Here is a 113,491-nt window from a genome sequence, read left to right as displayed (position 1 = left end):
TTCCTTTTTTTCTTTTTACTCTTAAGCACCTGTTTCTTTCTCTTTTCCTCCTTGCATTGCTTTCTAAACAGTAAGTGTTAACATGCATGTTACATTCAAGAAAGTCTGACAAAGTACTCTTAAGGAGATAAACAACCAAGGTCCTTGCTATTAATTTTCTTACCTGGTCTTCTGCAAGGCTCACTACTGTGGTTTAGATTAAGATCTACAAAACAATCTAAATCTTTACATTACCAGTGTGAGACAGCTGATCATTGTAGGCCCTTTGCAACTGAAATGTTCTATTCTATATCGCTATATGCCATGGAAGAGGTGGGGAAATTAGGTACACAAATTCGGAAACAAATGCTTTCCAAGAGCTGCAGGCACCTGGTTTGACCATCCCACTCTATATCACAGATTGATCCTCCTTTCTCACGTAGCAATTTAGCTGCTTGGTTGAATTGATTAATTGCATTCAATTAAAAACATGGATTAGGGCCATATGCACCTGCATTTCTCTGTAGACTACTTTGGAAACAGGTGAACAATTATATGCCTAGGGAGAAAAAAAGAAACTTATCAAAGTAGAAAATCTTTGAGGCTGAAATCATGTCTTCTTAACTGTAATGAGATATGTGGTTATTAATTAAAGGTAATATTAATTATAGTTAATCTGTATTATTAAGTAATTGAGCATTAGACCTGTCTAGGAGGATTATCTGTTTCCTACTGAAACATTACCTTCAAGAGATTTTTACATGCCTTTTTCTGTCTTCTGCGGCTCTTAATTTTTCTTACGCTCTACTGACAGGAATCTCTTCTGCTTCACTGTATTCAGCTGAATCACTATGAGCACTTTGCTATTGTTACATACAAATGCAAGTAACTATAATAATTAAACACAATAAAATCCTAGATCATGTTCTAAAGAACAATCCTCCTTTAATGATAGTGAGACTATGTTTGCATCTGTAGAAGTACAGTACAGGAAACTAGAACAATCAGTGCTGCATACCTGATTCTGAAGTAGTGGCAATGTGGGAAAAAAATATTTCTTATAGTCTTATATATGGCTTAAAGATTGTATTCATAGGCAGCTTCATTGGTTGTTTTGTAATTTAATAGTAAAACCAGGAGATTTTCAGCCCTGGGAGCTCTGATATTATCTTTCTTTTCTTTTGAGGTCTTTGCTTTAATTGTGATCGCTTGTTTTTACATATATTCTTACCTTAGAGTAAGTGATAGTTCATTCTGTAAAACAACGGTGCTTAAAAGCATATATGCATATAGAAGTGGGATTTTTTTTTTTTACTTTTGTTATTAACACTGATCTAATTATGACAATGTTATTGGTATGAGTTTGAATTTGGTTCTTTTCAGGTTATAACATTCTGATCCCTGTTTCCCTGAAGCTGCTGATTTTACTACACACAATTTTCATGCCATTATTTGGTTAGAAAATCTTTATATCCTTATGGTTGCTTATCAGTCATGGCCTAGAGAATCATCTGTTCAACTAATTTCTTACCATCTACTATAGTTGCAGTTATACCTAACATTAAAGAGGACATCTAACCAGCTTAACGTCTAAACATTTCTGAAAATATCCTACTTGATAAAGCTGAGAAAGTGGTTGAACAGATATTCAACAGATTTTGGGACCTGATTTCACACGCTCCTCCCTCGTAGCCCTATATTCCTCCAGTTGCTCCATCAGAAATTGTCCATGAGCTGCAACTCCAATCTGCAGTCAGTGGGATGGGGAGAAGCAGGAAAAGCTTGTGTGGGTTGCAGTGTTCACATACTTCTTGGTTCGAAAAAGGAAGATAAAAGAAAATGTTTTGGGGATGAGTGGCTGGAAAGCTGCCTGACAGAAAAGGACCTGGGGGTATTGATTGACAAGCAGCTGAATATGAGCCAGCAGTGTGCCCAGGTGGCCAGCAGGAGTAGGGAGGTGATTGTCCCCCTCTACTTGGCACCGGTGAGGCCGCATTTCGAGTATTGTGTTCAGTTTTGGGTACCTCACTACAAGAAAGACATGGAGGTGCTGGAGAGAGTGCAGAGAAGGGCAACAAAGCTGGTGAAAGGCCTAGAGAATAAGTCTTATGAAGAGCAGCTGAGGGAACTGGGGCTCTTTAGTCTCAAGAAAAGGAGGTTGAGGGGAGACCTTATTGCTCTCTACAACTGCCTGAGAGGACATTGTAGAGAGGTAGGTGCTGGTCTCTTCTCACAGATAATTAATGATAGAACAAGAGGGAACGGACTCAAGCTGCATCAGGGTAGGTTTAGGCTAGATATTAGGAACAAATTTTTCACTGAAAGGGTTGTCAGACATTGGAACAGGCTGCCCAGGGAGGTGGTTGAGTCACCATCCCTTAATGTCTTTAAAGGTCGTTTAGATGCGATGCTTGGAGATATGGTTTAGGGGTGTACTTGGTAGAGTAGGGTTGGTGGTTGGACTCGGTGGTCTCAAAGGTCTTTTCCAATCTGAATGATTCTATGATTCTATGTTAAGTTCTTCTTGAAATGCCTTCCTGGGGAACATGGCTGGCTGGACAGGAGGGCAGAAGCCTAAACTGGCTCGGACTAAGTCATAAGGGAACCTACCACTAGCAGGGTATGTACCAACCAGGAAGCTAGAACTAAAACTGCTTGGCAAAAAAAAGGTGTGTATATACTTACACATTTACACTTTCGGTTGAGGGGACAGTGGCAGGAGAAATCTCTTGTCCCTTGTATGGTGTGAGTACAGACACCTGTACACTAAGATGACCCTTGGTAGCAATCTCTTGCTTCTGCTTTGGGGAACTGTGATAACATGGATAATACTTTACAATACAGCAATCTTGTTTTAGGAGGCAGCAAGATGTTTGGAGTATGAACTGGATGAGGTGGCATCATGCAGTCCAGGAGACACAGATCAAAATAAGTTTTCCCTGTATTCTGGAAAGCTAGCAAGCACACAGCAGTATGAGATAAAAAATTGATGGCAAGGCTGACATGGTCTGGGTGGGGAGGGCTAACCTGGAACAGTATGAAAAGTAGTTACGAAAGGAGCATGTGAGGGGCACTTTTCACTTTCTCTGGGTGTGCCATGTCTGGGTGTGTCCTGGGAATTCTCAGCACATGGAAATCAAGAAAAAGCAACCTTTTCTTTCCAGACACAGGACACTAAACCCAAGAAATAAAAGCAGCAGCTGTGCACCATGATGCTGGAGGAGGAAGGAAACTTGCATTATAGTGAAGCAACTGTGGTCACGGGTAACGCAAATTTGTTACACATCAAGTTGCAGTGGCAGAGCAGTACTAACCAGCAGGCTGTTGTACATCACAGAGCTAGTGATCTGCTGCCGCTGGCCTGCCGTGCTGCCCACCATCGGGCCTTTGGGCCTGTGCCATGCCACAGGTATGGCTGTGCAGATAGCACTGTGCTGCAGATATCACTTGGCTGCAGACAGACTTGGCCGGCTCATCGTGACAGGGGAGCTTGTCCATGGCTCCAAGCACCACTGCCACTGCCTGTCCTTGTCCTTATCTTGAAGCAGAGCAGCACGTTTTCATATAAACATCATTTTTCTTGGCAGTGGAAGTGGTGAATAGAGTTTACTTCTAGGAAAATCCTACAAAAATGCAAAGCCCACAGCGCCAGGTAACTTCAGCACGGGCTCTTCACAGCGTGCCATGCCCAGAGCAGAGGTTTGCCTGATGCCAAGTTATCTACACTGTTCCCAGTCTCCTTCTCGTGTGACCTCTGGTAAATTGTACTTTAATCAGTACCTTATGGAGCCGAGGGCCTTCCTTACTGAAGTCTATAAAGAACACTTGCGCTGGCATGCTACATTTGAAGTAGCTGGCAGAGCCCTGGTGAGAAATGGCTTTTTTGAGAAAGGATAGTGAGACAAGGCCAGGGCAGGTGCCCAGCTGGCCCCGCACACAGGTGCGGGTGCACTTGGGCAGTCTTTGGGCTGAGTGACTGCCCTGGGAGTTGGCAGACAGGGAAGGAGCAATCTGGGTGTCCATCACCTGCTGAAATGTTAGCTTGTCTCCGACAGAAAAAGGGAATGAAAAGGAAAGGGTGCCAAAAAAACCCCATCAGAATTTACATTGTAGTTGGTTGTTCCTAACACGCTTTTCAAAGAGTGCTGGGCAGCTTTGACCAGGCAGGGAGTTACAAAAGGCTGAGATGCGGGAAGCGCTGATGTGGGTACCCCAGTGACAAGGACTGCAGGAAGAGCCAGGAGCTGCCATGCCAGCTGCGGGGGTGGGGGGCAGCTGCAGTTGTGGCAGCAGGTACAAGGCTGAGGCTGGGATCCTGCAACGTGGGACCTTGAGTTACGAACAAGCAACAGGGACCCTGGACAACCTTTCACACAGTCTCATTACACCCAGGGAGAATTGCAGGCCATGGTTGAAACTTACTGGCAAAAAAACAGGGGAGAAACTAGGGCAACAGCTCTAGAATAGAACTGTTGGTTTCAGTAATGTTTTTTCTTTTTTAAACAAACACATAAGCAATTGAATAAACCCAGAAACTGGAATAGAAGTAACCTTAAATGAAGAAGGCATAGAAAAGCGTTAGAAGGTACTCAGACCTGTCTGATAACCAACCTTATCAGACTGTAGTCTAGTGAATCTAAGTTAACCCTGTACGACACATATCTTAAGGTGCTAACAGCTTGCTTTTAAAGGAAAGGAAAAAGAAGATGGTGCCTATGCATAAACATACCAACTGCTGATTTAAGCTAAAATGTAAAGTTTGTCTGCTTACTATAGAGAACACATGGGGAGATGGGGAAATGGGGTGCGGGAGGGGGAAGGTGAGTCAGTATAGTGGGTGCTCCTGTGAAGGAAAACAGTCTAGCTCTGGGAACAAAAGATAACTGCTAATGAAAAGCTTTTTTTTTTTGAACAGGTAACAGAGGAACTGAGAATCCCCCAAACTTCTGGACTCTTACCAAGGCAATGCCATTTCATCCTCCAGGACTTTTGAAGAGCCCCATTGACCGCTTCAAGGTTATCAGAGGGGGCAGATGGTTCCTATACCTTGGCAGTGCGGCTGAGGGCCACCAGCATTTTCCATTAGCTTCGTCCTAATCATTTTTGTCCTCTCTTTCACCTTACTCTCCCTTTCACTTCACATGGATTCACTTCAGTTGATTTGTGTTTACATAGACCTCTCACATGACTCAGAGGTTACCTCTGCTCCTCTGAGTCATGTAAGAGGATTCAAGGACACTCGCTCCTTTGAAACAGCAGTAGCACTTACTTCTCTGAGCTTGGGGCAAAGTGGTGATCTCTACAACAGGTTCTTGGCATTGCCATGTTACAACACACAATCCATCACGACTTTCGGTGGTCAGCTGGGGAGCTTTCCACCACAAGTCCATTTCTCACTAGCACTCAGTGCAGTATTTTGAGCTTTCACATCACCATCTACGAAGAAAGTGTCAGGTCCCCTCACGGCTCAGATGTGAAGGCCAGCTCCCAGCATGCAATGAGTAAGTGCCCAAAGCCAACCTGGCCCTACCCTGCCAGTGGTGGTTAGTCCCATTCCCACAAGCTTTGATTGTGTGGTGTGTTGAATAATAAGCCTAAACTTCCTTCTTTCTCAGGCTGACAGCTCTGGAAACAGGTGCCAGGCTAACCTGGCATTTCAGTTATTTTTGAAGCAGCAGCAGCTGCCTGAGGAGATCCTCCAGACAGCATTAAAGCTCTCCTCTCTAGAAAATTCAGTAAACAGGTTTGGGAAGTATTGTCACACACAAAAAGAACGTACAAGAAACACAGTAACAGTTTTGCAATTCTTGAGTTTAATTACTTCAACATGTGGGTTTTTCTTGCTATTCAGCCTTCCCCTTTCCATTGCAATCTTTCTTAGGAAACTTGCACAAATAAACACTTTTCCTAGACCAGTACATAAACCAGACAGATACACAAGTTTTTATTTGCAGTTTTCTTAAGCCTTGGTTTCTTAAGAGAGAAAGTGTATTAAAAAACTAGTATGCAACCAGATCAACTCTCTGATGGTGAGATGCACTGAGATCAGAGGACTCCATGGTGGAAGAACATGACAATAATCCATAACAGGAACTACTATTCAGTCTAACCTGTTCAGGAAGTGAGAGTTACAGACGATCAGCCCCTCCAAAAAGTTCATTGTCTGCACAGTGCTGTCAAAACAGCACCGAAGAAAAGTCTGGGTTTTACTGTTTCACCCTTGGCAAACTTGAGGCCTTTGGGAAGCAATTAAAAAAAAACAGAACCCCAGACAGATATGCAATTCATTCATTTTCCCCCTCTCCCTTTAGCTCATGAAAACTTGAGACTACTCAGCCCTTTGTCTCAAGTAGTAAGCAAAAAACTAGAAAAGGCTAGACAAGACATACTTGACAAAAGGCAATTCAAAAGATACAAACACGAAGGGTCACGAGGTAAAGAACAGTTATGGAAGCATGGGAATAAAATGACACTGTGAAGGCATTACACGTATACACACACTCAGTAGCAGAATCCTCCTCTGCAACTCAAAAGATTTGACAATGAAGCACAAATCCAATTAAGAAAGGCCAGTGTAGACAACATGCATTATCTAAGACTTCAGAATATCAAATTACCTTGGATTCTTAAATATAAAAGAACTCCAAACTTAATTAGTTCAGAAACTTCAGAGCGAACAAAGCCTGAAGATAGCCTAAATTCCCAAATTGAAAAAAATGTCAAGTAATTGCAGTGGTAGGAAATATCACGTGATATTATACAATGAGTTTTCTACCTGCCTCCAGGCCTCTTCTAGCCCAAAGTTTCCTATCACACTACAGCAAATTTCAGCTTTATGTGGGCTAGTGGGAGACTGCTACAAACTTGGTATCGGTAAAGAACTTGCTATTCCACTGACACCAGGGGATGATGTCTACATTACAGCTGCTCAAAGTCAGGAAAACAGTGCAGAAAGGAATTTTGGGGAAAGATTTCTTGATTAAGCAGACACTCGTTTTCGTAATTTGCTGTCAAAGGACTCAAATGCACCTAGTTAATTTAGCTTTAAGATTCCACAAGCAGAAAATACAGCAAGAAGTCCAGTATTCATAAAGGGTCAGGTAAACAAGTAGTTACTGAAAGCAGAAGAGAATCATAGAATTATAGAGTATCAGGTTGGAGGAGACCTCAAGGATCATGTGGTCCAACCTTTCTTGGCAGAAGCATGGTCTAGACAAGATGGCCCAGCACCCTGTCCAGCTGAACCTTAAAAGTGTCCAGTGCTGGGGAATCCACCACTTCCCTGGGGAAATTATTCCAATAGCTGATTGTTCTCGTTGGGAAAAATTTTCCTCTTGTGTCATTTGTACCCATTACCCCTCATCTTTTCCATGTGACTCCTTGTAAACAGGGAGTCTCCACCTCCTTTGTAGCCACCCTTTAAATACTGGCACACGGTGATAAGGCCCCCACTAAGCCTTCTTTTCTCAAGGCTGAACAAACCCAGTTCTCTCAGTCTTCTTTGTGGATCATCTTCGTGGCTGTTCCCTGGACCCTCTCCAGCCTGTCCACACCTTTTTTGTGCAGCGGGGACCAAAACTGAGCAGTGTTCCAGGAGTGGCCTCACGAGTGCTGAGCAGAGTGGCATGACTTCTTCTTTGTGTCTCTGCTGGTGACGCCGTTGGCTTCCTTTGCTGCACTGTCCACTCATGTTGAGCTTGTTCTCCACTGGGAACTCCAGGTCCCTCTCCACAGAGGTGTTCCCCAGTCGGGCAGATCCCAGCCTGTGCTGCACTCCTGGATTATGTTTTCCCAGGGGCAAGACCTTACACTTGTTGAACTCCATGAGGCTGCTGTTAGCCCACCCTTCCAGCCCATCCAGGTCTTCCTGCAGTGTGACTCTCCATTCCAAAGTGCCCACTTCCCCACTCAGTGTGGTACCATCAGCAAACTTCATCAGGATACACTTGATCCCATCATCCAGATTATTTATGAAGACATTAACAGCATTGGGCCCAATATTGATCCTTGGGGGACCCCACCTGAATCTTAACGTAATGTCATGTATCAGTGCAAGTTACCTCATGACTCTTTCCCTCCCTGGCTCTCATTTTAAGGGCAGCTGCTGCATTTTGCTAGAGGTGAATCAGTTCTGCTCAAAAGTTCTGAGGACACGTGACCTGTGAGCTAGGTGCAAGTTACCCTAGAAGAACTGCCATGCAATGTGCATGAGAAATCAGCATTATGCAGGGTGGCAAGCACTTCCTACCACAACACCTACAATCCGTGGCAATGGATGCGTGTTAGCATGTTAAAAAGTAATATTCCACAGTTAAAAATGTAATTTTCCATAGGAAAAATGTTCCCTGTACCTAGGAGCAAATCCAGGAATACAAAAGTGATCTAAGCAGATGCAAACAATTGTAGCCACAAACTATCACAAAAAATCTCAAATTAAAACCAAAACTTAAAAAGTATCTTAATTCCAAACAGTAGACAAGCCACTTATTGAAACAGGCTCTCAGAAAGACTAAAACCCATGTTTAAAATATTACACACCACGGTACTATCCAGCTAATAAAAAAAAAAAACAAAAACCAAAACAAACCAAACCATAAACTAAAAACCCACGCAACAAAAAACCCAGCCAAACTTTACAAACAGGATACAAACAGATTTCCTCTTGCAATAAGGATACTGGATAAAAAGTTATGGAATACACTGTGGTATGTTTACAGGGAGGTTATTCTTCCCCTCCGCCCAGTGCCTGCACTCCCACCAGCTCCTGTTTCAAGCTTGTTTTCAGTTTTTCCAGATGTGCTTTTCGCTTGTAGAAAGATCACTTTCATTTGTCTATACAGAATATGACACCCAGGAAGCAGGTGAGAAGAGAGGTCAAAGTTCTTGCTGATCCATGTGTTTGTTGTCACATCACTAAGCCAGTTAATGGATGTTATGTGAGTTCAAGAAGTTTCTATCTCAGAGGCCTCTTCTATGAAGTTAGCAACAGGACTGAGGAGCAAGAGCGGAAAGAGTTTATACTCTCCATTCACATCTTCCGAGAGGAGAGGTGGATCACCCATTCCCAGAGCATCCAGAGGCTCAGCCTGGCTTGCTGAAGCTGCTAGTGGCAAGACAGTCCCGCTCCCTGATGGAGGATGAAGAGCAGGTTTCTCCTCCAGGGCAGGCAGCAGAAGGTCTTTCGGATCCTCCATCTTCCCTGCAGCTTCACTTGTAGGTAATTCTTCAAATAACGAAAGCAGAGGATTGGCCCTGTACTGTATCAGCTGCATATCTGAGGGAAAACAAACAGTTTAAACTCCAGGCTCCTGTGTCACATAGTGAAGATTCCAATTCAAGACAGGGAAAACTTGGGAGGCTGCTTCAAAACTTGGTTCACTAAAGAAAACCATCCAGCTGAGCTCTGACAGACTACACCCACAGCTGCAAGAGGGCAGCTAAGGCTCTGGTGTCTGTTCAGATCAACATCTGAAGCACACTTCAAGTCCCCAACACAGCATGCAATGGCAGCACTGAAGTAGTGAAATGTGTAGCACTGCATTTGTGGGGCTCATGGCCCATACAGCAGATATTTTCACAGGGACATTTGCAGTTCTGCTCCCTATTGTGACCCTCTGACACATATAGGAAAAAGGAAATGGTTAACACCAACATGGGGCACAGGATTGAGCCTCTTAAGATTGAGGCACAGCTTCATCAAGATCAGTGAAACATTTCAGACTTCACAAAAATTTTAAGCCCAGACCAAAGGAGGAGATAAACCATATTACAGGCTACAAAAATTCCATTTCAACACACAGTTTTGGAAGAATTTGGAACTGTCACAGCTCTCGGTGTTCCTTCCTGCCCACCTTTGCTTCCTGATGTTTCTCTCTCATTCACTCCCAGATCTTCAGTGTTCTCTGCCAAGTTTGCAGTCTGAAGCAAAATGAACAGAGTAAGACAGAATGCTTAACAACGACAACAAAATCCAAGTCTTCGCTGACTGATTAACAAAAGTAAAGGTGAAAGGAGGAGGGAAGAGAAATGAAACAGTTGACCAATGAGCCCATTGCTGCACCTGAGGGCCAGCAAACAGGAGCTCTCAGAAGGCACGGTGAAATACAGACAAACTTAACTTACTAAAGCCACACAAGCTTCTGACTAGCAAATATTTATTTTACCTTCCAAACCAGAAGCTTTATTACAGTGATCCTTTTTGGAATAACACTGTTAAGCAAGCATGATTTCATCAATACAGTTAAATTTTGCAAGCACTGCTTGAACACAGGCGCATTTTACCTCAGTTGTGGTCTAAGCTCTTCTGACTGGGAAGTCCTAGTTTAAATATTATTTCAGGACTACAAAATAAATGACACTTGCAAGGTTTTTGGGGTTTTTTAAACAATTTTAGGAACCAGACCAAAAGAAGTAAATTTGCACTGAACTTCTGTATGTCCTCTGAGGAAATTCCATACACATTCAGAATGAATACAGCATATTGCATTAGATTTTTCATTTAGTACTTTTCCTTCAGTCTTCAGACAGACTTAAGACACACAATCTCATCTGAACTATAACTCCAGACCTAGTTATTACTTGGCTAAAAGACATCATGGGAATCCCCGAGGCTAGGAGAAACAAGCCAAGAAACTGTTCTCATACACTTAAGACCAAAAAAAGACAAGATTTTTCTACCCTCATTCTAAACAGAAGGTACAGAACTAATAAGGGAAAAAAAAAATCAGCTGATGCATAGAATATCAGGTTGGAAGGAATCTCAAGGATCATCTGGTCCAACCTTTGCTGGAAAAAGCACCATCTAGGCAAGATGGCCCAGCACCCTGTCCAGCTAAACCTTAAAAATGTCCAATGCTGGGGAATCCACCACTTCCCTGGGGAGATTCAACAGACACCAGTTTGTTTTCCTCTTCCTTATGTTCTCAGGTGTATTTGGAAAGCAAAGAAAATGTTATTCAAAGCAAAGCGACAGTTCAAATCAGCCCACTGAGTCTACTACTGCAGCTAGGAACGTAAGACTTGAAATTATCTTGAGAACCCTCCTAAATTCATATATGCCAACAGTGATAACTGAAAGTATTATGTCAGCAGGACTAGATAAAATGGCAGTTTCATCCTGTGCTATCATCCAGTTCCTGCCTTCAAACTGCACCAGTCAAAATGTAGCTCTCAACATTGTATAAACCCTCCCCCATCACAGGAGCAACTCTTACTCTTACATTTTCCATACCGGGGGAGGTTTCCATCAAGTTCATATCCAGGGCTGGCAGCTCAGGATTAAATGTCTGAAAATAAAAACAGACTGTATGTCATATAATAAGGTTCTTAAAACTTCAGAGAGCTCCTGAAAGGGCAGCAGGATCCAGCACACCACTCCATCCACTGAAACACAGGGAAGGTGGCTCCTCCACAGGCCTACAGTAATGTACTTTCCACCTGTGGCAGTAAACTGAGGTCATGGGAGAAGAAAAGGGCACCATATTTGCCAGTGATTCCAGGTATATGGCTGAGTTTCATTCCATCCCATAATGCATAATCAAACACATAATCAGGATGTGAAGACATATGACAAAGGCTTGAGAAGGAGAAGCAAGTCCAATTTTTTTTTGTTTTCCCTTGAGTAACGTATAACGGAAATACTGTATGAACTGAAAAAGGCTCTCAATGTTACCTTGTACATTGTTAGACTCCTAGAATGACTACGTGTCATTCCACCCATAACTATCCACTTTTCAGGATTTTCCCCTCTCTTGCCATTACAACACGGAATAAATCAGTGAAATTTCATGGTGCAACCTAATCAGTATTTTTCAGAAATAGGAAAAAGTGAAAAGACACTCACATCGCTGAAAGCTTCAGAACCAAAGTTATACTGCTTCCCAGATAACATTGCTTGAAGCTCTTCAAGGCTGGCATCAATGCAATTCAGAAAATCCTGAATTTCTTCTCTAAATAAAGACAACATGATGTAGTACTGTAAGAAACAGTTGGCAATTCCAGAATAGCTTATTGCCAAATGAATGAAACTGCATTTCTTTACCACTTTTCACGGTTCAACTCTTTGAAGGACAGGTACAAGGAAGACTATCTGAACAGCAAGTATAACAAGCGCTATCATATAAAAAAAGCAGTTCCTCCTCCCATACCTACTTCCTCCTTCATTTTAATATCTTTTGTATGTTCTCAGATCCCAGCTTATATACCAGTATATGTTTAAACTAAAGTCTGATGGCTTTCACCTTTTCACCTTATTGCTAATCAATAAGTGATAAGCAAAGGGCTGGAAATAATCTGGATCTGAAGGAACGCTACCTATTTTGAAACATCAGATTGTTGCCAAATCCTACACGTTTCCAAGGACGGGGCAGGACATGTTGGGCAGTGAATGAAGTAGAAAGGAAGTAGCATGCACACACCCGTACTGAACTTCTCACGGCGCTGCAAGCTGCCTCTTACGCTGGAATACTCAGCTACAGCACCAGAGAGTCCAGAGGCATTGCCCCACATTTTGCAGTGCCAATGAGGTAAGATATTACAAGGCCTTCACATTACACCGAGTGCTCCAACACATCATCTCAGTACTTCCCACATGAAGTTAACCACAGCAGAAGAGCTCTCAGGAGAAAGAACTAAAGTCTGTTCCTTGATCCAGCTCACCATGCAGCCGCACAAACGACAGGGCTGCTAAAGCTTCGGGGCCAGCATAGAGCTGGGAACTGGTTAAGCAGCAGCCCTGCTGAGTATGAACCACAGCCCGCGTGAGTCTGACCCTGGGGCAAATCTGATCTGACAACGCATGAGGGAAACAACCCTTTGCAAAAATGAAGGGCAAAGAAAGGAAGTGACAGCAAACCAACATCAGACTACCACCACACAAATCCATATCCAGTTCTCAGGAACAAAGCAGCACACGGTGCCCTCCTGAAAGCACTACTCTTGATCTGCTGTTCGGCAGCACTTGGCAGGGCCAGTCATTAGCCATACAAGGGCTGATGTGACAGACTGACCTCGCCAGTCCTCAGACTGACACATCAGAAGTCAGGCACACTCACTATCAGAGATATGACAGATGAACCTGCTCTGCTTTTAGTGTATGATGTTAACACTTGTCTTTTTCACGACCTACTAACAAAAGGGCAGAAAATTCAGTTCATCGACATTTAAAAAGCTACTTCACTATGTTCTGCTAAACACATCTTCTAAAACTTTGACAAGATCCCACATGACGATGACAGCCTAACATTTTCCAGAAACAAGTTAATACCTGTCCAGTAAAGGATCATTTTGGTTTCCAGAGTTATTCTCATTCAAGATGGAGTCAATCACCGACACGGGGTCTTCTGGAGCATTAGGTTGTGCAGTATGGAGTTCCACAGCAACACCTCCTATTTCACTGGGTTTGCTGACATCGTTTATATGAACTGGTGGGACAGGTTCTGCACAATATAACTCATTTGGCTGAGATACTTGACAAATAGGTAAGCCAGAATCCAGAGCTGCCTGTGTCTCTCTAAAATACAACCCAAAGAGAAAGAACACATAGGAGAATTCATGAACTGTACTACCACTCATTTCAAGTTGAGTATCTCCAATCTTAATACCTAATAAGGTCAAGCCAATCAAGGGTTCAAACCATCAACTGGTCTTTAGAAAAAAAAAAAAGTGCCTTCCTAAAGGCAGATGAAGAATCTCTTATTACAGCTTGTACAGATAGCATGTATCAGAGCAAAACACCCCATCTTCCCAGGCCAAAAGCAGCAAAATAGTATATGGAAATTAGGCAGGAGGGAAACTCCTAACATCACATCTCTGGAAATAAAAGATTCCAAATTGGTCCATATTTCACCCTGGATGTTAGCAACTAAATGGGTTTGCACGAGAATCTGATGCCACACAGAAGAATGCCTTCCCTTCAGTTATGCTTAGCATAATACTAGCGAGAGTAGTACTGAAAGCGGAGGTAAAACTATACATCTTGGTTTGTTTGTTAGGAACCTATATATATTTTGGACTGTTTATTAGTAACCCATATATGCATTCAGGTCCCTGTTCAGTCAGAAAGTTAAGTGTGTGATTATTTGTTGAGTAGACAGAAAAGCCTCAGCAAATTAAACTTCAACTGCCAATCAGCTCTTTGGGCCTTCAGGGACTCCTTAAGAGACATGAGCTCGTAGAAAGCTTTGCTGACCATGACCAATGCTACATGCTGTAAAAAAGACAGGCCATGAACAGGTCTGTCATGAAAAAATAGAGTAAAAATTCAAAGAGGCTGTTTCTCAGAATTCATATGGATCCCTTACACTAACATAACCACCTGGTTAACAACCTAAGCATAAATATTCCCACATCCTTTAAACATACCTGGCTCTGCCACTTGTGTGTGCCACAGCAAGGAGACCATCAGTGGCATTTTCAAGGGTATCGGTGATATCTCGAATGATGAGACCTGTACTATTTCCATCCTCATCATCTGCATGATGCTCAGAAAAAGCCATCTGCCGGATACAGCAAAGAGAATGAGTAAACCCAAAGGTCTGCCTTTTTTGATGTTGAAGCTCCGTCCTTCTTGCAGCTTCTCTTTTCTGTTCAGATTTCATCTACGACTAGTTGTACTGATTTGCATGATTTTACAAAGCAATGCTTTAAAGCTGCCCATTTCAAACCCGAGTGCATTTCATGATAAGATTATGGTAACATAGTTATAAGGAAGACTTCGAGATCACTGTATATCATCCTGTCCACCCCACTGTCTCTTTCCCCGGGAAGACTTACTGCTTGGCCACTCTCCACAGGTATGCGAACATACTGACGACTGTATTTGGAAGGTGAAGCGCCTGCAGCATCCGTTAGAGACCTGAGACAAAACACAGCTTTAGTACGTAGTTCTGCAGAAAAAAAACACTGTAGCAATGCCAAATATGTGCAGTAATGGTAAAAACAATCATTCTTCCCCTTCTCAGGAAACTGGCTTTTGGAAACATTTTTTAGTACGCATACTGCAGACACGTTGCATTCTAAACACGCTTTTTGTTTTGAGTAAGTCAGTCGCATCTGCACGTTTTCAAAGAGTTACCATTTCTGATAACTGTGCCCCTCGAAATTTAAAACGTATCGTATATTCTCTTCCGACCCATTTTTCCAGTGATAAAGAGGGGGAAATCTTTATTTCATGCTTTATTCAACTTCCCTCAGCTTTCTCAAGTTTGAATGTACAAGTGATTGAAATATTCTTCATACATCTTAAGAAAAATATCTTGCTTCTAGAAGCTGATTTATCCCTACCAATAATTCACATCTGACACTGATTGGTGACCTATCCAGTAATTACCTTTTTCTTTTGACCCCAACAATATAATTTCCTCGCATCAAACTTAGTATAAATTGAAGAATCTAAAAAGTAAAAACAAAAAACCAAAAACAAGTGGTCAGCATAGCAATCCTAACATTAAATTATTAATTCAGATCTTACTACAAAATTATGTAGTTATGCAATGCAACTTAATAGGTAAATTAAAAAAGTCATTAGTGTTCATGTCTTAAAAACCAAAATGATGGTTACAAATGTCATTGAAAAATTATCCCACCTGGACTTTTTTTTTTTTTTTTAAATTAATACAACATCACAGGTTGCTAGAGGATTCCTGACCAGAAACAGCTGAGGGATAAACCAGAGAAAATGTGTTCCAGTGCAGAAGCTCCTATAGTTTCTGGGTTCCAGGTTGACTTCTTGAGCAGTCTAAGTCTGTCTTGATCCAAGATCTTTCAGACTCCATTCCATGTGCCTGCAATCTCATTTTAGGCTCCTGTTACCATACACTGCCTCCAGCCCACGTTTACCCCATGTCAGCTTGATTTACTGCTTTCTCACCAAATAATAATCACTGGGATTTCAAACACATTGAAATCCTTTTCACTATGACTTCTCCTTAGTATTTTGCTCGTGGTTCTTTGCTGTGCTACTTCTAGGACACTCAGGAACTGTGAACATTTTCTTTATGCTGTATTAATAAGCCTGTTCAGCTCTGTGTCATTTGTCATTCTACATAAGCAAAGAATGCCGTCAAGTGTCACAGAGGCAGGAATAAGGATGGTAGCACTGAAGATGCTGCAATGGTACCTTAGACAGCAGCTTCTGTTGTTGACTGTGCTTCTGCCTTAGAACTGCCACTTCTTTCCACAGGGCCTTATTTTCTCTGCAATGCAGAATAAATCAGAAGACAGAGGATGAACAGAGTTTACTTTATATGCTTTAGTTTTACAGCTTTCAGACTTTCATGGTACCTTGCAGGACCAATGGCAACACTCCTTCCGTGGATAACTAACAATCAGCTAATCCAATCCACTAGTATAAACTCTGGGTCAAATTCACTCAATTTTCCATCAGACAGGACCAAACACTCACTAATAAAGACATCCTTGACCTCTGCTGCTCTATCAATCATCTCGATCTGAGGTATGCCTTCAAAGCCTCAGAATAAAGACCTGGTGTTCGGAAACAGGCTGAGTGTAACACAGACCACGTCAGAACAGTTTCAAAGTTTGTGCTTGAGGGGTTTTTTTGTTTGTTTGTTTCTGTTTTTTCAAAGGAACAGAGAGAGTACAGTGAAGGTATGTCCTGAACTTTGGTCGATACCTGCTTGCATACCAATGACTGAACAAATTACCAGTGCCTGTTCAGAAACAACCTGAGTGACCAGAGATGAGGACGTGCAAAGTCCACTTTCAATTAGACAGAAACCCAAAGACTAGTTCTCCCTCACTGCACCCAACCCTGTTTTGTGTTTAGCAAATATGCTTTTATCACCCTAAAAAACTACTACAGGTGATGGCAACGAAAATGAAATGTCAAGATAGTCAACAAACTCCCAGTCTTAATCTCTGGTCTGTAACTGGAGAAATATATATATATCATAAAACCAAACAAGATTCAGAATGTTGTGTGGGGTGGAATGGGGATTCTTAGGAAAAAATATAGCTTCACCTGTTTCCAGTTCAAATGAGACCCACATTTAGAGTCAAGCTCCATTAGATATAAGCAACATTCAATGTGTAAGTGCCTCTGAAACAGATGGAGTCTACCTCTTCATGTTAGCCAGTCTGACATCCATGTTGTTCTGCTGCTCTCGCATTTCCTGGACTTCAGAGAGTACTTTGTGCAAATCCTCTGTACAGACCTTTAGATCCTCAGTTCTTACTGTAGATACCTAAAATAGGAGCAGGTTGTGCATGCTTTACTATGAACAGTGCCTTGCATACTCCTTTCTACAGGAAGAGTGTAGTCTGTAGAAGAACAGGTACAAACTCCATGAAGATTAGGTAACACTATAATTCTTGTATCACAGAACACCCCAATTGCCACAGATGACAGTCTACTCTGTATGAAAAAAACAAGATGCCAATGAAAACAAGAGATTAGCACTTTGTACATGTAGACAGTAGGTGTACCATTGTAATTCATGATAAAAACCCACCACAGATTGAAAACGGCCTTCCCTAGGGAGTTCTCTCTGACAGGTCTGGTGACAGCTTGCCCTCTAGTGTTGAAGAGTAAGACACCAGCCAAAAACAAAACAGAATTGATAGTGGAGTAATAAGATGATACTTCCTTTTAGGTGGAGGTAAATCTGCCAGCACAGGAGTAACAAATTTCCATGAAGTTACTGGGGCAGAGGGAAGGTGTCTAATTAGATGTATCCTACCCAATTTGAAAATTTGTCCCACATCACTTGATTTGCAGATTCTCATACTGGCATTTTCTCTATTACCTCTCTGCTCACTGATATTCCAAAATTATGGAGACTTGTCTCCAGAAAGTCAGAGTCCAAACTGCTCTTCTGCCCACAGCAGAATCCACGAATGCCACCTCTTCAAACGATGGTGGAAGAGTCATCAGAAAACAAAAAGTTCACTCTCCTCCCTACACTTCCATATTAAAAATTTTCTAATTCCTTCAGCAACTGTCTCTGCAGTGGTGGCACTGATGGCTAACATACAATTCGGGATTTTGAAAGACAGGTCTGATGCACCCCATGTCTGAATGACACGTCCAGGTTTTGTGGGCATAGTTTTAAAAATCATTAGCTGTATACTGACCTTAATTGAACGAAGTGGAGTTGCACCAAGTAACCACCAGATGTCCCTTCCGACCTACAACATGCTATGGCTTTTCTTATTGTTCTACTAAATTTCAAGGGGGAGGTGAAAGCACCTGGGATTGGCCCATTGAAGTTCCAGATAACTTCCACAGAGGCTGGCTCACAGATCCCTCTTTTTCAAAGGAGAATGGGATGGTCAGAAAAGGACCCATGGTGTTATAAAAGAACACCCCATCACTTCATGATGAAACAGAACTTAATTGTTATGTAATCACTCCACAGAAACAACTACTTTCTTAACATAATCTACCATTACAAAGGATGGACTGAATGGCCTGAGAGTCCTCTCCATCTACATTTTCAGATGCTTTGCTATTCGTTGTAGATAGCGTCTTATGCTAAGGTACATGAGTCTTATCCCAAATGAAATTCAGGGCCATCTGATTTCTCTTCAGCATACCACCGCTCCACGGGGAAGACACCCAAAAGATGCAGCCAGCAGGTGGAAATTTCAAAGGCAGTCAGCCCGCCCCTAACAAAGGGCCAAACTAAAACATTCTGCCCAAGTGCAAGAACTGCTCTCTTCAGAGTCTCTAACTAGATAATAAGGATGCCAAGACCAAAGCACACCAGCAGAGCTAACACTAGAAGGGAGTACATAAAGGAAGTCCTGCACTTAAACTCGCATTCCCATCAAGAGGCTTGAATCCAGTTTGCAGCAAGTACTGAAATATGACTCCATTCCAGACAGTAAATGAGTAAGAAAAGCTAATGGATGTTTGGCAAAAAAATCACTAACATTTCCTATGGAATAAGAGTATGTTTCACCAACCTATTCAATAGTTTCATATGAAGGTCCTCGGCACTAACTAGAGCTTTCGTCTTTCCATCTAGAATACTCCACCCAGCGCAACAGTCCTGGGATACATGGTGCCATACACAATGCCGTCAGCTGACTGCCCCAGCATACCAGCAAGCAAGGTGTGCAAGCCAAGACAAGTTAGCGATTACAGCACCTGGGAAAAGCACGGGCTGAGTCAGAGAAGCAACTGTACGTCGATATTTAATCAGCTATGATTCTGAGAGAGACGGTGCAGTGAAGGATCAATCAAAACACAATTGTGGCTTGAGCCTACCCTACACTTTTATTAACTTGGGCAATGTAGCTACCACATTATGACATTCTAAAGAAAAGATTCTGCAGTTCAAGTGTCAACATGATGTATCATGATACTCTTTCTCTGGCAGCCAGGATATTATGGGCTGTAATGTGCCAAGAGGACAAATATCTGTGCGGAAACAGGTCAGACAAAGCCTGAATGTACAAAAGAAAACTGGGAAGTGCTAATAAAGATGAAGCTTAGTAGCAACGTAGTTTTGGAGGAACAATGTAAATTATGCAAACTTGCCCAAACCAACTGATTACTGATGCCTTTGCTAAATGCCAGTGAGCACCAAACAGGAATGTATTTTCTTTTACTTCTTTCCCTTTGTGACTTTTTCCAGCTCTGCTATGCTGGCAGAATCGAAGACCGTGCTAAGATGTAAGCAGGTACATGAACTCTCTGTGGAAAAAGGGCTCTAGTTTGACAGCAATGAAGAATGCGGTCCTACTCCAACGCATTGCTGCACAACAGCAGGGTGTGTTTTGTCTAAGAGCTGGCATGAGGAGGCCAAGCCAAACACTAGCCTGGCATTCAGGAGGGAGTTACAAAGGCTTGCATCATGATGTGCAGCCTTGGTTCCCATGGAATTTCTTAGCTCTTGCTAAGCTACTTCTCATAACAAAGTTGTTGTGGTTTAACCCCAGCCAGCGGCTGAACACTATGCAGCTGCTCACTCACTCCTCCCCGCGATCTGCCCCCCGGCCAGCTCCCCCAGTTTCTATACAGGGCATGACGTTCCATGGAATGGAATATCCCTTCAGCTAGTTCGGGTCAGCCTTCCTGGCTTCTTGTGCACCTGCTTACTGGCAGAGCATGGCAAACCGAAAAATACTTTGCTTACGATAAGCATTACTTAGCAACAACTAAACCATCAGCGTGTTATCAACATTATTCTTGCACTAAATCCAACACACAGCACTGTGCCAGCTACTAGGAAGAAAATTAACTCTATTCCAGCACAAACCAGGACAAAAGTGAAGTAAATACATGCTTAGACTGTACCTTGCGCTTGATGTTTTCCAGTAAATGTGCCTTCCCTTGCTTGAAGAAAGGGTGCTGGAACTCAATGACTGAACTTCTCTCTGCTGTAACCATACCATTCTCCAGAGCAATCACTTTCCTGAAACCATCTGTGGAGAGGTATGAACAAAGTCATTTTCTTCAGTGCAAAGATGACTGTTACAGCACACAGCTAAAGAAAACCCCAAAGCTACTGAAATACCTACAGCACTAGAGTTACTGAGAGCAGGAACTACAAAAACCAACCAAAGTAGCTCTTCTTTGGTGCTCAGCAATTTGACTGCTCCGATCTTCACAGCTAGAGAACGCGTCAACAATACCATCAAATGACCTGGCAGGCTGTATGAACAGCGTGCATGGCAGAGGCCAAGCTAGCGTCCTCAAGCAAGACAGTGACATCCAAATAATCACAGAGGTTAGTTGGAAACGAGATTTTCTAGGACATCTTGAATAAAATCTTGCCCCAGTGGAAGCGGCAGAACAGTGCACTTTCCCTTTCAGGCCTATAATCCCAATCAACTACGTACCAAAACAAACACCATCATGCACCACCAGGGCCTACAGAATAAAGCAAGGAAGAGAAATTCATTCTCAGCCTATGCAAATACATGCACATAGGGTGCTTTCTCCACACCAGACTGCCTGCATGAGACAAGACATTGCCAGCTCTATTTCCATCGCTGCTTCAAGATGGAAAACACAGTTGACAGTTCAATCCATATCTCTCCTTGTTCAAGTTTTCAACACAGTTAATGTATTCCAGTTTCACTGCACCTATCACAGCGCTGTCATTAGAAAACTTCACTTGAAGCTAGGATAGGTCCAGCAGGAAAAGGCTGCCATTGCACTGCGTGTCTTCACAGGAATACTTGCATTTCAGCATCTACCCTCGCTACAAGGCAACTGGTAATAGTTTGTTTGCATTATCCATTGACACTCAAGTGATGGAATCTCAACACTTGACACAAACAGCAGCATCCACCCTATGTCAAGAGGCTAAAAGTATGCTTTCTCTCCCATGTCTGACAAAATCTAAATAGGCATCAGCTAGAGAGACCAGGTAAACCTACTGGGCAAGGACAGAGTTCCTCCCCCTCACTCTGAGGGGAAATTCCAAGTAAGGCAGACATCTTCTATGCGGTTGGTACCGTCACTCAGCCCATAAGCTATCTATCACAGGGCAACTCTTTCTGCTGTGTGTTGCAGACCTGCACATTGTACTACGGCTTTGAATTACCACCTCACTCCAGCTTCTTTGCCTGTACAAGTTGTGCATATGTTATATAACGGCTGCTATATGATGCTCACAAGTTGAGCACAGAAAGCATGAGAAACTGTGCCCAGCTCGATCTATCAGAATGACTAATCTTGTTTCAACCTAGTGATGCAGGCAATAGTATGATCTAGGCCATTTTTTTCATATACTGGATGCACGGGTGTAGATGCAGCCTTTGCTCCTCTAGGTATGCATAAGATTGCTGTTGCCATGACCATTAACACGACTGCTGGAACCCACTGAACTCTGCCCCAGCTTTAGGTACCAGTACATGAAACAATATTTTTATGGTCATTGCTCAAAAGGACTCAGAGCTGAAACACAGAAAACAAAGACTAAGCTAAGCCCTACTGTTCCTCTTTTCTTTTGCAGAGCAAGCTCAAGACCAGAATCCAGGTTTTCAGGGATGAAAGACCTGCCAAGTCAACTGGTTAGTTTAAAGAAATTCAAATCGATGCCATTAGCAATGAACTTGGCAGAAAGAACCCATGAGAACAGCTGAAGCTTACACATGTTAAGCTGTCGTATGAAGCTGGAGATATTGTTGTGTTTGAAGTACTTGGGGAGTAGCTCCTTGGCAAACCTCTGCTCATCCAAAATGCAGAAGTTCTCACCGTTCTAGAAAATAAGCAGAAGTAACAGTTGGAGAACAAGCACAATTTTTCTAAGGTGTTGCTCATGAATCAAGACCATAAATCAACAGAGACAGTTCCTACAACAGGGAAGGGCAAAACACTTAGCAAAGGGAATTGTCTATGTGAGAACTTCTGAGTCCTACTGCACTAAAAAGTTTGAATCCAAAACCACAGTCATATGGAACACTCCTATCGAATGGGGGATTTTTTTAAAGCTCTGAAGCTTTTAATCTTAATCCAAAGAAAAACTGCTCTCAAAACCCATGTATCTGCTGTTCTCTTCATTCACAGGAAACATAAATATTGCTGAAGCACAACGGAATTCATGCCACTAGAGGGCTTTTATCTCCCTCGATCAGAGCTGCTCAGCTCCTGACGAGATTCTTCCATTGTACGCACTATGTCACCACCAAAAATAAACAAGAAACATGGCAGAGTTACTAAAAGTTCAGACAACACAACCCAGCGGTGAAAAAGGGTAACTGTGACATAACAGCTCCAGATTCATCACATTCTCCAGTTCAAACTTCCTGACACCGGGCAGATCTTTGTCTCACTTTTATGCTCTTCACAAAGAGAACAAAAATAATGCTTCTTTTCATCTTTGCCTTCGTCAAGGCCAAACCTCTGAAAAAAGTGGAGAAAATCCTCCCCCGGAGGATTAAAAACTGACAGGGAACAAACCCCGCCGCCGTGTTTCTGCTAGGTGTCTCACCGCCCTGCTACGCCCGGGGCAGGCGGCCCAGCAAGGCCGACCCTCCGCATCTCGGCGAGAAAAAAAAACTAAAAATTAATTACTTCTTGAAGTGTCTTTTCTACCGAGAGTCACCGCTTTGAGCTAATTACCGTAATTTGAAATATTAACACTCGGAGGTACTCCGTCGCGCGCCGCCCGGTCCCTGGGCAGCCCCGCGGCGGACACCGGGGCACAACGCGGCCCCGGCGCCGCCCGCGCCCTTCGCCCACCCCGTCCGCCCTTCTGCCGGTCCCTGCCCGCAGCGGGGCTCTCCCCGCCAAGCTGCCGGGCCGCACTGCCACCCCCGCACACGCACCTCCGCCGTGGGGGCGGCCGCTGCCCGGGGCCGGGCGGAGGTCTCGGGGCGCCCCAACCCGCCGGCTCCCCAGTGGATCAAGGGGCCCTCCCCAGCCACCACCCCCGGCTCCGCAGCGACCCGCCAGGCCCCGCCGCCGCCCCCGGTCCCGCTCCCTGCGGCGCGGCCGCCGCCGCTCCCCGCCCTGCCCCCAGGGCCCCGCAGCCCCGGCCCAGCGTCCCCGCCACGCCCCTCGGGACGCCCGGCTCCGGCCCGCCACCCGCTCTGTGTCGCCCCGGCCTCCCACCCCGCGGGCGGCAGAGCGCAGCTGGGCCAGGGCCCCGCGGGCCGCCCTCACCCTGCCCCAGCAGATGACGTCGTCGCTCTGCGGGTCCTCTACCAGCGCCCAGAGCTTGGCCAAGAAGCCGGGCACCGGGGCGGCGCCGGGGGCGCCGGGCAGCGCCGGCCCTTCCCGCATCCTCGGGCCGGGCCGCGCTCTCGTGCAGCGGGCAGGGGCGGGCGGGGCGGACAAGGGCGGCCGTGACGCTACACGGGGCGTCGCCTCCGGCCGGGGAGCCCGCTCATTGGTGCGTGCCGCCCAACCCCGCCCCCTCGCCGGCCCGGCGGCTGCGAGCGTGACTGTTGTTGTGCTCCCGAGGGAGCGCGGCGCGGGGCCCCGTGACATCACCGGGCGCCTTTAAAGGGGCCGCGCTGCCCGCCGCGCCCGTGCTGTCCCCGGGGAGGGCCTGCTGCCGGGGCTGGGCCGGGCGCTGGGCCGCGCCGCGTCCTGCCGCACCGCGCCCTGCCCGGCAGGTAGGTGCCGGCGCCCACGTGCTGCAGCTCTGTGCCCTGTGCCGCGCTCCGGGGCTCGTCGCACCAGGGCCCGAGCCCCCACCCGGCGGGGCCAGCCCGCGGGGCACCGAGCCCGGGGCGGGGGGCGGTGGTCTGGCGGGGCTCCGTGTGCGCGGCTGGGGCGCGGCCCGCAGGTGCCTGGCGGCGTGGCGTGGCGTGGCGTGGAGCGGAGCGGAGCGGCCCACCCCCTGCGGGCAGGAGGGCGGCGGGGAAGCTGCCGTGGGGAAGCTGCCGTGGGGAGTGCGGGGCCCTGGGGCGGGGTCCGGCGCCCCGCGGGGCGGGCCTGCGGGAGCGGGTGGCGCTCCGGGCCGGGGCCGGGGCTGGGGCTGGGGCCGGGCCGGGCCAGCCCGCGGGGAGCCAGGCAGCGCCCGATTTTACAGCCCAGACTTTGTCCCCGCTGGCCCCTGCCGCCCGCACTCTGCAGGCTGCCGCCGCCGGAATGGCTCCCGGCTGACGCTTTCCCCTTCCCGCCCAGCCCACGTCCAGCCCTGCTCTGCAAGTAAGGGATGAAATGGTTTCCTTCGTTCCTTTAATAACTTTTTTTCCTTTCTTTCTTGAGCAGTGGTTTCTCTGCAGTCAGGTGTCAGGAAAGAACCCCGCGTTCAGTCTGTCTGCCTTGATAAAAAGCGAGTTGGTTAGCTATCAAACGACTGAAATCTATTTTTCTGCCCATTTGCAACTTCTGTAGTATTAGTGAAGCGAGAAAGGGAAGTTCTAGGAGTAAGGATTCTGCTATGAAGTATCAGTGTTCAGGGATGAATGTAATACAAAGTTTGGCTTGGTGTTTTTCTTTTATTTTCTTAAGGCATGCATTTGAAGGAAAATTTAACTTATTTGAAAGGAATTCAAGGTTGTCAATTTCCTTCACCTTGCACTAGTAGATTAACTAAATGGTGATTAGTCATTGTAAAGAGACTGTGAGAACAGGATCAGTCTAGCCTGCTGCACCTTCACTGAGTGATGTTGTTTTCTGTCCTCTAAAATTGCCACAGAGGTATGTGCAATGTTGTGATCAAACTCGAACCTGAGGTCCAGGTGGGACTTTTGTAAAGCCTCAGTAAGGCTGTCCCAAAGACTCTGACCTTGTTTTTTTCAACACCAGAGCACTTTCAAGAGGCATTTAGATTGCCATGACTTCTGGCTGCGTCTGATTTATCTGGTAAGTTTACTGATACTGCAGTGCGGAGCTTTGATGCAGTAAGCAGGGGTCTGCTACGTAGAATTCGTGGGCTGACGCAGTGGGGATTTGTCTCAGTAGGCAGTTTTCACAACCAACTTTTGAGTTGCTGTTTGCCCTTGGTATAAAGTCTAAGCTTTGCCCTTTCCCAGGATTTGATGTTGCTTGCAAAAACCATTAACGTAAGAGGACATAAAGATTAGCCCTTACTGAGTGCCTTGGCTCAGCGGCTCCCAGTCCTCAAGGATTGCCACTCTGCACACTGGGCGTGCTTTCCCCAGAAAGCTGCTCCTACATACTTTGACCCGAGTTGACAAGAAGGTCACTTCTTTGGCTGAGAGCATCCCCTCGCCCTTCCCAGCAGGGTGTGCACCAACAGGATGGAGGTTTGGGGCTGAAGGCTGGTGCCACCAGCTTTGTCTTTCCCCATTGCTGTCACCACTGCCTTTTGCTGGTACAACATGTGCGTGTGGAACAGCACGGGTACAGCTCTCCCAATGTCCTGCTTTGAAAGCCCTTTGCTGGTGCAGGGCGAGCGGGTCAGTGCAGGTATTTCACCTCCCTGTGAGCAGCCCCAGTTATGGGACAGCAGGAGCAGGGAGCGAGGGCGGTGAGGGCAGTGGGCAACGCTTAACAGCGGGGCTGAGCAAGCACTCTAGGAAGGGGCTGTCTGTACCAGAGTTTCTTCAGGTGTGTGACCAGGACCTGCTGAAGGGCTTGCTGCTGGAGCAAGCTGTACTGTGGTGATGGATCAAAACCGTCTCGGATTTAGAGAGATCCCTACAGCCCCCTTTTGAGAAAGGAGGGAAAGAAGCTTTGTCCAAGTTGAGACTTGCTTTCTCTCAACTTCTCAATTTAGTGACTGTTTGGAATCAGTAATACGTGGTTATCATTAGCTTCCGAGGACAGTACAGCATGTTGGGAAATCAGAAATACAGGTCTGGAAGTGGACTGAATAGGTATTTATCCGTTGCCACCTGCTGGGGTTGAATCCTGTATATCGGGTACCGGATGTGGTAAGAGATTTCACAGCTTCTCTGGGAAAGCTGTTCCAGTGTGATGCTGTGCTAGCAGAAAGCTTATAGAATATCCATGTTTGCTGCAAATAAACCAGATATGTTCATGTTGCTGTTACCAGAGACAGGGGAGAATAAATAATGGCTGCCTCTCTATAGAACCTTTCTGTGTTTGACATGGTATTATGTCATCATCCCCTTCTTTTTGAAGTTAAAGAAAACTGATTTCTTTGAGCTTTCTTGCTAGATCACATTTTTCTAATTCTCTTGCTTTCTGTTTCTCTGCTGAACATTTTCTAAGTTGCTGTTACGGATCTCAGGAGCTGGACATCTGTTTAATTATCGGTTACATCCAGCTTTGTTAGTTATATCGCTGGATGAGATCCATCTTAAGCATTTTCATGTGGTTTTTTTTTTGTTTGTCATCCATTTTAACCCTAAGCTATTGTCTTACCCTTTGGTTTAATTCTGATGCTCCGTATTGCATCAGTTTCTCCTTCATAGAGGTTGTTCTCTGCACTTGTATTCACAGAATTGTATTTTGATGCTTTCAGATAATTTCTGCAACTTGCTGTGGATCTCTCTTCAGAGTATTTCTGGTGCTTATTCACACCAAGCTTGGTGTCCACTGGAAGTTTTATGAGTAAGCTCCTTACTTTGTCATCTAAATCATGGGGAAAATATTTAATAGAACTAGCCTAAGCAAAATGCCTTGTACAGCCCCTTTGAGATGCACTCCCTGGATTACAGAGAACTACTCTTTAAGAGCAATCTTTGAAGAAGTTAAGATTTAAAAGTACTTCATAGTGACTAAGTCCTATTTCCTCAGGTGGTTTAGTAGAATGGAGAGATCTTGGCAACAGTTTAAAATATGAAGATACTTGGTCAGGATTGTTTCCCTGAGCTTTGTATGTGCTCCTGTAGGATGATTTGGGACACCAGAGGTGGTGAAAAACCAGTCGCTTGAAATGCCAGTGCATGTGGCACTTTCTGCTCAGGACCCCGCTTCCCTAAGATGACGGTTACACAGCGTATAGGATTATTTCTGATGCCATGGCAGTCGCTGTGAACCTGTTCACCTCTTCTCCTACCATGTGAAAGCTTACTGAATCAGCAGTATTTTCTCAACACTATGGAACAAAGCATTTGGAAGAGAACTACAGACACACAAAAAGGTTAATCAAACTGTTACGAGAGAAGCGCTTTTGGTATTGGGGACTGATTAGCAAGGCGTAGTCTCCATCTACCTTGTGCATTGATTTCGTTATGGGAGTGATTTCCTTCTTGGATATTTGAATAATGATCCCAATAGGACTTCTGCCTGATTTCTTCGTACCCTCTCAAAATGACCAGCACCTTCAGACCATGTGGTCATATTCTACTTCTGTTTCATTACCTTTGTTTTTCTTTGCTCCCAAATAGGTGTAACCTCCAAAAGCACTGACACTTCAGGCTATGATGGGATTGGTTTGGTTGCTGCTGCTTTACATCCACATGCTATCACCCGTGTTTGCTGGAGGTGCCACCCGAGTGTATTACCTGGGGATCCGCGAGGTGGACTGGAACTATGCTCCGACAGGAAGGAATGTACTTGCTAACCAGAGCATTGCACATAACCCGTACGTTTAGTTCAGTAAGAATTTAGTCTGATGCTGGCTTAAAATAGTGATTTTTACGTATGATTTCATGCAAGCATTCTGGGGCATCTAAGCAAGCAAGAGACACGATCTGATAGATGTCTGATCTTTATGAGCTTAATGCTTAACTTGTTTTATCCCAGGAACATAGAAACTGTATCAGTGGGAAAATGAATGGTCAGTTTAATGGAGCGGCCGATGCCCGTACTCTAGAGGGAAGTTTAAACTGATTGTGCAATACTCTGCCCCAGGGTTTCATTTTTCTTAGTTCCAGCTGGTGATCAGCTTATGTATCTTGAGGCATGATGACTTTTCACCTTGATATAAATGACTTCACAGAGCCAGCTTGTTTTTCTTTGAATGAAATTTCAAGCTGTAGACTTAATGGAACTTCCTGCACGAAGTTTTAGGTGTTGTTTTGAAAAATGTTTTTGTTGCAAAAGTAAATCTTGAAACTGCAATAATTACTTTGAGTTGCTACAGAACCAGGTTTTGGTTTTAGTTTTCAAAACACCAAACCTTTTTCTTTGGTTGTTTTTTTTTGTTTGTTTGCTTGGGTTTGGTTGGGGTTTTTTATAGCTTTTTAAAGGCGTTTGTGCTTCCTCCCCACCACCCTTTTCTGTGGCAAATAACCTGTGTTTCTTGACCTGCTGTCGGTCATTTGCTCCTCCGTAGTAAATAACACTCATTGTATACATATCTTTCAGAAACAGCAGAGCAGGAATAGGAAGGGTTCACAGAAAAACATCAAGGTCTGTCAATTTAGTGTGGGCAACTCTCTGTTCTATGGAGATGTTGAATAGACTTAAATTAGTTCACAGAAAAAGAAACTCCCCTAAAATTCAGCATTGATAAAGATGTTATCACTGTCTCCTGCGGTGATAATGAATACAGTGGATTTTGTTTGCTTTCTCTCATCCTATATGAAGAGAAGGAAATTAAATTCAAGGCCATTAAACTTAAAAGCAATTTAAAAACTGTTCTGTCACTGCAAACAATTAGGTAATGGGACTTACTTGTACAAGGATTGCAGAAACCTAATTGGTAGCAATAAGAAAAGGGTGTGACAGTGATATGGATGACAGAGGTAGTAAAATGTTTGAAGAACTTTTTTTTGTTGGGAAGAAATGGACTGCAGGGGGAAGAGAGGCAGATCTGTAAAATGAAGTACGAATTATCTGTAAACTCTTTGCTAATAGTGGCTGCAGGGATGACAGTAAAAGGATGAGCTGTAGATTGTAGAGCTGGAGTCCAGCTCTTCACAACTTTGAATGACAAGGGCAATGCTTGATAGTTTGGTCTCAACTGTTCATCTTCTGGAGATTAGCACTTGCCTCTATTTCAGGGCCACTTCTGTTACTACAGGGTGAGTGACACGAAGGGAGAAGTGGGGGGAGTAACCTCAGCTCTCATTTAGGCTGGTCCCACTAATACCTGGACCGTGATTCATCTCTTATCTACTAAGAATTAACCATAAAGAGCATATATACTCATGAGTTGAACTTTAGTACCTGTATGAGGTTTTAACTCTAGAAGCTGGTTACGTGCTGGGTATGTACCTGCCTGACTTGTCTGCCTTTCTACAAGTAATTCAGAATCTGTTAAGTAGAAAATCATCCTTTAGCCTGTGAATTTTGGCCAGAGAGCTCAGGAAATTCCCCTGCCGCCTCCCTTTGTGATTTAGCTGCAAATACCACAAAGGCATTGAGGTGAGTTTCTAAAAGCCCAATGAAGGTTGAGGCAGGCATGAGAAGGGCTTTGGTCTTCCCCCTGTCACCCACATGTGATTGTCAGAGAAGCACTGTCCTTCCTGTTCCTTGTTTGCACTGCACGGGTCAGGGGTGCACTTTGTGTCCGTTTGTGAAGAACTTGGGACAAGGCTGTGGCCACGCATGGCGGCAGGCATCTGTCTGTGCTTGTGGCTGAGGTCCCAGGCTCACCGAGCTGTTAATGTGCTCATGTCCGCTGCTGTGTTTCAAAGGCTCAGAAAGCAGACAAGGTTATCGGCCAGTGCTGCCCGTTTCTCAAGCAGGCTGTTGCTACCCATGTCACAGCAGGCAGAGGCGTGGGAGGAGGAAGTTCGTGGGTGGCTGAGGGCATGCTAGGGTAGAGAGAGCACAGGCGGTCCTCTGTAATGGCAAAGCTTTCGGGCTTGCCTGGGAAAGCTGCGTGTTGTTGTCCCTCTACTGTTATCGACCAGCTGTTTTACATAATGCATGACTCATGGTGCCTTTCCCTTTTCTGAATTTAACAGCAAGGCCTCAACATTCCTCCATCCTGGCAAAAACAGGGTGGGAAGCACATACAAGAAATCCATCTATAAGCAATACACAGACTCCACGTACGCCACTGAGATTCCCAAACCTGGCTGGCTGGGGTTCCTTGGGCCTGTCATCCGAGCAGAAGTGGGGGATACCATTAAAGTACACCTAAAAAATTTTGCTAGTCGACCGTACACAATCCATCCTCATGGTGTTTTCTACAAAAAGGACTCTGAAGGTAAATGAGCCACTGCCATAAAGGAGACAGATTTTTCTCACTGGGAACTGAGGAGAGATGTCTGTGGAGCCACAGACTTGGTTAGCCCAGAGCTATATTGCTGGAAAGCAGCTGCGCTTAGGTGTTTAGTGAAGTCACCTGATGTTGGGTTAGCAGGTTCATGGGTCTGGGCGTAGTTTGCTGACCTGGGCGTTACAGTACACAGCCTGGATTTCTTGATTCTAGAAGAACCTGCAAAGGTTACTAGTGGGAGAGTGGTGCAGAAGAAGAGCTATATTCATTATTTGAAGTGCTGCAGTCATGAGTCCGATGAGCTTTAGGCAGTTCACAAGAATGGTGAAGTATGAGACCAAAGAACTGCTATTTGAAGCAACCCTAGAGACTGTAGAGAGGCTGACAGTGGCACATTGCAGAGTTGAAGGCAATGTAGCAACAGGCAGAATGGGAATCGTCTTTCTGACTCTGTGCTGACCTATTTACGGGACAAATTGCCTTACAATGGCTTTGTGCCTCAGTTTCTTTTTGAGAGAATTATAATTAAACACTATTTCAGCCTTGGGGTGGTGAGTCTCGCTTTGAAATCTGCTACCCAAGTATATACATGCAGCTCTCTCCTGAGTGAGAGTGGCTCAGTATAAGGTTACATGTGTGGATATCTCTGCTTTTGTTGAATGGATGTTGTAATTGCTCAATTGTTCTAGGATCCCTGTATCCCGATATGTCCCCCCAGGATCAGAAGAAGGATGATGCTGTTTTCCCAGGAGGGAATTACACCTATACTTGGACTGTCCCTGAAGATCACAGCCCAACTGCTGATGACCCAAACTGCTTGACCTGGATCTACCACTCTCATATCGATGCACCAAAGGACATTACATCTGGATTAATTGGGCCATTACTTACATGCAAAAAAGGTAAAAACTCCAAGAGAAAGCAGCTGAGCGTGGCAGTTTCATACTGTGAAGATTTTGTGGTGACCTGAACAAGGATAGGATGAGAAGGTACTCCAGTGGACAGCTCCCAGCTTCAGGGGAAAATACAACGTGACTGGAGAAGACAGTACCTGTGTTCTAGCTGGGTTCAGGTCATTACATTGTCTTTATTCCTTAGTGGCTGGGCAGGTGAGCTTCTAGGCCTCTTGATCCAAGAGAGCTATTTGAGTCCATGTTAAAAGCAGGAATCTTGTCCAAGACCTAGTTTGTGTATTAAAAAAAAAAAATGGGGACTGTTTGATTTCAGCTGGTGCGAGAACACTGAAGGTGTTGTGGTTCAGCAATGCAGTGGCAGAGCTGCTTGGGAGTGAGAAACATATTAACAGGCATATATTAGAAAAGAGTGAAATTGCTAGAACTTTGCAATGAGCTGTGCTAGGATGGTGGGACAAGCATCTGTCTCTAATTTGTGTGATAAGAGTTACTCTTCTATTGATGTTTTAATCCCTTAACTGATGTCTGCTTCTCTGCATGGGTGGGTATTCATGCATTTTTCTTTCACCCTAGGAGTACTGACTGGCAGTTCTCTAAGGCGCCAGGATGTGGACATTGATTTCTTTCTGATGTTCAGTGTGGTGGATGAGAACCTAAGCTGGTACCTAGATGAGAACATAGCATCGTTCTGCACAGATCCAGGCTCTGTAGACAAAGAAGATGAGGAATTCCAAGAGAGCAACAAAATGCACGGTCAGTGTCATCTTTGTGAAGCCTCTGACTCTACCCAGATGCTCCAGGGGTGTCAGTGCTCTGTTGTCTTGAAATGCACTTTCTGCTGTTGTTTGCCTGGATGTGGGTAGAGGGGAGAAGGGAGAGAGCAAGCTCTGAGATCATGTGCTAAGCAAACTGTCACAGGGACAGTGCAACAGCTCCAGAAAGAGTAAATTTTATTTTGATTTAATCTTTGTCTTGAGAGAGCCTTTGTTAGTTGTTTGGAGATTTTGAATACACTTCATTTTAGGAATGAGTTGTGGAGCTGGCCTCTCCAGAACAAGAAAAGGAGGATGAGTTCTGGTTAGGTCCATCCTCCAAACATGTCTGTGCTGTGACCTGGTGGCAGAAGCTCTGAAGGCCCCTTTTCTAGTCTCTGATTTTCACTTGCTTGGTTTTGCAGCTATTAATGGTTATGTGTTTGGGAACCTTCCTGAGCTGACGATGTGTGCTGGGGATTATGTTTCATGGCACCTCTTCGGGATGGGCAATGAAATTGATGTTCATACAGCCTACTTCCATGGAGAAATGCTCAGTATTCGAGGCCATAGGACAGATGTGGCCAGCCTCTTCCCAGCCACTTTTGTTACAGGAGACATGATCCCCAGTAACCCTGGGAGATGGCTACTGAGCTGTCAGATCAATGATCACATACAAGGTAAGGCAGAGGTTGGAATATGTCCTGTAGTCTGCAGCCTCCCTTTTTTTCCTCCCAGTGTGGTCCTGTGATGTACAGTGGGGTAGGGCACAGTGCCTTGGGCAGCATTCCCACTAAAAACGTCCCTAGATGAACAGGGTCGTTCCTTGTCTTGTATAAACTGTGGTGGGTTGGTTATTAATATGCAGGACAGGCTTACTGGGGATGACTTGTACCACTGTGTGATGTTCCACATTGATCAGTGGTCAATACAGTAAGTTTGGTACAGCTGAAAGCTAAGATGAGGCAGTGTCTTAAGAGTTCTAGTCCCTTTAAGGGGCACTTGCATGATGCATCAGAGGATGGCAGAAGGCTCTATTTGCTCTCTGACCATGTTTCCCTAGTATCCAATATCTAAGGTAAGAAGCTCTGCACACTGACAAAAAACTCCTTGCTGTGGGAACCACCTAATCACCTTCTCCCAGCCATGTGCCTTTTTGGGACAACAGGAGGAATAACCAGTTCGTGGTAGGAACATGGGACCGCGTTCATTGCCTGGTCAAACTGGCTGAGAGGAGTTAAGTGTGTGTGTCTTCCACCATGTCTTGGACAGCTGGGATGGGGGCACTCTATGAAGTCCGGCCCTGCTCTCAGCAAGCTCTGGCATCCACCCTGGAAGGGAGAGTTCGGAAATACTACATAGCTGCAAAGGAAGTGCAGTGGGACTATGGACCTTCAGGGCTTGACCAAAGCAGTGGGAAACAGCTGAGTGAGGCAGGCAGGTAAGCAAGAGGCTGATGGGCTAGGGCAGTGTTTGGGGGTCTCTGGTCTGTGTCGGGGAGGCTGCTAAGGAAAATGTGGAATTTCTTTCTTACCAAAACACATGCCTGCCGTTCACATGGAGTACATTTCCTGGGAAGGCAGATCACCCCATCTGGAAATGTAGGCTGCTGTACTGAGAGCAGTGCTAGGTACCTTGGGGACTTCACATGGAAGTCTGTTGTGTTTCATAGCTTTACTCACAGACGCCAGGAGTCCCAGCTTATGTAGAACATGAGCTGTCACACTTGTCCCTGGGCTTCATTTCTGCTTGCTGTGCCTGACCTAGGAACGGATCCATTTATTTGATGGACTGTTAAGAAAGCACATCTTGCAGCAGACACAGGGTGGCAGAGCCAGCCTGCAGATACGCTTCAGTGTAGACTTGCTGCAGCGAGCAATTTCTAGGCAATCAAACTCAGTGACCTTGATGACAGCCTTCCATCCCACATGTCACATGGCTGTGATAGCAGTTGCTGAGTGGTTTCCCATTCAGACTTGGGCTAACTGAAACAAAGAATCATCCTCCCCCTCCATTCCCTTCCCTGGGCAGCTGTTGGAGAGGATACACCTCTTCCAGATGGAGAAGTAGAAATGAGGAGTGGTTAATGATTTACCCAAAGCCACACAGAAACTCTCTTGCAGACCATAGAACTGAAAGCTCCTTAGACCTGTGAGCTGACCTTGTAATTAAGCTGCCTCTCCTGCAAGGCATGTTACGTCCGTGTGTTTGGAGAGGGTGATGGCAGAGGAAATAAATCTCCCTTTACAGCTGTTGTGTGGGGTGTTTTTTTCAGTTATGATTGCAGTTGTCCCCTGGGCTGTCCCCTGGCCTCTGAAGAACTTGGAGTTTTAATATTGCTGTTCTGTTTACTGCATTGAAGTTTTGTTCTCTGCCCTCTTTTGCACATCTTGTATGGAGATGCTGGTCAGACCTCTGTCATCTAACCTGGCTGTTTCAGCTGGGAGAGGGCTGTGTGCCAGAGGTGCTCCCTGAACACAGCGAGTAGATGAGTCTGTAGGATGACAAAGCTTCAGAGACAAGCTGTGCTTGTTCCAAACCAGAGGTGATGTCCTTGTCTGGAAAGATGCTCCATTTGGAGATGCTGCTGGCATTGCCAGAGGGGTGTGGGGAGGGAGCAGGAGAACAGGACTGACTCTTATAGAAATGACCTGACACTTGCTTTTTGCGTTTAGCCCTGCCGAGCAGTTTTTCAAGCGTAGCCCCTACCGAATTGGGGGAGTCTATTGGAAGGCAAAGTACGTGGAATACACTGATGAGAGCTTCCGTGAGGAAAAGCAGCGATCAGAAGAAGAGAAACACCTTGGGATACTCGGTAGGAATCATCCAGCAACACAAATCCTGTTTCAGCTTCAGTGAGATCGATGATGATGTTGGGAGTACCAGTTGGCTGTGACTGTCCTCTTGTTCCATGGTGCAGAGAGTGGCACAGAGGAGAAGTTTCATGGCAGTTACATCTGAGAATGAGGGGGACAGACCAAGGATGGGGAATGGTAGAATACATAGAATCACTTTTCTGCTGGGGCAGTCTTCAGAGCTTAGTAGTGAGGGCTGAGGGACACAGTATAGTATTTGTAACTAGAGCTAAACAGGTCACAGTAATAGTCCCCAGTAACATGTTTTTTGAGCATCTTCAAGGCATGCTACGAGCCCCATTTTCTCATGGAAAGCTTCCTCTCTCAAGTGGGCACTTGGTCTGTTATAGCCAGGTGACAGGGACGGTGGTGAAGAAAGATGATAGAAGAAAATAAGGAGAGGCAAATTAATTGTGCATGAAGGCTGTGGTGTACATGGTAGAAGTGTATAGGTGTGGTCCAATTTCCTGCATCAGCAGTGACTAATAATCTAGTGACACCAGAAATTAGCAACAGCAATCCCAGCAGAGGCCACAGAAGGAGAGAGCACCTGGAGTAAAATACAGACTGGGAGCGGGGAGGGAATAGCAACAGCCACGTCCTATAGAAGGACAAGTGACTGAGGGGAAACTCAGATCTGACTTTGTAGAAAGAAATTGCACTTATTTTCTACTAGTAAACTAAAAACACCAAAGGATTAATTGATGAAAATCCCTGGTCAGATAAACAAGTGACATCTGTGGAGGGAGTTACATAAGCTCATTTGAACTGCTGACTAAAGCAGACTTGATAAAATGGTTGGGATGTCTAGAAGAGATATGGGGCCATGAGAGACTGCGCTCTGTAACAGGGAGCTGCTAGATGGGATGTGGTGCAGTGTGGACAGCCCTTGGTGCACAGGCATGCACCGGTGGCTTATGCTGCCTGATCTTGCCCTACAATACAAGCAGCTGTGCTGTGGGGAAGGCTGGGAGGTTGGTTGTTAGTGCTGTCATTTTTATTCGTGGGGCTGTTGGGCACATCAACTGTGGGCACCTGGCAGCTCACCATCCTGCAGCTCGCTCTTGCTGTCCTTCATGTGCTTTCCCTTGCAGCGGCTGGCTTTGGTGCTGCCCAAAGTCCCCTGTGCTTACCAGACACTGCAGGCAGCCTGTCCAGGTCACTAACCATGCAACAGGTTGCTTGCTTTTTGTTGAGTCTGTCTCTTGATTTTATGGCCTACATCAATTGCCTGAGATGTTTAATGACCAGTGGGGATGGGTCTGGGGCATCCAGGAGGGGGAGAGATGGGGAAGAGGAAGAGCAAGCCTCATCGGTGGAGGAGTTGCAGTGTAACTGCCCTGTGGTAGATCAGCATGCTGATGTGATTCCTCTGAACTGCAAGGAGCAGTCCAACCCTAAGTCTTAATTGATGGAGGGGAGGGGGACACAGCTCCAAGCCAGAGAGGTGAGCCTTCTCGCACATCAGGAAAGCGAGTGGTGCGTTAACAGACGGCTCAGCTTGGGGTTCCTCTGAGGAACTGGGGTGCCACCCAAAGCAGATGTTGAGCCTCAAGGCAGCAGAGCTGGGGCGCAGAGCAGGGCTGGGGGGAGACCATGGTGACCCATGGCTTTCAGATGTTCTCTGCTGGGGGACCTGAGTACATGGAGGCACATTGAGATGTGCACATTGAGGCAAGGCGCTCTGCTGGTTTTGCTAGGCAGCAGCCTGGCTTTTCTCATCCCCTCCCATGGGTGTTGGGAGCAGTCTATGGACCCAGGGCTCTGCAGGCTGGTGGGAACCGACAGGCATATTGAAGGCTCGTGATTCCTTTCTAGCTGGCTGAGCATTGGCTCACAGAGACAGTGGTGGGCTTAGAGCATCTTGCACCCCTCTTTACCCACCTGCCTGAGGAACAATTCTTAGAAGGCTGAGGGGGCCTTATGTAGGTGGGCGAGAGACAGTCCTTTTCCGAGGGCATTTTGGCACATCTGGCCATTTCATTATTCCTTCTGTGAAGGCCTGAGGCCTCTCTGAGTTCTGCCGACCCAAAACTCTTTCAGATAATTCTGGGGGGGGCTGAGTGGCCTTAGATGGTGCCAATGCGCAGGGGTGTCCATGTTTCTTCTGCGTCGTCTTCTCCCCTCAACCTCGGTGAGAGATGGCCCTGGCTTCTTCAGTTTGTCTAGTCATTCTGGGAGTTGCTCCATTGCTGACATGCTCTCTCTGCTATTTGTGTAGGTCCAGTGATCAAAGCTGAAGTTGGAGACACCATCTTGGTGACATTTGTTAACAAAGCCTCCTGGCCTTTCAGCATCCAACCTCACGGAGTGTCCTATGGGAAGGCATGGGAAGGGATGCGGTACCATGATGGTTTGTGGCTCCTTTTCCTCCAGTAATACAATGCTAATGCTAGTGGTGGAGCTCCGCAGCCTGTACCTCCTCTGTGCTGGGGTGTTTCTGCAGCCAGGAAGGACTGGATGTGCGCAGTAACCAAGGGGAAGCCAGCCTGGTCCTCTGAGCCTGCCTGAGAGCTTGCTGAAGGAGACTTTCCCTGAACTACCCAGGGAAGCTGCCAGAGGGAGTATGGTTCCAGAGGTGCAATTTTTCAGATGAAAATTGTAAACCAAAGCTCTAGTGGTTTGAGACCCCATGAGCAGAGCAACGTCCCCAGTGCGCTCCAGTTCAGATAACCACATGCTTCCAACGCTTACCTCCTTACATGCAGCTGGATCTGCTTTGTTATGTCCTATCACCATGCCCATCTCTGCCATGACACTGGGGGAATTTACATGGTACTGAAAGCAGCTCCCCATGTGCCTTATAAACACACCCACATCACAGCTCAGAGATGCTGGGTGTTTGTGACATGAGTGAAGTAAAGTCCAGTATGAATGTAGCTGGGGGGAAGATGTAACCAAGTTTGTACAGGGACCTTGGGAAATAACCATGCCAATCTCTGTTCTAAAGGTCTGTCCCAGAATGGGGTTTCTGTTGCACCACTACACAACTTCACGTACCGCTGGACTGTGCCAAAGCACGTTGGGCCCACGCCCAGTGACCCTCCTTGCCTGACCTGGATGTACAGCTCAGCTGCAAATCCTATCAAAGACCCCAGCTCGGGCTTAGTAGGGCCTCTGGTCATCTGCAAGCCAGGCACTTTGGATGACGACAACAAACAGGTAAAAGGGGATTTCCTGCCATGCTCTCACTAGGTTCTTTGCTTTCTTGTAGAGAAAGGAAGCATCAGCAAAAACATTAGGGAACATAATAAAAACAAACGTATGATAGTGTAAGTCCAGGAGAGTTGGATCAAAGCCATGAGGCAGGTTAACATCAGGACAGCTGGTGCCCAGGTCTCACACGGGGAAGGCTAGTGTTCTGGGCTCCCCAGGGCTTCCCTTGAGATGGTTTCTGGGCTCTGCTTTAAACCTCATAGACAAACTTGACTGAACAACTGTACCTTGCACGTGACTTTATAGGTAACACTTGTCCTGACACTTGCATAGCAGGCTGCTTTCAGAGGCATGTGGAATATTCATTGCAGTCTCAGAAACATTGAAAAGACATTGAGTGATACAATGCTTTGAGGTTTGGGTGAGCCTCATTTCTTCTGAAAGATCAGTTCATTTTCAAGCAGAGCTGACTACAAAAAAAGCATGTGAAAATCCATGTCAGTCTTCATGCTTTTGATGAAAGAGGGTTGAAATCTGAAGGGCGACTGGAACTTCCTTGTGGAATTTCACTCAGGGGTAGCCTGCTCCTGGCTGTAAGTCCAGGGAAGACAGTAAATTAATATACTGGGGAAGTGCAAGACAGATAGCAGAGCCTTACTGTGAAAAACGGCAGGTGGCAGAAAAACAAGCTGGTGCCATCCTGCCTGCCTTACAGCGTAGATCAGGGAGTGGCTGGCGCGTCTGGAAACAGCCGTCATGAGAGCCTCCCCAGGGGAGTGTGCTTTCAGCGGTGACATGATGTGGCTAAATTAGGAGCATGGAAGAGATCAGCGTGTTACTCAGGTGGAATGTGAATCTTCTGAGCAGAGAGGATCACGAATATATACAGCGCACTATGTGAAGGAACTGTGATAATGATAAAACGTTTGCAGGTTTTGAAAGGGTGTAGACAAAATGGAAACAGACTTGTGTGTAAAGGTAGGACAGGGAAAAATCACCTGGGGCAGCAATTCTGTTTCCACAATCTTAGACAACCCTTTGATGAATGGTTAATTGGGAAAGGTGCATGGTGTGCCACAGACTGGGACTCACTTTGCCCTCTCTGCAGGGTGTCTTCCTGGGTACAACTGAGGAAACTGGTATCAGTGAGAATCTGCGCAATAATGGAGATGTTCTTTTAGCGGGGAAACACACCAAGCTTTGGAATGCATTTCTGGGGACAATTAACATTTTCAACGATTTAGGGTAATTTAAAAAAAAATCCCCAATGCAGGCCTGTGGTAGAAGAAAGGAGGGGTGGAACATAGTCATCAGCCTGCCTTGTGGGCTGGGCTCTGATCTCAGGTCTGATTTGGAGAGACGTGAAACCTACACCTAAGCGTAGGGGTGGTGGGGGAAGGAGGCAATGACTTTGTATCTTTGGCTGAATTTTGATCTCTTTACTCACGTAAAGTATCATGGAAAAATGCACAAGTGGTGCCTCTTGTGGAACAAAACGTGAGTAAAGGGACAGCGTGAGCCAAGTTTTGAGATAAAGGGGAACATAAAAGCCAGGCAAAACAGCTTTAACTATAAGGATAGTTAATTGGTGTGTTTTAAAAATTAGCAAATTAACAGCCATCATTATTATTATGTCTTAGAAAGGGATCGACAAAGAATTTTACCTTCTCTTCAGCGTGTTTGACGAGAATCTCAGCTGGTATTTAAATGCAAACATAAAGTACTATTTGAGGATGGAAGAGTCTTCTGTGAAAAAGGATGATGGCTTCGAGGAATCAAACAGGATGCATGGTATGGCCTGATGCTGTTCTGCGTGCAGCGGGAATGAACCCGCAAAACATGGCGCGGTGTTCACCTAAACACCGAGCTGGGAAGCTAGAGTGGCTGTGTATTGTATTGGCCCAAAATCAAGTGAGGCTGGAGGCAGCCAGTGGGACATGGGACAAGAAGCACAGCTGTCGAAGTGTGTCCTGAGCGTATTCAGGGGTGATCTACAAGCAAGCTACACTTCCACTGTCATGCCTGCTCTGTCAGTGTATGCGCAAAATGAATCTTTTGGTTGATACCTACCTGCAGAGAGTTAATTGTTTTCTCCTTTGCAGCCATCAATGGACTTATGTTTGGTAACTTGCCTGGGCTGACTGTGTGTGAAGGAGACAATGTGTCCTGGCACCTTCTGGGCTTGGGCAGTGAAGCAGATGTACATGGAGCTGTGTTTCAGGGCAACACTCTACAGATGAATGGGATGCGCAGAGATTCAACCAATCTGTTCCCCCACACATTTGCTACTGCCTTCATGCAACCTGATAACAAGGGTAAGTGCCTGCACAGCTAACTTAGGAGCAGGAAGTGTGTCCTGTTGTAGTATTTGCTCCTGTGGCCAATTCTTTAGTGTGAACTCTTACAGGGTGAGCTGTGCTTTAGATCCTGTTTGGTCCCATTTATGAGGCCACAGCTCCTGTCTTTGCGTCTGATTCTGGAGAAGAACAGGAGAAATATTTGCAGTAACAGCCCCGATGGACATTGCTGCCTGTGACCTGTAGAAACAAGCAAACGTGTCTTTTAGACTAAAGTAGCAGACAGTTGCCAGAGCTTAACTCCCCTGTCTGTGGCTTGTGGAGATTCATGATTATGACAGACCCTAGTCTGCCCAGTTTGCAGGATGGGTATACAATACTGTTTCTCATTCACACAATGTAATGGCCTCAGCTGCCAGTTGTCTCTTCCCCTTTGGCATTCACAGGCTAGATCTTTTGCCTAACTAGCGTCTCAGCAGTGGTAGCACACTTATGTCGCTTCATTTGTTTCTTCACATCTAATAAGCTGCTAATTGTGTAAGAAAGCCTCACAAGATGATTTTTGCGTACGACTTTGTTGTGCCATTCCTGCTTGGTTTCTCTAACAATGCCTTTTAATCTCAGCCTGTGGCAACCTTAAACAAGCACCCAGATACACATAACACGCATACTGATGTCAGCCACAAACAAGCTCTGCATGGGAAGCAGCTGTTTCCTGGGATCTGTAAAAGTAGCTGATTTCCTTGTTCATGCTGCCTCCCTCAGGGACTTTTGAGATCTACTGCCAGACAAGCAATCACTACCAGGCTGGGATGAGGGAACGCTACTCCGTTTCCAAGTGTGGGAAAAGGGATCCTGCTCCTGCCCTTCAGTACAAGGGGGTGCGGACATATTACGTCATGGCAGAGGAGGTGGTGTGGGACTACATGCCTGACCGAAGCTGGGAGAGGGAACGGCACAACCATTCTGCGGAGAGGTAGAGTCCTTCTTCTAGGGAAGCCTTTGGCAAAGCTTCTCAGTAGACCTTGATGAAGCCTGTTGGGTGTCTTGGCCATCTTGTGGCCTGGTGCATATGCCACTGGTGGCGCCGCCGATGGGAGCTGCAGTCCCTGCGTCACTGCGCCCACCTTTAGGTCTCTGGGAAACCCATTCAATTAGTGAACCCCCTGCTGCAAGTTAGCCATTTATTCCCTGTGAGCTTTTGGGGATCTCAGCACTCATTCTGCATTTCTCAGCTACGCCGATGTATTTTTGAGCAACGAGAATGGACTGCTTGGCTCCAGGTACAAGAAAGCAGTTTACAGGGAGTATACCGATGGGACTTTCCAGACACCCAAGACCAGGATAAATGGTGACGAACATCTAGGGATACTAGGTGAGGACATGTGTAGAGGATACATCTTCCACTCACACTGCAATGAGACTTGAACTCTAAAGCTTCACTAGCTAAGGGCTGTAATGTGAAGCCCTCCTAGATATTTAGGCATCTGCTGTGTATGTAACTGAGGAGAAATTAGGACTGTCTCCTATCCACATCTGCTAGCTTTGGAGAAAGAGGGTCCTGAACACAGCTTGTAGTAGAGAAGACTGGGTTCTCATGCCTGCTTTGCGCCAATTTTCTTTCATGTCTCGGGCAAAGCATTTTTTGCACTGCATTTCTCTGACTGTAGAACAAAATAGCTGCTGACTTCTAGAGAGCAGTCAGAGGGATGTAGGTGAAAAATCTGAGCTGTGAGAGAAATGCTTTTGGGGGCAAAAGCAGACAGGCCTTGGGAGGTGGGAGGGTACATGACAAAACACAGCTCTGTTACAAACCAGGGCTATAAGTGGTGCCAGAGCAGCAAGGCTGAGGCAGTATATGCCATTCAAAATAGGCTGCAGCTCTGATTTGGGACACTGTCAGGCCAAATTGAATATTTTTGGAAACCAGCAGCAAGATATGATAAACATGCTGTGAAATTTAGCATAGCAGTATTTGTAAATCAAGCCTTAGTTGTACTGGGTACAATTAAAATGCATAACAGCCTTCATTTCCCTCATTGTGAAACTCACGGTCTGGTTTTCTAAGACTTACTTGAATTGGGCCTGACCTCCAGTTTATTTGTGGGAGGCAGAGATATGGTAGAGAAGAGGGAGAGGGCCATCATAAATATTATAAGGGAATATGTCTGTGAAGATGATGACAGAGAGGTGGGAATATCCTCAGGAGACATGTTGACAGTTTTTGCTAGTCTCAGAGTACATTCTGCCTTTCTCAAGGTCCTTTTCTGTGGGCGGAAGTGGGAGATATTCTCAACATTGTATTTAAGAACAATGCCACGCGACCCTACTCCATTCATGCACATGGGGTGCTGGAAAGGGATACAGGACATCCGCAAGTAGCAAACCCTGGTAAGTCACTGTGGTGTCCAGATGTATTCCTCTGTGGGCTTACAAAGCTACTCTTAGCTTATAGCTAGACTGGTTTCCTTAGCCCCATCCCTGGAAACATTCAAGGTCAGGTTGGCCGGGTCTCCGAGCAACCTGATCCAGCTAAAGATGTCCCTGCTCATTGCAGGAGGGTTGGGCTGAATGACCTTTAAAGATCCCTTCCAACCCAAACTATTCTATGATTCTATGATGTAGGCTTAGACGTACTTGTTTTCTTATGGCAGAGAGCTGGAACTGAGCAATAACTGTTGTTTCAGGTTCACCATGGTTTTAGTGATACCACTTGTGTGGGAGTGGCAGCCCTGGGAGTTCATGTTCTGCTCTGACTTCTAGGATAAGTGTAGCACAAACTTCCCTGTGTGCAGCCTTATCCCCCCCCGAGTGTGGTCTGTCTGTAGGAAGGAGAAAGGTAATGTCAGTTTGTGGCTCAGTCAGTACTTGGTAGCCCTGGAGCCCTGGGCTGACCACCCATGATGGGGGAAGCCTGCCTCTCGTCTTGGGACCTATACTTTTTGTGATGTGCACAATAAGTACAAAAATAGGAGAAATGCACAATTGCTTGCCAGGACAGTGACTGAAATCACCAATTTGTTTCATGATCCAGAGGCCAATTTATATAATTTTTGGTCCCCTTCAAATTGCGCAGGCTGTCTACACAACAAACAGCTTTTCAGTCAGGCCCTGTCTTTCTGAAATGTATTGCTGATACACTAAATAGTAATTTTAAAACCAAATTTGAATAAGTATTGTAAATATGAAAGATCATTTCAAATTCTATCTGCACTGAAGAGAGGTGGCATTTCCTTGGCCAGGTCCAGTCTCAAAGGTGACAGATAAAACAGAGTTGTGCTGGTACCAGATAGTGTGGGCATCCTGTGCCCCCTCTGCTTTGTTTGTGAGAGGGGAGCTTCCATCCTGCTTGTCAGTGTTGGGGGAAGGAAGATACAAGTCCAACAAAATCAGAACAGAATTTGCACTTTGGAGACAGGATCTTCTTTTTTTTTTTTTTTGTTTTGCTTTGCTTTGCATGCTGCTCAGCAAACTGGTGAGGGTATGTATCACACTGGTGTTAAATGGTGCTTCTCTGTCACTCAGGCGACATTGTGGCATATCGATGGGAAGTTCCTGAGAGATCTGGTCCAGGGCCAAATGATTCAGCCTGTGTTCCTTGGATCTACTACTCCATGGTGGACCCAGTAAAGGTAAAATAGAAGTCAGAACCAGAAAAGCCCAGTTAGACCAATTTTTGACCCTCTAGAAAACAAAATGTGAGCTGGATACAGTTTAGAGATTGGCCCAGCTGAGAGGCAGAAGAAAACCTGGTGACATGTCCAGTGTTCTCCTGAGAGAAGAAGTCCTCCAAAGTTGTCCTGATGCTTGTCCATATTTTTTCCTAATGCAAACCTTCATAAAACAATTCCACTGTCTCCTTGACACTAACCTTTCTTCAGTTATTTGCTGGATATGAGAACATCTCCCAGTAAGTCATGGTTTCTATTAGTGAGAGCCATAGGGCTAATCAAGAAAGACAGAAATTGTCCGAAATTAGGCTTCATGGATAAAGTAGGAAGACTTGAGCATTGCTAGTATCAATTGTTATAGCCCTGATTTCACAGGGAAATAACCTGGATGATCCTGCAATAAACCATCCTACTCAACCCAGAAATCATTGCCTTTTTATCTCAAGTTGCAGATGTTTTTGCAGCCACAAAGTGGAGAATATTTTGATACCATTCATATTTATGACTTTTGGATTTGCATTCCAAGAGCATGTGTAGTCTCTGTTCTTGTGCTTTGGTAGCTGATTTTCACCCGTGAGAGTACTTACACAGTAGCACTGTTTCTTTTAAGTGGGAATGTTGCAGGGAACAGAAAATATGGTTGCTGAAAGGCAAAGAACTGCATACAAAGGAGGGTGAGAAGATCCTTGTCTCAGAGGTTGTTCTCCTTCATTCTGATTAGGATATGTACAGCGGTCTGATTGGACCCCTGAAGATCTGCCGGAGAGGGGCACTGCAGCCTGATGGGATCAGGAGGGATGTAAAGAGGGAATTTGCTCTACTGTTCCTGGTTTTTGATGAAAATCAGTCCTGGTACTTGGAGGAGAATGTGGAACATTACAGTAAGGGAAATCACAAGGAGATCAACCTGCTGGATGATAAATTTGTGGAAAGCAACAAAATGCATGGTAATACCTGTTAGGCACCTGAGCACCCATTACTATCTAAGCAAAGCTGATGCTGACTCTGCAACCTCTAGAAGCAGTCAGCCACCCAAAAACCAAGAGTCTGACTCCTAGCAAATGCCCTCATCCTTTTCCGTTGTCAGTGGCACGAACAGAATTAAGCTGTCTGTTCTCAATATTGCAGCACATATACAACACAAATCTTTGATCTACAATGAAGGTTAATTGTTCTGGCTGTCCCTGTCAGGAGGAATAGCAAGATATGGGCCAGAGAGGTTAATACCGATGTGTCTGAGTGACTCAGAACAGGAAATAAAATCAAATGTGAAATTAATATGTCAGACTAATTTTATTCTGTTTGCTCAGGACCAGAATATGTTAGGTTTCAAACTAATTGACCGAGCTATGTGGCTTCAATACAGGGCTCAGGTGTTTAGCTGATGACCAAGAAGCTATTTCTACCATAGTAGGATGAACACATTTTTCTAAATTAACATGTTATTTATGATAGTTTTTCTCCATATCTGGATCTAGCTAAAGTATTCTCAGCAAAACAAGTCCCTTGGCAGTTGTGGAGTTAAGAATAGTGAAGAGTTGCATTATGGTGCTATCATTACTACTGATTTTGTACAGGTGACCTAAAGAATCTCCAAATGTGCATGTCCATTGTTATAATTGTTAACCCAATATTCTAGCTAGTAAAACCAACCCACTGAAGTTGGATGCTTGTTTTGGGCTACAGAAAGTGCCTATGGCAGATCTAGGAGTAAAACACTAGTGTTCTTGCCCTCAGGTCATGTCTCTTTCTATCTTATTTGCTGTGTTGTCATCTGAGCATGAAAGTTTCCATGCGTGTGCCATTGCATTCAGCTCACTTGCTGTTTCGATCCCTTTCCTGCATTTGCAGTCAAAGCAGTATTCCTTCTTGCTATGCTAATTATGAAATAGTCCTGCCATGTAGCAATTTTACAAGGAATCAGCATGTGATGTGTACAGCCAGCATGAGACTCTTAGAATGAGAGGGTTGCCTGTTGGTAGGATTTACTTGCTTTCATTGTTCAGCAAGTAAATTGTTCAGTAATTTATGTGTATATAGATATATATGTATTTCCCTATCATTGGGCTAAGAAGGCCATTTTTACACATCCTGGTTTCTAGAAACAACCATCTGCTGGCCAACTGCAGGTTTTCAGCAAGAGATAGTTTTTTGAGATTTATTTGAGCTGAGATACAGCATGGCCTGGGATGTATGCTACTTTTCTTATCTATTGGCAGAATGGCTAAGTAGTTGAGCTGGGGAGAGACTGCCAAGCTTTTGGGGGACAGCCATATGGAAGACACTAACTGCTGATGCACTGATTGATCTTTGTAGCCTCTAACTTGCCCTGCATGTTCTTCCTCTGAGATGGTTCAGCATCTTTACCATTTCAATAACAGGCTCTTCTACTCTCTGTATGTTATTTACTGCACAGCAATCAATGGGAGGCTCTACGCGAACTTGCCTGGGCTGACCATGTTCCAGGGAGAGTGGGTGAACTGGTACCTGCTGGGAATGGGTCAGGAGATTGATATCCACACAGTCCATTTTCATGCTGAGACCTTCATATACAAGGTAAGAATATCCTGCTGATTACAAAGCAGCGACTGAGCACCAGTATCGTCACTTTTGCTTGACTCTAATGGACTTGAACTTCTTGAATGACTTAACAGTAACTTCACTCAACTAGGAAAGGGGTGTGATTTTTACACATCCAAATCTGTCTCACTGAGCCTTTGTGTTGTGCTGATATGTCTAGTTTAACCCTTCTTAGGACTAGGTATTATCAGACTGGGTTTGCTTTCCCAGTTGCAGCCCTGGAGCTGCTTTTCAAAAGCTTGTTTTGAGCTTTTAAAAACTGTAGTAGCTGAAGTGGTCTTCACGGACACTGACAGAATTTTCTTTCAGAAAAGATGCACAGAGCGCTGCATGCTAACAGCCTCCCTTCCCTTTGGCAGAATGGCAAAAGCTACAGAGCAGATGTTGTGGATCTGTTCCCTGGGACCTTTGAAATGGTGGAGATGTTGGTTGGGAGCCCTGGGACATGGCTGCTTCACTGTCATGTGTCTGATCATATTCATGCTGGTATGGAGATAGTCTTCACAGTCTTGCCGAGACCAGGTATGGAGCTATCACTGATTGTTACTGTATAACATCTAACAGCACTTTCTACCACTGCTGCTAAATTCTGAGTGTTTGCATCACACTTGGAACTCTTTTACATACCATGAACAGTGTCACGGTTTGAGGCTGGGCCAGCCACTAACAAATGACAGATGCTCTCTGTCAACCCCTCTCCCCTCCCAAAAGGAAAAGGAGAGAGAACAAGGGAGAGAGACTTTACCGTTTGGAAAAGAAAACTAAAACAGCTTTAATGAAATAATAACAATAAAAGAAAAGATAATAATAAGAATAAGAAAACAATGAAATATATACAATATGTACAAATATATACAAAACCAATACCGAACCCAACTCCCCCCACCCTGATGACAATACGTCACCACCACACTGCAGGGCTGGCACTGGGGCAGTCCCAGGCTGGACTTGGCAGCAGACAGGGACGGGATGCAGGAGGTGGACTCAGGCACTGGATTCAGGGATGCACGGATCGGGATTGACAACAGAAGAACAGACAGAGTCCTCCTCAGATGTCGGCCATTGAAGAAGAGAGATTGACCCTCGTGATCTCTCAGCTTTATACTGAATATGACGTATATGGGATGGAATACTCTGTTGGTCAGGTTTGGGTCACCCGTCCAGTTCGCTTCTCCCTGCAGGTGCGACCCTTTTCACTCCTGGCACCCCAACATGGAGCACAAGATTTAGCGGTGACCTTGGTCGCCATAAGAACAAGTATAAGCAAGGGCCTCTCTGCATACCATTCCTTGGTACGAACTATAAACATCAGGCCTTATCACTGCTAGGAGCAGTCACTGTCTGGAAAAACAGGCTGCTGTTTCAGAAAGTGCCATTAGTTAGAGGGGAATTAACTGAAAAGTTAAAGCACTAAAACAATTAGTTCTGGTTTAGCCCAAACCAGGACAAACAGCCAGTTAATTGAGCAGATAATTACTTAAGTACTATTAATTTAAGATATTCCCTTTGAATATGGTAATACCTGCAGCTGGAATTAATAACAAATTGGTTTCTGGGGTTTACATTGCGTATGTTATTACGAGTTTTATTTTAGCTTGTGTCTGAAAAGCAATGTTCATCCATCAGCTAGTAATTGTTCTTACTAAGAATATTACCTGTAACCTAAATGAGTATACCAAGGGTTCTCATTTCACCAGGAAACACTGGAAGGTGCTCAAAGTTGAGTGACACTCTGTACTGGGCTTGGCTGCAATGGAGTTAATTTTCTTCATAGCAGCCCATGTGATGCTGTGTGTTAGATTTGTTATCAAAACAAGAGTTGGTAGCACACTGATGTTTTAGCTGCTGGTGAACAGTGCTTGCACAGTGTCAAGGTCTGCTCTGTTTCTCACTCAGTAGGTTGGGGTGGGCGAGAGGCAGGGAAGGGACACAGCCAGGACAGCTGACCCAGATTGAGCAAGGGATGTTCCATGCCATATAACATCATGCTCAGCCAGAAAAATCGGGGGGAATTTTTCCAAAGTAGCTGTTGCTCAGGGACTGGCTGGGCATTGTTCTGCTGGTGGAGAGTGATTGCTCTTGCACCACTTGAACTTTTTTGGTTTCTCTCTGCACACGCCCCCCCCCCCCCCCCCCCCCCTTCACTTAGTAGATTGTCTTTATCTTGACCCACAAGTTGGTTTTTTCCTCACTTTTGCCCTTGCGATTCAGTCCCCCATCCTGCTGCAGGGTGAGTGAGCAGCTCTGCCAGCTGGGCAGCCCAGCACATGCTCAGAGACTGTGACTGTGCTTTTCTTTCAAAGGCTGTAAAGGGTTGTGTGGCAGGAGTGGGTCTGCTTTTGAGGCAGGTAATACAAAAACACTCTTGGTGTGATGCGGAGGGGGAAAACATTGACAGGAGAAAAGAAAACCTGCAAGCCCTGGAAAACCATACTGCCTCTGGATCTGATCCTTGCCAAACATACTGTGTTCAGCCCAACGCTTTCTCATCCTCTTTTTGTTTCCTTTCAGAGCCAGTGCTTGCAGTCGTAAACTACAGTGCAGGTATGGTGTACGTTGCACTGCTAAATGCTGTCTGTGTGTGTGAGGCGAGGAGGGAGGGAGGTCTTGGACCAGTGCAGAGATTTAGATCTGTGTGAGAAGAGAGGAGCACGAACACCACTTACAGCCTCTACTCCATCAGCCTGGCCAGCATGTTAGTCTGAGGCCTGGCTGCCGATGGATAACAGGGAGGGTTCTGGGCTGGTTTGTTTATCTGTCCTCCAAACATCTGTGCTCTGATGATAAAAATAAGACATGGGTTTGATAGGCTGCTTTGACCATGTCAGGTGAAAAAGTTTAGTGGCCTCGCATCCTGTTGTACTTGCTATGTGTGGATTCATCTTCAGAGGAGAGTGCAAGCTTAGAAAGTGGCAGAGGAGGGTGTTGCACGTGAGATGACTTTTCTTATCCCTTTCAATCAAAACCCAAGGGTCACCTTAGATTAGTTGTCCTCCCTTCTCAGACTGTCAATGACTATGTGATTTAGGGAATTTTCACATTCAGTGTATTAGCTGAAGGGACTGAGTCAGCATGCAGACAAGCACATCTGCCTTCTGATCTGTTCTTCCCCCAAGAAAAGAGCATGAGCATGTGCTCTGAGTCTTTCAGGTATTTTAAAGAACACATGTGAGAACATTTGATTGAGCAGCACCAGGGAGAAGGGGAGTAGTAGATAAGACCCCTTTAAAATTTTCTGGGGTAAAAGTCTGAATAGTTTATGGTGTTAATTTATTTCCCTGATTTTTCGTCTTTCTTCACAACTTATTTTCAGCTCCTGTGATTAAATCCAGCTGAGCTGACTTCAGAGCCAGCTCAGACCAGCTGAAAATACAGCCATCTACCTGTAACTCTTCAGTCTTTACTGTTATTTCAGGCATTTCCTTCCCAGCAACGTTTTCCTCACTCAAAATGAGTGTAAAGAAGAGGAGTAGGAAATATGTCAGAGCAGTAGTGATAATATTAAATAATTCTGTTTTATACCATATGCAGGGATATGTGTATGCGCACCAGGCAAAACTCTTGATCAATAGTTGTTGCCTGTGCAAATAGCCACTGTTCTCAAAAGGTTGCTGCTGCCTCTGCATGGAAGGCTAAGAGAGCTCAGGATCTTAAGTGACTCACCACCAGCGTGACTGAGCAAGTGCGCTGTGAAAAGTGGGGGTTAAGACAACAACCATGTGCATGGGGAGCAGGGTGGGGAACTCGCAAGAGCCCCGGTCTGGACACACATTCTTATCTCCATTCTTCTGTTCCTAGCCCAGCCACTGACTTCCCCACACAACCTTAGATCCCCTCCTTTGAGTGGGGGCAGCAATGGTTAGCTGATTGGGCTGAATAGCTGTGAGACCCAGTGAGATCCTGGGATGGAGTGGATTAGGGAAAGACCTGTTCATTGTCCAATTTCTGTGTGACCTCAGGGATGAGGGTCTGTTAGGTGGATGGTGACTGGGTCTCCTTTGACTTGCTTTGATGGTGCTGGGTCTTTCTTTTGCTCTTTTTTTTGTATTTCTTGAAACCTTTCAGTTGTGGTATTTCTAGCTCTCGTTGGAACTATCTTTTTGTTTATCTCTCAGAGTTGCCACCTGAGGATAAGGATGGGTCCCAGAAGATCATGCTTTTTGGAGCTAAGCTGGCTCAAGGGCAGATAGAGGCCACAGTCATCGCTCTAGCCGTTGCAGGAATTATGTTCTTCGTCATTGCCTGCTTCCTTCTGGGAGTGATTATCTATCTTGAGAGACAAAAGAGGTTAAGACGCAATCGGAGGTCCATCCTGGATGACGGATTCAAACTAATGTCTAAAAAGAATGTGGGGCTATAAAAGCCATGTACAAACTTCAGACTGTGTGCTTGGAGCAGAGGCTGGATCATTGTCCACAGCAAAGATTTTGGGGCATCATTACAATCTCATACACTGTACTTCTAGAAGCTAAGGAGGGAAAGCTGGAGCCCTGACCTCTTCATATGTCCTCCTCAGCACTCTGTAAAGATAAAGTCCATCCAGGAGAGATCCAAGGACCCTTTGAACTGACTGAAGACGAGTGACAAGAGTAAAAAGGTCCTTCTAAAATACTTCTCTACCCCAAGAAAGAGAGGAGACATTTGCCCTATTTTCTTCTCTCCAGAACAACTCCACTTGGTCTTTCTCAGCAGACTAGCTTAGGCCAGACTCCAGTCTGGCCCCATTGCCAGAGCTGAGAATTGTCTCCTAAGAAACTGTGAGCTTTTAAAGTAATTAATCTGAAGGGGGAAGATAATCTTTTCAATTTTTTGAATCAATTAAGAATACAGAAGAGAAAATGTTAATCTAGATTTGGGTTGCTGTTTTTTGATAAGTAATTGCACAGATGCTAATTCAGGACAGTACATGTCACAGCATGAGTGCTCCATCAAGGACCATGACAACAGCTGTGCCTCACCATCAGCCTTCCTGTGACACGTCCTTCTGCTCTTGGCACCCCAGGCCATGTGTCTTGATATCGGGCATCCTGTGTCTTGTCTGAGAGAAGAAGCTTTTCTAAGTACTGCACAGCATCCTACTGACTTCCCTGTGTCAAAGCTGCAAACCCTGATGTGGTTTGCTCTCTTTCTTTCAAATACATTTTACTGAAGTTATCTCCAGAGTTGAGCTGTTGCTGCATTACTGCTGTGAGCCAAGCCAAAGACTCAGTCTTGTGTGAGCTGGAGTTGATGCTTGGGACAGAAAAAGTCTGGGAGTGTTTCCCCCATCGTGGTGCAATGGCAGTTTTGTCCAGGCAAATGTGGCAACAGTGAGGAAGGAGAAAGCTCATGTGCCAGTGAAATTCGGCAGTGTGGAGCAAACAAGCTGCAGTCTGTGGAGTGTGAGGTGGTGTGGCCCGAGATATGGGAATGCTTGCTGTAATGAGGGGCTGTACTAAGGGCACCCTTGCCTTTTAGAGAGCACAGAATCACAGGTGTGGGAGATGGAGAGGCATGTCCCAATAAATATATGCACATGGAGCATTGCTGTCTACTGAACCCTCTGTGGTGAATGACAGTCCCTAGAGGAGAGAGAACTGGGGGGAGCCTACTTAGAACCAGGAGAGGATGAGGACATGGTGCCTCCCCTCCGGCTCTGAGGGTACCTTTGGGTTGGGGTCAGGCACCTCCTGGTGCCTGCTCTCTGCTACAGCTGCCCACCAGGAGCCAAACGGGGATGGGGTGGGGGTGGGGGTGGCAGGGGGTGGTCCATGACTAACCCCAGAGCTCTGCAGCCCACCCTGCAGGCTGTGGTAGCCATCTGCTAGTGGCAGCCAACGCATCAGTCTCGTCACCCTGCAGGTCAAGTACCAACCAGTTCCCTACAAAACCTCTTGTCTTCCTGGCTCACCCACTGAATCCCCATTATCTAAATGGATGCAGGTTAGTGCTTACATGTTTCTGTCCCTGGTTTTAAATTGGTGAGGGCATAAAAGAAGTCCTTTCTGGGTGGCTTTCGGAGGCAATTAAAATAGAGCCAGCTAAATGGCTGTAATGATACGGGACTGCTGTAGGCTATTTAGGTATAACAGCACCGTTTTATTCAGAACAATAGTTATAACTTAATACTTAATCATGCTCAATTTATATTGGGTTCCTGCATATTTCCAGCTGCCCTTTCCTTTGGCAATAGGGACAAAGCTTATTAATTTCCTCTCATTACACTTCATTAAGCCTGGTGAGGAGCTGCAGGGCTGTTGAATGCTGTGAACATGGGTACTCTTTGCTCACTGTCAACCCTGGTTCAGCTGCTGCTGCAAAGCAGAGGTTTACAAGCCCACTGGTCCTAGGTGAATTTTAGAAGCTATGTCATCAGAACCTTTCCTTTATTTTTTTTCGCCTTGGCTTGGCTTGTGAAAAAATAGATCAAAAAATGTTCTCAGCCCACACTGTTATCGTAAATGTAGTTACTTTCTTCAAGAAAGCAGAAAGAGGGAAGCTGCCCTTTCTTTAGCCAGTAGCCATGGCACTAAGCTGAATGACAGCAAACTTGGGTTTCAGTGCTGGCTCCGAGGCAGAGCAGCACAGGGACTGGAGCTAGGTGTCTAGATTGGCATGCATTCCCTAAACAGCAGGCTGCCAAAATTCCTCCAATGCAATGGTTTTTGGGCCAAGTGGAGCATCAGTGGCAGAGGTCTCTTCTCCAGTGCTGGCAGTTAGGGCACTCACCTCAGCTGAGTGGCTCTTTTGGAGAGGGCTGTGTTCTCTGATAAGCAGTTCCACCTCAGACTGAGAAAACGCAAGGGAAAGCTTTGGACAAAACATGTTGCTAAAACTTTCTGTTGCAACAAGCTGTGACGAAGAACAGTTTATCAGCAGCCTCACAACTGCCTCTAATCAGAAGTTGTCTCTCCCAGCCGGTGGGCGTACGAGGAGGAGGAGAGGTGTTTCACAGTTCTGGTGACTCTGAGCTGGAGGCAGCAAACAAATGTGTGTTTGCAAGCCTGTCTGAGCATCCTGCAGTGTCTTGTTGGTGCTTGTCCCTGATGCACGTATGGCTACCAAGGAGTCGCCTTCTCAGGAAGACTGCAAGGTGGGCAGGATCAGGGTCTCAGCACTGGGATGGCAGTAGCTCCCGTGCTGGGCTCAGGCAGTAGATCGTGTGAGCGCTTCCGCTTCTTTTGCCAGTTTAAAGTAAACTAGCTAAGATAAATCTTAGTGGTTCAGGATAATGGTTCACAATAATGTATACTGAAAAGGATTAGAAGTGCTCAGGTAATCCATTAGCGTGGCTCAGCTGGTAGGGAAAGGATAGAAATACATGTATACATGCTTTTAGATAGTTTGCTATAGGAAACTTAAAAAAACCTCCACAAAAAAACCCACCCCACTTTAATACACACTGGCTGTATGAGTCCAGAACAGGTTTATCTTATTGGAAGAACTGGTGCCTCAGGTTTTGCATGGGATAAACATAAGAAGCAGCTGATATTTCCTATTTTAGTCACTTTAGGTCGTGCTTTTTTTCTGCAATTCTAATATTGCCCTTCCTAGGCCCCAATTAGATGTGATAAAATTTTCAGAAGTTTACCTAGATGATCACTCACCTATTAAAGTTACCCACACTCTTCCGGGCTGCCTTAGGTGACTGTAAAGCTGAGTTGCTCATTTGCATGGCAGCAGCTGGATGTTTGCAGCAGGGCTGAGGTGAAAACCCCTTTATTGGTGCTGTTGTCTTGCTCAGCAATGGGCGTGGTCACCACTACATTATTTTAGCAGACAGTCGTGTCCTTACTCCGTGTCAGTGCTGAGCCAGCGTTCAGCTGACGTTCCTTTATGCTCCCGCTCATGCTATGGATGTGAGATGTGTGGGTCAGAAGTGGGGTGCCTTTTGGATGTGCACATGGAAGTGTAAAATGCTGCCTTGATTTTTTTTTTTCTCAAAACATGAAGATTATTGTCGCATTAACCTGAGGTGACCATAAAAAAGACTAATGCTGGTAATTGTTGGCAAAAGGATTTGAATGTCTTTCAGGTGGAATGCAGTCTTTAGTTCTGAATTAAACGTGTGGCTTAATATGCAGCTTGCTTTGTAATGTATAATTGCCATGTGGACTGTTTACAGGGGTTATAATTTTGTTGGCATGGCAAATTTATTATAAGAGTGTAAATTTGGAGCTGTGTCTATATATGCTGCCTGGGGGAATGAATTCAAGCACAATAGCTGCCAAAACAAGGTGATCTGCAAGATCAAAATCAGAGGATGGATCTGAGTAGAAGTAAAAGCTGGCCTCCAGCTTATTCCTATATGGAATAAGGAAAGGCAATATGCAAGGTACCAAACTTGCCAAAGCATTAGTCTCAGAAGCAATTGATGAATTTAGTCACAGACTGTTCTGACAATGTGGGAACAGCAGGGCTAGACATGTGATTGATGAAACAGCTATTATTGGAAATTAGCATTTGTGATGTTAAAATTCAAAGACAGCTTGTCTTGGAAATAAATTTTTTTGTAGATTTTTTTTTTTCCTATTTTGGAGAGAGTAAATCTATTACTCAGCAAGCGTTCTTTATAAACCTCATATCTTTTGGTGTTCTTGAGACACAGGTTTCATTCTGCATTCTTAAACCATGGGAAGGATGGAAGAGATAATCCAGTCACCTAACCCCAATGAGCCCTAGAGCAAGAGGGAGTAATTCAGTCTATTGGGAGAAGGTAAGGGCAAAAATCCTGCTGCATAAGGGACAGTTAGTTAGGTGCAATGCTGCTGGCAGCGTTTCTGATGGGTGCAGGAGAGAAAAGTTCTCTGTTGTTCAGTGTCCTCAAGAATAACAAATAAATTATATCTTATCTTGGTGTATAGAGGGCTGTTGATGTAATGGGAGGCTTTGGAATCTATCACTGTAAGGAGCTTACAGAAAACCATCTCTGTTGGGCCTTCCTATCCGATCCTTACTTTTCATATTTAGGCACCGTTTTCTTCAAATGAAAGCTTTCACTTTAGAGGGGAGCAAAGAACAGCCATCTGCTTTTGGTCAGGCTGACTTGCTTTGTGAGAAACAAATATGCAGAAAACAAAGCTCAAGATGCCCAGAGAGCACGGAGCATCCCTGCCTAAGCAGATTCAGGCTGTCAGTGAGGAGGTTCCGTCTCCATTTGTCAGCGCAACATGGGGACCGGTCCCAAGCCAAACGTGACACATGGAAGAGACTGCTGGTGTGGGCCCCATCTTGTAGATTCAGTCACTCCCGGTTTGGTGTTTACCCGTTGTCATTTTACAGATCTCTGCTGTTGCCGCAGCTGGGAGACTGGGCTGAGACATTTAGTTGGATTTGGGTGGGCTTTTTGAAACCTAACTGCTGAACAAGACTGAGCATAAGGATTGCCACTAGTCCAATTTACAGACTCTCAATTTGTTAAACATAAGAAACTGTGAAGAGTAACGGCAACGTGGGTTTTAAAACAGGTGGCTTTCTTAGCTGGATCACATTTAACTGAAAGCACTGCAGTGCTCTGGCTCATCTAGAGGAACTCGTAGTGTTGCATTGAGCTGAAATATTCTTCAACCTTCTTTCATCAATACTTTGTGAATATGCAGTTCAGTAGGTTATGATTGTGACCCCAGAAAACTTCCCTTTTTTCAGTGCAAAAGAAATCATTCTTCTTGGGGAGGGAGCTGTTGTTTCATTTAATCTGCACTTTGGCCTGGGTGTTCAACACCACGTCAATAAACCTGTGTACAGATGCTTATGGACACACACAGAGTTTTGCACTGGCCCAATGCATTACATCTTATTAGAACAGTTTATAGGCACAGAGGAGGGTCCTCATCCTCTGCCAGCCTCGTGGCCGGTGGGGAATCTCCTGTCCTTCATGAAGGTCTTGCCATGCTCTTACACATGCAGGTCCACATAAAGCTGAGCAGGCATGACTGTTTTCCATTTCTCAAGGCATGTCATGCTTTTTCAGTTGTAATCTTTTTGTTTCACAAAAAAAAGCCAACACACATTTCCTGACTGAAAGGTTTTGCTTCAGTAAAACTGAAACAGGCATTCCAGCTCTGATTTCTAAAAACCTGAGCGAGATTTATGTCAAAGCTATGAACTCCTTTTCAGAAGGTGTACATAATGGAAAATGAAAATTATCCCTTCAGTTTACAAAGATGTTTTGATGTTCCTGGAATCTTTCAATTGATTTTTACAAGGTATGACTGAAACTATTAAAAAAAATAGATGTCACTAAAATCTTGACACAAATTCTTGCCACTATCTCTTACCTTTTTGCATTTCAGGAGATTTACCAAATTCTTCCTGTCATCTGAAATTTAGAGAGTAAGCATATCTATTATTAAAAATGCTAGCCATCTAAATAAACCATAAGGCAAGAGAAATACAGTTGTCTGTTTTCATACTTGAAAATTACTTAAGGAACAAATACCTGATGTGCTGAAGGTCAAAGAGGTAGTAAACTGGTTAGGCTAGTACTAGAGCCTACAGTGTTGTGCCCTTTCTGCAGTCATTGGCACAGAACCAAGGCAGCCTTCTGGGAACTGCCAAGGATTATCTCTGGGCACCATGTCTGCCCCTTCCTCATGAGCCCACACTCCTCCCACTCCCTGTCTAAAGATTTGGCTGCAAGTCTTGTGTCAGAATAGCTCTTGGCTCTTGGTTTTCTCTCCGCAGCCTTCAGAGATCTGCAGCTTGGAGGTATTTCATGAATTAGTCTGGAAGAACCAGCCAGGATCCCTTGACACTGCTAATTGCCAGCCTGAGAAGCCCAGCATGTGATGAACCACACACACTGGGTGTTGTAGTTATGACTTTCATGCCTTTGTTAATATTCCAGATGCAACAGCTGCCTCATGGGTGCTGTTCTCTTCCTAGAATGAATGGGACCTGCAGGCTGGAGGGTTTGCTGGGAAATTGCAAATTGGAGATGTGACAAATACCAGCCTTCTGGGAAGTCTGCTGCTGGTGCCACGGCTGAGTGATTTCCCTTGGGTGAAGCTGTACAAAGGTTTGATAAAACTGATTGCAGTGATTCATTAACCAGCAAATTCACAAAAGGCTGATCATCCGTCATAGCATCCAGTTACTGTCAGCAATGATTCAGGATGTGAGACGAGGCCACATCTTTTACCTCTTTGAGAAACTTGGATAAATTGCTGTCAAGGTAAGTCACTGTATTCACTTGTGTTAAAAGTCTGAAGGCTCACCACAGAAGTGGAGGTGTTGTGGGGAAAGGAGTCTTGAATGATTCAGCTCAGCCATGGTAATGCTATGGGTTGAAATGCCCAGGGGCACCAGTTAAAAGAGTGGTTAATGGCTATGTGCTATAACCTAAGGGACTACAAGGAAGCAGCTAGCTTCTTGAGTGCTTACACAAGGTTTCAAGAATAAATTGCTGCTAGCTTCTTTATTTTCCAAGATTTTAAATAGAAATAGGTGATGTTGGCTTTTCATGCTGTGTTACAGACAGCAATTTTATTTTACCCAGAGGAATGTCAGTATTGCTGATACAAAAACCCTATCATAATTTGGTAGATTTTGAATAGTCAGGTGAAATGGAACCAAGCTTAAAAATTATTTTCATTTCGTTTTGCCCAAATAAAACCTTATCAAACAAAACACCTTCTCAGTTTTTGCCTATATTCAGTCAGTCTTGCAAACAGTAATTCAGTAATCATCAAATACCTGTGTCCTGAGCCATACAAGCTCTGCAGTTGGTCTGTGATGTCTGTCAGCTCTTTAGTTATGCAAGCATGGTCCATTATGACTTTCTTTTTAATCCTTTTTCTCTTAGGCTGCTTTCTGCTGGTTTTTTTAAACGACTCCCTCTAACCTCACTGCCGCAGTACTGCTTTGTGACAGTGGATGCTTTATGGGTCCCATCCCTGCGTACCCACCAGGATCTGTCTCGCTACCTCTCCCAGGGTCTCCTGGTGCTCTACGCACTCCCGTTGAACTGGTTCTTTGGGTCATTTGTAATGTCAAGCTTTACTACCTCTTCTTGCTAAATTGTGTATCTTAGAAAAATAGCGTATTTGTTTTAAAAGTATGTTGCCCTGACAATGCCACATTTGGGTCTTGTAAATGTTTGGAAGTGTCTATTGTTAATCAGGGAAAAATAAGACTCACTTCAGGTCACAACTGGACACCTTCATGTGACTGCGAGGGTCTGGAGTCAGTAGAGCGGATGCTGGAACAGGGCATGCACATGTGCTCTCATGGTGTCCAGTAAGTTGTTAAAGCACATGTTCAGAGAAACCAGGTTGGTGATTTAGGCTGTTAATATCGCCCAGCTCTTGAGGAATCAAGTAAATTTTGTAAGAAAGAACCACTTTCTGCCTACAAGACTAACTCCACTAACAGCTCTGAAACAACAGCTGGTGTGGATTCTCTCTCCCATGTCTGAAAAGGAGATGATTTGTTGCTTCTTGATGGCTAAGCTCTCAGACCTTATCCAGCTGTCACTTAAACTGGAAGTTTTAGATCTAAGTTGGATTGATGAAGCCCGAGCTTCATTCACTTGCCCATTTTTTATCTCTATCCCACAGTATAGTGTGGATAAGCAGGCATTTTTCTCATATGTTCCTCACTGCTTTGCAAACACAGTGAGTTTGTTAGCTCACCTGGAAGCCATACATATTTATTCTGGCACTTGCTTTTAGATTACTTTCACTTCATGCAGAAACTAGTGCCATTTATAAATGCTCAGAGAAGCCTGGGAACCTGCAGTTTGTCCAGCCATTTCAGCCCACGGGTAACTCTGCAAATAAGCACATCAAAAGTAATTCCTTTTGCTAAGAGCTATGCAACAAGCTACGAGCTTTCTTTCTCTTAAAAGTTCAAAAAGCAATGACTTCTGAGGCGCTCTCCTGCCTGCTCAGCCCATGCCCTTTCCAGGCTCTGCCACAGTGATGCTGTGTAACAGGGCTGTGACTGCAAAGCGCATGGTCTAACAAGGGCTACATGGACTTTCAGGGCCTGCCAGCAGCTTTCATGCTGCTTGACAGTAAGACTGTAAGCGTACAAAATACTTGCTACAGAAAAGGTACCCATGCAGTTGGATTTTTCTCTTCCATTACATGAAAAACAGCCCTCATGCTAAAGCCTACGTGGACACATCTTACTTGTGCAAACCAGCCTGTAGCACCTGCTAGGAAACCAGCTATGGACCTGGACACTGTAGCTGAAAAAATGGTTGAAAGCTCACTCAGGAGGTTATGCTTTGAGATGTGGCTGGGTGAACAGTTCAGGAGAGGTGGAAATAAGGCATTTTAAAGTCTGATGAACTGCACCTGAGGGCTTACATGTGTTTATCTGCTTCCTGGGGTCTGTCCCTGGATGGCAAGGTGAAGGTGGTTGCCCAGCTTTCTGTAGGATAAAGATACATAAATTACTAAAGTGAATGGAGGAGAATCAGCGTATTCCTGTATGCTTTCTCTTAATGGAAAATAAATTTCACCCTGTGGAATGGAAAGGCAACACATGTTAACTGGGTTTGTTGCACTGGGCCGCTCAGCACAATGAACGCCTTACCATGGGGCATGACGCCACACGTTTTGGAGCTCAGCTGGGCTTTTGAGAGATTCTTGTTTGCTTTGTGTGATAAAAGAGAATCTTTTCAATAGTTCATCTACCTGTCGCGTTTGGCATATTGATGCTAAAACACTGTGAAAATACAGAAATAATTTTTTTCATTACTGCTGAGTAAGTTCCTCCCCGGCATTCCCTAGTTACGTATTACATCAATAGTCAGTTGGCTGTGGCAAAATGTGATCTGTTAAGTCTGCAGAGCACAGTTTGGAGAGGCAGAATGTAGAGAATTAATTGAGGGAAATTCTGCAGGGGCTTCAGAAGGGAAGGACGCTCCCAGAGCAGCCTTAGTCAGCAATACAATTTGCTGTTTGTCCACGTGGCTTCCAAGTAGACTTCTCTTAGGGAGTGATTTTAATTTATCTCATGCTTCCACAGGGGACCTACATGATGACCTGCTCTATTGTCTGCTGCCAAGATGTTGTGAGCTACCAGATGCAAGTACCTAAAACTTGTAACAAGCCATGTGCAGAGAAAGCCAAGGATTCCCCTTCAAAACATAAAGACTCCTAGAAAGTGATCAGACACCAGTGAATGACTTGGAAAAGGCAGGTTCCTCACTTACCATCATGGCTTGGTGTTTGGCCTACTCCTGAGAAGTCTTCTAGGTCTAGTGGGAGTAGAACAACTGATTCCTTACACTTTTTAAGAGTAGATTTCTGCTACTTAAGGAAAATCATATTTTAAGAGAGAAGAACTTAGAGTTTTGCAGCTAGTCAAAACACACCATCAGTTTACAAATACATATTTTGTTTCTAGTTGTGAAGGAACAGAATAAAATTTAGCATCATATTAACTAAAATATTGAGGAACGTGCTCTAGAAAAACTGTTTTATCCCTTTTCTGGGCTTTGGGAAGCTGTGTCAGAGCAGAGATAAGGGAGATTGCTGAACTCCCTCCCGACTTGTGTTTCTTGCAGCACCAAGTCAAACCCAAGCACCCCTCCCCAGGCTGTGAGGGGTGACAGTATCTCAACAAAGCACTCAAGAAGCAAAACCGTAGTTTAGGTAAGGTGCAAACCTGATGATGTATCGCTCAGTCTTGCAGACTGCTGTTTTATCTCTCTCCTACATTTATTTTCTATCTTTGCTAATATTTAAGAAAAATCAAGACAGGCAGAGATACGATGTCCGCTACGGGTAAGTGCAAGATATTTTCTGGCAAGTGTGTGCTATTAGGCAGAATGGTATATTGGTGAGGAGGTAGCTCAGCTGCAGGAAGGCAAGTTTGGAAGGGAAAGATCCCCATGCCAAATGAACCTGGATAGAATTAACTTGTTTACAATGAAGTGTTTCTCATTTCTAGCATGCTTTAAAAACCAGAACTGTCAATGTCCATGTCAGCCTTTGGTTTCTGCAGCATTCCTTCCACTTGTGTTCCCAGCATAGATGCAGCTCCCCACTGACCCCTGCCTGGTGCTGGAGGTGGCAGGTCTCTTCTGGGTGCCTATGCTGGGGCTGGCCTGGTGCCGGGGGAGGCAGGGACAGGGCTGAGGTCTCTGCTGAAGCCACAGCTGCTGGATGGAGCTGGTCCCTACTACTGCTCTGGGAGCTGGACTCAGCCCTGCTCCTGCTGGGGCTTTCTGTCTCCCCGCGGCCTGCCATCAGCCCTGTCTTCTCCTCGAGTGTCTGGTGCTGGAGCTGTTCCCCAGGTGAGCTCAGCGCTTACAGCCCCAGACAATGAGTGCTGCGCTTTGGGGACAGTGACAAATGTCCCAAAAAGCCCACAAGTCTGATAACTTCAGAGCTGGAATAGCATGAGCACCCTTCTCTAAGCACCATCAAATAAAAGCCCTCACTTTCTAGACTGGGCAGTTTTCTTTTACCACGGGGTTTCCTTTCATGAGCATATAAACGTCATATCCATTGTTTTACTCAAGCAGCCAGAAAGGAAAAGCAGATTGCAGTTCACTCCAGAGGTTCAGTCAGATAGCATAATGTTTAATGTCATTATTAACCCTCTGAATAACACTTAGAGAGAGTCATTCAAAGGCATCTGTAATGGATGACTCTGGACCATGTCACAACTCTACCAGATAGAGCCCACCCTGATTAGGGGGAGCTACCACTCTCTGGCACAGCCCATCCACAAAAGCTTTTCCAAGGCTCCTGACTTCTGGACCCAGAGCCAACGTCTGCCTGCCTGGAAACATTAGCCTCCTCTATGTTTGCCTAAAGTTTGTGGCAGATCCCCTCAGCCTGGAGCTGTGGGTTCCAGTCTTGGGTAACCCCTCTCCAGACCTTTCCAATGCGCTATCAAAACACCTGGGTTTGCGCTGATGTTTCTCACTAACACTTTGAGAGATGTTTTTCATTGCTGTCAAAGAATTTAACACAGACATCAGCACACCTTCTGAGTCCCGTGTTTCAGCTCTGAGAATTTGGCTGCACAGAAAACAGAGAAAAAAAAATCATTGTCTGAGATGCTAATTCATAACAGACTGACCAAGGTGGAGACTAGAAATAGAGGGCTAGTTTTGTGTTTGCTTGGCCTGCTTTTTCTACAGCAAAAAGGCACTAAACCAAATAAAAATCCTAAACCAAATATTTAGGCAGAAGTACTTTGATTTTTGTTTCACGCTCATAGGGATCTTTTCAATATTCTTGAAAATTTGGCCAGCTGCTTATGATTATTGCTGCTTTGCCTTCCAGCAATTCTAGCTGCTCAGCACTTGCTCCAAAAGTGTACTGCCCAATACATGTCAAGGCACAACCACGGATCATGGGATAAAAAGGCATCCTTTGTTTGCAGGGCTTGTTGTTTTGCTTCAGGTTGACTCATAGCAAATGTTCCAGCATGACTCAGAAAGAGACGATATTTAATGTTGGAGACATTCTGTACTAGCATCTGAGGTTCAGCAACTTCAGACACTGTTGCTGGGAATAACAACTTTGCACTAGAGCCACTTCCATTCAAGACTCTCGATGTTGGTTGAGATTATCCTGTTAAGTCGGCTGAAGGGGTTTAAAAAATTGCCAAGTGCAGAACCCTCTGCCCAGCCTGGGAGAAGTTTGGATGTAACCCAGGGCTACTTTGCTTCACATTATCTATAATTAAAAATTCATAATACCTTCTGGAAGTAAGATTTATGTGCAAGTCAGATACACCACAGTGTGGTGGCCAGCCACATAAAACCTTTTTTGGCCAGCATTAGAGGTGCTGTTGTTTTGAGCGTTGTTTTGAGCGTATGAAATCAGACATCCTGTTGCCAAACAGATTTTTATTTTTGATCTTGCATGGGACTAAATTCTGGGAAATTTTAGGAAAACACTGACAATAAGAATGTCATTAATTTCAAAGGGATCAGGATTAGAGCCAAAGACAGAAATAACCATTTTCACCTCTAAGCTATTTTGAGGAAATCAGGTGCATCTGTCTGTATTTTGGCTTAGTCTTTGGTCAGCATCTTTTGAGCTGCTGGGATATCACTTAAACTAGACTTGTGCTTCCAAATACTCTTCACCTCAGCTAAAGGAAAGCAATACAGGATGGCAAGTACACAAATCACCTTTCTCCAGGTGATCCCCCTTCTTCAGGCACCCCCACCTTGGTGCCAGCCGCCTTGGAGCATTTAAGCAGCACATCCCAAAAGCCCCAGTGCCTGGCTTGTCGGCAGCACCCTGGTAGTGCCCCGCGAGGCAGACCCATGGCCAGCCAGATCCACAGCTCCAAGGCCAAGGGCAGAGTATTGTGCTTTTCAAAACACACCTTTTTATTGCTAGGACTGCCACGTGTGCTACTGTTAGCATAGCCACTTGGTCTAAGACATTGAGGAGAGTCCCACGTGCTCGTTTCATGGAGCTTTATAAAAGAAGCCTTGCTTGATAGCAAGCAGTCCCTCAAGTGCTCAGGCTGCAGAAGAGATCTTTCAGGGTAAAATCATACAGTTCCTGTTTGTTTGAAAGCAAATTCTTCTCTCTTCCTGAGCTTGAAGAGATCTGGAGCCTTGGAGTGCCTCTGGAAGGTGAGTGGCTTGTGACTTTGGCCAGCTCTGCTCTTGTTCCTGCCTTATTCCCCCAGTGTACCAACACCAAAGTCAGCACAGACCTGCAAGTAAAGTTGTAAGGAGTCAAACCAAAAACTGAATGGGGAGAAACATTTCTAACTTAGGTTATTTGACTCCCCAAAGTCACCCCCCCTGCCCCTGCTGATTTCAGGACAGCTGTGATTGCTGTACGATCTATTGATGAACAAAGGAAATAGAAACCCTCAGAGAACCTGTCTGCATTTGTGTAGTGCCCAAGTCTGTCCAACCTGAAGAGAAGTTCTTTAATGTAAGTAACCAGCAGCAGGAAATAAGAAATGTAAGAAGTTGTAGCCTGTGTTGGAAACCTCCCACTGAGGAAGCCTCCCATAGATTTTTGTATTCCTTTTCAAATTCTGACTGTTAGGAAAGAGGTAATACAATCTTAAACTCTGTTTCTTTCTCTTCTGCAGTTCCCTCCTTTCAAGCTTTTCTTCCAAGCTGAGAGCCTCCTAAATTCCTAAACACAATTGTAGTCTTTGTAGGAAATTAGTTATCATGATAACTGCCATCCCAGTGGCATCATTCCTGTTTGAAATTCAACCGCATGAAAGAAATGAATGACACTGTCTTAAAAAACGTTTTCTGGAGGTACAAGGGTCTTGTCAGACTGCATCATAAAGCACAAACCTTTAGGATAGTTTGACTCAGTCACTTTTTCTTTACTTAACATGTGCTTCCCCGTACCAATGGGCTCCTGTTTTCAGTGACTCAATCCTTAGTCTTTCAAAACAGCCTAATAAAGAAAAAGAATGGCTTTATCTATCTTTCAGAACATTTTTGTCTTTATTGTTACATTAGTTACTGCCAGGACAGTGAATAGTTCAGAGCTTGCTGATGGGTCTTGCTGAGCTGTCTCCCTTCTGATTCACAGGGAACACAGTATGACAACGTTCTTCTCGTCTCTTACTTATTTTAGCTGGATGAGGTACAAGGAGCCTCTTTGGATTATTTTTTTTTGCACTCCCTCTTGTAGATCATGTTGCAGAGAAATAGATAAGCACAGATGCTTACCTGTTATTCTTTCACTCACTTCCCTGTAACTCTTCTTGAATACTTGTGTGCTGGGGAGAAAAAGACCACCAAATAATTTCTGCTCTGCTGGTCACTAGTAATTCACAGTATTGCCAAAGGGAAAACTCATACTTTGGAAGGGTTTTGTGGTTTTTCTAACATCTTTTAATATTCAGGACTAGCTAAATCAAACATCTTTTCCCGGACTGCTTTTTTTCCCCAATTTTCTTTCAAATCCAAGTTTCACCTGGAGTCCCCCAAGGCAAACACTTGCTGCCACCTGCGCTTTGCTGCACAGTGCAGGGAGCCTGCAGTGGCTCCTGGGCAGGGGTGTTGCTCCAGGGAAGCCCAGATGGTTCAGGATGGGAGCTGTGGGATGAGCCTCATGCTGCAGGGCAGGGGGGCTGCTGGCTCCTGTCCCCCGAGAGGTGTGGGAAATACCTCCTTCCCTCTCTCACCCAGAGAGAACTGCCCTGAAAACCCTCCTGTGGTACTGCCCAAAGCCAAAACCAAGTAAATGTGTTTTAGGCTCTGCATTTTAGCTTTTCCTCACTTTCTCAGTTTCTTTGAGCTAGCCGCTAATGCGACCTGCCCAGCTTCTCCCCCAGAACAAGGAAAAAGGCAGCAGGCTTCTGGAGGCGAAGAGGAAAGCTAGGATATTGTAGAAAGAAGGTAGCAGCTGTGTAATTTTACATAACAGCAATTTTGGGAGGTTTCAGCTCATTCGTATACCATAGTAACATCTTTCTTTGTGCAGCTGATGCAGCCTTGGATGGGCTGTGCTCTGAAATGGTTTGCTGTGAGAAAAGGGTTGTTAAAACCATGAGCATTTGATCAGGTGCAGAAGTGAAGCTGTGGGTCTTATTTTGATTCCTGCAGTTGGTCTGTATCTCCATAAAGAGATGCCTTGGCACAGGGGGGCAGGTGGTAAAATTTACTGGGAGATGGTCAAGCACCCCTTAAAACCATCTGCCCCCTCAGCAGCTCCTGTGCTCCCTGTTGGAGGGGAGGCAAAGGGCGCTTGTGGAGGCACCCTGCCAGCTAACAGGCCCTTTTGGTGCTCAGGTTTTGAGCACTGAAGTAAATAACACTGACATAAAGCTTTGGGCTTGCCAGCAAGCCCTTCGGAGAGGGCTTATCCTGCCACCGGCGCCCTTGCCTCCGCACAGCACTGTGCAAAAGAGGGAGGTTTGCCTTCTGGAGAGGGCAGTGTCTGTATTCCTGGATGTTGAAAAGAGATTTGGGGGTTCATAGATCATTCAGGAGGGTGAAGGCAGCATGTAGCATTTAAAGGAAAGAGGGTTTTTTTCTTGAAAGCCAGGAATTTTAGTGAGCGCAGCTGGGGGTGTGGCAATCATGTTAAGGAGAGAAAATAAAGCATTGGCTAATTCTGCTTTTCTTGGAGCAGATTGAATGAAGGGCAGTTGAAAAGAGAGAAGGGACTGAATGAAAGAAATGTTTTTTGTCATATGAATGCAAACTAATCCAAGCTGGACTAGTCATCAGTGTTTCAGAAACTTAGCCCCTGAAACACCAAGTTATTTGAAGAAATTAAAAAAAAAACTGAACAAACCACCAAACCATCCAAAAAACCCAAACCATCCCAGAATGAGTAAGAGCCATCAAAAGAGGGACAAACGAACGCAGTGGGAGACACCTGGCTAGAAGGGATGGGAAAGGAGCTGCAGAGCTGCCGAGTGAGGTAAGGAAGGTAAGGAACACTGTGCGCGAACTGCTTCAAGAGCAACATTAGCCCAGGATGAGGCCATTTTCTGCTTCTCACTGTTACTCCACCGGGTCTCTCCTCCCTGAAAGACCTGCTCCCTGCACAGGGTGGTGTCCTCCAAAGTTGCTTGGCTCCTCCAGCCCCGAGCTCCATAGCAAGACCCTCAGGAGCTGGCAGCAGCCAAACTTGGTGACCGTAGCATGGCCTGAGAGACTGAAGTTAAAAATTTTGGTTTTGTAGAGAAATATTTATCTCCTAAAGAAAACAAGAGAGTTAAATTTTTTTTTTTTTTAATTGAATGGGTTAAAATAGCTAAAATTTCAGATTGGCATTGATTACATTTATGTCCTGGCTTTCACTCAGATTTTTGGTTAAAAACCAGCATTTTCAGAAGCCAAATATAACACTCCCTATTCTCTGGTCACTTCCTGAAAAACAAAGCTGCTGTTCAAGGACAGGTTTTGCAACTGTGTATTTCAGCCCTCATGTCATCCCTGACTCCAGGCAGTCTTCGGAAGTGTTTCAAGGCTTCTTATTTCACTTTTCCTTTCAAATAATATTTTATCTTCTGCATCACTTATTAAAGGAATGGGTCTCTGGGTTCCCAATTGAACATTTACTGCTAGTAAAATCAGACTAGGGTTGATTTTGGTTATTTTTCAGAAACTTCAGAGCAGTTTTTAGTCTAGTGCATCTTCCCATCCTCCCAGAGGAGTTTTCTTCAAGCTAAGGGAAAAAAGGCACGACAAGCTTCCACAGCAAAGGGAAAAAAGGCACGACAAGCTTCCACAGCAACTTGCCTACCTCTGCCAATGGGACTTGGCTCCAGAACAACCTGTCTGGGTTTTTCTCCTGCTGTTGAATCCTCCGCAAAGAGAAAAAAAATCACAGCATTACCTGAACCTGTCAGTGCTCATTCCATCTTCTGAAGGACTACGATCAGCAGCTGCTGCATTGCTGATGATTGCCACTGTCTTGTCTCTGCTCTATCAATCAAATCCTCCTTGTCAAGAGCAAATCTTCCAGGTTAGCATATGGCAAATTTCATGTCCTGAACTGATAGCATGTGCCTTGGTTACTCTGCCTTGTTTTTTTACTTTACAGCCATTTGATAGTCACAGGAAATAGGAAATTACATGAAATTTTAGAATGTAATTTTGTACTTTCTCACTGCTTAGAATTATGTGCCTGTAATCCACTGGAGCGTTTTGCTGCGGATGACCTATATGTACTACAGCTGATCTCTGCTGTGAGTCTGTCACATTGGATTAGAAAGAATTGCAGATGCATTAGAGAAGTCAGGGAAACCTGTCAGGTACATTGGTACCAAGCTTTCCAAAGACAAGTGGCCAGAGCTGACTCCCACTCTTGATTTGGGAAGTTGTCCTTCTCCAGGCAAGGGACACACATCTCAGTCAGACTGCTCTCTAGGAAAGGAGCAAAAGGGGGTCTCTCAGAGAGGAGTTCCCTCTCAGAAACGGTGCTGGATATCTAGTCCAAAAGTGCTTATTTGGCAATAAAATGTGGTAACTTACACACATCCCCTTCTCCAAAGACCCTGGTATGAGCAAATGTAAACTACCCTGAGAAGAAATTCAATGGAGAGACTTTTGCTTTCACAAATAGTCCTGCTGAGATGAGGGAGGCTGCAAGCAACCGAGATAAATGGCAGTTCAGCCTCCCTTGGCCCCTCTGAGGATGGAGAGTGGCTGTGGTCCAGCTCCAGCCCACAGGGAATCTGCTTGCACAGAGGATCTGGGTGCCAAAGGGTCACGCTTCTCTTAAATGACAAGGGTTATGCTGAATTAAATTGCTGTTGCAAAAAGAACGTAGCAAACGTATTTTGTGCTGAGACATTCGAGTATTAGAAAGATTTGCACTGGTTCCAGGCTGCGAAACTGCATATTTTAGGTGTTTCAGGATAAATGTATGGGGTGCTGTGCTGTGCTGTGTGTGGCTCCTGTTAGTTACGTTTGCAAAATCTGGTTCATGATAGTACAGCATCGTCTATCTATACATCTGTCATCATAGATCATAGATCACCAGGTCATATAGTTCCTCACCATGCATCAGTTCACTGTGGATATTTTTGCAGGTGGCTTATATGTCTGTCTTCACTGGACCAGCCTTGCTGTAGTGTATCCAAAGAAGTAATTTTCAGCTGTGAACTGAAGCATCAGTGTCCTGGGTAATGTCCCACAGGTCCCCTGACTGTCTGTCCCTTTCTTCTGTCTGCAGAATGGGAATTGTATTTCACTGCCTCCCAGGAAAGCTGTGAGAATAAAAGCTCAAATACTATTTCAGGCGGATTTAATTAAGTACCTTGTCAGGTAGACAGTCTGTGCCCAGCACTTTCCTTTTCACATTTTTCCCCACAAAGAGGAATTTTTTTTCCCTGTGGAAAAAAAAAAGACATTGAAAGACATTGAAACTGTACAATGTCAATTTACCTCAGGGCAATCCATTCCACTGGAAAGAAAGCACAGCACTTCAAGGAGGACCTGAAAGTAATTAGTGAGTGTACTTTGGCATGACTAAATAGGTTGTGCTCCACCCAATCCCTTTTCAGCTGAGTATCTTCTCATCACAGGATTCATTTATCCCTTTGTTTACTGACGCTGCTTTCTGCAGAAGGAAGCAAGCACTCACTGCTGCTCCCAAGCCCCCCCCGCCCCCCCAGTCTGATCTAGCAGAGGGGCTGTATGTGCTGGGGCAGAGGCAGCATCGCTGTGAGGGTGGTCCCCAGCCCACCCCAGCACCCAGCAAACCCAGGGCTAGTGGCACCAGCCAGGCTCCCCACCGAGCTGGCAGCCTGCATCCCATCTCCGAACTGGACCAGAGGGAAAATGACGGTCTCTGCAAGTGACGTGCAGGGTTTGTAGTCTGAAATTGGTCCTGGCACATAATTAGGAGCATTTGGAGCTTTCTGTGTCACGATTCTTAGCAACATGGAGGCAAAACCTGATGGGAGAGTGAATGCAGATGAACGTGGAAGGGGCACTTCATCGCTCCTGGGAGCTCAGCCTGAGGACCTTCAGCTGGGCACGAGTGAGGATGTAAGGCCCAGCTCATTGTTTGCAGGAGCAGAATCCCGTTTCAGTTTGAGATAACTGGCTGCAATAGGTTTGCCTATTTTCTGTGACATTTTCTGAGTCACAAAAGCAGTACTAGTCATTGCAAATGAAGAAGACTACAGTGTCCTTGGTGCATTAAAGGAAATATATAAAAAAAGTTCCCAGATCATGGTTTTCAAGGACTGTCCAAACTCTTATTTATAGCACACTCTTTGGGAGAAACCAAAAAATCTAGGGGTTGATATAGAGCTCTCATTTTTTCTGTTCTCAAACCTGTATTTAAAACAGAGAAGTATAAACTATCAGCTTCTCTAGGGAACAAGCGTCTTTCAAAAAGCTGTCTGATGCAATAGGTGTGTGGAATGAATTTTTCCTCGTTTAGACTCAGGAATTTTAGCTGTTGAATTTTCTCCCTCTGGACAAGTCTCAAGCATTGAAACTTCCTGTCTACTCCACCTCCTTTCAACTCTAAATGGCAAAGCAGAGACATTCTCTTTTTCAAGCCAGAAATCTCATTATTGCACCCAAAGACCTTGTTTCAGGTTTTGCCATATTTTGTGTGCTCCCTCTTCCTGCAGTGTGGACCCGGGGGGGGGTCTGGGGCGGGGCAGAGGACGCTCCTGGAGGCACCACCAGTCCTGCTGCGGGTTGCCCTGCGGATGTCTTTGGCATGTTCTGGAGCAGAAATGGCTCATAAGCAGGAGCAGCTTCAGAGCAGCACTTCTTGAGCAGCTCTTGTGACCTTTCCCCGCTGGCATGAGAGGCCCGTGCTTGGCACCAGAAATGGAGCTCAGAGCAGGACGGACAGATGCGGAAAAGAAGCTGAATGATGCACTGTTCAAGTGTGATGGGAACTTTTGCATTAGGAAAATGTTTAATGTAATGACCTCGTATTCTCAGTATTTCTCTGATGTCCTCTTACGAGGCCTTTACATACCTCATAAATATGAAATATAATAATCTGCAGGGACCTGTAGGGACAATTTTATTTGGCTTTGCAAGCTCAATATTCCACATTAATGAAAGCATTTTATTTACATCTTCATGGGAGCAGACAGGGACAGGCATTTTCATACGTATACCTACTAAGACTGTGGTAACACAGCCTGGGGAGAAAGTCTCCCTTACTATCATGATCTGGCTCATCGTTAATTACTGTCCCACAATGACAATGGATCATGTCTTTAGAAGCCATTTCTTTAAAATTAGCTTAAATTAAGGAGTGAGCAGCTATGACCTGGGCACTTTTACATACTGTAAAATGACACTGCTGAATTATCTGGCTCATCTCCCTTACAAAGTCAGGGACAGGAATTGAGTTGGATTACGTATGCTGACAACGTGAGTCATGTGACTAGCATCTGGCAATAGTGTTGGGAAATTTTAACTGAGAATTTCAGACCTTTTCTTATTCCACCTCTCAAACTCCGATCAAACGTATGTATTTCATTTTTTTAAAGTGCTTTGATTCTTTGGTATTTAGATTTGCTAGACTGCTGACCGAAGAAGGATCTGAATTTTTATAGTATAGCTCTGTTTTCTTAGGCCCTCATCAACACTTAGTCTACAGTATCCATTCAGAAAAAGGGTCTCCATCTCAATTGAAATTTCGGCAATTTGTCATTTCTTTTCGACACAAAAAGGCATCAAAAATGAAAATGTTAAATAACCTAATGAAAATGAAAGTTCCAAAAATTTTAGACACAAGTAGTGTCAAAACGAGAAAGCCAAAAATCTTCTATAGAAACAGAGGTTGACTGCGTAATTCAAATGGATGTGTTCTAAAAAGCACATTTCTGCTTGGCTTTTTCTGTTTGACTTAGAGCAGCCAGCACAAATGTTAAGTTATGATGCATGACAAACACTAGAAGCAGCTCAGAATGTTTGTAAGTGGATAATTGCAGCGAAATAGCATGTGATTGATTAAGTGTTTGAACCTTTGACAGAATAAATCAGTTCTGTGAAGAATACTGTAGTATGAGAATCGCACACCTTCGGCACACGGGGCATCTCACAACAACAGGGTTTACATGTATGCATCCAAGTGCTGTTCTGCCAGGTTGTGCTTCTAACGCATGACAAAAATGAAAGGAACACGGGCAGAGTAGCATGTCGTAACCACATGGCGAAGCAGCTCGAGGACAGAGCCCTGTGTGCTTCCAGCTCCCAGCTGTGCTGGGCTGCAGCGAGTGTGGCACAGGCACCCGCCCACTGCGCCTGGCAGGCACAGCATGTGTGCATACACATACATGTACGGGATGTCACACATCACCCCCAAACCATCAACAGCAATTTCCGACAGCCTGCCTCTCCAGAAGATGCTTGCAGGAAAATGGTTGCCATTTCTTCTTTGGTAGCAAGAGTCCTGCTTCTTGATCTCATCTGCAGCTGTACGTGATGTGCTTGTGATTTACCAGCCTCCAAACAAAATCCTGACTTGATTGGTATCTTTATACAACAGAAACTATGAAGAAAAAGATGAAATGGCCCGCTTGCCAGTTCATGCCCTGATCCAGCCATGTGCTGGGCTCAGCCCCTGGGCAGGGAGCAGGTGTGAGCCAGCTGTGGGCCAGGAGATGCTGGGGATGCTGAGAAAGGGCAGAGAAGCCTGGTGACATCTCCGAAGACATATTTGACAAAAACACTTATGGCAAAAGACATTCAGTTTTGCCAAGTGAAGGCTGGGATGCCGAGCCTGTCAAAAACAAGGAGTCGTTGACTTTTGTCTCTGATTCCATATGCAAACCCACCTGTTCCCGCTCAGCCCGTTCTCCTGCCAAGGCAACACAGAAGGGCTCTTTGCATCCGAGCCTCTAAGCTTGGAGCCTGAGGCTGCTCTGCAAATGACTGCAAAGGAAGGGAAGGAGAAGAGAAGGGATTTCCACCTGCGTTGATGCTCTTTGCTGCTGCTCATCCCCTCAGCGTGCATGGGGCTGAGCTGCAGCCGGAATCTCCCTGGACGCCCAGCAGCACCCTGGATCTTCTGTTCTCATTTTCAGGTTTTGTTTCACTTTTTACACTGCCCGCCATGTCAAGAAGAGTAAGAAGGGGTCAGCACCAGGCACAAAGCTGGGAGGTCTCTGCAGGCAGAAATCCTCGGATGTTCTCTGTCTGCTAAAACTCTGGAACAGGGAGCAAGAAAGATGCTGCAAATTAGTAAAGATGCTTCACCCCATGTAGCTGTTGTGCTGGGTACCCAGAAAGGAGGAGGAGGACAGAGGAGACGGGGGAGATCAAGACGCATCCACTCTCTCTGTATTTTGCTGCTCTGCTAGATCTACACATCAGACTCTTCCGTCCTCTATGTGTGGTGTTGCAACACACCTCAGGGTACACCAGGCAGAGATACGCTATTGGCTATTTCCTGTGCCGTGTGTCAGCTGACAGGCTGTGTATTTCACAGGGAAAGCAGGGACCACTCAGCCTCTGAGCAAAGCTGCTTCAGCATATAGCTCAGAGATACTTTGAGGATGGCAAGAAAAGGGAAAGGCAGCCCTTGCTTTTTTGATTCTGACAAGCTCTGAAAACTCTTGGGAAACAGACACCTGACAGATGAAGGACTATGTGGAAAAACAATGCAGCAGATTTCCAAGGAGAAGTTGCAGGAGAGAAGCAGAACAGTGCCCAAAAGCAAATATTCACCAGGATTTCTTCCTAGGTGCAGAGAGAAAGTGTTTGGGGCTCTCTGATATTTCAGCATCTGAGTCACCTTCTGTATGTAGGACATATGGGACTGAAAACGGACAGCAGCTGGAGAGTCCCTGGAGCGCAGCCCACATGTCAGCAGCCCAGGAAGAAGGACCCATTTATCAACTCTTTTATGTAGTTTGCAACCACGGGGCAGATTTTTAAAATGCAAGTGTGTGTGTTCCCTCCTGCAACCACTGACTTCAGCACCTGAGCTGCCAGGAAGGAGGGTGGAGAGGAACGTGCTGCCTGCCCAGGGACGCGGGCAGCGCTGGAGCTGTGCTTCCTGAGCCATGAGCAGGCACACGTGGTTCCCCTTGCAGTACATCTCCAAGCCCTTCTGGAGAGCAGAGAATCACAACACGACCAACTTCTTCTCTGTGCTGTACAGCTTCCCTAACCAATCCTTCCACAGTGATGTGGACCTGGAGGACCTGGGGGACTTTGACAGCGGGACCAAGTATGAGGGTGAGTCCCAGAGCCGAACAGTGAAGGCACTGCTGATAGTAGCCTACTCCGTGATCATCTGCATCTCGCTCTTTGGCAACATCCTGGTGTGCCACGTGGTGATCAAGAACAAGAGGATGCACTCAGCCACCAGCCTCTTCATTGTCAACCTGGCCATTGCCGACGTGATGATCACCATTTTGAACACGCCCTTCACGCTGGTGAGCATCTGGCTTGTCTGTGTGTTGCTGGTGTCTGTGTGTGCCTGTCAGCTGTGTACACGTGTATTGAATGGGCCAGGGACAGGCTAATATAGTTTGTTTTTGCCACCCCCCCACCCTGCTCCTTTTGCCTCCTGGACAAGCTGCAGCCATGCCCCGCTCCCCAACCCCTCTTGCATACAGGCAGGGCTCAGGGAGCAGCACCGAGCACCCATGCCCCCACCTCGCCATCCTGTCAGGAGCCATTGCTCCTCGCAGTTTTCCTCCCTCTTCCAGGACTCTGGCATGGCACAGATGTCGAAGCCCCATTTGTCTTTTGGGGGGGGGAAGGAAATGGGGACAAGTCTGGCACTAGAAAGCCCAATTAACTGCCAATTTCTTAAGGAAATGACACAAACAACGTCAGTCCTTGTGAAGATGATGGAAGGGAAAACTGCTAGGTCTGTGCTGAGCCGTGTCAGGTCAGCATGCCTCTGACTTGGGCACTGCACTTTTTGGGGCTGATGGTCCTTTGTTTATTTTCAGTTACTAAATAATACAAGACATAAAAAAATACTAAAAGAATGAGGTGGGAAGAATTAAATGGATTCATTTCTTGCCCCACTGTAACAATCTATAAACAACATGTCAATAGGACTTTCTATGTAGTTGAATTTAACACAGCCCTCTGGTTCCAAAGCATCCCAAACACTCCTGCTTCAGTCCTTGCCCAGAGTTGTCCATAGCGCTCTTCTGCCTTCCAAAAACAGTTCCCAAATTATCAGTTCGGATTCACCTTTTCTCAAATTGATTCTGTTTCTTTGGTGGGATTTCTCTGCCTTGCTCTGATGGGATTTTCATCCTGTAATCTGTTCAGGGAAAGGATGGTGCGTGTTCGCACAACAGTCACACATTAGGCACAAGCAATTAAATAACTAATCTCTCCTAGGAAAGGCTTTACATCAACTTCAAAGGAACAGCACATTGCCACACATTAAGCGACAGAGTCATTACTACTAGAGTTGTCTCTACAGGGAAATTAATTAGATTAACTGAAAACAGATTAGCTGTTTTCTGTGCAGACACATGTTTTGTAGTAAATGTGCTTTATTTCAAATTAGCTTAATCTGCTTCCAGAATGAGTTACATTAATTTGGAATAAATATTGCACAATCAGGAATTGCAAGGGAGTGAGACAACAACCATTATTCGGAATAATCTCCTCCGCAGAAAAGCCACAATAAGTAACACCTCCCTGGGAGCTGGTAAGAAATGCCACACTGCCCTGGCCACTGCAGTCCCAGGGGCCTGTGCACCCCCCGCCTCCCTCCCCTCTGCCAGCGGCTGGATTTCATGGCCAGGTGGAGGTGGCTCCTGTCCCTACAGAGCTCAGGTCGATGAGGAGAGCAGTGCGGCTCGTGAAGTGTGAGTTGCTTTTTCAACTGGAGGGTAAAATCTTCCTCTCTGTTTGTGTAACTTAATTGACACCCCTGAAACTGCTGTTGATACTTCTCACACAATGTGGGAAGAGGAGAGTTGGACTTAGAGCTCAGTGTGCAAGCAAGACCCTGCCACCCAGCTCCATGTCCTTTCTGAGCCTGGCTGGTAGCTGCAGACCCCAGGAAGAGTATAGACACAGGGCAGGCAAGCAGGAATGCTCCACAGACAGGCAGTCCCTAACTCAGAGCTGTACCTCACTATTTCAATGCCTTCAATGTTTTTTTTCTTCCATGAATTCATCTCATTAAGTTTTGAATCTATGCAACTTTCAGCAACCACAAAACATGCAACTGTATTTAAGGAAGCAAGATACTGTTTTTCCCTGCAGAGCCTCATCCAGGAGTTAGGCTAAGATTTCTTTACATTTTCCAGAAGGGCCATGTTACATGTAACACCTGTACCTGTACACACGCATATGCAAGCACATACACACAGACCGCTACTCAAGCGGATTTGTTTGCACGGTATAATAAATCTCAGCTCTGTCTCAGAGCCTCTTGCATAGTCATGGTTTCCCCAGAAAAATTAGTATAATGCATCCACAAAGCATAAGGAAATTATACTACAGCATTTCTTCCTTGCCATACTCCTGGGAAGCCTATTTGCTCCTCTTCAGACAATGTACACTTTTTAATCCAATTTTGTCTGTTCTTCAGGTGCGGTTTGTGAGCAGCACCTGGGTTTTTGGAAAGCTGATGTGTCACATAAGCCGGTTTGTTCAGTACTGCTCCGTTCACGTGTCTGTGCTGACCCTCGCTGCCATCGCTCTGGATCGGCATCAGGTATGTAGTATGCATCACCCCTACGTTTATTAGAGAGTAAGGCGCTAAATACATAGTGTTATTCAAATTCCAGTGCCTAGAAACCTGCATTGTCTTAGGAATCAAGGAATAGAGGCAAGAACTCTAGCTTTCACGGCAGTAGACAAAAAAACCCATGTTTTTTTACAGTGAGGGTGATCAAATGCTGGAACAGGCTGCCCAGAGAGGTTGTGGAGTCTCTGTCCTTGGAGATATTCAAAGCCTGACCAGAAACAGTCCTGGTCAGTCTGCTCTAGCTGAGCCTGCTTGGCACAGGGCGCTGGACGAGGTGATCTCCAGGGGTACCTGCCCACCTCAGCCACTCTGGGGAGTACAGTCCTGAAAGCACAGTGGGAATATGTTCTGAAATTCAAACACCAGCCAGCCAATGCATTATCTCGGCATGTATTTGTGAAGAGTCTTACAGTTTTTAGGCTTGCCCTGTTATTTTGGGATGCCTAAGACTGGAAGCAGTGAGAACTATGTTAGGATGTTCAGTTTAAGGTGAGAAATTCTCCTCTGCTCCCCCCACCTGGATACTTCTTGGCACATACCAACAGGAAAACCTTACAGGTCAAGCAATGAGTGCAAACCAAAGGGTTTCCTTGAAGTATAATACAATTGGTAATTTTTGCTTAAGCTAATAAATGCTGCATACTGGGAGAGCAGATCCTGCAAGGTGTGCTCTCAGGCAGACTGTATTTTTCTTGCAGTGCCGGAGTCACTGGAAGGTTTGTTATTGAAAAGCAATCTCATATGATAAATGACATGGCTAGATGAAGTTCAAAACAATAATGGATTCCTCTCAGATCATCTAGGATGTGCTCCATCTGGTGTCAGAAAATTACAGTGACTGCCAGACTATAAATCATCCACTTCTGTCTTTTTTACCACAAAAAATTTGGTAGTCTGCCCATTCTATGTGCAACATTGCAGCTCCTGAAAGCAAAGCATTTTGATAACGATTCATTTTAATTGGTAGTTTCTGGGTTGATTGCAAGGCATGACTAGGTATCCAGAAGTGTTTGTTTAATTAAGGGCAAACACAATACCTGCCTTTAAATTCAGTGGAGTAGATTCCTCAGAACTGGAATTAGCTAGTATGACCCAAGGAGATAAAAATAGAAGTAAGGAGATGTCACTAAGCAAAGCAAATTCAACACTTGCCTCCAAAAACATTGCTAGTCCTGAGAGGTACAGATGCTCCAGGGGAGTCATAGAAGCTTGATTAAGTAGATATTTATAACGAGACTAGAAAAGACACGTGTAAAATACCAAAGACTTCATCAGACAAGAGATTATTTGGATGACATGATATGTCTATTTTTAATTATTGTTTCATTGCCCAATATAATCATCCATAGTGCATGTGGCTCAACAGATAGCTAACCGTCATGATCTCTGAAGTCAAGCTGATGGGTGACACCGAGCGTGTTTCTCTGCTCAGGGCACTGGGCCAGCAATCACACTTAATGCTTGCAGAACTCCTTGCATTTTCCAGCCTTTACACTCTCCTCCAAAGTCCTGTAAAATGGGTCTCTCCTTTCTGCCTTTTAACACTGGAGGGATGCAGAGCTGCTGCAGCACTTCGAACTGCAACGTGCGGCTCCAAGAGTGACCAAGACGTTGTCAGATAAAGCAGCCCTCCTTAGCAGCAAACACATGTGGAGTACACCATGCTGCAGCCAGGACTGCACAGGGTAAACTCTCAATGTAAAAGAGACCAACCTTCAAGTTTGTTAGTGCTATGTTGGCCAAGGATTACATTCAACTGTGGCTCTCAAGCATCTTGTCACTCTGTCTTGTGAGTCCACCAAATGCCAAGTGTTGTGAGCCCCGTGGCTGTCACCTGTATGGGAGACTTTGTCTGTAGTAATTAGGAGACTTTTTGTGCTCCCTATAGTACAAGCCAGAACAGCCCCTTGGCTTGCAACTTGTGCCCCACTTAATGTCCATGCTGAGTGTTCCTCGCTGACCTGGAAAGCACACATTCTGGTTCTTAGTGATCGGTGTGAAATCCTTGCTCCTGGACATGGACAAAGCAAAGATATATTCTTTTTTCCTAAAGTTTGCGGCTTGTTTTCTTCAGTTGAAGACATTGTAAATCCTCAGGATTGGTTGTTCTCTGCAGGTTATCATGCACCCCCTCAAGCCGCGCATGTCCATGGTGAAAGGAGGGATTTGCATCATTATCATCTGGGTTATGGCCAGCTGCTTCTCACTGCCTCACGCCATTTATCAGACTTTGACAAGATTTTATATCGGGTAAGACATTTACATGGTGCTTTTTTTTTTTTTTATATGACATATGCAGCTTAATCAAAGCCCCACAGATTCTACACATCTCTCCATCTGTGTTATTAAAAAAGAAACAGAGAAGGCTTCCTTCTCTTTGACTAGGCAGTGTGTTTCTCATGAAAGGACAAAGAAAATCAATGGAATAGCTTTCAGGTTGGTTTGTTAGTTGATTTTGGCTCAGAGATTCAGCCCTGTAGTTTGAGGCAGGCACAGAAGAGAGGAGCTCATTGCCCTTAGAGGACACAAATGTCAATATGGATTATTTTTTTTCCTTTTCCTGGGGATGTGTTCAAAATATCCTCGTTGAGGCCAAAGGTCAAACTTAAAGCAAAATTCTCTCCACGGAAGTGGCCCTTTCCCATGTTACTGAATGAGTTCTGCTGCCTGTGCCTTTACTGAAACTTGTAAGGACATCTGAGATGTTTGTCCTCCAGGTGTTGTGTGCATCCGGTAGTGGAATTGACAGCTCTTTCTCTCTTTGATCTTCAGAAACAGAACAATACGAATGGTCTGTCTCCCCAGCTTCCCTCCTCCTGCTGATCTTTTCTGGAAGTATTTGGACTTGACTACTTTTGTTCTCCTGTATGTCCTGCCCTTGCTTGTGATCTCCATCACATATACGATGGTGGCCAAAAAGCTCTGGCTGAGAAATGCCATCGGCGACCTCACCATGGAGCAATACTATGCCCATCAACGGAAAAAGAAGATGACGCTGAAGATGCTGATGGTGGTGGTGATTGTGTTTGCAGTATGCTGGTTCCCCCTGAACTGCTACGTGGTGTTGATCTCCTGTAGGGCCATCCACAGTAGCAACGCTCTGTATTTTGCTTTTCACTGGTTTGCCATGAGCAGCACTTGCTACAACCCCTTCATTTACTGTTGGCTGAATGAGAGCTTCAGATCTGAGTTGAAGTCCTTGCTGTGTGTGTGCCGGCAAAGGAGTGCAGCCCAGAGTCATGCTCTGCAGTCCATGTCCCCGCCTTTCAGGCGCGCCTGGGTTGAGAGCTGCCACTATAAAAGAGGCAGTGCCTGCCAGAAGGCAAGGGCATCCTCCCAGAGGAACTCTGCAAAGACAGACATATCCAGTGTGCAGCCAATTGTGGCAGAAAGCTAAACCCTTCATCTGATGGCCAGGCAGCATCATGTAGTAATTGCAGAATCACAGGAAAAACTGTTGGAAAGGACTGCTGGAGACCATCTCCTCCAGCCTTCCACCCAAAGCAAGCTAGCTTCAACGTTTGATTGGGTTGTTCAGGACCTTGTCAAGTCAGGTTTTTAAAAATCTCCAGGAACGGACTGCCCACATGTGGGCTCCAGAATGAGTGGTCTTGAATGAATTTTTCATCAGAACTGTTGCAAAAATTGAGAATTCTTTAACAGCACACAAAATCTTTCACAGCCTAAGTAAACAGGGGGAACCTATGCTGACTGTATGCACGCCAACTGATGCACACTCTTTTAAAGTAGATGGCTGTTTATATATAAACACTGTATTGATTCCTTCTTTTTATTTATTTGTTATTTGTTCAAGGTGAATAATGTTTATACCCATTCTCAGATTTTTACTCACAACATCTCAGCTGCTTGTTCTACTGTTATAGAAAAGCCGCAGTTCTGCCTGTCCACCTCACTGAGACCCAGGCGTGTTCCTTGCCTGCTGGTGTGAGGGGGAAACATATCAAAAAATCACAATGGGAACACAGCTTAGAAGCAGGACAGCAAAAACTCACTCCGTTTTTAGAGGTGTTCTTCTTTTGATGGCTTGTTTTCATAGAATCATTCAGGTTGGAAAAGAACTTTGAGATCGAGCCCAACCACCAACCCTACTCTATCAAGTACACCCCTAAACCATATCTCCAAGCATCACATCTAAACGACCTTTAAAGACATTAAGGGATGGTGACTCAACCACCTCCCTGGGCAGCCTGTTCCAATGTCTGACAACCCTTTCAGTGAAAAATTTTTTCCTAATATCTAGCCTAAACCTACCCTGATGCAGCTTGAGTCCGTTCCCTCTTGTTCTATCATTAATTATCTGTGAGAAGAGACCAGCACCTACCTCTCTACAATGTCCTCTCAGGCAGTTGTAGAGAGCAATAAGGTCTCCCCTCAACCTCCTTTTCTTGAGACTAAAGAGCCCCAGTTCCCTCAGCTGCTCTTCATAAGACTTATTCTCTAGGCCTTTCACCAGCTTTGTTGACCTTCTCTGCACTCTCTCCAGCACCTCGATGTCTTCCTTGCATTGAGGTCCCCAAAACTGTTTTGTTCTGTAAGGATTACTAGTAGTCACCGTAAAACACCGCTTATGCTGCAATCTGTGGTCAAGAAAGAAATCATGCAAGTGAGCTGTTTCTCAAGCCCTAGCTAGCTGAGGAACCAGGCCTTTCTTAACACATATACCACCTGCCATTTTGCTAAGGACTATACTAGTGACCACTCACCAACCACCACCACCCACCCAGTAAATAGAAATTGTTCCAGAGGAATTTTTCATTTTTGCACTTTCTACCATGTTTCTTTTTTGATGTATTTCTATTATCTTCATAGGAGATACTGAACTAATAGTCAAATTTTGACAATCAAAATAATTTTATGGAGCTTGTACCAGTGGAGACACCAGTTTGAGTCTAACAATGAGACAGTGATGTCCACTGGTCCAGCAAGTTAGACTGGTTGACATCAGGGCAGCTCCCCAGGCTGGATGACTGTGGCCTGTTGGGTACATTTGGAGGAGGCCCTCAGGGACTGGTGGACTTCGGAGACCAACCTCCCTTCCTTGCCTTCCAAGTCAGGGGTGGTCAGTTGGCAGGCCAGGGATGAGAACTGGGCTGTGACCAGTTTCTCTGGCACTGGGAGTGCAAGCTCACTGTAAGCAAGTAAACAGGGGGGTCTCGCTCAGTGTGGGAGAGAGGATGGATGGCAGACTCATGTAAGGGCTGGAAGGTCCACACAAATGTGCTACACAAATACAGCTCTTCACCCAGTCCATGCAAAACTTCATGGTTAAGAATGAAAACTCTATGCAAGCACTCAGAGGTGGTGAAGTCTAAATTGCCTTGCCAGGATGTATATGGAGGCAAGAAGGGTGTTGGCCAATAGGTGCCTGTTCTGCTGATATATACAGGGCTTTGTTATAGTCTCCAGGCTTTCCCTCAAGAATGTCTCACAACATGTTATTTCCTAAAAGAACTGTATATTGCCATGTTTTCATGTTGTTAATCAACATTTCTTTAGACTAAAATTATTTTCAGTTTCAATAATATTTTATTTTTCACCAGTCCTCAAGAACCATGTCCTTCGTGGCTTCACTGTCAGGCTGGCAGCCCTTCCTAGTGTGTCAGCCTGTCTGTCTGTCCTGGTGTTAACCTGCCGGGCAGCTCCCATGGCTGCTTGGCAGCTGCTGAACAGGGCACCCTGCTTTGCCCGAGGTGGAACCTGTGTTGTGACTCTTAAGTGTTGGGAACAGACATGCAGGTTTTAAAGCCAAAGGGCAGAAGACAGGAAAAGTTGGCACTAAATTAAAGAGTTCATTTGTAAACCCTTACACACTCCCCACTCAACAGAACTTAGCATCTGATGACATGCCACAGCAATTGCCTCAAATAGTGACACTTGCTTTCAGGATGCTCTTGGGGGTGACTGAGTGTTTCCAGCAGCGTTTACCCTGTTCCAAGCAGCGGCTCCCCATGCATAACGAAATAGCGGAGATTCCTGGGGACGTGGGCTGGTGTCCTGTGGTGCCTGGACAGCCGGTGCAGGCAGCTGTTGGTCTGACGGGTCACGATGGGAGCCAGCCCACCATCTCAGAGCTGGATTTGGATCAGCAGTGAGAAATGCCAAGTGGGAGCATGTGGCCAACTTCAAACCAGTGGCTGTGCAAATTCACCAAAGCTGCATTTTTCTCTTCCTTGGAAAGAATAATCAGTTTCTGTATTTGTGTCCATTCAGTGCTTGTTTGGCCCTCGTGGTTGCAAAGAATTTAGCCTCAAAAGACAGCAAAAGGAAAAATAATTTCATCCTTCCTATGCAAAATAATTCTACAGCTTGGCCTTTCCACCGAGGACTGGCAGTTTGATTCAGTTGCAAACCTGAGTGAAGGACTATTTAAATTTGGTAATCAAGGTGCTTTGATAGGTACAAAAATGTTGATGGGTGACTTGAGAATGTATTTGCGTCTAAAAAAGAAGCTGAGAAGCTGAGGAAAGAGTAAGAGTAACGTGAATCCTGCTTATTCCTAAGATAATTGTGGGAAGGGGAGAGGACAGAAGCACAGCAGACAAGGAGCAGAGACCTCATGTGGCTTGAGATGCTGACAAACACACTGGCATTTCCAGTGCTAGTGCTTCAAGTGAATGCTTCCCTTACACACAGTGGTCGCTTGTCCCTACCGCCCGCCCGCAGGAATCGCTCTGCAGAGGATGCACTCAGGGAGGAAACTGAGTTAGAAAAATCTCTTCAGAGCATGAGCACCCAGGACTCAGATACCTTCTCTGATTCACATACAAGAAATGTATTCAACAGGCTTTCTCCTGTGGGCTTTACCATGTGAGCCATTATTTTGTTTATGCAAATAAAGAAGTGTAAGTGGAGACCTGAACAGAGCTGGCACAGTGGAGATAGGCATTTCATTCCATATTACAAGCGAGTAACAGCATAAGCCTGATATTACTACTAAGTTGGGTTTTTTTACTGTCCGGAAAAATTGGAATTTATACCACTGCAAATGGCATTTCCATAGTGTAACTATCTAGAGGGTTTCTATAAACAAGACGTCTCATGTTAAAAAAAACAAACAAACCACAAACCCAAACACAACATTGTTAAGGTGAGTAACTTAATGAAACATCTTCTCATTCAAATGCTCTTTTTACATTGGAAAACCTGAATGAAACTAAATAAGGCAGTTTGCATGTATATCCCAGCGCACTCCCAGAGAATGGCTAGAACTCATTACTCCGGAACAAATAAAATGAAGAGGGTCTGTTCTTGCCTCACATCTTTTCAGCAGGGCAGCAAGCTGGGTCCGGCTTCCTTCAGCCTTCTCATGGAGGGATGGACAGTGGGCCCCAAGGTAACTCCACAGTTTGCCCATGTGACATCCCTCACCTGGCAAGGGTTCTCCAAGGGATAGTTTGCTCCCAGATGGAAAACTGATGTTTGGTTCCTAACGACACAACCTATGCTAATCCTTACACAAGCAGCACTTTCTTCAGTAAGAATCTGCAGTCTGGCAATGTTGAGCTGCCTTAAAAAACATTATTTCCTTGAAGTGATTATCAAAAGCTTACGGTTTTGTAAAAGCCTGGCAAACTTCACCATCATTATATGCAACTTCCGCTGGATGCTCTTGCTTTAATATGAGCTCTGTTAAAATTTCCGTATGGTTGTAATACAAGATATGGTTCACCAACTTTTTTGGGGGCTGATAACAGCCAAGTAAAATATCTGGTTTAGGACCCTCTCTCTCCTGTGGAAATTCCCTCCTACAAGAGGATTAACAAGAAAGCATAGGCTGCTGCTTCTGACAGTCTCAAAACCATGACCAAAACTTACGTCTGCATGTGTTCTGACATCTTTCAGCATGAAAAACCCTCTGTAAAAAGCAGAGCTATGATTACCCAGATGAGGAGTCAGACGTGGACATGTGTTGACTAGAAATGCCATCTCATTCCCATGCACTTCACTGCAGCTCCATGCAGCAACTTGGTCTCGGCAGCACTTCTCTTCACCTGGGTGCCTCAGTCTGGACAGGAGTATGGGCAGATCTAACTTGAATTTTATTCTCATTCTCCAATAAAAGCTCCATGAGTGGACACACAGCCTGGCTGCTTGTGCATTGCTCCCAAGTGCTCCTGCCAGGATCCTCAGCCAACTCATGGGTCCCCTTCCCCTCGCTGGGGACCTTGCCCACTCCCTCACCTGTCACTAAGCAAACAGGGTAGGAAACGTGTGCCGCGCATGCGTGAAATGTGTGAGGCTGCTGCATCACTGTCACACTTCTCTGAAACTGGTTAATGAAGTCATGTTTGTTCGAAAGGAACTGCTTGGTAACAACACATGCAGGGTGATAGTGCAAGACCTGGTCTCTCTGAACAAAGCTGGAAGTGTGGTCGCAAAGTCTCAGACAGGTAGCCTGTTTTCTGAACGTGCTACATCAATTTCCAGCTCCACACCTACTGAAAAAAAAGCAGTATGCCAAACACAGCAAGGCCTACATCTACTTTAAAATAACCCTTTAGCGTTCAAAGTGTTAAAATTAGGTTACTCTACCAAAAGAAAAGAGTATTTTATTGTCATCTCTGATGAGCCATTTCTTGTATCTCTCCTTTTCAAAAAACTTTACAAGCAGAATAATGAACTTGCAGCTGCGAGTCATTTAACCGGTTCTGACCAGCTCCATCCTGGATACTAACCCGCATGCCTGGGTTGTGGCTCAATGTTTTATAGCATCCAACAGAGGTTTAATTGCATGTGATGGTGTGAGATGTGCTGTGAAACCAGGGACCTCTTTAAGAGACATTCCATGAAAATGTTTTTTTTTTTTTCTCACTTGGAAATAAGAGACATGCTCTTCGGAGCATGGCTCAGTGAAGAATGGTACTGTCACACGGCACAACAGAAACACCAGTCATTCTGAGTAACGCAGGTGAAGCAAGTTGGGCACTAAATAGTTTCTTCTAATATGGAACTGTCCTTTTAGTGTGCAAGTAGTCTGTACCACACCATGTAATTCTGCAGGAGCAACCTTCTTTCCTTTCTTTGAAAAGAAAATCAGAGGCCTAACAATGACATTGCTTCACCTGGGTGTTTTCTCCCCCTCCAGCAAAAGCTAAAAGCAGCAAAAAGCTGTTTCTTTTCCTTCCTCCGTAACCTGACTCGAAGGTCCTTAAATTCACTGGGAAGGCCCTCACTGATTTCAGGCAGGTCCGCATCGAGCATCGGCGGGAAAGGTGGCGTAGGTCTCCTCATGGTCTGCTGGTGCAGGACAAATCACCGTGGGCCGGGGGGGAATTAGTTGCATCCTGGGCTATTAGAACTGCGCCAGGGAATTGGGTTCGCTTCGCAGCAGCATTAAAGCACAAAGGACTGTGGCTCTCTCCTCATCAAGGCCAAGTGCCTTTGTTTTGAAAAATGGGGAGATGTAGAAGGAAAGAGGTATGCGTAAGCAAGACGGATGGGGAAAGATATCCATCCATAGAGGGTTGTTCTCATTCGGTCTGTAACTGGGATAAGAAGAAGTCTGAAGATGCCTTGGTAAGGCTCCCTGCTTTCCAGACACATCACTGAAAACATGTCAGACTGGTAACCTAAATTTAGACTCAGTTTAGGGTTATTGCTACTGCTAAATAATCCAGTGCTAATTGTGCACGAGACAAGCCAGTGGAGTACTTACTAGCTAATTATGTAATTATTAAGCTGGTAAAACTAATGGCAACATTACTTCTACTGTGGACTTTGTCCATTTTTTGAATTTTTGATCACTGACTCAGATTCAAGAATTGTTCTTTGTTGACGATTTTTTTTTTTCTTAACAAGGAAGGCATTCTTTCATGATTATTTGCACAGAGCTTGGTGTCCGGTAAGGTGAGGAAGAGTGGGCCCGACATTTTATATGACAAAATGAGAAGTAATTCTTTTTTTTTTTTAGGAGAAATTCTCAGCTTCTTCAAGTGGAAAATCCTCATCTGTGGCATCTGCGCTGACCCTTCAACTGTCCCTAATTAATTTTAATTTTTAATTTTCTCCTGACCAGAAGTGAAGAGTGGATGGGATCTGTATTGACACTCATCTCGTAGAAACTGGGTGTAAGGCTGTCCCACCGACCTCTTTAAATCCCACAGGCTGTTTATTGGCAAGGTGCCATTCCTGGGTGTGCCACCCCAAAGTAAGATGTGAAAGCATGTCTCCAAAACAGAGACACTGCAAGGAGGTGCACGATGGAGAGCCAGGAGGGGACTGAGCTGCTGGCAGCTGATGGAGGGCCTGAGGACGCAGCGGGTGGCACACAGCACGCGCTACACCATGTCTCATCTCTCCCCCACCGTGAATCCAAAGGCCCGGAAGAGCAGAGTCTGGTTTTCAGCTGGAATGTGTCACACCGAGGTCCCGGCATTGAAGGTCTTGCAATTCTCTGTCAGATCGGCATTACCAACAGCGCTCATTTACTGCACTTCCACAGCGGCCCTCCGCCGTTTCAGCTGCTTCATCTCTGCTCGTCCGCTAAAACGCGGCGGTTCCCGTCCCCTGCGGTTTGCTTCGCCTCGTCCAGCACCTGTCGCCGAGGTACGGACGGGCAAAGTCGAGCGGCGGCGGCCGAGGCTCGACCCCAGGGCGCTGCGCCGGGGGCCGCTTCGGGGGCGGTTCGGCACCGGCGGCCCCTGCGGGCGGGGGAAGCGAGCGAGCGGCGGGAAGGGGGCGGCCGGTGACCCCGCCCGGGGCCGACCGCCTATCGCGGCTACCCGGGGCCGCCCGCCCGCACCCCGGCAGGGCAGCCCCGCTCGGGCGGTGCCCCCCTCCGCACCCGCCCCGCCGCGCGGGGACCGCCAGGGGGCGCTGCAGGCCCGCCCCGCCGCCGCGCACGGGGACACGGGAGCGCGCGCGTGTCTGTGTGTGCGTGCGTGTGTGCGAGTGTCCGCGTGTGCGAGTGTGTCTGGGTGTTTGCGTGTGCGAGTCTGTGTGTCCATGTGTGGGTCCGTGTGCAAGTGTGCGCGCGCGCATGTGTCTGTGTGCGAGTGTGTCCGTGCGCGGGTGCAAGTGTGTGTATATGTGTGCAGATGCGTGCGAGTGTCCGCGTGTGCGAGTGTGTGTGTCCGTGTGTGTGCGCATGTGCACATGTGCGAGTGTGTGTGTACACGTGTCCGTCTGTGCATGTGCATGTGTGAGTGTGTCCATGTGCAAGTGTCTGTGTGTGTGTGCGAGTGTGCCTGTGTGTGGGTGCAAGTGTGTGTATGTGTGCGCGTGTGCATGTGCATCTATGTGTCTGTGTCCGTATGTGTGCATGTGTGTGTGTGCGTGTGTGCGTGTGTGTGTGTGTCCCTGTGCGCATGTGTCTGTGTGCGAGTGTGTGTGTGCATGTGTCCATGTGTGTCCATGTCTGTGTGTGTTCACGTGTGTCTGTGTGTCCATGTGTGTGTCCGTGTGTGTGTCCATTTGTCCCTGTCTGTGTGTCTGTGTCTGTTTTTGTGTGTCCATGTCCATCCGTGTGTGCATGTGTGTCCGCGTGCCCATGTCCATGTGTGTGTGTCTGTGTGTACGTGTCCATGTCCGTTTTTGTGTGTCCATGTCCATCCGTCTGTGCATGTGTGTCCGCGTGCCCATGTCCGTGTGTGTGTCCGTGTGTCCCCGCAGGCATGTGTGTCTATGTGTCTGTGTCCGTGTGTGTGTCCCCCCACGGGTGTGTGGGGGGGAACAGGCCTAGTGCCCCACACCCCCGAAACAGTGACTCACGGGTTGCAGGGGCAGCTGCTGACACGCCAGCAGCAACGGCCCCGCAGCCCCCCTCACAGCGACAGCTCTGCCTCGTGCCACCGGTGGAGCAGCCCTGGAGGACCACCCGTGCCTGACTGGGATGGCACCCGATGGGGCGTCACTGGCTGAAGCTGGGCGCGGGCAAGGCTGAAACAACACTGCAGAGTCAGGAGGGGTCAAAATAATGGTCGATCATTACATCTCCTACCCGGTGGCAGATGACGGGACCAACGAGGTGTTCAAGTGGCTGACCTGTGCTACCCCCACCTAGGAGAGGTGGTCCCACTGCTGCCTCCCTCCGGGGTGTCTGGTATGAGAGCAGGAACAGCCAGCAAGGGATGTCATGTACAAGCTTGTCCTCCAAATCATGACCTGAGATGGGCAATTTTCTTCATTTTCAAGCTGCTTTGGCAATGGAAAGTAGGACGAAAGCCGTCATGCATGCAGCCCTCATTAAACTGCTGGTTTCAGTAGTGCTACAGCGGTATGAGCTAAGAAGGATTTCTCAGAGAATTTGAAAAAGCAGATCAAGATGTAATTCGAGACTTGAGAAATACCATACAAACTTGGGCACCTCTTTGGGGCACTTTAGACATCTACGATAGGAGATGAGATTGCCACTGTATGGTAATTGATCATTTGTGCATGTGCATGCGTGTCCCTGGAAGTTCACCTGCAATTCAAGAAACCCATGGTCCCAATAAACCAGACAACCATTCTTTTTGAGGGATGTGCCTCAGTTTAAATTAGTCGTTGCTGATGCCAGTGCTGTAACTGTGCAGCTTTTCCTGCTGCCTTGGCAGAGATCTTTTGGGCCCCAACACAGCACAGAGCTGAGGAGTTCTGTATCTGAGTTAAAAGAACGCATTAAAATAAGTAAGATAAGGAAGCTGACCTTGAGTTCCTCATGCAGTCCAGCTCGATAACTGCACTGAGTCCTGAGTTCCCAGAAGTGATAGCACAGATTGGCAAAGGAAGTGGAGCAATTACCTCAAAACACTTCACTGACAGATCTTAACCAGCCAGCCTGGCAGAGAGGGCTTTGGCACAGTCTTTTGTGCTCACAACCATAGAAAACAATCAATAGAAAAGCTTAACTTCCTGGACCTATGCTGAATACTAAGTTAGCAAAAGAGTACCTCATTATTATACCACTTTTTGCAAGGAAGCTGTGGGCAGAGGAAATGTGACTCACTACAGACACCGGGATAAAAAGGCACTGTGCAAATGAACAAATAAAGCAGTTGCAAGTAAGCTCTGCTGAGTGCCACCGTCGCATTCTTGTTGAGTTTCAGGACATTTCAGGATCCACTCCAAAAGTTCTTCATTATTCCCATGACTAAAAATAGGTCTTGACGACTGAATCGCAGTAGTCAGACAAAGCAGGGAGTAGCCAAATACCACTGATACACTGAAGTTAAAACTTCCGACTCTTCCAAAAAGACAAGGTAGGTGGCAAATTTCCAGTGAAATTGAACCAAATGGTGGTGGTATCAGTTTTCATCCCCTGACATTATGTCTCTCCCTTCCAGCTTGTGATTTGTTAGTAATAATATTGCACCTAAATATACACAAAACCCCATGATTGGAAAACATTTGCCCAGGGAAAGTTAAAACAAACAGGTGAATCCCACAGATATTTTTCCCTGTCATTAACGTGTCTTCCAGCATTTCATTGCTGCTGTTTTGAGCAACATGCCATCTTTTCTCTCCATTTCTTCTCACGAGTGGGCATCCTGTCTTTTCCCACTCTTCTCCTGAGTCCTCTACATTAGTCTCAAAATCGCACGACTCGGTAATTTTTATACAGAAAGTGCAATGTATGCAGGGTTTGTTTCCATCAGCTGGCAGAAGAGAGGATGCTAAGATCATAGTGCTATGTGGAAAGTATCAGAAAAGGAGGTGTTGGCTTAGTCTTTTGAGAAAAATTTAAAAAGCGATGACTTTAAAAAGTCTATAGAGGAATAAAAAAGTAAAAGGAAGAAAAAAAGTCTGTCTTTGTCATAGGAGTAAAGGAACGATGCTGAAATACAGAGGTTGGACTAATTCAGGAGCACCAGAGTGAAGAGAAAGGGCATGTGGCTGTATGGGCCCACTGGAGAAAGAGGCTGGTGTGCCTCAGTCCAGCTGTCCTCCCGGCACCCCAGGGTGGCTGAATCATGCTGATAAAGCCCATGAAGAGATGGAACAATGATGGCAGAGAGGCTTCCCGCTGCAGCACAAAGGCAGCTGTCAGTGAGACCAGTAGGGTCAGCTCTGGAGCAGCAACCCTCGCCGCCAGGGCCCGCAACAGCTTTCGCGAGGCACCCCACATGGGCTGCTTCTCTTCGAAAATAAGGAAAACTTCTCACCCCACTGCGACGAATCTGATGGAAAACCAGCCAGGGGGCACGTCTGAAATCCACGGTGGGATTTGCAGTGCCTTCAACAGACCTGCTCCTCTGTGGCTTCTGTGGGTGCTCACGTGCACATCTCTGCTGTGCTGCATGCTCCTGGCACGAGGTTTTGTCACATCATTTAACTTAGTGCTGCCCAGAGAGCAGGGGGATGTAGTTCAGCGATGTTAAACCTGAGCGTACAGGGGAGGCAGCCTGAAGTCTAGGCTGAAATTGCTCTTCCCAAAGCTCATTGCCCTTCATGCTTCTAGAAAACTGTTCCACCCCAGGGTGAGCAGTGAGGTGCAACCAGTGCAGCCATCCAAACTCACAGCTGGAAGAAAATACTTGACAAGGTCCTGAATTTTCCTGAGCTTTGAGATCCCAAAAGGGAGCACCTCAAAAACGGTATCTGGGCCCTGCACAGCCCTGGACAAAGCTCTATTTGAAGTAAAAAACAGACCGAGGTGCTTTTTAAAAGAGTGACAACTCCAAAAGAGATGTAACAGAAATAAAAGGAATCACAGATCCTTTCTGCCTGTTGTGTTGTGGCGGTACTGGGCAGACGATGCTTCTATGGCCCGGACCGTGCCAGCTCCCTGGATGTACTGCCTGTCTCCTTGTCCTTGCAGGAGCCGTAAGCACCTTCACTGCTGTCTGGCCACCATGCGGGGCTGGTGCTGGGGACGGTCCCTCCGGGGACCCAGCGGGACCTGCGAGGCAGCGAGCCCCGCAGCCTGGTAAGGGGTGTAGCACTCTCCTGTGCAGTGGGCTCAGGGCTGTGGAGCTGCTCTTCCTCCCCAGGCAGCACACTGGCCGGCGCAGGACGGGGCACACGGCCACTGTACAACCATGGCCCCACTGCAGAGCTCACAGGCATTTTCTGTCCCAGGGGCTCTTTTGCCTTGCGTGAGTGATGGCACAAGTGCTTGTTGTCACAGTGCTTTGTGGAGAGAAGCCACCAGGTAAGCAGCTTCTGTTGGTAATGGAGGAAAATTAAACCACAGTGCTGTGAGGCCGAGGCTGGCTGCTGCCTTTCAACATCGCTGATTCAAGCAAAAGCTGATGATGGTCCTGAGGGGAATCAGATGGTGCTGAGGTCTGTAGGACCTGTGACAGCAAGGCGATGGGAGAAGCCTGCCTCTCTCCCTCACCCCAGCTTCAGCAGCTGGTGGGCAGACGCCTTTCGGGAGAGTGCTGCTCGCATCCAGGCCCAGGTTGGTGCTGGCTGGTGTGGGCAGGCTGTGAGGGACCCCCAGGTCATTGGCCCTCCCTCCCCGAGTTGGCAGAGAGTCAGATTCAACAGCTCACTCCCAGGGAATTAGTACCTGTACAGGGAATGAGGCATGGCTCGGTGCGTACGGACATCTGGCAGAATCAGATCACAGGTAAATTGCTGTAAATCGTTACTTGTTTCTACAGCTTTCAGGAAAGGAACAAAACTTTTCCTTGGCTGTGTAGCTGAATTACTAGAGCCTTTGCTGTAGCCTGTTGTACCATGGCTAAACACAGGTCGCAGCAAGGTTCTCTGGAGATGCACTCAAGCCAGTTGTACAGCAGACCAGCCCGATGTGACCAGGCACCCAAGCGCACCCAGCCTTGTTGTGCACAGGGCATTACCTCTGCCAGAGAATGAGAGACCTGCGGGGGATAATCTCTTAGCCCAGTCTTGCAGAGCATCATGTATTGGATACCAATGATCCTGGACCAAAGGTTATTGGCTGCATTATTACCTACAGCATATTACTCTGGTTTATGTGCCTCCAGGGTACTTTTTGAGTTCCCAGATGTGGAATCAGGTCTTTTTGCTAATATTTTGGGAGAGTGCTTGCTTGTTGTTACATGAACACAAGTGGGAAAAAGGTTTCATTGTTTCATTTTGTATGAAAATCTACAAAGCTTTCAACTAAACTGTGTTGTAAAGCAAACGACACAATTCTCATTATGTATTTCTTCTTTTTATCTCATTTTTTCTTTTAGATAGAAACAGCAATCAGAAGCATGATTTAAAAAGCTTTGAATCTGCCATCATCATCTGGAGTTGGAATGACACTCCTGACAGCTGCCTTGGCGCACATTGCCAGCTCCTGCTTTCAAGAGTCATATAATTTACAATGTTTGTACTTACTCAGGAAGGTCATCAAAAAGTTAAAAGTTGATAAATTCAGGAAAATATCAGCCAAACAAGATTACTCATAGCCGCTTACTCAGGCTGCAGTCCTTGTGTTTGGAGAGACGCTTCAGGGCTCACCAGGAAGGAACAAGTTTGCCCAGACCCCAGAATTGTTCCTCTTCTCCTCTCTCCAGAACACTCCAGAGTTAAAGTGGACTTCTGGTGAAGGGTCACCCCCAAAGATTTTTGTCCTGTGTTACATGAAGCCGATGAGAATGCCCTGTATGTTGCCTAAACACATAGAAACCCTTCCTGGGGTTCATCAGGCTGAACCATCCTGCATCTAGCCAGGGGAAAATACAGCATCGCTACTGTCAGGACAGGTGACAATGGGTGAGGTGGCTAATTAGGGCTCACTGCTTTAAAAAATCAGGACTTTTTATTTCAAGGTATAACATGCATTTGGGTTAGAAGACACTGGCAGCTGACTGAGATACCACAGGATATTGTGGATGCTGTTGAGTAATGTGAGACAAGGAATCAAAATTTAGCAAAGACAGTGACCCTGACAGGTGTGATGGTGATGATCCCCTCCAGGTGTCAGCTGTGTGTGTCCCAAGCAAGGTGCAGCTCATCACCTTGTCACCCAGGACTTATTTCCAGGAGCCCGCTCCCCTGAGCTCCTTCGGCTCTGGTTCCTCAGCACCCTGCTCACCTCCCACCACTCCCAGCAGATCCCAACTGGATCCATTGAGTCTAGCTCCCAGAGAAGGGTGAGCTTGTTGCCACCAAGTCAGTTTTGGTTTTTCTTTCATGCCTCTTCCCTGAGTTGATCTCCTGCCCTGCAAGAGGACAGGTAGTAATGAGCTCGCCTTAGAAATCTTAAAAGAATGCATATTAATCCAGATTTCTCTGTCTCTCATTGTCACGATATGTACCAAAAGGTATTTTGGGGAAACATCCTTGCTACAGAGTGAGCCAGGCACTGTGAAGTCTAAGTCCAGGTACAACTGGGTAATGGAAATTCAAGGACTATTTGCCTGTGGTCTGTGTCTACAGGAATGGGTTTCAGATGCATTCTGGGGGCCTCTTCTTGGGATTACAGCTGTGCATTTGTTTCTTGCTCTGCTGAGAAGACCTGGCTTCTACCCTGGGACTCACAGCTAGGCCTGGAAGTTGACATGATAATTTTGCTTCAATTGTGGTTCTTCTTTTAAGCAGAAAAAAACACTTAAGTCTTGCCCCAGAATGTCTTTTCTCTCCTGGAAGATTTTTTTTCAGTCTGTATTTCAGCCTTTGCTGTTTTGGATTCCAACTGTGAAATTGGTCACCACTGTGATTAAATACGATTTTGCTTTTCTTCAACTTGCTGAAGCTGACTGGGCTTTTGGGCAGCAGGTCCCAAAGCAAGCTACCTGGCAGAGTGCAATGTGTGATATTTTCAGTCTGGGATGTGCTCATGTCCCTGGGGAATAGTGCGTGTGTGTATAAATGTCGGTTCAATTTTGTTTGTGGTCTGAGATTTTTAGATGAACTGCACAGTCTTGTTCTTTCCTGTGATCACAAGTGTCTGTCTATTACAACATTCTTTGTCCTCGTTACCATGGTGCCTTTGTGTCTACCTGCAGAGACAAACACTCCAGTGTCCCTTTGGCCTTTCCATTCAGGTGATCCCTGGTTCCCTGTGAAGCCCCATCACCTTTGTGTTGGGCTCTTCGTACATTTGCCTAAGTCCTCAGACCATTGTGCTTTTACTGGGATGCTGTCATTGGCAGAGTGCAGCTAAATAAACTTGCAGCTTTTACCCTGCCCATGGCTCCAGGCAGGTCTGGGGAGTGGGGGGTGTGATCCTGACCTCCAGGGCAGCCGATAGTGTTTTAAAAAAAACAACTTTAAAAGAAATTTCTATTTTATAGTATTTTCCTCTTGCAAACAACTCGCTTTCTGCTTTGAATTTTTTATATAGGAATTTTCTGCTGTTCTTGGCAAAGAGCTTAGCTGTGTATTTCTGTCATTAGGACACAGATATCAAAGCAGTTGAACAAAACTGAGCTATTATTTTCCTTCTTGTCCCCACTCTGGCTACCCATGCTCAGGCTTCCTTCCAGGTCTCTGTGGTTTGGACCCACCTATAGGCTGATGTCACCAACCTCATCAATCTTGGTTTAAAGGTTTCCTCATTAAGTTAGCAAGTCCGTGATGAAAGAAACCCTTCCCTCCACTTCAGATGGACCTTGTTCCTGCTCGGCAGTTCTCTTCCCTTGGCAAATCACTTCCCCTGGGGCCGCTTGTGCAACCAGGCAGGCGCCTGCCCCATTTTCCTCCTGTAGCTTGTATGATTTTTAAGGGGCTGGATAGACCACAATTTGGCTTTATTGATTTTGAAACATACAGACTTGGTTTTAATGCTTTTGCTATCAGTCTGCCAACCTAATAACAGCATCATACTCTCCTTTTACTTCTTCTAGGAGCACTTGGTAATACAATATAAGCCATGAAAAAAGATCTTGAAGGTGAAATGCAGAAACAAGGGGAAGAGAGAATTGTAAAACTAATGGTGGTGTTTTGCTAGGCCCAGTGAAGTTCATAGGAGGATCCCCGTGGCCTTGTATTACTTGATCTTAAAGCCTATTGACATGAATTTCAATGACCTCTGATCAGGGATTTATGGAACTTTTCCTGGGCCAATGGGATCAAGGAAGAGGATTCACCTTCCCATGAGTGTCAGTGGGCATCAGGTGCTTCATTTTGACCAAGGCATGCTAGAATAATTCCCTTGGTTAATGTGCTTTGGGGCCTTTTCAGGGACAGATGCTGCAGCTGTATCTCACCATCACCCAAGGTTTACAATGGAAATACTTTCTCTGATGATAGTCAGCAGTGGAATGTAAGCCAGGTGAAGATTTACTTTCTCTTGACAATGTATTTTACTGATTTGCCAATCATTAAATTCTAATATGAAGAAGTTAATGGTTTGATGCAACAATAAGTGGTGCCAGAAGCAGTCTTGTCCATGGGGTCCTCAAACTTCTGAGCTAATGGGAAGTTTACAGGACCAGCACTGACTGACTCTCATAAATCTTGTCTAGCTCCTCAAATGACCAGTCTCCAAACAGGACTCCAGTATAGGAAGTGGTCTCAGTAGAGGAGAATGGGTTCAAAAAGTTCAGAAAGACTCCTGGGAAGGCAGAAAAACAGGTTTCTGGGGAGATGGATTTCACCTGGAAGAGTTATGAATTTTAAACACTGTTCCAAAACAGCCTATGCTTTAGTTTGTCTGAGCTGAGCCAACATCAGGGTGGCATGAAGCCTGTGAGGAATAAATAGAAATGATGCTGTGAGCACGCAATCAGCTACAAGCCATCAGCATTCCTCTGCTACTGCATCATAGCAGAGCATCTAGGCAGCGTTGTTCTTGAAAGGGCCTAGCATCTGCCAGACCAGGCAAAACCCATGGCTTCCTGAGCCCTTTTAAACCAGGGCTGAATACCTCCCTCTGCTCTGAATCAAGTAAGAAGCAACATCAGTCTCTAGTGCCACACTGTCAGAGAGTGCGGGTCCCCTCTTTGCCCTTGGACATGTGCGCATATGTGCATAAATATATAGGCCTCACTTGAAATATAATCCCCTTCATAGATACTGAATGCAAAGGGCAGACCTTTTCCATCTTCACAGAAACTAGCGGAATTAGACCACAAATAAATTTGATCTGAGATCTTGGGAGATTGGATCACATCTTGGCAGTTGTTACAGTCACCACCCTTCCATGATGCCTTGTGAGTTAGAATAAATATTCCCTGACCTGACACTTCTGTGATGTTTTTTTCTGCTCAATCAGACCCAGAGGCTCTTCACTGGTATCACCATGTTTGCTTCAGGGATAATCACAGATTCTCTCAGTTTCTAGAAACTGAGATATGAAATCTAAGCCACATGCGAGGAACTTGTTACTCAGTGGCTTCATCTACTGTTACAATCTGTTTAACTGATATTCCTCCTCGGTAAATCACAGCTTGTGGAGAACAAGAGGGGTTCAGGCTCTGGCCAAACTGAGATCACTTCAGTAGTGGAGGTGTTAAACACTGGTGAGGCAGCAGCAGTCAGTGGAATTAAGCGAAGCTCATACAAGAACTTAAAGGGTGTGTGGCAATCGGCAAGATGCTGACAGGTGAGGCAACGAGAGCCTATTCTACCCAGGCTTTGTTTTGGCACAGGACCTTTCCTGCTCCTTTTTCCCAAGCCAGACAAAACTTTGAAGACAGGCATATGTTTAATTGTTTCTAATGTTTTTAGGTCTGTAAGTCTTGCAAGTGCTTGCGTGCTTCCCATCCTTCCTGTCACTTGAAGTGACTTTCCCATGTGTCTGGTGGGACCACATCTTTTCTGTTTCCTTCTCCCTCTTTCTTCTTTTCTGGTGATGCTGAACTAGTCATCCCAGGAATAAAGCTGGTGGGAGGAGTAGGGTGCAATGTTCCTTTGCAGTGATTAATGGGCAGTGTACTTGGAGCTAATAAGTGAGATGAATCTTTAAAATGACATTCAAAGGCAAGAGTTGGTTGGTTGCTAATTTATGAGGGAGAGTCACTACCCTCCCTCTATAGGCTGATAATCCAGAACTGACTCATTGACTAAAATTGTCTAAACCATCATATTCCTGAAGTATTACATTTCAGATCAAGGCTTAAAGGGCCAGGAGTGTAACTGGCTGACACCCTTATGTGTGTGTCACCATCCGTCTTAAGGGAATATTGCAGTAGCAGGAGCAACCTCAAAAAGCTCTATCCGTCAAAGATGCTAAACACGTACCCAAAAGACCAGGAAAAATGCAATAGAGAAATAAAATCCCCTCCAAAATAAAATGAGAGAAACAGAAAAGGAAAACTGTCTTGGTTGTACAGTGAGATAATTTCCCCCTCTCAAGTCTCAGCAAGTATCTGAGGCATTAGTAACAAGGAACTGGGTCCCCTAAGCTGCTGCATGTGCTCCGCTCTGTCTTTGGCTGTATTTGAGGAGTGTAGCATCCTCTGTGTGTGTGCAACAGAATCTGTACAAAAAGCTTTTCACAGTAATTGCACTTCAGTGACTGAGCTTGTCCAGAACTTCAGAAATATCTTTCCTGACACCTCCTCAAGCTGAGATGTAGATTTTGGCAATCCAGGCTTCTGCCAGCTGAGATAGGATTTTCCAGTACATGTAGCATTAAAGAAGGATGCCCAGTGATTGCAGAGGAGAGTGCTTATTTTGTTCCAGTGTCAAGTATTGTCGGCACGTTTGCTGTGGCTCAGCCCTGTGACAACTGGGAACCAGCGAACTGCCCCTGTGGCAGATGCGTCACTCGACAAAAATAAAAACAGCTGAGAAAGCCTAGCCTTCTGGGAAACCAGAGATACCGTCTCCGTGTGTCAGAGCTGTGACCGTGTCGGGGAACGACGTTATTGCTTCACCCTGGCATGATGCGCAGGGTCCGTACTGGCATGCCTCCATGGACACGGCAAACCCTCGCCAAAGGCAGAGCTGCAAGGTGCCCGCAGTGCATGGCAGCAGTGCCCGGCTGTGCAGTGCTGCCCCAGTGGCTGGCCGCAGCAGACGGACTGAGCATACTCTCACTGCAAAGGGAAGGCACGTTGCTGCCGATCTGCTGGATGGATGAGGAAGGGAAGGCAGGCTTTCCATGTTATTCTAATGCCTGGGCAACCCCAGTGGTTATTAAAAAGGTTACGTGGAATAAAACAGAAGAGAAGATGTCAGCAAAGCACAACGTAGGTCTCTGTGCTGGCTGCCCAAAAAAGGGTGCCTGGCACTCAGGATGCTGAGGAGAGGGATGGTTCAGAGGCAGGACCTTGAGCCCCTTTCTCCCATGTTAATACTGGTTCTCCCTCTTTGCCCTCAGCACATCACTCAATTTCTCCACTCTCTCCTTTCCATAAAATGAGATTAACGATAGCAATTTCTCTGCCTCACAGGAGGGTTGGGTATGAATTAACATTTGCCAAATAATGAGACATAAAACACATGACATTAATGTGGAATAAAATTGCTGCAAAGGAAATGCAGTTTTAAAATCATTGGGATCTCAGGAGTGAAATAGCTGGGCATGATGAGTCTAGACTGAGGAATATGAGTTGATGCCAAAAAGATTTTGGAGTTTGTGTGATGTGGACTGGAATGCCTATGGTTGATGTAGTGAGACTGTGGGGGTTAAGGAGTAGGGCACTAGTTTTCTGCAGAGTACAGAAAAGTGTGAGTTCTGTCACTGAAATGGAACAGAGACTTCAAGTTAACAGCAAGGATCCTAGTGATGGGTTTTTGCCTTCCTTTTTGCATCGGTAAGTTAACATTAAACATCAGGATCTTGAGATAAATGTTGACAGAAGCAGACAAAAGCGATCTCCCTTGCTTTCTACCCTCCAGCTAACGTGGAAAGCCTGGTCTGACATTATCGCTGTACTAGCACTGGAGCAAGGAAGACAGATAAGGAATTCATGTTCTTTGACTAGATTCTGTATTCGTCAATAATTCCAAAGTAGTTATTGGTCTATTACTAATAATCTGTTTTCACTGTAACTGGGAGGACAGGAAGTTCTGGCAGGTGGTGCGTGAGACATACAGGAGAAAATGATTAAAACAGAGCCAAAAATATCACCATACTAGTCATGAGTCAGATCCTGACCTTTCAGATAAGCACCGCAGAGAGGCTGAGCTCATGTGGATGGGATCCTAGTGATCCAGGTGAGACTAACAGGACAGCTCAGCATGGCTGGCTTTTAATAGAGGGGGGGACACTGGGGGTATCCCCAGGGGGACACTGGCACCAAAAGGGCACGAGGGGCTCAGATCTAGATGTTAACCAAAGTCGGAACAAACCAGACTGGTGTATGGTTTATGGCAGGGAGCACAGAGTCACCCACTCCTCAGCAGGCAAAGACATAACCTAAGCTTAGCCCTTAGCCCGCATTTGTCTGGAGTTGTACCTCTCCTTCACCCCGATCCTGCTCCGTGCCGGCTACCCTCACCCACGTGGAGCACAGGAGGCAGAGCAGTGTGTGTGTGGAGCTCTACTGTGCCCTCCCCGCCAGCACCGTGTGGGGAGCGGGTCCCGCAGCTCAGAGCGATGCAGTGGGCTCTGCTCCCGGGGCTGTGTCAGACCATGAATGAGACACACTTCCCTTGGGACTCCCTGCCGGTGGTGGCTCTGCCAGCCTCCGGGCAGCCCTGGCACATGAAGGGGGTGAGACCTTTTGTGCCTTGTACCTGGAGTCTGAAGCTGTGAACCTTGCCGGGGTTTGTCCGTCACTTCACTTTCCTGCTCCCTAGGGAGCTGGGCAGAGAGCTGCCCGGCCTGTGCATGCAACGCCTGCAAAGCCACACGGGCGGCTGCCAGCAGGCAAAAAATATTTGTCTGCATTCATTCTCTGTTAATAAAAAATAGGCCTTTTTTTAAGGTCACAGGCAGAGGAGTTGTCACGTCACATCCTGTTCTTTATGCCTCTGCAGCAACTCTTAACTTTCCAAACACACAGCGCAGAGCAGCAAGGGGCTCTCAGCAATAAATTAACTCTGCTCCCTGTCCTGGTGTTGTCACCACAGCCCCTGGCAGACCCTGAGCGTACAGAACAGCGGCACATGACAAAATGGACGGCGGTGTCCCAGTGATCTTCCATGCCTTGCTCCCCCTAAAACTGCAGCAAATGCTGCCTGTGCACCTCAGCAGAGCCTGCAGGGTCTAATCAAGAGCTGGTAGATGCAAAGAGTAACTAAAAATTTGTCTCAATATTTGGGTCCCAAGCCCAGAGTCACTGGCCTTCCCTTGGGTCTGTGGCTGTTTGACCATGTATGTTTCACGGGATCATGGGCACAACTTTCTCTCTCCCAAGAACAAATTACTCAGCCAGATAAAACAAGCAAAAGACACTGGTTGTGCTGATTCATAAGGAAACAATTTCCCTCCTATTTTAGCAGCATGCAGGCAGGAAACTGCAGGGCAACTTGCCAGAAGGGCATAGAAAATGAGAATAGCTACAGATTATCCAGCATTTCCTGGGTGTCTGATAATTCCTTCACAGCCTTAAAATCTGTAAGTAGGTTTAAGCTGCACAGTATGCTGTAGAATGAAGAGATTCAATCTCGTCTTTAGTAGGGTTCAATACCAAGAGGAGCATAAATAAAGCAGCCTGGAGCTCAGTGCAGTCTAATTTATGTCACTGGAAAACAGTACCTGAAGGGAAGCAAATCCCTGTCGTGTTCCCTGCGGCGGTGGCTACGCCAGGGTTTGTGCACAAGCTGCTGGCTATCTGACAGACTGCTGCGGTGACGGTTTCTGCCCACGCCTGCTGGCAAACGGGGCAGATCTCCCAGGGGCATCACACACCTCTGAGCAGCTCTTTTGGCACCTGAAGAGTGGAGAAGCCTGGTACCTGTGCGGCCGGGAGGAACACCACGAGACAGAGGGACTCCTCCTTGGCTGCAGAGCTGGGGCTGGGGGGCAGGCAGAGCGAGGTCCAGTTGTGCTTGATGTGTGATTCTGGCTCATTCCAGTTCAGTGGCCATGCCTTGCAAGTGGCTCTGGTCTTCACAGAGTTGCAGCCAAAGTGTCAGTCCCTGCATCTTGAAGCACTTAAGAATTTCAGTTTGAGTTTAGACTTTACTTTGCAACTAAAAGCCTTATTTGCTACCCGTAAAGTGTAACTGCCTGTTCTCATCTGCTTTTCAAAGTCATGAAGTGACTTCTCCCTCCTGTGAATCTTTCCATAGTACCTCTCCCTCTGTTGTTGGTAAGGCTGTTGCACAACACTTGCTCCTCTGAGCAGAGCTGTAGCACTGTGAGAATTCAATGGTACCAGATTATCCTGCTGCAGCTGAAACTGCCCTTTTTGCTTCTGCCAGCCTTGCTCATTATCCTAATAAGTGATCTGCGGTGCCCAGAAAGATGCTATTTTGTGATGCTTGGAAATGCTGATTCAGAACTCGTGAAATTTCAGCCCTTCACGCTTTACCCCCTGCTGCCTGGCCCTGGGACCTGCTCTCAGTGTCTGGAGCCTCTGCCTCAGGCTTCACCCAGCCACCACTGCAATAAGCCTGGTTGGTTTAGGAGAAGACAACAAAAGGATCTCTAAACAGAGCGAGCAATTTTGCTTTCTCTGAGAATTAAGTAGACTTTAAACTGCTTCTCCACTGAACAGCTCCAAGATATATTTTTCCCCTTTATCTGTACTTACTACTCTTTCTCTGGGCTACTGCGGGTGGAGCGCAGCAATGCTCTGAGCTACATCATCCGTTTCCTGCTTCCTCCAGTGGCTCCGGTGGCAGGACCATGCTGTCTGGAGGGGAGGGCAGCAGGACATCGTGGCTTGGTCAGGCAAAGGGAGATAACACAGGTGTCACGGTTTGAGGCTGGGCCGGCCACTAACGAAAGACAGATGCTCTATGTCAACCCCTCTCCCCTCCTGAAAAGGAAAAGGAGAGAGAACAAGGGAGAGAGACTTTACCGTTTGGAAAAGAAAATTAAAACAGCTTTAATGAAATAATAACAATAGAAGAAAAGATAATAATAAGAATAAGGAAACAATGAAATATATACAATATGTACAAATATATACAAAACCAATACCAAACCCAACTCCCCCCACCCTGATGACAATACGTCACCACCACACTGCAGGGCTGGCACTGGGGCAGTCCCAGGCTGGACTTGGCAGCAGACAGGGACGGGATGCAGGAGGTGGACTCAGGCATTGGATTCAGGGATGCACGGATCGGGATCGACAACAGAAGAACAGTCCTCCTCAGATGTCGGCCATTGAAGAAGAGAGATTGACCCTCGTGATCTCTCAGCTTTATACTGAATATGACATATATGGGATGGAATACTCTGTTGGTCAGGTTTGGGTCACCCGTCCAGTTCGCTTCTCCCTGCAGGTGCGACCCTTTTCACTCCCGGCACCCCAACATGGAGCACAAGATTTAGCAGTGACCTTGGTCGCTACAAGAACAAGTATAAGCAAGGGCCTCTCTGCATACCATTCCTTGGTACGAACTATAAACATCAGGCCTTATCACTGCTAGAAGCAGTCACTGTCTGGAAAACATGCTGCTGTTTCAGAAAGTGCCATTAGTTAGAGGAGACTTAACTGGAAAGTTAAAGCACTAAAACAGAATTAGTTCTGGTTTAGCCCAAACCAGGACAACAGGGCAGGGCGTCAGAGAACTATTGGAAGGAAGAGGAATTATTTAGACATCACCAAAAGAGCAAAATGAAAGACATCTGCTGTTTAATTGAGTAATCCAGCATTAAAGATGTTGATCTGTGTTTAAAAAAAAAAAGAAAATCAATATAATTGTATGTTGGTATTTCTTTTCTTGTTACTGCGATGATCTCACTTAAGTAGTGGAATAGCCTGCAAACAGCGGTACAGGTTTAACAATTTATTATGATCCATTGCCTACAGCCCTAAAAGACAACTAAATTCTCAGAAAATATCCTGTTTTCTAGCAGCCTTTAAAGGAAATTATATATGGCCTGCAATCTCGAAAGGCATCTTGATGAACACAGATTAGTTCATCTGCTATTACCTTCACTTTTGATTCTTGAGGTGGTTGTGGTTTAAGCCCAGCCAGCAAATAAGCCCCGCACAGCCACTCGCTCACTCCTCCCCCCTCTCTGTGGGAGGTGAGAGGAAAAGCGAAAACAAAGTAAAACTCATGGGTTGAGATGTGATCAGTTTAATAACTAAACTAAAATATAGTAAAACCAATAATAATAATGAAATATCATCATAATAATAATAGTAATGAAAAGGAATATAACAAAAGGAGAGAGAAATAAAACCTAAGAAAAGAGATGCACAAGGCAATTGCTCACCACCTGCTGACTGATGCCCCAGCAGCAATCCGCCCCCCAGCCAGCTCCCTCAGTTTCTATACCGGGTATGATGTTCCATGGTATGGAATATCCCTTCGTTAGTTCGGGTCAGCCTTCTTGGCCATGCTCCCTCCCAGCTTCTTGTGCACCTGCTTGCTGGCAGAGCATGGGAATCCAAAAAATCCTTCACTTAGGATAAGCACTACTTAGCAACAACTAAACCATCAGCGTTTTATCATTATTCTCACACTAAGTCCAACACACAGCACTGTGCCAGCTACTAGGAAGAAAATTTACTCTATCCCAGCTGAAACTAGGACAGAGGTCATGGTCATCAATGTCTGGGTGCAGTTTTTGATGCTAAGAGAGCATTAAAAGCAACACATGTGCTCAGCTATGGAAAAATAAAGACATGGGCTGGGTTATGTTGAAGGACATGAAGCAAACAAGGCTGAGCTTGGAGGAAAGGGCTGAAGGAGCAGCACACCTCATCACCAGCCAGGGTTCCTCCTCCCTTCCTCATTCCATCTGTACAGGAGGTGAGCAACTCTACCAATGCTTGCTTGCTCATTCTTGCAGACTTCTCATACGTTTTTGTATGTTTCATAAATTTTTCAAGAAAACTTTTTTCTGTCTTTCCTGGGAAGAAATGAATGGTCCTCCTCTACAGCTCAAGGCAGAAGAGTGTAAGATTGTGTTTTTCTGGCATCTAAATGAAATAAATCCTCAGGCTCTCTGGGGACATTCCCAGGAAATCTCTTCTACTCCAGTGATAAGCTCCCTTAGCACCCAGGGAGACTTCACTTGCAGCAACTCCAAAAGCACCCTCTCGGCCTGTGAAGAGCTGCCCTGTGTCTTCTCGTTCCCTTTTATGTTCAGTACTTGACAGAGAGTTTAGATTAGTATTAATTGCTGAGCCCTGTAGAAAAGGGAGTGTTTTGATTCAGCCTGGAAAAGATCTGGCCTATTTCAAGCATTCCAGAAACAGGCAAATGGATGCAGATAACAGCATTAAAGCCAAAGTTATATTCTTCTGGTATAAGGTACAGCACTTGGTAGAGGAAGCAGATTTCACAGGATAGTCATGTTTCTGGAGGAGAACACAAACCCGCTTGGCATTCCTGAGGAATCGCCCAGGAGCCAGGCTGTTCACAGCCCTGCTCGGTTGATAACCAGCAGCAGCTCCAGCAGCTGAGGGGCAGGATGGAGCACAGGGAGGGCCACGGCTGGACCAGGGCGTGGAGCTGGCTCAGCCCAGCACTTGCACCCTGTATGGCGGGGACATTTTCTGGAAAATATTTTAAAGCTCTTTGAAGTACTGTTACACTTAACAGCTTTTCATTTTAATGCACTGACTTCTAGAAAGGAGGCATGAGCTAACACGGAGAAACACCATTGTTCAATCTGGATTTGAAGTTTTGAATATTCATTGTTTATCTCCAGACCACCCCAGCGCCTCCAGGATGGCATCCAGTAGTGAGAGCTAAAGATTGATTCAAAGATTTTATTAGAAAACTAGATACTTTTGAATAAAAATGCCTATGTAAGAAATTTGAACGTCATCCAGCAGAAAGACTCGGTCAGATGACCTGGCAGCTCATCTCCAGAAAGCAACTGCATATTGATAAAGCACCGATTAAATAAACCTTATCCAGTCCTGGTGGAGAAGAAACAGGAGTCCTGATGGAGAAATAGTACTGGACTGCATAAATGAAGACTATCATAAAGCAGACAGATGAGCAGCAAGGATTCATGTTGCACAAGAAATCTTCACTCCGGCATTTACCGATTGGCACGTCTTTGGCTTTGCAGCCTTAACAACTTCTCCAGCAAGGCACCTTCCTGTGGCTGTAACTGCAGATGAGTCTGAAAGCATTCTGAGCGTGGGGAGGATGCTGTGCTCTGTGCTTTGCTGCAGGAACATGCCAGCTGCCGCTAACCCAGCTCCTGCCAAACAGCCACTGCTGGAGCACAGCTGGTTCTGTGGAACAGAAGCCACCAGAAAATCTGCAGCATGGTTTAAGCTATAAGGTGCTATTATTTTTCTGTGCCTATTTCCCCACACGTACACATGATGCTTTTTTTCTTTTTGAAGTCTTGCTTTCAATGTTATTGTCAGCATGTACAATCCCAATCATATACTGAGGAGAGAAGAGGAAATTACTTGCTGAGTGGCCTGGCAGAAAAATCTCACTGCTTGAGGCCCTGATCCTCCTTGTCACGGCAGTGGAGGTACTCAGGTGGCTTTGTAAGTCACTCCATCGCTTCATTGCAGTCCTGATTGACTGGAGCAGAAAACACAAGCTGGCATGGTGGGGAGATGTGGAGATACAGCTGCCTCGAAAACTACCCCTAGCTTCAGCAAATCTTTTCTGACAATCAGCTTCTTGCACATGGGGAAGCTGTCAATTTACTACCAACTGAACTGCAAGCAAAGCAGAATATTGGCCCATGTTTGCTCACAGCTCCTGTGCATCTGTAACAGCCATTTCTGTGCCTTCTGCTCTTCCAAGGAGAACAAACACTGTTTCGTGGCTCAGAGAGCGAGAGCTTAGACTGCAAAAACAAGCAATCAGCACCAACCCTGCGGTGTACCTCTGCTCTCATATGAGGTCTCCAATGTTGACAACAGATGACTGTTTTCATCACAGAAGAATTTTAGAGTTCAGGCCCACAAATCAGCTTAGGCTGGTCTAAGCCATCCATCCCTCTGTCCCAGCAAGACACATCAGTGACCAGGGTCCGCACTATTTTTTTCCACTTAGATTACACCCTGTTGATAAGCACAAATGAACTGAATAGAAAGAGGAAAATTACTTCTCAGGCCCAGGACTTGGCAGTAAATTTTCTATACAAAAAGGAAATGCTTGTCTCTTCAGTTTTAAGTGTTCATACTCTTGAGCTAAGAAAGAGAGGTTCCTGGTATTCCTCCTCTGCAGCCATTCATTTGCTTCTGAAAGGTTCGGCTTCTGTGCTGCCAAGCTAATCAGTGAAACAGAAAACACAGAACATTAATGTGCATTCAAATCCCAGGCTCTCTACAGCCACCAAAAAAAGATGGAATGTTTGAAAGGTTTATCCATCTGATCCCCATGGCCACTTGGCAGTAAGTGCCTTAGTCTAGGGAGAAAGGAGCAGAAGGGACTTTTTCAATTTGAAGTTTCCTAACAGAGATACCAGCTAGGACAGGAAAAAAACTGGAAGCAAAATGGACAGGACCTGAGTTCCAGGTTGGATAAGCCTCAAATACACAAATTAATCCATCATCCAGTGTAATTAAGCATCGCTGACATGAGCAATGTGTTGCCAGGGAGGCTGATGAACAAACGATCCGGGCAGGTTTTCCAGAGGTCCTGGCACTGGCCTTGGCACCAAGGAGGATGCTGTTAAGCTGACCAAAGGCTTTGAAATCCTGCTCTGCATTTCCTACTGGGAAAAGCCTTCAGCAGCAGCATTTCACATGGTGTCTGTATTTTTGTCCACCGGGAGAGTCCTGTGATGTGTGGGTCTCCTGCTCTTTGACGTCAAATGCTCGGCAGCCACATGTTATGTGTCTCAGGGTTTTGGGCACATGGTGGGTGCAGCACAGCAGGGAGGATGCAGCATTCCCCTGGGACCCTCCTCTCCCCCAACCTGCTCCTTTCACCCCTATCCCAGGCAGTTTCTTGGAAAAGTCGAGATGTGCGGGAGATGCAGCAAACCCGTTGGACGGTTGGTGCCTCCTCTTGTTAGCAAAACATTACAAAAGCAAGAAAAGGTTTCGTAATTTTTGCTGTCATATCTGGAAAGGGAGGAACCCCACAGGACCGTGATTTAGATCAGTCCCTCGAGCAAGAAAGTCAAACAGAAGCAGGAAATCAGCATTCCTGAAACCTCTCCTTGTACCAGAGGTGCCTCAGCGAGGGCTAACAGACCTTCATCTGTTCGAACAGGTACCCAGCAGCTGCACAAAGCTCCCCTAAATCCAGAGGGAAACCTGAAGCTTCCTTTGAACCCAGTGGCAAGGAGAACATTTTCCATGTTGGCCAGGCAGGGGGACCAACCCCTGTAGAAATCCCACAACCGGAAGGGTAGGAGCTGGGATGCAGCACGTGTCTCCTGACACACGCCATGGTGGCTGAGATGTGACCCCCACTGCTGGTGTGACAGCTTGGGAGGCTGTACTGGCTGTGCTCGCTAATAATTTTCTCTTTTTTTTTTTTTTTTGTGAGAACCTAATCTTCTGGTTTAATACATTTGCATGTTTTTTTGTTAAGCAGGAATGTAGCAGAAGCTGGCAAATGCCTGGTGTTCCCTTGGAGATAACAATCCCAAAGGAGGTGCGTGCAGGTGAATGGCCAGGGTGTGCGGCCAGGCCTCCAGATCCCTCTGCGGGAGGATGCAGAAGGCGGAGTGGTTAGAGACCAGAGAAGTGTGACCCAGCAAGAGGTGGTACACCTTAACGCATTTCCTTTCCGTTTTTGCTGATCCCTGCACTTGTTTCCCAATCCTGGTTCCAGAAGTTTTAAGTTTATAATCCCGAGCAGCAATGGTGCAGAATCAGTCTGCAGCGCTGCTGGAGAAAGGTGACAGACAGTGGAGGAGCCTCGTGCCTGTGGAGGTCTGGCTGGCTCCTCCGGGAGGAGAAGTGGAAGGGACTGGCCGCTGCCTGACTTCATTCCCAGTTTAAGCTCTCTGGTTTCTTTTGCATACCTGATCTTTTAAGGTATTTTAAACCAGGAAAAAACGCCTTTTAAAAATTTACATTTATGCTTTTTTTTTTTCATAGAAAGCTGTACAGTAATATAGTGAAGAGGATAAGTTCTGCCCCAACTTTACCCAGCAGTGACATGCACATTGATGGGCATTCACTTCACACTGTGTGACTGCATTTGAGTAAGTTCTATGGAATGTTGCAGATAAAAGAGCTAAAGTTTGCACATGTAATATGTTTTGCCCAATAATTGAAGCTAGGAGCAGCCTTCACAGAGGACCCTGGCTGGCTGTATGCTATAGCCACAAGCTAGCTGGGTGGTTTGTGTGTTCATTCGCTGCCTGGATTGTTTAGGATTCTGTACCAGTAAGGAAAGAAATGGAAAATTACTAGCTTGTCCACAATTGTTACAGAAAACTTAAGTCTCCGAGAGGCAGCTCTGGAAATCTTTCTGTATTTCTTAATCCCAGGTCCAGAGATCACTCCTCAGTGCTCTTGTTTATCTCCTAGACCTGAGATTTTGGGGCTCCAATTTTCTCAAGTGTTGCATTTTAATAAGATACTCAAGCCCCTGAACTGTTTGTTTGCTTAAAGGTGTAGAGGTACAAGTGTGGTGCTGCATAACTGCCTGTCTGAACCGCTGTATTTTTCTAGCACCTGAGGGCCAGCCCTTTGGGAAAGTCCCAGCACTGCTCAGCAAACCCCAAGCTTTGCACAACAGTGAAAAATGCCCTCTTTGTTTCAGATCAATTAAGTCATTCCTCCTTTGCTGCAGCCCTTCCCCTGAAGAATTTCTCTGAGCCTACAGCCCTGCCGTGGCTGTCCATGTGTCCTATGCAGACTGACGCCATCGCGCGACAGGCAAAACTCAGAGTCGATTGCTCTCTGCCAGGTTTGCCCATTCCTGGAGCTAGTTGGGCTGCCCCGTGCCCATGGTCCTGCAGCAGCTCAGGTTCTTCAAGCGCCTTTGTGAAGAAACCCAGCTGAAATCTTCCTGGGGGCCCAAACTGGCTGTACCTAGGGGCTCCTCCTTCTCCATGTTGCCTCTTTTGAGCAAGGAGATCTTGTCTCTAAAATGAAGGTGTCTGGACTTTTCCTCCAGTCAAGCACATTTCTCCACATGTGCATTAATCCTGTTTTTCAGGCTGCTTGGAAGGGAAGTTGGATGTAAAACAAGCAGGATTGCCCCTGGAGCCCATTTTAGAAAGGATGCACATTTGCCATTTTCTGTTCCCTTTTTGTAAGTTTAACTTACAAATTAAAAAGCATGATAATCACTAGATTTGCATTTGAGCTCTTTAGACCTCCTGGGGAAAGTGCTATTTGGAGTATGCTCTTCAGATGTCGTTACTATAATTTCATAACCTCTTTTGACTGAATTAGCTGAAAACTAAATATTAAAAGTTTCAGAGTCCATGACTGTCAAATCCCCTCCCTCCTCTCCTGATTGTTTTTGCTTCTGCTGACATTTGTTTGCAAATACAGAGCTATGTACTGCTCACACCCTTCCCATCACCCGCTGAATTTCCCCCCTACACCCTCCCATGCTTGGCTTTTTTTGCTGTTCAGAAACCCACCAGAGGCTCAGCATCCTCTGTCCTTTGCTTCTGTGGGTGCCCCAGCCCTGGCCCTGGGCAGAGCTGCACCCATGGCCAGGGCAAGCCTCTGCACATGCCATATGGGGAAAGGGTCAAGGCAAAACGCTGGCGGTGCAGAAGGATACCTGTTACGGATATTTAGCCACCTTTCCTCCCCCATCCAGAAGACAAGGAGAATGCACGGAGCTCCCTCCCAGCCAGCCAGGTGAGCTTTCACCAGAGCTCCGCAGCTCAGAGGTTTTCTGACCTGACATGTCTGTCAACAGTTGCCCACAGATACATTTGCCACTGCATTAGGGTCCCCAAATTTGGGACCTAGTGGATGACTTCGACACAGTTAGAGCTTGGAAGGACACTGCAGCTGCTGTCAGCTTCTCTACACGACTGTCCTTTGCTGGCTTACACAACTTTTGGCTTTGTCACCTCTCTTCCTTTGGCCAGAGCTGCACAATGGGACAGAGTTTTGAAGTAAATCTATATTGTACCACTTTTTTGAGTCTCATCTTCCTTCATTCCTCCCTTCCTTTGGTATGTGAGGCACCCCAGCAAACCTATCATGCCTTTAAAGGAAATGAGAGGTGTCTGTGGGCTCTTTTGCCTCTAGGTCCCAGACACCTTCAAAAGGGTTCAAAGTGACAGTGTCTCTGTTGCAAGTCTTGCCTGCAGAGCTCAGCTCCCTGGCCACAAGCCAGCAATGCTCTCAGAGACAGGCTTGGGTTTAAGACTCTGAAAATGAACGAGCTTGCAACTTTTCATCAAAGGCAACAGGCTCCTTGTGAACTCGGTGAAGTGTGGTTTAAAATGTAGTTTTTGCATAGTCTCGCCTAAACCTGGGGATGTCACTGTTTACTGGTTCTGTATCTTCATAGGCAGGCTAAAAGCAACATGTACTGCCTGGTGCACCCAAGGGTAAGCCACAGTCAGAGATGAAGAAATAAATGTGTGCAATAGCAGTTGTATGTACATTCCACACAAAAAATGACCTTTCCACTCATTGTCAGGTCACTTTTACTAACAATGAGTTTTCTGTTAAGGAAAACATGGTTTGTTTGTTTTTCTGCTCTGTGCTCCTATATAGAGGGCGAAGGAGATCTAAAGACTAAAGGAGAACCTCCTAAGAAGAGAATATTCACTAAGGGGTGTTAAAGTCTTGGAGGCTTCTGGAGCCAAGAGTCTACCACAGCAAAGGAAGACGCATGCCTCAGAGCGTGTCGGAGGGGTTGGTCTCCCTGCACATATGGGCTGCTCCGATCTGAAGGACAGTAGATTCCAACCTGCACCATGAGCCAGGCAGGAGCACTCGCAGGTACAGGTAGGACCCGGCTGGCTGTCACTGTTACCTCCTGGGTTTTCATACCACAATGGAAATCGTGTGGCCAGCTGTCAGGCAGGAACTGTACATGCTGTCAGTGGCATCCTGTATAAATTCAAGGGGAAAAAAAAAGGAAAAAATAAAATAAAAAGTCAGGGCTGAATATCCAGCCTCCAGTGGAGTCACTAGACAATACCCATCAGCTCAGGGAGAGGGCAGATTTACAATGTGATATTGGTTTTCTTTGTTCTGTCACCCAAGACTTTCAGCTGAAAATTCAAGGACTATCAAATCCATTTTAAAGCCTTTCTTTTCCAACCACTCTGAAGTTCCATTATTAGTAGCTATTACCTACTTGCATTTGTATTTTGAATAATAAAGTCTAAATTGTAACTGTCCGTAGAAAAGCAAATGCAATTGCTATTGCATTGTTGCTCTTTTCTTATTTCTTGTATTGAAGACCATTTTGAAAACTTACTCCTCCACCCACTTATGACGAATATAAGTGCTATTTAGACTATATGCTAATGGCAGACTTCAATCTGAAATAGTGTGTTTGAAAGCACTGTTGCCATTTAGATGGGCAGCTAATGTTAGATTACCCTCTGACCCTGGGGAAATTGTGCCTGAACATGACTGGAAGGTTCATTTGCACTTCCCAGTTCCTGCCAGAGGAATTTTAATTTGACTTAAGGTAGCAGATTAATTTAAAATTTGGTTGTAGTTTCTGTTTAAAATGTGAAATGTCAGTAGTTCAGAAACCTGGCATGTCTATCCCAGGTTAGGAAAGCTCCTGCATGGCTGCGGCCAAGAAGCTCCGTCTGGAGGGAAGCTTGTAGTCCACGCTTAGTGAGCTGAGCTGAGCTGAACCAGTAAGACAAAGGGACGTGGTCTGGGGCAGAAGATCTTGCCCCACAGTTCAAAAGTGATTAATTCAGCCCCTGGCTGTGCTGCCACCACCTCAGGTAAAGCCATGCTGGCTGCTTACACGTGTGTCTCGGGAGCGAGACGGGGTGAGTGACCTGCACAGCGCCCGGCTGTGCACATTAAACAGTGCAAGCAGGTGTAAGCCTTGGCAATAAATATTTCAGGGACCCAGCTACACCTTTTGTGCCTTAAAATCTGATGGTGATAATAGAAACGACACTGATATTTGAGAGCAAAAGGAGGAGTTCTTGAAGCTCATAAGTTACAATGCCCCTGGTGCCTGTGTAACTGCGATATTATTAATTCATCTGTCTAGAGGGCATCTAGCCCTCTAGGAAACAAAAAGACCTTCCAACATTTAAAAGTAAGACACAAGAAGGAAAGAAACCAAATGTCTTTAATATCTTCAGTCTGCAAAGCCTCTGCAGAGACAGGCAGGTAGCTTGAATTTTTCCCAAGAAAACCAGGCAGAAAACTCTTAAGCAGTTTTATGCCACATCACAGCCATTCCGACTCCTAAAATGTTTTCCAATAGGTAAAAAAGCAGACAAGCACCAATTAGATGCTTGTCTAATGCCATGGAAAACGGAGGACTGGCAGCTCCATCGAGAGTCCATGGGACAGGGGGTGGCTGGTGTGGAGAAGAGGCAGGAGAGTGCAGTGTCAGTGTCAGTCAAAGCGTTAACATCATGGGAATCTTAAAGAAAAGGAAGACTCATTGCATGGCTAAGAATTCTTTTAAAACAGCTTGATTTCAATGAAACTCTGAACTATGCTTTTGGCAACAGGGCTAACAATGATTTTAGTCTCCACTTGGATTTCAGGTTACAAAGGATCTGAGATGTTCAGTTCACCAAGACATTGAGGCACACACATGGACATTGACTGCAGCAGCAGATCAAAGCTGCCGCAGCACTGTGACCCGTGGATGATGCTCTGCTGAAACACCTTGACTGGTGACTCCTGGCAGGGACTGGGGGACTGTGGCCAGGCTGGCTGAGCATGGAAAGTCCATGTCAGCCACGAAAGAAGCATGCAGAAAGAGCAGGGTGGAGAAGGTGGACGGCTCCTGGTCAATCTCTTCCTCTTCCCCCTTCACCAAGCAGAGAGCAGTAACCCAGGGCAAGAGGAAAAGCCAGGAGGAGCAGTGGGCATCCAGCTTCTTGCCTCATTCCAGAA

The 113,491-nt window shown here is 45.8% G+C and overlaps 3 protein-coding genes and 1 long non-coding RNA gene across 12 annotated transcripts; 3 read left to right on the top strand and 1 right to left on the bottom strand.

Moving 5' to 3' along the window:
* Window positions 1-5,769: 5,769 nt before the first annotated feature.
* LOC104351520 (heat shock factor protein 3) lies at window positions 5,770-23,695 on the bottom strand. The gene is made up of 13 exons (XM_086470028.1): window positions 23,561-23,695; window positions 22,046-22,154; window positions 20,243-20,370; window positions 17,059-17,183; window positions 16,097-16,172; window positions 15,308-15,369; window positions 14,752-14,833; window positions 14,341-14,474; window positions 13,244-13,489; window positions 11,822-11,927; window positions 11,199-11,264; window positions 9,831-9,897; window positions 5,770-9,253 (listed from the first exon to the last, which is right to left on the bottom strand). Exons 1-13 carry the CDS (start codon window positions 23,678-23,680, stop codon window positions 8,922-8,924), a joined length of 1,653 nt encoding a protein of 550 aa, XP_086326154.1. The 5' UTR covers window positions 23,681-23,695; the 3' UTR covers window positions 5,770-8,921.
* A 3,119-nt stretch (window positions 23,696-26,814) lies between these two features.
* HEPH (hephaestin) lies at window positions 26,815-52,140 on the top strand. 2 transcript variants are annotated; one of them, XM_086470403.1, is made up of 21 exons: window positions 26,815-26,890; window positions 27,670-27,866; window positions 30,139-30,383; window positions 31,085-31,297; window positions 31,883-32,062; window positions 32,487-32,741; window positions 33,334-33,502; window positions 34,737-34,876; window positions 37,138-37,269; window positions 37,867-38,078; window positions 39,713-39,863; window positions 40,175-40,387; window positions 41,135-41,345; window positions 41,605-41,744; window positions 42,629-42,760; window positions 43,895-44,001; window positions 44,762-44,987; window positions 46,457-46,596; window positions 46,980-47,142; window positions 49,132-49,164; window positions 50,736-52,140. In XM_086470403.1, exons 2-21 carry the CDS (start codon window positions 27,703-27,705, stop codon window positions 50,978-50,980), a joined length of 3,471 nt encoding a protein of 1,156 aa, XP_086326529.1. In that variant the 5' UTR covers window positions 26,815-26,890; window positions 27,670-27,702; the 3' UTR covers window positions 50,981-52,140. The 2 variants fall into 2 exon arrangements, with proteins under 2 accessions (XP_086326529.1, XP_086326530.1); XM_086470404.1 differs by lacking the exon at window positions 26,815-26,890 and adding an exon at window positions 27,404-27,422.
* A 912-nt stretch (window positions 52,141-53,052) lies between these two features.
* LOC147414900 (uncharacterized) lies at window positions 53,053-69,260 on the top strand. Of its 8 annotated transcripts, XR_015183794.1 has the most exons (4): window positions 53,053-53,692; window positions 55,208-55,315; window positions 57,484-57,772; window positions 60,577-68,790. It is a non-coding gene; the product is annotated as an uncharacterized LOC147414900 (long non-coding RNA). The 8 variants fall into 8 exon arrangements; XR_015183791.1 differs by lacking the exon at window positions 53,053-53,692 and having other exon boundaries at window positions 55,144-55,315; XR_015183790.1 differs by lacking the exons at window positions 53,053-53,692; window positions 55,208-55,315 and adding an exon at window positions 69,058-69,260 and having other exon boundaries at window positions 57,123-57,772; window positions 60,577-67,988.
* Window positions 69,261-69,683: 423 nt separating this feature from the next.
* LOC104343916 (G protein-coupled receptor 83) lies at window positions 69,684-80,472 on the top strand. Its single transcript, XM_009947928.2, has 4 exons — window positions 69,684-74,391; window positions 76,527-76,652; window positions 78,802-78,935; window positions 79,458-80,472. Exons 1-4 carry the CDS (start codon window positions 74,017-74,019, stop codon window positions 80,080-80,082), a joined length of 1,260 nt encoding a protein of 419 aa, XP_009946230.1. The 5' UTR covers window positions 69,684-74,016; the 3' UTR covers window positions 80,083-80,472.
* The last annotated feature ends 33,019 nt before the right edge of the window (window positions 80,473-113,491 follow it).

The sequence above is a fragment of the Leptosomus discolor genome, chromosome 9 (genome assembly GCF_034619465.1).
Source record: "Leptosomus discolor isolate bLepDis1 chromosome 9, bLepDis1.hap2, whole genome shotgun sequence".
Classification (NCBI taxonomy): Eukaryota; Metazoa; Chordata; class Aves; order Leptosomiformes; family Leptosomidae; genus Leptosomus; species Leptosomus discolor.
Note: the sequence above shows the minus strand (reverse complement) of the source record. Positions and strands in the feature narration are given on the sequence as shown.

Bases quoted from the DNA above. Each gene is read 5' to 3' on its own strand.
- LOC104351520 (XM_086470028.1), bottom strand. From the start codon at position 23,680: ATGCGGGAAGGGCCGGCGCTGCCCGGCGCCCCCGGCGCCGCCCCGGTG. The intron at 15,370-16,096 runs GTACCATTGCAG...TTTACTTTTTAG, and splicing joins AACAGAAGCTGCTGTCTAAG to ATTCTTCAATTTATACTAAG. The intron at 9,254-9,830 runs GTGGGCAGGAAG...GTTTTCCCTCAG, and splicing joins AGAAACATCAGGAAGCAAAG to ATATGCAGCTGATACAGTAC.
- LOC104343916 (XM_009947928.2), top strand. From the start codon at position 74,017: ATGAGCAGGCACACGTGGTTCCCCTTGCAGTACATCTCCAAGCCCTTC. The intron at 76,653-78,801 runs GTATGTAGTATG...TGTTCTCTGCAG, and splicing joins TCGCTCTGGATCGGCATCAG to GTTATCATGCACCCCCTCAA. The intron at 78,936-79,457 runs GTAAGACATTTA...TTTGATCTTCAG, and splicing joins TTGACAAGATTTTATATCGG to AAACAGAACAATACGAATGG.
- HEPH (XM_086470403.1), top strand. From the start codon at position 27,703: ATGATGGGATTGGTTTGGTTGCTGCTGCTTTACATCCACATGCTATCA. The intron at 40,388-41,134 runs GTAAGTGCCTGC...TGCCTCCCTCAG, and splicing joins CATGCAACCTGATAACAAGG to GGACTTTTGAGATCTACTGC. The intron at 42,761-43,894 runs GTAAGTCACTGT...TCTGTCACTCAG, and splicing joins TCCGCAAGTAGCAAACCCTG to GCGACATTGTGGCATATCGA.